Below are 127,660 nucleotides of genomic sequence, written 5' to 3' on the forward strand. Positions count from 1 at the left end.
GCTCAGAGGGTCAATTTGTCCAGGAGTAATTTCAGCCTCTGATCTCTGCAGAAGAGTCAGGAACACACAAATCAAGCTCTTATCCTTTAAAAAGATATCTCTGTCATGATAGATACACAACCCTCAATGTCTCAGCACAAGCATCAAACAGTTAATTTTATTAATAGTTTAGCAGAAATAAGTTGGACTAGCTGAGATCCATCTAGCACCATCTCTCACCCCTGTGAGAGAGGACCAAGTGTCCTGCCCAATGTGTACACATTCCTGCAGTAATTTGGTGAGCAAGCCTGAGATCTATTTTGCAGGAACAATCGGTGTCTTTGATTGAACTACTTATCTGAAAGGTGCACCCCTGGCTGCTTGCAGGAGATCAACGTTTAAGGTTTAGTTTTTAACTCTGCAAATTAAGCTACTGCTGGTACAAATTAATTCCTTGTCTGCCTGGAAGAAAAGGCTCAAGGAGAGACTTCCACAGCTCCCTGTGGCAGAGGGGTTTTAGCTCCTCAGATGCTGGCACTGCTCCCTTCTCCTGGCCCCAGCTCTGGAGCAGAGCCTCCTGAGTGATACAGGGCCTAGATAGGAACAGGGGATGTAAGGGTTAATATGGGAATAGCAAGAAGGGGATGACGAGAGAAATAGTCGAGATAAGGGTTTGCCTAGCTTGTACGAGGTGTTTGTGTTGCTGGACCACTATCTCCTGTTTAAGTAAAAAGCCTCCTCCACCCCTGAGTAAGTGAAGATTACCCCACAACCGGCACAAACCTGCTCTGCGGGTCCAGGGGGGTGACAGAGACTGCGCAGGAATTCGGGGTGAAAAGTTCAGCACTGAGGAAGAGGAGATACTTCCTCCCACGACCACCGCCCAGTCCTTCACGACCCCTGCCCAGGACCAAAGGAACTCACTGCGCAGACTCAACTGGGAGGAGACCATGGAAATGCTAATTTTAATACGAAGCAGGGATAGGTGATGCATATGTATAGGCGTATTGCGAAATATTATGAATATGTAATCATTTGCTCTATAAATCTAAGGCAATGGTGCCACATGGGAGCACATATTTGGAGGAGTGATCCCCTATGTGCCCAGCGCTGAATAAACATACCTACTTTACAATCTATCAGATTGTGGAGTCTGTTTTCCGCACGTCATGAGACCCCCAGCACCTATGTTTAAAGAGCTTCAGCAGAAGAAAATGGAAACCAGGATAGGAAAACAGCTCGCAGCTTTGTCATGAGCAAACAGGCCTGGCCAAAAAATGTTTCAAAATATTGAAGTCTCTGCTCTCAGCTCCTCCAAAGAGTCAACAACCCTGGAGCTTTAGTCCTGTTAATTTGCAACTAAATACCCCAAAAATACCTGTCCTACTAGGAAATATAGTGAGGCATCTAGAGCCCTTAATGAAGCCAACCCCCACTGCTTTGTTATACTAAAATCTGTTGTGCAACAAGTAACCTGGTGCTGTATTAAGGCAGAGCTATCTGATCACACATTCCAGCCTCTGCTCCCTTTTCAGGATTGCTGTTCTGGTCCGTGCATTAGCTGGGTCCACTTTTGGGGGGGCTTGATGGTAGCTGAGCAGGGCTGCTCACCATGGGCACAGCACAGCTTTGCACCAGCACTCCCCTCCTCAAAAATGGGTACAGGCACCCGAGAAAGTGTCCTTTGCATCACTGCACAATCTCCATAAGTGAGGTGGAAATCTGTGGTTTAGGTAAGATTCTATGTAAACGTTCCAACAAAGTAGGGAGCCTTTCGGAAGGAACTAAAAATTAATTTCTCCCTACCCTCCACGCAAGGAACCTGCTCTTCGAGCAGAAACAAGCTTTGTGCTCAGTAGCTACTTAGTCCTTTCCTGAGCTGTTCCAGTTTTCTAAAATTCTCTTGAATTTTGTACAAAAGAAAAAGTGCAAACTCTCCCCCATTTTCTGACCTACATTCATTTGTCAAATTGTGACTAAAAATAGAGCAAACTATGCAGAAATTGTTTAAATTGCTTTCGCACTTTCTCTTCTCTTTTACCATCTATTTTAATGCTGCTCTAGCTCTTTTCAAAGATGTGAGTAAAACAAATGAGGGGTATGTGGTGGATGGACAAGAACATTGCCATCACATCAGTGAGGCCACTGGTGGCCCAGACCACAGCTGCTCCTCTCCAGCTGAGCCTGAGCCCCAGAAAGAATTGGATCAACATGACTTCTGCTTATATCCCAAAGACAGGCTTGAGGTGAACACCTGCAGTCTGGAAGTGCTCGGGTTTGCTTAAACAGCAGCTGATCTTCTTTCCAGGATCAGCTCGGGCAGAAACAGTCCTCCAGCCCTGCCTACAGCAGGAGCAGAAGTCTGTTGTCACCTCGGTGCTCACTCATGGCAACCTTGAGCAAGAAGAATTTCTTTCTTGCTGCCTCTTTCAATGGCACAAGCCCTCCACAGCTAGCAGCAAGCGATGGGAGGCAGGAATCTCTCAAGTCGCAGGGCAAAGCAGCCCTCAGCCCCAACAACTTCATAACATCTCCACCCACACACCCTGGACATCTCTTGAGCTCTTCATGATGGAACACCTTTTCCAGTGCCTAATCTAGTGTAACACAAGCTTTTCCCTACTCTTAGTAAACTTATGGATGAAGCCCTTAGGAGCATTTGTCTGGATTTTAGATGAAGGAGGAACTTTTAATGGTGCCTGCTCAGCTCTTGAAGGCCAACCCACGGTGCATTTACAACCTGTGAACAACTCTCCTTGCCAACCATTTTCTGACAGCAGAAACCTGTATTATTTCAACACAGAAAATTAACACTCTAGGAAAAGAAGAAACAGAAGGATTGCCACCTGACCTTGCTCAGGGAAGCAAAGCCATTGATTATTTGGCCACAAAGGCTAGAGAGAAACTATTGAAAAAGTAGGTTAAAAACAAGTACTTTGCATGGAAAGAATTATAGACAGTTGTACTTTTGAGCAAAGCAGCTGCTGAACTGAAGCAGAAGAGACCCAGCTAGTCCATTACTGGTCTCCCAGCTCCTCTCATCCCTTATTTTTGCAGTTGGTTTTGCAGCTGGTGGCAGAGCACGGGAGGAGGATATCAGCTGCAACAGGGCCTGGAGGAGCAATAAAGCCTGGAATGATCTTACACTCATACTGCAGTGAAGTGCTCAGTGCTCCTGTTATTACAGCTGTGCAGCTGGGACTTTTAACCTTTTCCTTTGGTTTCAATCACCTGGCCACTATTCCTGGATCTTCATCTTCCTCAAGAGCTCTGGGTTGGTCCAGAAGAGCAGAAGGAATCTGCCAACCTGCTGCTTCTGCAGAAAGGGATTTGCCCTGCCATTAAACACAGCTGCTTCAGCCAGTCTCAAGGCTGGTTACAAGCACTGGTCAGCACCTTGGTGCAGCCATAAAAAACACAGCAGGTTTCACTAAAAAGCAACTCAGCATCCCAGACCTAAATATCTAAACGTGCGTTACAGGATGGTGTTTACCTTGCTGCACACTCATCCCCGCAGGGTTTAATCACAGACACCCACAGCACAGCCTTGCCCATCAAACCTTCATTTCCCTCCTTCTCTCCAAACCCAGACCCTCCCCAGGTTGGCAAGAGCAGCCTCCCAGGCTCTCACAGGGGCCCGGCCAGTGCAGAAATCAGCCACAGCGGCAGCCAGATTTGGGAACTGATCATCAGGTCAGCATAGGAGAGGGGGAATTAAAGTGGATTTCAGAGTCAGCTTTAAGCTGATAAAAGCAGCTGTGAGTGTTGTTCAAGGCAACATGCATCTGAGAGGGATTACCGTCCTCCGACCAGGAGAGGGGGGCTCACAGAGGTGCAGCAGCACAAATGCCTGCCCAGGGTCCGTGCCCAGCCCTTGCTTCGCACTCACTCACCCTGATCAAGATGTGTCCAAGCAGCCTGCCTGAATCTTCCGCCTTTAGGCCGTACCCCATCTCCACGAGGGCTGGCAGCACCAGTGCTCCCGGCAGCACTGGGGGAGCAGACGTCCCCCCGCAGCCCGAGCCTCCCGCACCCACCTCAGTGTGCGGTTGGATGCAGAAAGTAGTCACAGCATGGGGGGAAAAAGCAGATCCAGTAAAGTGCTGTCAGGTGAAACAGGGAGAGCTGGGGAGACTGAGCACCCTGTCAGAGCAGTCCCCCACATATTATTATATTTATTTAAAGAAACCAACCCTTTCAGTTAGCAGCAGGCAGCATCTCATTAAATGTGTTGGGCTAGCGGGTGCACCAAGCAGCTGCTGAAGTGTTAGCTTCTTGTCACCTTATTACAATCTTCTACCAGCTGCTTCCAGTTCGCCTTCCCTCCCCTCTGTTCATTTTGATTTTCATACTCTGTGCTTCCTCAGCTCTTTTCCCTGGCCGTACCCATTCCTCCATGCCCCCATCCATAGCTGTGCTTCAGAATGCATCGCAGGCAGCCTCTGGTGATTTAAAACTCTGCCAGCAGCTGGAAGCAGAGAGTGGGATCTCTCTCTGAGCCCTTAAAATCAGTTCCTAAATCCTGCAGCAGCCTGGCACAGCCAACCCCTCAGCCTTCAGAGGTTGGGAACAGCAGGAAGAAAATATGGGGGGAAAGCTAAGTAAATAGCATTTCGTTACCCTGAGCAGCTTCTACCTCCCACAGAGCAAGGTCTGCACAGCATCAGCAAGCATTGCTCATCTGGAAACGGTCCTGAGGGCACCGGCAGCTGCCAAAGTTGTGGCCATAACACGTGGACCTTGCAACAACACCTTCCCCCTCCCCACAGTCTGCACTATTTTCACTGCTGGGGGATTGTTGCTCATCTGTCCATGAAGATGAGACAATTTCAGGGAGAATTTCAGCATCTTGGTATCAGCTCTTCCATTAATGAAAAGCATTAAACAAAAATAAAACAAAACAAAAGCTGACCTACCTGGGGATAAAGTGTCAAGAAGCAGCAAGAGGGGAGCGCTCTGCAAGGAAAGATGAGCCAGGAACCAAAGGGGACAGCCAACCTCATTGCCAAGTGGTCCAGTGCCAGAGAAAGGAGAGCCAGTTTTGAGGCAGCAACTCTCACCACGCAGGTCCCTGGCAGTGAAGAAGGTGTACGGGCAATCCTGAAACCAGACTCCAAGGAGCAAGGCAAGGTGAAGCACCCACACAGCTCAGCCAAAGAAAGGAAAACAGCTAAGAGCCTGAGCTTAAATGTAGCCCCTGGCTAAGGGCTAGAGGCCAGTGGGTAGGAGGGAACAGGTCCCAGGTGAGGCTGGTCAGGGTGATTAGAGCCTGGAGATGAAGGCAGACCTCCAGGAGATCTTTCCTTCCTGGTCCCAGGGGCTTGGCTCTACCTCATCCTTACTGAAGCTGGGGCACCACTACTGTCCTCCCAGACCAGCATGAGGCACCCACCATTCAGTGTGTAACCTCACCTGTCCTGTCCTTGACCCTCCCCATTAAATGCATTTAGAGGTGATATTACAGAGGTCCCCCACAGCCATATAGGTAAGATGGGGCTTTACACCCATGCCTTCTCCCAGGAGCCAGGGTACCACAGTCACCACCGTGGGAGGCTCCAGGAGACCATTAAGCTCCTCTTTGAGAGTTTGTGTACTCAATCCCTATGGTTAATTATAATTATAATAACTTGCCCTAATTGCACCCCCAAAATTCCAGGTTAGGGAGCTGAGTAATTATCAGTGCATTCCCTGTATAAGTTGTGCCCAGAGTCCTGCCCGGACATGAGCACGTTGGTCTGCTCGCTCCCAGCACTGCTGCCACCTCAGAGTCACAGACCAGCACTGCTTTTAAATGCAACACCCCACAAACAGAAGGGGTGGTCCCCAGGCACATTTTTAGTTCCTCTGCTGCCCCTGAGTGTCACTGGAGCAATCGTTATCCCTGCCCAGGCAGGGCCTAGACAGGAGAGAGCACAGACCCATGGGTGGTGAGAGGGGGACGAGGGGACCAGCAGAGCATCCCTGGGGCTGGCAGCAGCCTCAGCCCCCAGCAGATGTTTAAGTGCCCCACCAGAACCACTGGCCCAGCATGGGGGGAGCAGAGCAAGGACCCCTCTCCCCCCTTCACCACAGGGCTCCGCAGGGCTCTGCCAGCAGCACCACAGTGCTGAAGCTCCTCTCTTCTGCACATCTGCCCTTCAGCAGGTTTGTATTCATGCTGATCATATCCACTTGTGCCAAATTTCACTCCTTTACATTTCTTCTCCTCTTTCTGGGCCCCCTGAAACTCATCCATAATAAGCAGCTGTTGGTTTTCAGGATGCACATTTGAAATAACAAGTCTAAACTCTCCCCTCTCATTTAACAGAAAATCAATAAATAAAAGGAAACAAAACCCTCCAAGCACAGAACAAAATGGCTTTAATGGGAACGGCAGGTCTCAGGCAAACCCAGTGAAATCACCCTGATTTCTCTGATTTGGGAAATGGGTCAGGAGGGGGACAGGGCTGAGGTTCCAACACTTGCACCAACAACACTCACATTGTGATCCTGCAGCTCTTAATGACAGTATGAGAACATGAGGCTTTGTGTTTAGAGAATTATTTCTTTAAAAACCCTTTGGGTGCTTTTAAGGGCTCTAATTCATTAACCTTTCCTTGGCTGAGACCAGCAAATGGGGATATCCAGAAATACAAAAAGACATTAGACAAATTCATGGGGAAAAAAGTACATCAACGTTATTAAACTTAGCCCCTCAAGAAAGTGCCTGAGCTGCAGGCAGGGAGAGTGGCTGTGGGCCGGGGAAATGCAGCCACTGTTTTTCCTGAATTCAACCAATTCCCTTGGCTGCTTTTGGAGGTGAGAGTGCTGGGGTAGATGGACCTTTGCTCTGACAGGTAATCACCATCCCCAAATTAATCTCTTATTGATGGAAAAGTCCAGGGATGGCTGACCTTTCAGAGCCTTCACTATATAAAGAAAATATTAAAATTTTCACTTGACCACAGGACAGCTCCCACCGAGAGGGAGACCTGCCAGAGAAGGTCACTTTTGGGGTGGCTGGTTGAGCTTCTGCAGCAGCTCTGCAAAGCACAGCCTGCACATGGGCTGCGCATGCGGGCAGGGTTGTCTTCTGTGCTCATGCAGACATAACAATGACAGACATCTTCAGGTTGGGCCTCTGTCTTCCTCGATACTGGAGAAACTCATGTCCATAAGGACACAGCACCACAGGAGTGGTGCAAGGTTGACACTCTAGGATGATTCAGTTAATAGTGACAGCACTAATCCTACCTGAATGAGCTTTCTCTAATGCACAGCACCTCTCTGAGGAGATCCTCGAAAATGCAGTTCATTCATGGAAATGGGAACAAATAAGCAATGCTGAACATGAACATGAGCCCTCAGCCCTGACCCAGGGGATGAGACAGCACAAGGTTTGTATGAATTCTGTGTCTTTCTAGGAAAAAAAATAAACCACCTTGCAAACGCACAGCCTGCTCTGCCTAAGTAACTCAACTGTGATGGAGCTGGGGTGTGTGAAGAGGAGGAGGAGTGAAAATTAGGGGGATTTCTAAATTCCTTTATGAAACTTTTCTGAAGTTTGTCTACATGTGATGGCCTCCAGGGAGATCAAGCTATTATTAAACCAGAACATGGCCTCCTTCTTCCAGGATGCCCACAGTGGGTTTAGCTGGTTTTGCAACACTGCACAAACCTAGGCTCTGGATACCATCCTGGATGTAGCAGGGAAAAAGTTCCCTAAGTCCAGAAACCACACTGGCTCCCAGACAGAGACAAACTGGAAGAACAAGTAAAAGGAAACACAAGCTGGAAGGAGACACAGTTATCAGAAGTCTTTAACAAATAAACTAACTTATGGCTGCAGTGAGCTGTGTTTTCTGGATCTAATGTGCCAGGTATCTGGACACCATGCTGTGAACTGTCTCCTCTGGCAGTCAGTGAAACATGGAAGGCATGAAGATGGCAATCACAAAAATGGGAGACATTAAAGCTTCATCTTTAGCCAGTGAGAGATGAAGATCCCAGCTAAGATTTCTGGGCTGGCACCCATCAGATTTGTCAACGTTCTTGCACAGATTCCTGCCAGGCAGGGCTACCTGACCCAGCCTCCCTGAGGGAGGGCTGGCCAGATCCCTCCTGAGACCTCCCTCACTCCATATTTCTCTACTCCCTATTTTGTTCGCATTGCTCATCAGTTTCCAGGACATTTACTGGTTTCATCCAGATCTTTACCCTAATGGTGAACAGCTTAGCAGGCACTCATAGATACGAGTGGGAAACTACAGCACTGGCTACCCCTGGAGGCTATTTGGGGGGTTGCTAAAAGCTGGTCAAGAGATGTGGATCTTTGGCAAAGGGTTTCTGGGGCAAATACAATGATTAATAAACAGCTGGGAAAGAACTGACCAGGTCCTTCAGATGAGTTACAGCCCTGTAATGCCTTAGGGAGACCGATATAATCATACCGGAGAGGCTGATGGACACCAAGGCTGGAACTACAGATGTCTTCTGATTGTACGTGAAAGGGACTAAAACTGAAAAAGTACAGGTCTGTGGGTTCATGGGGGAAAGGCTGTAAGGAAGGAACCACTCCTGACAGTATACAGTACACACTCCACCAGTGCCCACCTGCATCTGAGCAGGGAGAGAAGCAACAAGCTGCAGTTGGTCCATGGGGTACATGGCAGATGTGTCCCCAGGAGCCGCAGCTGCACAGAGGCTTTCACCCAGCAACTCTGCCCCCCAGATGGGTGCTCTGCCCCCCAAATGGGTGCTCTGCCCCCCAAATGGGTGCTCTGCCCTGCTGCAGCACAAGGAGGAGAGAGATGTCCACCACCTCCTCTTGGCTGCTGCCACCGCCGGGCAGGGGCTGCAGGGATGGAGAGGAGGAGGAGGAGGAGAAGGGCTGATTACAAGTAGTTAGAGAGCACTAGAAGAGCATTTTCTGAAAATGCTCATGTCATTATTTAGCAGACGCAGAAGAAATTAAATCAATCAAACTGAAAGCTCAAATTAAAACATGCTTTCATGTTGAAATTAATTTCTTACTGTTATATCAAAAAGGCACTATGGGAAGGGGTACTTGGCAGTGTCAGCCTCTGCTGCCCCTTCCCCTTGTCGGGACCTGTCCCCCAGCAGCAGTCCCACTCTCAGCCCTGCCAGGCTTCAGGAGGCTGGGGACAGGGTCACATTGCTGCCTCCTAGCTACAAAGTCCTCCAGCTTTGCTCAGAGGTCACTGTCAAAGTGTTTCATGTTGTGGCTCATCTCTGCTGCATCTTCATTATTGTTTTTCCCACTTCCTTCCCCATTCTCCATTTTACATCTCCCCACTTCATATCATTCTTACCCCTATTTCTTATAAAAAATGCATGAGTTTAATTTCCCTCAGATGCCCTCTTTGTATCACTTCGAAATTTCTTATTAGGCATTTGGCATCATGTGTATCTCAGTGCTGCTCTGGAGCCGACCTCCCTTGGCATTCTCAGCAGCTGCTCTGTCTAGATATTCGAAGTCAAGGCACACACACATACTGGGTGGGCTGGTGTTCTGGTGGTTGGTTTTTTTTTTTTTTTTTTATCATAGTTTATGAAACATCTGCTGTTTATAAATTATTTCTTTTGAATGTCATAATCTTTTGGGTTGTGTGAGCCAACAAGCACCTCTGAGCAGTAGAACGGTGCTGCTAGCACTTGGAATTGGCTTCAATTGCAACTGCTGCACTTGGACGAGGTGTGCAGACCTCCTGTCCCCAAGCACACGTGCGTGCATGCACACACACACATGCACACCCCTTCTCCGTGCCATGGGAGCCTCTTCAGAGTCACCTCCAGTCCACAAGAAGCCCCAGAGACAACCACCACATGGGCACAAACTCCAGCCTACATCAATCCTGACGCCCAAGCCCAGCGTCGCTATGTACAGTCAGCCAATGCACAGACTCACAAATATTTTGGGAACTCATCAAAACACAGCTAAGACCTTACCAGACAGACTTGTCCCAGAGGAATGACCCCCAAAATCCACTGACACAAGCACGCAGCCAAGAAACAAAACTACCTGTGCCCAGCCTGGCTGATGCTCCTCCGTGCAGGGCTGGAAATGCTCATGGACAGTTGACAAGCCATGACTGGTAGTGTAGTCCTGCCTATGAAAAGTTAGGAAAGTACAGGAAAATTATAAGGTAAAGAACCAAAACAAGTAACTGATACATCTAAACATCAAAGCACTCTCAGCCAGCTCTACCCCATTATTTATGATTTACTCATGGGTTTAATTTTTCTGCTTTGTTTTTTGTTTATTTGTTGTTGTTTTTTCCTTGAGAGAACAAGAGGAACAAGAGAACCCTCTGGGGGAATCAGAAGATTTTCTCATTCTGCTTAGTGAAAATTCTCAAACAATTGTGAAAACAAGGTAAAATCAAAAGAGTATTATTATCTGCAGTGATTCAGCCACTCTCTGCCTGAGTGACAGTGGCAGCTTTGCTGGACTGTCTCCCCAACATTAGCTCCTAGCTCTAGTACCAAAGTGCACAGAAAAGAGCTAGCACTCCTTTTTCACCACCAAATATATATTTTAACTCACTTTTAACTCTGGACACAACCAGGGGTATTTCAGCCCCACATCAAAATTTAGAGCAGCTCTCTGCACATCACTGCAAGTGAAGGATGTAGAAGTCAGCTGGAGCTTACACCAGCTGTGTAAGAGGTAGCTGGAGCTAACTGGTGAGAGCTTACACTAGCTAGTAAGCCCGAGTCCTGCAGAGGACTCAGCAGTTTGGCTACTGCTTTAAAAGAGCCTCTAAGTCTGTCTGAAAAGGTAGCTGGAATAGGGGAAAGCAAAGCCATCCCTGCACTTGCAAACATATCCATTCAGGGTCACACAAGGCTGCTCTGTGGGTGATTTCCCTTTTTTGTTTGCTTTCTTTTGAGGGATGATTGTTTGTGTCCTGTGAACAAAGGCCAAGGTGTCAAGACACAACAGCTTCTGGAGGCAGAAGCAGATTCTGCAAATGCAGGTGGATTCTTTAGAGGCGAGGACAAACTCAATTAGTTAAACACCCACTGAAGGAGAAAATCACATTTATGCCCTGACCCTAAAACTCCTGTCAAGGAGTTCCCATAGACCAGCTTCTCTAGAGACACATCCCTTTTGCAGTGTAATATAGTCTCAGAAGCCAGTGAGGCAAGACAAACACAAGAACAAAAACAGATTAGAGGCCTTTAATGTAGGCAGGGGGGAGATGACACACTGTAAGGGCCAAACCTCCCCGTCCTTGCTCTCAGGGAGGCTGAGGAGAGGTTTGTGTCAGCAAGGACTAAAAAAAAGAAGTCTCTTGAATGTCTTCAATTAAAAGAGACTAAATATACTTTTCAAATACAACAATCGAACAGTGAATGAGTGGGAGGAGAAGCAATATAACAAATAATTAGGCGATTAGGCTAATCCTCAGGAAATTACCTAATCCCCAAGTAGGTAGCAACTGGGGACTGATTAATTGTTATGGCCCAGGAGGTACCCTGTGGGAGCCAAGACCTGCTTCAGATCTTCTGTCGTGGGCTGGAAATGAGCTGGGAAATGTACATCCTGGGGGGTTTCTCCTCACCTCTTCCCTCCTGGGACCTGGGCAGCCCCCGGGGGTCCTGCCAGGGCTCAGCGCTCCTGCATCAGAGGGACGATGGAGGGGACGATGCTGCGGAAAGTCACTGCATGTCTCCAGAGCCAACAGGAGCAGAGAGTAGGATACGAGCAGACACTGAGCTTAAATGAATGTGCCATGCAGCTGGGGTGAATTTAGCTTTAGTTGAGCTCAGTGGAAGTTATAGGACCAGAAAGCGTGTGCCTGGCAGGGATGAGGCAGCGCTTCCCATGGACTAATAGGCAGGAAAAACAGTGGGAGCACCTTCTTGCCAACAGGCATTATTTTTATCTCCTCAACATTAAGACAAAATGTTATTATCGTATTTGTCTTGCTTCAATGGAGATATATTATGGACATAATAAAAGTGGAGTCTGGTGTTCAGGTATGAATTCACCACGTCAGATTTGTGTTGTGTTATTCTTTATTGACTTTTTGTATGACATGATTAAGTAACATAATTTTAGTCTTCTAGCCTGAACACCCTTGCTGGGATGGCTTCTTTGAGTTCTTGTGATTTTTTTCAGTTAATTTCTGAGGGTCAACACAGGCACACAAAGAATAGGCTGCCCAAGTCACTGGGAAATCTGGCAGCTGGGTCTTTTTCTCCATTAGTCCAATCAGGAATTTACTGATTAAGGCCCCAGCCCACCCAGCTAGTCATTTTGGATAAACAAAGAGAGGGCCAAGTATCTAAAGCAATTCCTGCTAGAGCTGGCAGGAATTGCTCTGCTCCCAGGTGGAGTTACCAAAGCACTTGGGGAAGCAACAAAACACATGATACGAGTACCAGGGTAAGGTTTCCTGGGCCTTCAGGCAGCCAACAGCTCCCAGTTGATGTGACTCCTTGTTAAATTTCTTGTTAACACACCAGGTCTGCACTGCTCTGACTCCTGCTCACGCTGGGGCTGTAGCAGCCCCTGTTCCTGCTCCACCAAGACCTGGGGGTGCCGCACACCCAGACAGCAATTTTTAATATTTTTAACTTACGCCTCACTATTTTTCAGCCAAAAGCTTTGCTGAGGCTGGCCATGCAGCTGCAGCAGACAAAACCCCAGCATGGCAAGATGTGCTCATTGCATCCATCCTCTGCAAGAGCTGCCAACAATTCAGCTCCTCACTAATAGAGAGAAGAAAGGACTAATATTTCTTTGCCTCGTTGCAAGACTGAGGATTAATTCTGATATAAGCTTTAAAAAAAAACAAAACAAAACAAAAAAACCCAAACAAACAAATAAAATAAAATAAAATTTAAAAAAAAAAAAAAAACAAAAAAAAAACCCACAAATTGGCTGTTTGGAGGAAAAGAAGGGGTAAGGGCAAGGACACATTTGTTCACTGCACCTGCTTTGGGTGTGCAATGCCTGGCCGTGGGCACAAGCACCCCAGAGTGAGATCTTGTGTTTGATATAATGGTAACGGTTTGAGAGATAATGAACACATCTCTTCCAGGACAGGGGTTCCTACATATTTGATAGTGATGTTGTAACATTGACTATTTTCCATTTTTTCCTCTCTCCCATTTGAATAGCTTTCCCTTGCACAGCTGCTGAAAGTCTGTCTTGGAAATCTCCAGACGCTGTGTGTGTTTGAGTTAACACCTGACAAAGCGACCCCATCCCGTCATCATGTCAACGGGATAGGTCTTGTGGTATTTACATTCATTTGCATGAGGCTGCCCGGAACACCTAGCACGGGGTGGTGGTGTTGATACCCCACAGACCCACACGCAGCCAGTGGGAAGCCAGCCCACCCCCGGGGCCACGCTGCGGGTGGCCCGGGGGGTCCACGAGCAGGGCTGCACAAACAGCCTGCTCCGGATCAGCGAGCGGGCGGCCAGCAAGCTGCCCCGGGCCCCCACTGCTGCGCCACAGGCCCGTGAAAACAGCTATGCTGGCTGCCCACGGGTGCGGAGCCGACGCAGGGAGGGTTTTCACAGACTCAGGCAGCTTTGCAAAGGAGCCAGGATGGGGTGGGAGAAGGACCTGTGATTTTGACCCAATCTCCGGTGCAAAAAGACCTGCTTAGGGGTGTAACTTTCACTGTAGGCAGCTCTTCCACTTTTAATTCAAGTTCAGAGATAGTCTTTGCTGAGCTTTTCTGCCTCAAATCAAACTACATCCAGGCTTGTGACACAAACGAGGCACCCCCCAGGCCTTCAGCTGAACCCTGAGACCCCCAAACTCACCTGTGTGCGGTCTCAGCTTGACAAGAGACAACCCAGTGCTAGGAAGGGAAAATCAGCTTGTTCTTCAAATATTCAAAGACACCAACACACTCTCTCCAGCAGCAGTGCCACCAGCTGTACTACTTGGGGCCATTATAGATAACAGTTTGATTAAGAATTTATACATGTGTTTTATCTTGTTTCTATTGCTGCTGGCAGAAGCAGCTCTCAGCTGAGAGGTAAAACCTCACAGCAGAGAAAATTCAGGTTTTAGCTAAAGGTAAACTCACTTTACTTGGAAATCCCTTCAGTACAATACTACTGGATTGTCTTTCCAAGGGGAAGTGAGGTCTGTGTCGTGACATAGGCTATGGGGAACACCTTGGGCTCCCACACTGGTGTGGGGACAGCAAAGCCTCTCACTGAGGAGTTGCCTTAGTGTCCCGGGTAGGCAGTGGAGGTGGGAGGTACCTCTCCAGGGGTTACTGGGGATCCCAGGGGCCAGAGTCTCCCTGTCTTGCTCCTGACTCACTTAGGCAAGAGAAAACCTGGCCCTAACCTGTGCCTGGGTGCAGCAAGCATGCAACTGGAGAATCAAGAAGCCAAATGGGTGGTTTGACAGTGTGCTTTGTCTTGCCAATATGAAAAAAAAAAAAATCTAGAACATGGACAAATACAAGAAAATTCAACTGTGTGTGTTTTTTTCTAATGAATGCCAGTGGGCTTGCTTTTATTTGGTACTTCGGGCATTTACATATAAATTGCTCTATAATGGCTCTGCCCTCCTTCTCTTTAGCATTTGTTGTTAATGAGCTGTACAAAAGGTCATGGGGCTGAGCTGAATGCTGCTTTGGGGCTGTGGTGTGATCCCATCCATCAAGCTGAGCTGAGATGCGGGTCTCTCCTTTCCCTCCTGTGCTCCCCACTGGCTTGCTGGGCACCCAGGCCACCAGGCACCCAAAAAAGCAAACAGTCACCTCAAAGATGCAAGATGAGTCCTGTCCCAGTAGTGGTGAATTTTGCATCCCATTCCCAGTGATATTTGGTCCCATCGTGTAGTACTGTGGCGTAGTGGCATAGCTCGTAAAGGGGCTTGGGCTCTGCTGGCAGGAGTGGCAAGGGAATTAATTCTGTTTCTTACAAGCCGTCTCCAGACCATCATGCTCATTGCTTCCAGCCTGACGAACCCCCATCCTGACAGCACCGCAGAGGCCAGCATCACCCTGGATGAAGAAATTTGCCTCGAGACATATTGGGGCATCCCAAGATAAAAGGGCAAGTGCTGCTGTCCAGGCTCCAGCACCGGAGGGTGCAGGAGGCAGCAAGGGGAGGCTGAAGGGTTGAGGACAGGCTGCTCACCCGGGCGGGAGGGCAAGGGGACACCAGGTACCTCCAAGCAGACCCCATGGCCTGGGGGCTCCCTGAAGGCAGGAGGAGGGCAGCCAGCAGCCCCCCCACCCACGGGGGAGGTGGGGGGCAGCCCCATCTGTCTGATGGCAAGCGCTGCAGAGCTGACCTAATTTCTGCCATCTCCCCAGGATGCGCTTGTCTCTGGGACCGGATAAGGCTCCCTTTGATCAAAGGAGACTTGTGCTAAAGTCAGCTTTTGTCCATAAAGAATTAAGGCAGCTGGTGCAGGAGGGAGAGGAGGTGGCACTGCAATGGGAGAGGTGGGTGGGAAGGGGCTGGAGAGAAATACCATTAAGGGAGACAGGCTTTGAAGTGATAGAGCCAGAAGGCCTTTGACACTCCCCAAATGCAGAAATGCCTCCAACGGCAAGGAAAAAAGAAAAAAAGGAAATAGCAGAGCAGCTTCACCATGGAGTCTAAGCTAGAGATTGCCTTCAAGGGGGGAGAGGGGGGTGGCTGCATCTGCATGACTGGGGCCCCTGCTTCACTAGCATCTCCTCATTAAAGGTGAGCTGGTGCTTACAGCACATGGAGCCCCTACACCTGCCCCCTCATTGTCCAAAAGCTTGTGGTAAAGCTCCTTCTCTGCACCGTTTCCATGTGTTTAAGAAGGGACAATAAGTAGCCAGCAGGCCGGAGAGAAAGGGAGGTGTTTAGGTTTGATGGCATGGGACAGGACAAAGGTGTGTTCAGAAAAGGCTGTGCTGTTACCCAGAGGCTCCAGGAGCCTGGGGCACTGATGGGGCATTGGTGTTTGTCTCACCTTACATCTCGGAGATGACTTATAACTTAAAAAGGAGACAAGAGATAGTGATAGGAAACCCCAAAGTTTTGGAATTACCCTGGGACTCTAGCCAATTCTACCTCTTTGCCACCCAGCCACACCTGAATACCTGACATAGTCAACACAGCTCCTTGACTCATCCATGAGTCCCTGCCCAGCCCAGGGAGGACCCTGAAACACAAACACACCCTCTGCCAAAGAAGAGAAAACAACCCCTCTGCCATTGGATGAAGAGGTTTCTGGGAAACTCCTGCACAGACAAAGTCAGACAGTTCATATGTTTATTTGTGTCCCTTGAACACAAAGTACTGCAATACATTCACAAGATACATAATTGCAGAGTATTGAAAGTTTTTGCAAAGAATAAGGATTATTTTATTATTATTGTTATAACATTGGTTTAATCTAATGCCTTCAGCTGGTCAAAAACACGTACCTTGTTCATTTAGATGAGTAAGTCTGAACTGAAGACAAAACCCTTAATGGCAAAGTGGCAAAGGACAGAGAACATCCTATATTCTCAACAAGAAATGTCTGGCCAAACAACAAAAACAAAAAAGGCAGCAGATATACTTTTCCCTCTGCTCTAAACCTAACTTAAGCCTTTGGGGGCTTTATGTAGGTGTTTCTGTAAAGACACATGCCAAGATGCAAGTGCCCTCTGCTAGGGAGGCTGTCTGCAACACAGCCAACGCTCCTTCCTCACACTGCGAAGGTTTATTGCAGATGAGCGTGATGCTCTGTGAATCCCAGGTTTAAGATCAGACCTATAAGAGTGAGCAGGACTGGGACATATTTATCTGTAGAAAAATTTGATTGTCACCCTACTGTTTTTTCCAGGTCAACTGCACCATACCCTTCTTCCCAAATGGAAAGATCTTTGCTTAGAGAGATTCCCCTGTGGCTAATCAAGAAAAAACATGTTCTGAATTCTTCCATACCAGAATATCCAGTTTCAGTACTTATTGGCAAGAAAAGCTCAAACTAAAAAAAACTGCTGGCATTATTATATCAAAAAAAAAAGTCACCCATAAACTGAACAGACTCAACAAGGACATTCAGAATTTTAGTTACCCTTTAACAAGAAGACGGAACTAAAACATGTCAAAAAAAAGAAAAAAAAAAAAAAAGCCTGAAAAGGTGAAAAATAAAAGAATGGTTTCTTTTATTTTAAGAGGGAAGACATACAAGTGAGATAAATTTACAATAATTACCTGAAACTTCAACTGAGAGCTGAAAAAAGAAAAAAAGGCAAGCAGGGAAAAGGTACACATTATTTCAAGGTTCTGATTCTGATTTCCAAGCAATAGACTTGCTGGGGTGGTAAGAGGGTGAGATCTCGTCCCTGTCCCTTGCCACAGCACTGGCTGTACTCTCACCTGAGGGTGCCAGGGGGGTTTTGCCCAATTCCTGGGCTCTCCTTCCCACATGGATGTGCCATGCACAGGACTTCTTGCTCTGATAGCTGCCAACAGCTATCCAAAGAGCAGTTTCAAAGATGATTCTTCACTGTAGTGGCAGACTGTAAATATCAACACATAAAATATAATGTTGGGCTAAATACTAGGGAAAAAAAGGTCCCCTGGGAGACTGGTGTAGCTCTGGGACAGGTCACCAGAAGTGGTGAAGTCTCCACCCTTGCAGATTTCCAGGCTGCAGACACATAGAGCCACATCTGACCAGATCTAGTGGTAGTGACAGTCCTTCTTTGAGCAGGAGATTGGGCTAGAGATTTCTAGGTGACACTTTATAGAATAGAATAGTAGAATCATTTACATTGAAAAAGACCTTTAAGATCATTGAGTCCAGCCATTAACCTAACACTGCCAAGTCCACCAATAAACCATGTCCCTAAGCGCCACATTACAGGTCATTTAAATACCTCCAGGGATGGCAACTCAACCACTTCCCTGTGCAGCCTGTTCCCGTGTCTGACAACCCTTTCAGTGAATAAATATTTCCTAATACCCAATCTAAACCTCCCCTGGTGCAATTTGAGACCATTTCCTCTCATCTTATCACTTGCTACTTGGAAAAAGAGACTGACACCCACCTCACTACATCCTCTCTTCAAGTAGTTGTAGAAAGCAATGAAGTCTCCCTTCAGCCTCCTTTTCTCCAGGCTAAACAACCCCAATTCCCTCAGCTGCTCCTTGTAAGACTTGTTCTCCAGACCCTTCACCAGCTTCATTGCTCTTCTTTGGACAAAATTTTAGCTATTTTTTCTTTACTTTTTTTTTTTTTTTTTTTCATCTTACACCCAATGCCTCTATGAAATAAGTCAACCAGGAGGTTGGTTAAAAAGTCTGAAAAAATTCATTGCTGCAGTATTTAAACCAAGTGGTACCAAGAGGTATCTCAGAGATGTGGTGCTTCATGAAGTGCTTACACAGTGCTTTGGTAACTGCACTATGGGTAACTTAGGAGTTTAGGAAAATAGGGCAGGCATGTAGCAAAAAGAAGATAACTTGTAAGAGATACCTGCTCCTTCTTCCTTGCAAATAAACTGGAGACGTGAGAAGTAGAAGCTCCCCCAGACCTGCCAGGGAGCTGGACGCACTGGGAAACAACAAGGGGACAGCAGAGGTCAGGTCCCAGGAGCCCGGCCACCTCGGGGTGCGGAGCCGTGGCTCTGGGGTTGCCCTGGTCCCTCAGCCATAGAGATGAGCATCCCCAAAAGCAGTCTCCTCTGGGAGGATCTGTAAACAGCAAATTGCTACTGTATGAAGTGAGAAATATGACATAAATTACCACCAATTTAGTATAATTTAGAGGACAAACTTGTCCAAGGAGACAATTAATCATTCCTCAGAAGAAAAAGGGAGGTAAACAGCCCGAACAATAGATTTCCGAAGCTGATGAGAGTGTGAAATCCCTCTTTTTATTAGTAGTATCATAGTGTTGCAATTAAAATAGTTGCCTGAAGGAAGGAAAAAGAAGTTTTAACACAGCCTGTTGGATGATCCCATCACAGCTCCAGCAGAACACAGGGTCTCACTGGAAATCCAGACCCTCAAAAAGGCACCGAAGGACCCAAGTGTTGGTGATTTCCATGGGGACCACAGGCAACCTGGCCAAGGTGGCTACAGAAAACCCCCGGAGAAGGAGCCTGTGGTGGCTGTGGACACCTCAACCCTTCCCGGCAGCAGGCAGCCAGGGCCCAACTCGGGACCTGCGAGTCTGAACCAGAGCACAAACACCCAAGGCAAAGGGGGGCTATGGACGACCGAGAACGTGCTAGTTACAGGCTGGAGAGGGATGCTCACGTCCCACTCATTAGCGGTCTCCCGAACCTTCCCATCTCTCAGCTGATTAGCAGAAAGCTTGTTTGAGAGGGTCAGGGCTTCTCCCTCCCTCCCCCTCCCCCTGCATCCTCGCAGGAAGCAAACCCTCTTCCCTATAATTGATGGACATAATTCACTGCAATTAGTATTTCAGCAGCAGGTAGTTAACCCTCAGGGCAGAGCGCGGTTGTCTCTCTGGCTTGCTCTGCCTGGCTGTGAATTTAGAACAAGATCTTTAGATTAGTGTTTGCTTGCTGAGCCATCAGAGCAGGCAGCCCTCTGCTCCTCCGTCCAAAGCAAGCTCACTGGTCAGGGCAGCAAAATGCTCCCTCAAAATCCCCCTTGGCTGCCGAAACCAGCCCAGCAAAAACCCTGGGCTACGATTGCCTGCCTGCTCCAGTAACAAGGCTGAGGCCCTTCCCCTGCTAAAAGGAACCAATACAGGTCATAGTGTGGGCACTAATGCAAAACACCTTAATGGCCCCAGCACCTGGGCAGATATTTAGACAAAAAAATGATTTGTTTGTCCTTTAAGTTCCAAATAATCTGCATTTATTTTAATTGGCACTCATGGCAAGAGCATTTACAGACAGCAGCTGGGAAGGTATAATTACGTTACTATATTAGGCATACCTACAACCTAAGGGGTTTCTGATCACAGACAAAAAAAAAAAAAAGGTAAAAAAGAGAAAGGAAAGGGACAGCCATGAAGCCATGGACTTCTTGTGATCTGGAGTAGACCCGGGTCAACGTGGAGGGATTTGCACATTGCAAAGGCAGCACACCCAGTGATGCAAAGAGGTTTATGCCTGCCAAGACTCCAAGGGCAGTGCTGCCAACGGGGCACTACCACCCACAAAACTCTGCAAGGCAGGTGAGAACATAGCAGAGAACCTTGCACGGATTAAGAAATGCAGGGATTTCCCTGGAAATAGTAAATGTCTGGGGGGCCTCTTGGGGAGTTTGGGACAGGAACAAAAGTCATGGAGAGCTCAATCACATGTTGCAGGATTACATCAAGGAAGCAAAGTTCTGCAGGCAAAGGGTTGGGTTTGGGGGACTGCACTCCTCCCTCTGCCACGCAGCCCCACCGCATGGTGCTGCCCTAAAGGATTTGTCACTCACTGAGAGCAGGAGCACAGAATCTACTCACGCACTGGATGGCTCTGGGAAAGAGCGGTGGTCAAGGGAAAGAATCCTCTAGCCATGCGTCCCCCGATGCAGCTAACTCTCCAACCATCATTTTGAACCCTAGTCCTGTTCTGCAAGACCCCTGCAGCCCTCCCCAGCTTTGCCTTTCCTGCACACTTTGTCGTAGATCTCTCTGCCCACACTCCCTGCAGGCTACCTGCAATATTTAAGCACAGATACAAAACCCAGACTGGTGCTGCTTGCCTGCAATTACAGGAGTTGCACGGGCAGTTCAGCAGTCGGGATTAAAGCACCAGCACAACATCCAGCCTCGTGGACACCCCCTCCATGCCCAGAGCACAAAACCAGCCCTGTTCCTCTGCCAGAGGTGCATGAAAACACAGAAATCTCTGATTTCCACCTCTGTGTAGTGGCTGCTGGCCAGAGATCCTCCCACGCTCAAACACAAGCCACACAAGCCATGGCCCTCCCCACCACTGAGACACTGTTCTTGGGGCAAAGAAGAACTGCCTGTAGAGAACATGACTGTGGCTGACAGACGCTGCTGCATACCACCACCCCACACTGCTCACTGCAGAGGTGGGCTCTGTACACCTCAGGATTTTTCCAGTTACTTTACTGGGAAAAAAAAAGTCTTCCAGCTTTCCAGCTCATATTTTCCAAGACCTTCTGCACTGGTTGGATGCCTGATGACATGAAAACACGTTATGGCATTTCAGTGGGCTGCTATTCATCAGTTGAGTGCTCCTGCTCTGAATACAAGGTAAAGCACGTTGACTTTAAACTTCAGGGAAGGCAACTTAAGCCAATACCTTGTTTTTTGCAGCTGGGTCAGCCTAAGAGCATGCACAGAGCCCATGTGGCAGCTCATCACCACGATTGACAGATCATTGAGCTGCTGTTACCTAAACCACATTTAATCATGCTCACACCTTTCATAGTTTAATGAGAGTTTGGTTTTCTTTTCCCCCCCTCTCAGAAAATAAATGGTCTGTTTTTACCAGCTTCACTCTGTCCTAGAAAACTTTTTGTCTGCAGATAATAATTTATATCCACAGATTGTTTATAACAATATCACAACATGCCTCAACAGCTGTCTTAAATCCTCTCTGTCCTGGATATATTAACGATGCAGCTGAAAGCCAGCCTGGCCAGGATATTTAAAGCTCAAGTAGAAAAAAGCACCAGGTTAATCATCAGTAACGAAACGATCACCCTGGACAAAAGCCATGGACCAAAAATAAACTCTCATTTGCCCAAATAAATGAGAAGCGAGTGCCAGAATACAAATTTGGGGGTGGGGGTGGGGATGTTACCTGCACGAATTGCCTCAGCTCCAACATGACAGGGCAGAGACAGCCCCGATGCTTGGGGCCCGCACTGTGCAGCACCAAATACTGGGGCCAGCCTGCTCCAGAGGGTCAGAGGCGATGCCCCCCACTCCCAGGCTCTCCCCCCCCCAGCTCAGGCATCCTTGTGCTGCCGTTGTGATATCAGCCAGGCTCGCTGGAGCTGACTTTTAAAGTGTAATTTGTTATTCTGTTACGGTCATTTTCTGTATTAATTTTATGCAGCATCAAAAGCCCTTTCATATGTTAAACTCTAATTCATATGCTAATATCCAATTTATGGCAAGGTAATTATTTTTTGTCAAATTTCTTATTCGGCATTCATTGAGGAAGGGAGAGGTGGGCAGGGGGTGAATTTTGGCACCCTGCAGTGTGGATGGGCAGGACTGAGCCAGGTAACACCCTCCCGCTTCCCGAGCATAAACTGGAGCGGGCACACCTCCACTGCCTCCTGCCAAAACCACTCCTGGGTCTGATACGGGCATCCCGGTGCCATCTATTTATTTCCTTTCTGGTGGCATCTCTGACAGAGAACTTGGAAAAGTCTGCTCCTAAGCTTTGAAACAGCACCACTCAGCCTGCCAAAGCTGTGCCCCCCCTCTGGGGCTTGTGCCAGGGACTAGTCTAACCACTCCAGAACGTGTGCCAGCGAAGCAGAGATGGGATTTACTGGGAGGATGGGATTTTCCAAAGATAAAGTGAGGAGTAACAGAGCAATCCAGGCAGAAATTGGTCAAAAATGGAACAGGCACCCACCTCTGCTGACAGCAGCCACGTATTAACCCCGTGCTGCTTTGTGCAATAACCATGGAATAGTGGCTGCAGTTTCCCCTGAGCTGGCAGGAGGGGATGGGGACAGGCAAGGACACCCCAGTCCCTGACCTGAGCATGCAGCCCACGTGCAGCACGTTGCTTTACCCTCTCTCCCAACCCCGGGAAGAGTTTTGCATGTCAGCAAGAGCACCCACACCTCCGCTACGAGCATGGGATCAGAGCTGCGTTCAACCAGACATGTGGCAGAGAGCTCCCTTGAGAGCTTGCCCCCGTTTCACAGCTCGCCACCACCGTGACCTGCCCTGCGTGGCATCACCCACCCCGGCACCACCCCAGGGGCTGGCGAGAGCCGAGCGAGGAAATGCACGGAGAGGGCAGCGGGGCAGGGGTGGGGAGCATATGCTAAACATAAACACGACAGCAGTTTAGCCTGCACCAATTTTTTTTTTAACAGTCTATTTTCTGCTTGAGGAGGCAGGTGCATTTCCCATCCTTGCAGCATCAACAGCCGACAGGCTGCCGGAGGTGTGATGGCTCCAGGACAGTTACGCTGCCTCGGATTTCACATTCCTGACACATCCAATAATTATGCCAAATGAGCTCACCTCATCTTCAGCCTTCCGAGCTGCACATATGAAATTAAGCGAAAGCTGTTAGCGTCACAGTCGAGAAAGGCAGGAAGGGAAAAGCACCGACCCGCCACGCAGCGAGGATGGGACGGGGCGCGGGGGGTCCCCGCCACGGCTGCCTCGGCAGATGACCCACCCCAAGGAGCGAGGAGCAGCCCTCCCCTTCCCCCAGCTCAAACCCCCCCCTCGTATCTTCCAACACTGCCCATGGGAGCGACAGCGCAGAGGCACCGCACCGCTGCTCTCCCCCTTCCCCAGGAGCCAGGCGGCAGCTTCTCCCCATCTCCCCATCTCTCTTTTCAATTAACCCTTTTTCTCAAATCCTGCACTTAATACCCCACCCCATCCGGGGGAATTTGCACATACATATTTTTGGTTCTCCATCTTACATTTTTAGCATAAAAAACCCCTATAATTTATTCCAATGCTATGAACCAACTCCACCAGTCAAAATGAAGCTGTAACTCCCTCAAGCTAAACTCCAACTTCATTTCATAATCCTTAGATAAAAGCTTAGAAGCCAGAATATTCATTACCAACCCATGCTCCACAAGCAGCCGGGGTAGTAATGGAATGGAGCAGATTTGACACAGGGGATGTTGCTACAGAAATTAGCCTGTCATAAGATTACAGGGACTAAGTGTTATTGGGTGATAAGGTGTGATGTGTTAATATTAAATTATCTCGCCAGTTTTAAAAAAAAAAAAAAAAAAAAGAAAAAAAGGCACTGATGAAACTCACATTTATTAAAAGCCCTGAATATGATATTAAAAGATCTCAGATAAGCCAGTTTATTTCTGTGCTAGAGACCAAATTGAAAGAATTCTCCAGGAGGGATTTCTTTGAATGGTGCATTACAACAATAAAACAAAAAAAGAGCTTTTAATAAATGTAGCAGGAATAAAGAAGACTTAAAAATTCCAGACTAATCTCTCCAGGGAGGGTTCATTAACCCTTCATTCCCTTTCTTGTTGCATCAAAACAGGGATTAACTAGAGAGTGTTTCCATATGAAATAATTCTCTGTACATCCCAAATTCTCTCTCTGTAGTGAGACGAGATTAACCCCACCGCTCCTTGTGACACAAAGCTGGAATAGGAAGGTAACAAAGGTTTCTGGCCAAAAAAAGAAGCAAACAACCATGAGCACAAAGCTTAAGCAATTTGTCCAAGTCGCTGGGACCAGTAAGATAACAGTAGGGCCATATAGTATCCAGTTTGTTTAAAAAATTGATTTGTCGCCATAAGACAGCAACAAATAACGCTGACACCCAACACACATTTGTCCTGGAGCCACGCAGCCACATCCATCATGCACCGTCCCTGCTCGTGTGCTCGCCGGTTCAAGCCAACACTGCGAAGCCTGGAGTGAAAGGCTGAGAGCTAAAGCGCTGCAGAATTAATGGGGAATTAGGAATGGGAGGGATTTACGAGGCAGCCACAGAGCAGCCGGGCTGCAGCAAGGGGCCAGTGGCAGTGAGCCTGGACAGTGCTCCGGGGAGCGCAGCCTCGGCAGCAGGTTTTAACCCAGATAACCCATATATATAAATATATATGTGCACTGCAGCGAGTGCTGAGCTCAGGGAGCTCCCCTGGGTGTCCGCGGGGCACTGCCTTGCCTTGCTGGGGGGATTCAGCTGGAGTTACATCTAGGTTGGAAATTAGAAGAGGTTCTCTAATCTCTTGGAGCAATAGAGCGAGCAATGTAATTAGCTTTAAAAGGCTGCTAAGTTCATTAAAATAAAACATGAGCCAGTACATTCAAGTAGGAGAGATGGAAGCTCCACTGGCAAGCTCCACAGGTCCCCAGTCCCCGAGGGCGCTTCCCTGTCTCCCCTCCTAACAGCAAGTTGTCCCACGGAGCAGCCAAGGGATCTCTGCAAAGGCGTCTGTAAAGGGGGTCTGTAGTCCTAGACATCATAGATCCCTAAATGAACCTCTACAAAGGGGTCTATAAAATCCTAATTAACTACTTGTGTTTTCTCAAATCCCAGCTCTTTTTCTTTTTCCCCTTAAAAAATAGCAGTGTTGTTTTCACCCGATGCTTGAGGAGGGAGGTGACAGTGCTCAGTACGGTGGAGGCCGTCCCTGTGAGGGGCACAGGGAGCAGTACCTTGCTTGGCGAGGGCAGAGGCGGGCAGACAGAGCTCAGCTCCCTCCCTGCCCACCCTAAGAGGTTCCCACCAGTGAAGGGTGCCCAGAGGAAGCTGTTTTTCAGATGAGAGTCCGAATTATTGCATCCACTTAAATTCCTGAACCTTTAAGTATCTTGTCCTGCTGTCACCATCACCTGGTCTCTCCATCCCATCATGTCGCCCTCTCTTCTTACTTAATCCCTTGCCTTGTCCAGAGGCAATGTTTAATCCCTTGTACAGAGCTGAACTCGAGGCACAGACCCCTCTTTCCTGAAAGCTAAAACCACCTCGGTGGCACCTCCCCTCCTGCTCTCACCCACCCCAAGCTGGCAGCCGGGACCACGTGTGCCAGCATCCCTCTACACAGCTAAAGGAGAGCCATGGGCCTTCCTCCACCTTCGGCTCTGGGATGAATCACAGGCCTCAGGCATTAACACAACTTCAGAGGTACCACAAGTGGCATGTTCTGCCCATGACCCAGCCAACTAAATTATTCAAATCTTTCAAAATCCAGCTGCATTACATCTCACTTATCTTTGCTCTGATGCACTCAGTGTAGCTCTGGCTTCAAGTGAAGCAGGGGAGCTGCAGAAATGAACTCACACTACTCCTGTACAGACTTCTGACCTGCAGATTATGTCATCCTGAGCTGGCTGAGAACTGTCCTGAAATCAAAATGCTAGGAAAAAGAAGAGATTTTTTCTCTGTAGTTACAGCAAATTTTACAGCAGTGGGATGTTTCTGTTCTCTCCGTACAAAGGATTACACTTTTTAAAAATATTCTGTCTGTGAAATCTTTTATGAAGTACAAGCAGTATAAAAATGTAACTCAGAGACACCAAACAAGGCTATATATCCATTGGGGGATCTGGAAGCGAACACAGTGTTGGCACTTAACAAATAATAAATAACCATCATTAATTATTGATCACAACCCCAACTAATCAAGTTTCCCCCGTGGTTATCATGATATCAACAGACCCCTTTGATACAACCTGCAATCAGCCTTGCAGCACACTCTCACCCGGCACACAGCTCTCCTCCCCTCCGCTGTGGGAGCCCACCGGCTGCCGAGCGGGGATTTGGGGAGGGGGTGAGAGCTGATGCCCCCCCACACACAGCCCGACCTCCACCAGGCTCCCAGAGGATGGCTGCACATCCAGAGTGTGCAGTTTCCAGGGAAGCAGAGCTGCCTGCAATAGCATCCCGGGACACGGAAGGGATGTAATGAGGTTGGAAAGTCTGGAATTCCAGCAGACGGTCTGCACCGCCGGGCTAAGTGCCGAGCCAGCGCCAGCTTCGGCTGTGCTGGGGGTTTTGGGGTTGTGCAGCCTGGGAATGGGTCTGAGAGCATCCCCGTGAGAGCACCACCATGACCTCGAGGATGCACTGCCCAGCCTTGGCAAGCCTCTCCTTCAAACCCAGACCCCGTCACGGAGCCCCAGCCCCACCAGCCACCACACTGCTTTTGGGTCAGGGCAACTCCACAACGGGGCCAGACAGGGACTTGCCACCCGCCGCAGCCGGGCACAGGCCCCGCTTGCTCTCTGCACACCCCCAGCAGCGGGGCCTGCTCCAGCCGGGAAGCGGGAAGGGACAGCATCTCACTCCACGGCTGCCTGACCTTATTTCACAAGCAATTTGTGAAAGTGTAATACAAGAAAATTTTATCTTGCAGTTCTGACAACAGACTGCCTGCTCTCTTCACAGGGACGTTAAATCCTGTTATTAAATGCAAGCCATTATCAGGATGTCACCAGTGCCTCTTGATGAAGCTATATACCTGTGTAGACAGCTAGCCCATGTTTGCTTATTTACTATTCATTATAAATGCTTTAGATTGATTTTCCTCATCTTTAGCTCTCTGTGGCTGGAGGCTTTGTTTCCTCTGTCTGAGTTCAGGGTACTAGACCTTGCTCCCTCCTCCCCAGGGGATGTGTAGAAATGCAAAGCTCTGCCATTGCCATCCTGTCTCAAAAACTGCCCAATATTTGGGCAGGTTGGCGAACCCACTGCTTCTGTTCTACTGATCCCTTGGCTGTTCAGAATTTTGAGATAACCATAGAACCCTGGTTGTTTCCATCCAATATTTAAGGGCACTTCTCACACTTTGCCCTGCAAGTAACTAAGCAGCTGCCACCTTGTCAGGGGAGTGGTGGGACCACCCAGAGGACACTCACCATTTGGGATGAGAAGAAAAAAAATCTTTTTTTTTGCTCCCAGAACCTCATGTCCATCTGTTTTTCTCCAGCAAGGAGAAAAGCCTTGCAAAAAACTTCAGAGCTGGAATTCAGGAGAGCAAACAGGGTCCTTCCAGGAGCAGAACAGGGACCTGCGCTCCATATTCCTGCAACAGGACATGCAGCAAGTCCACCAACTATTTAGCAAATAACAATAAATGCCAGAAACACTTGCTGAAGGAAGAGCTAAATACATATTGCAAGTCCTAAAAGCAACATTTCTGGAAGCTTTGGTAACTCAGCAAATAGAAGATAGTACAAATGTTTTACCCACATTCGTATCTCCCAGTAGATGCACCAGTCCCCCAGACAATTTATGAGCCCTCAGCCAAACCAAACATCCGTCTTCCTTTCAACAACATTTTGACCCTTCCTAAAATCTCCTTGAAAATGTACATTTCAGTGATTCTTTCTTGCTGGAAGCAATAATACCAGTTCCAAGAGCTAAAACCTGTCTATCAGACCTTCCCAAAGTGAATGGCATGAGGTTCAAATCCAGGAGTCTTTCAAGTAACTTCCACAAGTCTTCCCCTTTCAGGACACCATGGGTTTGGTAGCAAGTCATTCCCAAGTGAGGATTTAACTTCAGTAAATGCTCTCCCCCCTGTCACCCCAACCCGGGGGTCCCCTCCAACAGGAGTGGCTGGGGACCCCTCGCCCAGCCCTGCCCCATCCTCACCGCAGTGCTGGCAGGAGGCAGCGGGGCTGGTGCAAGGGCAGTGCCAGCTGCGGGTACCCGAACGTGCCAGTCCCCCCCCTTCTCTCTTACAGGAAAGGGCAAAGGCATCCTGCAAGCCACGTGTTGTGTTTAACCCTCCTCTAGTGATTTTTAAGCACCCACCACTGCTTCTCACGCTGGGGAGTCCTCCCAACACAACACCGACCATGAGCGAGGCCACAGGTTTAAATTTGCTTTTTCCTGGGTGTGCATCAGGGGCACATCCCAGCGAGGGACCCAGGCAGTGACACATCCATCTCCCAGAAATCAGGACAGTGAGGACAGCAGTCCCCGGGAGAAGAGCTGTCTCCTGCATTATATAAGTTTCCCAACCAAACTGTATTCCCTCCTGCTCAGGCAACATGCATTTGCTAATTTGTGCTGGAGAGGAGGAAATTAAGTATTCCCCTCCCTCATTGCATGGGGAATAGCCCCAGTTTCCCAGAAATCTCCCCTGGCTTGTCCTTTAAATAAAGCTTAAATAATGCCACACTGTCCTGTAGGCAGAATCTTAAGAAATAAGAACAAATATATACTCATATACAGACAAATATATATAAATTACCCTCCTTCGAGCTGCCCAGCAAGTATAGTAGGCCATCACACCAGCCTTCAAATACCTACAAGTGAATATTGTGGGACAGGCCACTAACCCTTCTTTACACCCACAGGATCCCAGACAGGCACACTGGAGAGATGCTCCATTGCCAGGCGCTGGCCCTGAGCCACCCCATCCCAGCTCACCCTCTCCACACGTTCGTATCCACAAGGTCAGGCACAATGCTATCAAAAATGTTCTGACTATTTCCTAGGAGGGAGCACAAGCAGCTTTTCGGCCTGGGTGGCCTTGTGGGTTTTATCTTCCAGCAGATAAGTAATCCCCCCTGGCTGGAGCCCTCGTTCAGCCTCACAGGTGAGGGGGGCAGCGAGGGGCCGAGACCTCCCTCTCCATGGAGGGCCCCCAACCAACCCCACTGGGATCTGGTCCTTGTAGCCATGACCCTGCTTTCTGATAGCCATTGGCTGTTGGCCCCTGTGGCACCCCATATGTCTGGGTCTCTTTATAAAGTCTTCCCCAGCATTTAACCCCATGGTGGGAAAAGCACATCCCTGTACCCAAAAGGGGAGGAGAAAGGTGCTGGGGGCATGTATGCCACATGAAGGAGACAGGATGGCACTTCTCAGGGGCCAGGCACCATTTGCATCCCCTTCCCACCCAAAACAGAGCATTTTGTCCTCCGCAGCAGGCCAAGCAGGAGTGGGAATTTTCCTTCTGTTCTCCTCTCGCCTTTGGTCCATGGTGCATCCCCAAGCTCCACAGATCTCATGTTGCTCCAGAGTTTAAGGCAGATTCTTGCTTCCTGACTCAAGGGATGTGGAAATGAGCATAAAATGGGATTTAGAGAGCAAAGCTGTTACTAAGGATAACTGAGAGCAGAACAAGGGATGTGTCCTGAAGCCGAGGACCCTGCCCAGGTGCACACTGTGCTGCCGCCTTCTCATACAGGGCATTGAGCATCCAGAACATTTCCCCCAGACCATGGGGCTGAGCATCCTTTCTGCTCTGGTGTCCCCGCTCAGCTGACTCCCAGGGGACAGGGACCCAAGCCCCAGCTCCCGTAGGAGGAGAATGGGGAAGAACCCTGCACAGACAGGCTCTTTTCTCTCAATGGCATCGATTACTTCTGTAATCAGCACCTCGTTGCCGAAACTGAACATCCATTATTACAGGATTCTAAACCAAAAATAACCCAAGGGAGGGAAAAAGATAAAATTCAGAAGCTGTCCTGCTCCTGAACTCTGCGCGTTGGGTCAGTGCCATCTAGAGGCAGCAAACCAGCCAAAAGCACCCAAAGCACCCAAAAGCACCCACGGCCCAGGGCTCACCCAGAGGCCGTGTGGCCCCAAGCACCCACCTCAGGGAGGGAGACCCGAGGAGGGATGCTGCGCCTGGCCCCAGCGATGCAGAGGATGCAAGGAGCCACGCCACAGCCCTGGGCAGCAGGAGCACCGCATCCCGCATCCCTGCCGGGCACAGCGGGGCAGCCAGGGCAGCCACGGCCCTGCGCCACCGAAAGCAGGATCCAGGCATAGTTAAACGTGCCCCCGGCTCACAAGCAGCCCAGCTATTAATATGCATGCTGCTGGATTAATAGAGCTGGCTAAACACTGCCTCAGGCCAGAGGAATATTTCAGCGTTTCGTTTTCATCCCAAATTAGACTGAAACAGCTAAACAGGAACCTTTTTTTTTTCCCTCACTGGTGGAAAATTCAGGAAAAATATCAAATGAGAAAATGAGAGATGAGCAAATATCACATCTTTTCTGTCGGGGGGGTCCAGGCTGGGGGTGTATCTTCCTGTGGCACCCTGCCCCATGGGCACCACTGTTTCCTGCCTCGTGCTCACACACCTTTATGGCTGGTTCCCTTATTCCAATGCAACAAATCTACTCATGGGATCAAACCGGCTCCCCCAACCTGGCAATCCCCCGGGATGACTGCAGCTACCCCCTAGGTTTATAACGGGTCTATAGATAAGGCTCGTGCCAAGCCCAGCTGCAGCCAGGAAGGGTGATACCAGCTCCAAAACTGGGACCAAATCCTGTGCCATCATCAAGCCCAAAGGAGGCTCCGACATGGCCCCGTGGCCCCCCAGCAGCAGCGAGGGTCTCCGAAAGCATCTCTGTGGTACGAACCTTTCCATTCACTATTGTTCACTTCTTTTTTCAAAAAATACGATTTTCTCTTCAACATATTTAAGAGTGAGGAGCCTGCATAATGAAAGAATAAAATTGCCTTCTATCCCTGGAAACCCTGTCCTATTTTGCAATGATTAACTAACTGTATTTGCATACTGTCCATTCCTGGTTAAAGACTCAGGGGACAGTTTCCAAACACTTTCTAATCTTGCACAGAGCCTGCACACTGTGTTGTCATTTCCTGACAACCCCCAGTGTGGCTGCATGTGGCAAGCTCCAGTTCTGCTTATTTTTATTAGTATTATTTCATATTTCCATTGCTGGCTTGCCCATAGGCAGGGCCCTGCCACGCTGGGTGCTGCAGTAATGAGAAGGATGATGCCACTATCCATCCTCTGTGGGAAGCCATGGCAGTCCAGTGAAATTCCCACTGACTGGAAAAGGGGAAACATAACCCCCACTTTTAAAAAGCGAAAAAAAGGAAGACCTGGGGAACTTCAGGACGGTCAGTCTCACCTCTGTGCCCAGCAATATCATGGAGCAGATCCTCCTGGAAACTGTGCTAGGGAACATGGAAAATAAGGAGCTGGTTGGTGACAGCCAACATGGCTTCACTAAGGGTAAATTGTGCCTGATGAATTTGGTGGCCTTCTACAACGGGGTTACAGCACTGGTGGGTAAGGGAAGAGCAACTGATGTCATCTACCTGGACTTGGGCAAAGCATCTGATGCTGTCCTGCCCAGCATCTTTGTCTCTAAATTGAAGAGACGTGGATTTGATGGATGGACATACTCGAGCTGGGCCAGAGGAGGCCACAAAGGTGCTCGGGGGGCTGGAGCAGCTCCCCTGGGAGGCCGGGCTGAGAGAGTTGGGGGGGTTCAGCCTGGGGAAGAGAAGGCTCCGGGGAGCCCTTCAAGCGGCCTCCCAGGGCTTAAAGGGGGAACAGGAAAGCATGTAGTGATAGGACAAGGAGTAGGGGCTTTAAACTGAAAGAGGGCAGATTTAGATTAGATATAATGAAGAAATTCTTCCCTGTGCGGGGTTGAGGCGCTGGCCCAGGGTGCCCAGAGCAGCTGTGGCTGCCCCCTCCCTGGAAGGGTTCAAGGCCGGGTTGGACGGGGCTGGGAGCACCCTGGGCTGGGGGAAGGGGGCCCTGCCCGGGGCAGGAGGGGTTGGAACTAGTTGATTTTTAAGGTCTCTGCCATCCCAAACAATTCTGATTCCTCACAGTGGAACACTGCTGCATAAATTAAGTGGTGTTTGCACGAGCAGCGGGCTATTAAGACCCATGCCCACGCAGGCATATGAGGGCATTGTGGGGTTTGCTGAGTTTTTATTCCCACACTCCTAGTTGTGGTATTAGGGTCACTGGGAATTGCTGCTGCTTTTCTTCCCCTGGAGTTTGCACGTGAAGGTTTCCCAGGATGGGGCCTCCCCACACACACCAATGCCAATGGGCTCTTCAAACCACCCAAACATCCCAAAATCATACCTATAATTGAAGCAGCAATTGGTCAGCCCATACAACCCCAAATTACACAATATAAACCCTAGACCGTCCCTCAAGGGAAATGCAGAAACTCTGGTGTCTTTGGGGCTGGGAATGCAATCGGAAATCAAAAGGTTTGGGGACTCAGTAATCACCATAGCAGGGTTTTATTAAGCAAATTATTACTGAGCAAGTAAATAAAGCAGCGGGATTCAAAGCAGCAATCAATAGCACAGTTCGATCCGGGGCAGGCTGAGTGTGGCCTCACGTGTGATCCCACAGCGCTGCCAAAGCCGGGAGCCACAGCCAGCGCCAAGCAGGGGGACGCCCCATCACACGGGGGCTTGAATGGGAGCCATGTGGAGATTAAAAAAATAAACCCCCCCAAAACCAACTAGATGAGCACAGGCTGGGAGAGGAGTGCCCCAGGGGTCGTCGCTCTGTTTTACATCCCACTCAGACCCTGGCCCCATCGCTGCCTTTCCCACGATGCAGCCCCGCGGCGTGGCAGCAGCACATGCACACTGCAGGCCCCTGTTGTGCTCACCAAAGCACGGGCAGCACGGATTAGCTGTCCTCTGCTGCACCCCCCCTCTTGGCACAAGCCCATTCCCTCCCAGCAGAAAGGGAAGGAGCCACACTGCAATTTGCAGAGCTTGCAATCTCCTGCAAAGGCTCACGCGTTGCGCTTTCTCCCCCGTGCAGACGCAGCAGCCAGAACAGAGCACTCAGAAAGCCTCTTGCCGTGGAGCAAAGCACCCCACGGGCACCCAAGGGAAAGGATTCCCATCTCCACACTGAGCTCACCCTGCTTGCCCTGGTCAAACTGGACCGCAGCATCCTTGGGTGGCAGGATCGTGGCACGGGGTCAGGCACAGGGCTTTCCTTCCCTGTGCGAATGGCTACCCCACGAGCAAGAAGCATCCCACAGTCACAGCTCACTCCTGCTCCGTGGCCTCAGGGCTGACCCGAAACCCTCAGCTGAGGACAACACCAATGCAACTCCCCTTGGCCTTTATTTATGGGACTGAAGGTGACCAAATCCCCAATATTTGTTTACAAAGCATGACAGGTGTGAGAGACACCTCTCTGCCCTGGCGAGGATGCATCACCTCTCCCTCTGACACCTGGAATTTATGTGCTTGATTTGCCTAGGCTGCATTACTCAGCGGGGCCAACACAAAAAGCATGGCCAAGCCCAAGCCCACAAACCTGCACACTCAAGGAGGCTGCGTGGGACTGACCTGCACCCGCGGGGAGCAGCCCCGGACGGGGGCTTTGTCACAGCAGTGGAACGTGAGCGCTGGCTGGGGACATGTTCACCCTTACAGCACTTACCCACCGCCAGCCCAGCAAGAGGGTGTGATGCTTTCCACTTACTCCTTTTTTTTTTTTTTAATTTTTTCTATTTTTTTCACCCTCCCCTCACCTCATTTAGCAAAGGAGACGAGCAGCCACCATCCCTATTTGTCCCAAGACTGTGCAAACAAGGAGGAGACACCCCGCCCCCAGCCCCCAACACACACAGACAGCCCCATGCTGTTTGATGCTGCTAGAAAGTGTCAGTGTTCAATATGTCCCGAATTTCCCGCTGCACCAGCCCAGATGTAATCAGCTTTGGATTACCATAGCCTTCTAAAGTACCAGACTCAGATAACATCCCTTCTGTTACCAACTCTCTAAATCTCCCCAGTCACGCAGATGGTTTCCCCCCAGCAACCCAGCACCAATTACCAGGAAGGGAAAAGAACCCCAAAATAGAAAAAAAAAAAAAAGTTAATAATCAGGTGAAAGCCAGACGCTGTTGCAACGAGCAGCTGGTGGCTGTTTTTTTGCAGCAGCACAACTACAAGAGGATAGAGAGTGAAATCAGACAGTGGTGAATTTAAAACTGACTGCTTTCCCATAACGTATCATTAACCTCTGGAAGACACTACCGCAAATTGTCTTTGAGATTTCAGTGGTGCAGGACTCGAGCTGATGGGACATTCTCGTCGATGGTGAGAAGAGCCACAGCCACCTGAAGCACAAGAAAAAAAATGCTGCATGGGTTACAGAGGTTTATCCTTCAGGACATAGTCTGAGTGTAATTTGAGCACATGAAGAATTTCCCTCTTATCAAGTCACCATTTTTCCCCATCCTTCCCTTGAAGCTGCTGGCATGTGTGGCAGCAAGAACATCCTCTGCAGAGGCTGGTTCTGCCCCAGTGTTTTGAGCTGCCTGGCATGTACTTCTCACCTCTGATTTTCCAACAAGCCCCCCAGAGGACCCTCACCTGAGCTCCTCCTTCTACATCAGGATGCCCTTTCATCTCCAGCTTTCCAGAAAGTGTCACTTTCTGCGCAGGGACGTGCTTTGGTGAGGAGCTGCACCTACCCCGGCACAGACCATGCACCCACAGGGTCACGGCACGCCTGGGCTGGCTCTTCTCCCCATCACATACAGGAAAGTAGAGATCCTGAAAAATCAAAGACTGTTGCTTTTCAACAATTCTCCTCATTCCACTTGATTTTGGGTTTAAACAACCTTGCAGAAGGGGTTTCATCAATCCAATTGCCTCAAGTGGTAAAACTCAGGTCATGCTGGAAAGACGGAGACCAAAAATAACTGCAGCAGCCAGAAAACAGAAATAGGTTAATGAATATTTTTTAAAAGTCTCTGTTTTCCTGCCAGCATGGTGCTTGGGGTACATCCCACGTGGCAGCTGGGGGCACGGGGCAGCTCTGTGCCATGGCAGCCCCTGGGGCAAACAGCCCTGTCGCCGAGCTGCAAAGAAACAGAGCCTGCCATCTCACAGCGACCCAGGATGAGCACAGTGACAACTGCGTGTTGTCCCCAGTGATCACATTTTGCAGCACTCTCTGGTATTTAAAAGCCCCCATGTGCCTGAATCCCAATGCAATGCTTTGGGAGGCCAAATCCTCAAGGTGCCACTGTCCCCTTAGCAGAATACAGTCACATGTGGACATTTTGGTACCCAGTACTGTAGCAAAGCTTCACCTCCCAGGTCACATCCATGCCTGTGCAGCTCACAGCGAGGCACATGTGTCAGGGCCACCACTAACAAAGCACGGCGTGCCCCAGGAAGGCTCCTCCGGTGACCCTGCACTGGCCATTTCGCACCCTCACTGAGTACCGAGGGCAGAGGGCAGCTGGGAACAGGGAGAACTATACAGCCCAGCCGAGTGCAAAGGAAATAAAGGAGAAAAAAAGAGCTGACAGCGTGGTGAGAGAAACCTCATAGGTTCTCTCTTTCATGCCTTTCCTCTTGCTGTACAGTGAATGGGAAAGGACAAAGAGAAAAGCCCGGCTCCTCTGCAGGGACGCTGTGTGCTGGCTCTCGCCGTGACACACAGGCATCGGCACTGCTGCCTGTACACAGCTTTTTCCTCCGGGTAAGTCAGCCAGTGGTTTTTAAACTCTTTAACATTTTCAAAAGACTGATAAGGTAAATCCTGCATGCCCCGAGCAAGGCTCCCACTGGACCCCACAGAAGTTTTGCCTGAATACTGCAGGATTATTATAACCAAAATGTTTCTGTGGATTCAAATCTGAGCCTTTTCACATACAGGCTGTAGCTGCAAGTTTTGTCAGTGAATGTCCCTGATAAAGCCTTCCTGATTTTACCCCATTTTAATATAATTGGTATTTCTCTCCTATAATCCAGATGACTCCTTTTCTATGCCATTTCACACCAGCATCAAAGATTTACTATTTTCCTCACAAAAGGGAAAAATCAGTTTCTCCACCCCATGTCCCAAATGCTCCTTTTCCTCCTGAACAAGCCCCACTGCTCTTAAGGTGCCAAGACAGACCCAGGAGCCCCAAAGCTGAGGTTGGAAAGAGACCAGCGACCCGAGTCCCACTGCATTGCTCCCAGCAGGCTGGGAAACCCAGCCAGGAAAACAGAAGGGAGTATTGTATGCACCATCCGAATGTCAAATTGCTGCCTGACAGAGTCTGGCCATGCCAGTGAAGGCATAGGGGCAGCCCTAGGTGGGTTTGTGGGGCTGGGGTGACCCCGGGAGTTGCGGGGTTGGGGGAAGCACCCCGTCCCCCGAGGCTCAGGGCCAGGACGGTGACAAGCCAGCCCTGCCTGGGAGGCCGGCGCTGGGGACGGGCTCACCACGGGCAGCGGTCACACTCTGCCCCAGCTGCTGAGGGTTTTCCAGCCAGCAGAATTAAGTCTATCCATCAGCTTAGTGCCCTGAGCTGCTCAGCGGCTTTGCCAGCTCCTTCGGCAGGACGAGGGGTGAGGACCAAGGGGATTACTGCCCAGCAAGAGATGCTGAAGCAGCGTCTGGAGGAAGGAGTTTCTTCTTGGTGGTTTCTTTTAGACCATCAGTATTCATGACACCTCCTCTTAGTGATGTCCTGAGAGATGCCATCACCCAGCAAAGAGGGGGAGCGTAGAAGTTTCTTTAAAAAATTGCCATCCTCTTCAAATCCTTGTTTTCTCTGTGTATGACTGCAATACTTTAAAGAGTATATCCTATGGATCACCACAGTGGAAAATTGAGTCTGAAAGGAGGAAAATAAATTCTTTGCTGGAACAGTGCTGTGCTGCACCAGGATCCATGAATGAGCTCTGTCCTGAAGGTCTGAGTTCAGGCTGGGGGGCTCAAGCTGCATTGCCCCCTCCCAGAGCAATGAGAGAATAGTTCCTGTCAATATGTGCTAGCAGAGTCCCAAAGCAAACAGAAAGGAAGAGGAGTGAGACTGCAAACCCCAAGCAAACGTCTAAATCAATAGCACAGCAGCTCAGTAGTGTTTCCGTACAAATCCAGCAAGCCACACTTACAAATGCCTCCAATTTAAAGGTAGATTTCTCACCGCTTCTCAAGGCACAGGCTTGTACTGAATGGCCTGTGCCTGCTTGGGTTGGGTGAGAAATAGCAGCTATAGCTGCAGGGATGAAGTCTCAGCAGTCCCCACAGCTACCCAAATACAAAGCTGAAGGCAAGCCTAATGTTACTGCCGATCTGGATTTTGGAGCCTGGCTCTCCCTTCTGCCCACATTGCACAGGACCATCTAGAGACTACCTACCTTAGCTCTAGGAAAGAAAAAAAAAGATATCCATAGAGGAAACAGCAGTTTTGCTGGGTAGTTTTTCCAGCCAGGCTGCTGTTCAGCAGGGTGTGTTAGTCCAGACCCGTTGGGCTGGACAGCATCCAACCTCAAACTTGGCCTGAAGCTGGATAAGGCACCGCGGAGCACCGCTCCGAGCAGCACAGCACGGCCCAGGGAGGGGGACTGACCCTGGGTCTGGCACACAGGCCCCTTGTGTGGGCGGCAAGGGGAGTGGGGCCAGTCCCTGCCCCCAGAGACTGATGCTCCTGGAGGCTGGTGCTCCCCTCCTGGGGCAGCCGGCACGCCGTCCCTCCCCTCCTGACAACCGCTCCTCCTGGCCAGCTCTTCCCAGACTTTTAAAACCAGATTAAGCTTCTGGGTTCGATTTCGTTCCAGCCCCTAGTGACTGACAGTACAACGCTCCCCTCCCACCTGTAAACATCAAGCTCCAGCTGTCGCTTAAGATTTTTATATTCCTCTGCATTTCAGAAGCAATGGAATACGGCCGCTGTGTGCTGATCCCCACGGCTGTGGGTGCCACGCTGGCCGCAGCGGCATCCCGCTGCCCATGAGCAGCGTTTGCTTCCACCGTGCAGGCAGCCACGGCCGTGAACAAAAGCTTCTCGGACCCAGCCTTGCATTTCAGCCTCACACTTATTACTGCTGCACTTCTACAGCAAAGAGATGCTACAGAAACAACGTGCCATGTGCTGCAGGTCCCTGCCTCTGTGCCCGAGATCCTGTCCCTCTGGTCTTCATCCATGTCCCACAGGACATACCTACAGTCTCCTTTCCACCACCTATGTTTCCCCCTGAAGAGAAAAGCCTCCCAAAAAGATGCATGGGATTTGATGTCGAATAGCAGGGAAAAACAATTTGGAAAACTGGAAATAACCAGGTGCCTCAAAGGGCTACAGACCCCACTGCGTTCCGGAGGCTGTGCATGACCACCAGACCAGAGTCACTCCTCAGTGGACAAGCTTCCACCTTAGAGTGGTTAAGTTAAGCCCATAACATCTAGAAAAGTTGTTTATTTGCTATAAAATTACTCCACACTTACCAAAAGAAGCTATATACAGCTCTGATTTCCCTCAGCAAGATGGGAAAACTGGGGTTAATGACACCCTGCAGCAAATGACCCCACGCACAGAGCATGGAGCAGCACAGTCCTGCCCCAAGGAGCTCGCTGGCACGCCATCAGTGACCATCTCCGCTGAAGAGAATTCATTTTTTATTTGGTTTTATTAACCTTCACATGTCTAGACACAGGGGCTACGATTTATAGCTCACACACAGGAAAATATGAAATCTCCACATCTCCCTGTTTAAGATATTTGCAATCATGATGTGTGATCTGCCCTATTATTAAATGCTGGTGCCAAATCCACCGATACAGAGGAAGCAATTTCCTAGAAGGTGGGAGAGCCCAGCTAACCCTTCACTCTTGCATCCAACACACCTCCCTGGGCCTGTTTGCAACATGTCCACACAATACCCTGCTTTGCTCTCGCACCAGCCTGGGACACGATCTCATTCCTGATGCAGGAAGCCATCGCATCTGATTTATTGCATTCAATAAGGAGAAGGAATTTAAAACAGAAGGTCTATCCAGAGGCAACTTTGAACCGTTTCTGCATCCATGCCTTTGTCCCTGCCACCCCAAAAGCCTGTGGCTTGTTCTGAGTGGAGGAAATAATTTGGGGCAGTTTGCAGCTACCCCTGGGGCACAACAGAAGGCAAGAAGCTGAGCAAAAGTGCACCTTAAGGATGCAGCCTCATGTATCCTTTCCAAACACCTGCATCTTAATTACTTCAGAGAACAAATTTCTGACACTAGAAATGTAGCTAAACTAGCTGGGGTGCCTTTCATGCCTTCCTCGCTCATTTTGCCACTGGTTCCTTCAAAGCAAACCATAAAGCCAAAAACATTTCCTTTAATGCACTTGATAGGGGTTTGATGTGAGTGGTGGGCTCTTTCATCTGACGCTTCTTCAAAAAAGGTTGTAGATAAAAAGACGAAAGAAAAAGGAAACCTTGTGTACATAAGTATTGCTCTGCTTGCTGTGCACTTGCTCCATCAGCACGGCCCACGTGCTCACACGTCAGGGTTTCCCCTCGCTGCTCCGAGCAGGGGGAGGCAGCACCCTGCCCGTCCTGGTGGCCTTTGTCCATGGGACAGGGCTCCTCCATCACAGCCCCCCGGAACACCAGAGGGACAGCCAGGATGGGGACAAGGCCAGCTGACTTGTCCTGCTGGGACAGGTCCCCCGGAATCTCTCCGTTGCAGCTTGCCTCGTTAATACAGCAGAGTGACGTGGGGGCTTTTGGGCACCGCGGTCCCACCCTGAGCCAGCTCGGATATTTCCACAGCCCTTCAGCATCTCAGCTCACCCAGATCAGGCCAGCAGAGACAGCAGGGCAGGGCAGGGTCCCCCCAGTCCCTCGTCCCCTTGACCTCCCCCCAACCCCCAGCCTCTCAGAGACTTATTTGCAGTTTTTCCCCACTTCTTTCCTCAAGGTCTAAAGGGTCAGCCTTACTGGCAGGAGCGGGCAGCTGGGAGTTGAAAGGAGGTGTTTTCACCCCCTCCCGCTAAGGAGCAGAGCAAGCAGGGCCGATCAGCACAAGGAGACAGCTCGGGCCAGAGCAGGGCACCACCCCTGCCCCAAAGTCTCGTCTCACACTGCTCGACTCACCCTCTTGTGCCGCCCTGCGTGCCCGTGGGCAGCTTCCCCGCCTCGCCACCATGCACGCCACGTGCACCTCGCAGGATTTCACGTGTGCACGCAGCAGTCATCCTCGCCACAGCCTCTGAGCAACACCCTGGGCTGTGTGTGTGCTACCTGGGCCCAGCAAAGGTCACAGGAAAAGGGGCTGCTGGTTTTCTCTGGCCTGTCCGAGCATCACCCAGCATCAGAGAGCTGCCACTCTTCCCACTGACCCTCGTGGGTACCCATCTGCTGCGAAGAGAGCATCAGCCAGGACCAGGTACGTGTGTCTCCATCCTAGGAACAGAAAAGGGGAGGGAGAGGAACAAATAGGAGAGGAAAGATCAGGATGAGAAGATATGAGAGTTGACAGCACTCTCATCTATCACTGCAGGTCTTAGCCTCAGCGCTCATTAAAGCCCTGGGTCCTCAAGTCATGTGAATTAGAAGTGGTAAGAAAAAAAAATGGAAGACACCAACAACCTCTAATGGGATGGTTTCTTATAAAACAAAGAAATGACACTTCTGTTGAAAAGTGAAAAAAAAAATCTGTTTTGATTTGAAAATCTTTTGCTATTGTAAGTAAAAAGAGAAGTAAATACATTTCACTTAGGTTTTATCACTACAACTCATCCTGACATTTACAGTATATTAAAGTTTTAATATTAAAACTGTGCTGCTATATAATATTTAATACAAAAATTAAATATATATATATTTAAGTTAATATTTCATATGCTAAAATCCAAATGGCAAAATCCCTTTGCTCCATCAAAGATAAAAGCATCCAGCACTAATTAAAAGTTATCTGATGCTACCGAGGCTCATGACCAAAAGCAGCACCAAATAAAACTCTTGGAAACAAATCGCAATGATGCCAGCAATGTTTGCAAGAGCATCTCAAGGGCTCTTCGCTGACCTGTACTGATGGGGGGACCGGGTAGAAAATGACCCTTCTCACTCTTCACACCCTTGTGCATCACACACTGTGAAAGCAGAGCAGGAGCAGCACTGACAGACATGTGGAGAAGGGGGACAAGGAGGGATGGTCGATGGTATTTTGCAGGAAAAATGCTAGCTGTGTGAGGAAGTCACCTCCAGCCAAGGCTGAGCAGCTCTGGGATACCCACTGCAGAGGGTCGGGGCCCCAGAGAAGGGAGGGCTGCCCTGGGGCAGTGGGTTTAGACCAGACACTGCTGCTGGCCCCATCGTTTCCCCCAGGCCATCACCAAGATGAGTTTCTTAACCCTGCCCATTAATAAGGCAAGCAGCCATGGAGCCCACACAAGAAATCAAGAGGAACTGTGCAATCCTACAGTAAAACCACGACCGGGTCCCAAGCCGGCCGGTCTGCCCTGTGCACCACCGTGGCCAGCAGAAAAGGGAAGCTGGTGCTGAGGGTGGAGGTCTTGAACACCCAAACCACAGACCCCAATCCAAGCCACGCACGGCTCTCTGGGCCTTAGAAGACAGGTGAGTGCCCACATTCCCTTGTAATCCACAGCTTGTTGGACACCCAAACTTGGACTTACGTCGCCGTCTACACGACTCCACCCGTGGCACAGCTCTTGGTCCTATCCAGTCCAAAGAGTTAAGATGTTACAGCCCACTGGCACATATCCGAAAGTCAGAGAAAACTGAGGGGGACATAGGGTACCCTTTTATTCCCCCAATTTCTCTAGCCCCTGATCCAGTCATCAGTCCAGTCCCCAGTTGTTCCAGTGAGCATCACCTCCAAATCTCTCCTGAAGCCTCAAGCCTCTGGTCTCCACCAGCCTGGGGTCCACCCGAACTTCCTTCACGAATCGATTTGGGGTAATTCACTGTGTGCAGGCAGGACCACAGGCATCCTGCCCACGGCTGGGCAGGGGCTCATTCCCACCCAGGAGGAAGTGCAGATGCCCGGAGCTGCTCCACGGGTCCCCCTCTCCCCTCAAGCTCCAGTTCTCCAACCGCCTCTGCTTAATTGGAGGCCAGCTTTGAACTGCCTGTGCTTAACGGGGCCTAATCTTCAAACTGAATATATTTAATAGGGCCTGATCTTCACAATGTCTGTGTCTGAGGCCCTGGATTTCAAAGCAGCTCCACTTAACAGGACTGTGTCTGGAAGCTGCAATCATATAACAGAGCCTGGTTTTAAACCAGGAGTGTTTAACAGGATCTGATGTTTAAAGTGCACGTATCTAATTGAACCTCATCTTTATAATCCTCCTTTCCTCCCCCTTTTCTGGTGTTTCTCTCCTCATTTTTTGCTCTTGCTCCCTCCAGCACTGAGACCCCCATCCCTGCCGTGGCAGATCCCTGCCTCTGCTGGGAGTTCCACCAGGACCACGAGCTGCTCTCGCAGGGACCATCTCAAAGCCTTTGAAAGCCCTCCAGGGTTTCAGACCAGCTCCTAATTCCCACTGCACTTCCTCTGCTCTCACCATCTCCTCCTCAGGAGCTCACCCAGACCCAGCCAGTCCCAGGGGTACAGGCACAAGCCCACCATTAAAGGTTTGTTTTAATAGGGACATGAATGACAGCAGAAAAACCAAACACTTGATTTGTTTTTTTTTCCTGCTCTGCAACAAACATGAGCCTCAGACTATTTTATTTCAGTATTGCCTTCCCCAGTGCTATGAGAAAAGTTGGACTCTTTGGAAGGAAAGTCCCCTCCCAGGAGTAGCCAAGATGTTTCATTTCAGAGAGTTGTAACTAATTGGCTGAAGCAACAATCTCTTTTGCCTCATCATTTATGAAATAAATAGGAATTTTTTTTTTTTCCAATCACCTCTATTTCACAAAGTTCAGGCACAAGGAATCAGCATCTCTTCCAAGCAAAGAAGCCATAAATACACACACACACGGTGTTTCTACGGCAGCTCTGAATAGTCTCACGCCCATCTACATCCAAGTCTTAGATACACCCACCTCTAATCACACCCAGCTCACACTGCCAGAAGCGCTGCACTTGGTGGGATTTCAAGGCATGCAAGTCACCCCATACCCATCCCGTACCCATCCATGTAGTTTCTGTCATATGCAAATATTCCAACTTTTTTTTCTATGTGTTTAGAGTGCAAGCCTTCAAAAAGCAACACAAACCGTGGGGTCATATGGTGATTTCACAGTGACAGATACCACAGGCTGCGCTCTTGGTAGGTACAAACCGAAGGAAGTGTCGCAGGCACCGTGCCAGCAGCAGCTGTGCCCTACCCTCACATCATCTTTCTGCTGCTGGCATCCGTTTCCAAAATACCCCTGAGGTAAAAAGCTTCAGCAAGTCAATTTTAATACCTACCTTGATTGTGTTTAAAATCATACTGTCCACAGGTCAAGTATTTTTTTAGCACATCTCACATCTAAGGATGGACACTGCAACCGAGCCATAAAGTTTACTGTCCCCAGAGCTCCCAGCCAGCTGTGGATCACAGAGCACAAGGAACAAAGTTTGATGGGTTTTGTTCCCTGCCCAGCCAGATCTCTGCTACTAACACAACTGCTCTCTATAAAGACTTATTTATTTCCTGAAATGCCGCCCCGGTCCCACTGTGCAGGGAGAGGTGTGCTCTCAAGCTCACCCCAAGGCTGCTCAGGGATCACAGCAGCCCACCCTGCATCTTGGCCATTACCCGGCAGCTCGTTAGCGATTGCAGAATTAAACAAGCCTGTGTGCAGCATGGCCTTGGTCACCTTACCTGCTGGTCCCTGGAACTCGCACATTTGCCCAGACACAACAAACTGTGTGAAGCGCTGCCGGCGAGCAGAGGCTGCGGTGTAGCGCGGCCGGGCAGGGATGCAGCTGTGCACGGGGCCTGTGGGAGGTGGGAGCCCAGGGCAGAGACCCGTGCCTCTGCTTCCCCTGCAGTGCTGGGAGGGGACAAGAACAGGAGGAATTTGTACTTCATGGCCCATTGCTGTGGGACCTTTCAGCAAGGCTCCTCAGGGCTATCTACCTGCAACATGGAGGAAACGAAGAGAAAAGTATTCTTGGCCCCAGGAAATTAAAAGCAAAGAAATAAATTAAAAGCAAAGAGAAACCAGGGGGTGGTTTGAAGGGCAAGGAAGGAGCAGAACCAACACAGGGCAGGCCTCCTCCAGGACCTGCACAGCCCAAGCGTGAGGACATCTCACATCTCCAGTCCCTGGGACGATCAGTGAACCCTTCCCGAGAAACACACAGCTCTCCTACTTGCTGGTGCCAGCCCCAGCACTCCCTGGACAGGGCAGCCCAGCTCCAGCCGTGCCAGGAGCTCAGGCACCCACATCTGCCCATGCTCACACCTCTGCCATCCGCTGGGTGCTCCAGCAGAATTAATTCACCACATTTTATTTGCAGTTGAATCGAGCTCTGGCACTGCCCTAAGATTTATGTTCCATGCAAGCCTTATTGACAGACAGCGGGGTTGAGAGGTTAGAGAAGCAATATTTCCAGAATTTGCATAAAACAAGGGCATTTCATAATTTAGCTGATGCAGATTTGGATAAGATGAAATTGTTGGCCATTTTATAATTAGATGGGTAATCATGAAATAACCTTTGGAGTCATCAAAAACCATTATTATACAAATGAATTCCTGCTCGGTACTAAACTTACTTTACCCTCGTCCTTGAGGATCAGAGATGGTAAAATAAGACCTTTTTGTCAAAATTCATCCTGTAGCCAGCCCCACGCTGTTACTATGTTTTATGGATCACAAATGCTTAATCAATAATGCAGCGCTTTCAGGAATGATGTTCTTTCTCATGTCTTTCTGTGGCTGGAATTGTTTGGCTGGCTGCTCGCAAATCTTTTGATGTGGATTCATTGTCTTGGAAATACCCTTCTCTGCATCTCAGGGCAGATTCATCAGCTGAGCTAGAAGGAGTGGGAAAGTTTATTGGGGTAAAAAGAGACGTCCCGGCAAGCAGCTAGAATCATTGCTCTGGGTTCACTGGTTGACTTGTCAGGTTAATGAATGGCCCTAGGAAGCCATTAAGTATGCAGCGGCTGGAAGATCCCTTCTTCAGCAAATAAAAACAAAGCCGAAGCACCTCTTCTCACATGCCAGTGCTGTTTCTCTCAGAAAGCTGGGTTAGGAGAGGCATTTGCTGCAAAGGGACCCCCTCTGAGCCCAGCACCCCTGTGCACCCCTCGCTCCCTGCCCAGCCCACCGCTGCGGCTGCTGCTTCCCCTGCAGCAGACATCCCCGCCTGCCCAGGAGGGACCCCGTGTCAGCGCCTGGATGGGGAGATGATGTTTTCCAGAAAGTCAAGTTTGCCTCCCCAGGGTTCTCCCTACACTCGATTTCCTGTCCTGTTACAGAGGGGCAGGTATGTTGCTCCATGGCTAGGTCTGCAGAGCAGGAGTCCAGGCTCCCCAGCGCAGACCCCCCCACACCTTGTCTCCCCTCATATCCTAGTATTTCTCTGCCTCATAGGGTTGTTGTGAGAACAACCCCATTAAGCAGCTCACAGAAGGACCCTGCACCAGCACTGGGGACTTTGCTCAGCTCCAGGCCAGCCCTGCCCCAAAACTCACGCTGAGCTTCAGCAGCACCTTGGGCTCCTGCTGCCATTGCTCATCCCTGTACCTACATCTTCTACGACTCGGACTTTGCTGCAGGACCAAAGCTTGGGGGAAGGAGGCACTTTGAACAGGCCCAACTGCTTGGAGGGGGAAAAAAAAATCAGAATGTTCTTGGACATTTATACATCTGGAGGCAAAGCAGCAGCCATGGTCTGCAGGGCAGCCCCTGCCCAACAAAGGGGGTAAGAGACTTCCTTGGGAATAGTCTCTGTAAAATCCAGTCATCTAATTCCTGTCCTCTATGTTTATTTTTCTGTGCTCATTGTAAGAGGAATTATTTATTGTAGTTCACCCTTAATTTGTGTGCCAATGTGTTTAACAGGTGTACTGACCATGTTTGACTTCACCACCTGAGTAAATGTTGAATCTGCTCAGACCTCATGGATGGGTAAGAGTGAGAGAAGCGTGAATTGGGGTCTGGCTCATTATACACAGCATCTAAGACCACATTTTTCCTCCAACAATCTCAAAGCACTTTGGTAAACAGTGATTAAACCAAAGGCCCCCACACCTCAGCATGCAGGAGAGGAATCACTGAGGGGCACGAGAAGCTGCAGGTCCCCAGCCACCTCCTTGCCACCGCTACCTCATAGCCCGGTTACTGCTCCCCAGAGCGGCTGGGTCATCCTGCTCGTCCCTCTGCAAACATCACAGCCAGCACCTTTAGACACAATTTCCCTATAAACTGAACCAAGACCTTATCCCAAGCTCTGCTGCAAGGGCTGCAGCCGCTGGGACAAACCCAGGCAGAAGCAGGATTCCCCTCCCGGCTGCACAAGGACCACCAGCCCGCAGGGCAGGCCCACAGGTTTCCATACATGCAGCACAGAGTTACTGTAGAGCATTAACTCTCTCTCATCAACTATGCAAACAGTGCTTTTCAAGGTCCGTTGCACAAGCACCTTCTCACTGCAGTATACTTATATTTTAATTAGCAGCTTATGTGCCGATTACCCTGTTGCTATCCGGGACGCTGCAACGAGGCCGGCTCGCTCCCCGCAGGCAGGCCGGCTGCCCGCGCTCACCGCCTGGCAAGAGTTGCAGGGTGCTAACTGCACCCCTCGCCATGCATCACTCATTGCTCTGGGGCCTTCTTCCTTGAGGGTGAAAGAAATCTGCAGTAGACAGACAGTCTCTACTGGGGATGCAGGGAGGAGCTGACTCAGAGGGGCTGAGCTGGCCGAGCTCCCATCTGAAGGATTATCCTCATGCTGCTGAGGTTAACGGTATTCAGTGGAAAAGCAGCTGGAAAGAATAGGGTGGTGACAATGACCAGGAGATGAAGGGGGTAGGAAAGGTTTAGTCACCATGACAAAGGCTTCACGACACAGCTACGCGGAGGGAGACAGGGTCTCACCACCTCTCCGTTATGCCAAGTGGTTTGAAGTGCAGCAATGCGAGGGAACTCCTCAACCTCCACCCCCAGCCCACTGAGGGGGCAGTGGTTTGCATTAGCCGTGTCAGCCCGGGCGGCAGGATGAGAGTAGTTATCCATATCCAGCGTAGGCTGGCAAAACTTTGAAGTTTTGGGAAATGATCAGGTAAGTCAGGCTGGAGGTGTCTCATCCAACCTCCTGCTCAACACTCTTAGCACTGGCATCAGACCAGGCCAGGCTGGTATAAACATCAAATGCATCAGGAAGGTGCTGTGCCAGCCACAAGGTACTCTGCCCTTACACAAACACCATCTGCAGAGCCCAGCACCCACGGCAAGCATCTTGCTGTGTACTGCAAGACAGGAGGAACACAGACACCTTGGTTCAGTGATTAGACACAGAGTCCTGGCCAACTCGTCCAGATGATTCATCCCTACATCAAACCACTTTCAGAAAGGACAACACATTTAAAGCCAATCCTTTTCCATCACTTCCCTGCAAGGAGGTCACCTGAGACCAAGGGGCTCTCCAGGCATGGCTCTGAAGACAGAGCTGGCCCTTCTCTCAGCCGTTGCCATGGCAGATATTCCAGTTGTCTCTTCTATGGTTGCTACAGGGCTGGGACCCTGGGTTGAAAAGCAAACTGAGAGGTGCCACCATTATTTGGAGCTGTATGGTCTTACCCTAAGTTCATAGGAAATTAAAGATTTTGAAGACCTTCCTTTTCTTCAACTCCCTAGTGAGGTCACTGCAAAATAGCCTTTAGGTACAACCAGCAGCCAGAGCTCGATAGGCCAGTACCCACAAGTGTGTCACAGCTGCCCTTGCAAACCAGGACTTCATGGGTCTCCTGAACTACAGCTCCCATGTGGAGTTCCACTGATCTCTGCGTCTCAACAAGCCTCTGTTGGTTTGCTGGGACTTGAGCAACACCTCAGCTGCCAACTCACCCCTGCAACACATCAAGGAGGCAATTCATAAAATAATGTGAAGCTCAGGGAGCTGGTCCATCTCACCCAAAAGCCATCATTTACCTGATAAAGCAAAAGTCTTTGTTTTGTCCTAAAAGGGATTGAATAAATTGGGGCAGGTGGAGGAAGAAGAGGATTAAGTCTGTAATCTCTTTTTAAACAAACAAACAAATAAATAAATAAACCCCTTTAAAATGTGGGTCATATATCATTTACTGCAACCCATCTGCCTACATATGCACACCGTATCTCAGACATGCATGTGATCCTCCTCTAAACCTGGTGCTAATCCTAAAAGCCTAAAAACTGTTGACCCACCATTACTGATTAGCTAGCCATTACCAAAACACACAGGAAAGATGATCGTGTTATTAATTTCTGGGCAACCTGCTGTGATGCTGTCTTGGGCAGGGGGAGCCTGACAGAAAGACTACTGAAGGATTTCCCTCCCACGCCCCACCAGCACCCCAGGAATCATCTGCTCGCCCGGAGCAGAATTGCAGCTTGGCTGCAGTCTCATCCACAGCACAGGATAGTGTGTCACCGCAGCAAGCGTGTAATAAACATAATTATAGAAGAAACTTATGATTATTCAGAAGTGTATGTGGGTAGAAGCAAGGACTCAGTGATGTAAAAGCATTTCAGTAACTGCAGCAGCGCTTTCAAAATCTCCCAGTTCCATATTTTATCAGAAGAACAGAGGGAGGCATCTAACAGACCTCCCTCTTTAACCTCGATAGTGCCACCAAAAGCTCAGGCTAAGCAGGGTTTACTCACACCTCCTGCTACGGACGGCTGTCCAAGTGTCACAGGGTTGATGGCACCAACCTGTTTACTCACAGGTTTGCTCCCAGAAGCTGCGTTAACTTATTTCTAAGAAAAAGGTGCACTGATCCCTCCACACTCCGCTTTGCCTCTCGCACCACCCAAAGCCCCCATGGAGAGCAGGACACGCAGACCCGCTGGCAGCAGACAGATGTCCTAGTAAAACTCATCTGGGAGGGTCTCCTGCCTGTCCCTGTCACACAGCCCCAGCCTTCGCTGGGAGCCCACCCGGGCACACTGGACCACTTCTCGGCCTGTGTCAAGAAGCTGCCTGTGAGCCCAGGCAGGCTGATGCTGCGTTTGATTCACATTATTTATGGCTTGGGTGATACGAAGCGTTACCAGACATACACTCTGCATCGAGAGCTGATGCGCAATGCCTGGGGCATGTTTCCTACCAGAGCTATTATGGGCTTAAATGATAGCATTTTCCAAGCACTTGCGCCAAGACGCTTTCAAAAGCCCCATGTGCTAAGCCTTAGCTGAATGATCTCTTGCAGAGACGGGGACATGGAAAGGAGGAATTTAGTTGATTCCTTATCAGTAACACCCAAAATGGATTTATATTTTTTTTTTCCCAGGGGGAGGACTTATTTTTAGAAACATCAGCTTTGCCTTCCTTGCCTTTGCTGGCTAATGCAGAGTCGGAGCCCTTTGTCCTTACTGAGTTATTCTGCTGTGTTCTCACCAGCTTCCCACCCCGACCCGCCTCCTGGTCATCTCCATCTCCCAAAGTCATTCTGATGTCCAGGCATCACCTTTGTCCCAGGGATGGGGCCCCAGGGAAAGGAGGGGAAAGCAGCCAGCCCAGAGCCAGATGGGCACCAGCAAAACACCCAACTAAAACCTTAAACAAGATAAGGGAGAGAGAAGGGGAAAGTTTTGCATTTCTTTGTGGCTTGATCTGGTAACAGAGGAAGCTTATCAGGTTTCCAGCCAGCCACAGAATACTCCAAAACACCCACTACAGACACAGCAGTGAGTTTTCATCAAGCAGAAAGAGAGTTCATCTCCCTTCACTTTATCTTAAAAGACACCTCTCAAGGTCACTTACCCGGAAAAGGCACCAGAAAAAAAAAAATAAACATTTTATGCTTAACTGTGATTTTTCTAACATAAATACCATGCTTAAATCCCCTGCCTGATGCAAAACCAGAGTGAATTGCTTGGGGACAACCAGCAGAGAGCATCCAGAGAGCATCTCACGGGCCACTGACATCTGTAGCCCAACATCTCAAAGCAAACCAAAATCAGCACATGGGCAGTCGTTAGCCAGCTGCCCTGACACAAGCCATCCTCCCTGGGGTCACAGCCCCTGCTCGGGCAGACCAGGGGCCAGCACGGCTCCAGATCAGGCCTTTCTCCTCAGATTTCATGGTCCTCCCTCCTATCACCAGTGGGTGGGAGGAGGAGGACAGGGGAGAAATAGGATCTCACTGCCTTCTGTGCTTCACACAAAATAAATCCAAGATGGATTGGTGACCTACTTCATCTGAAAGGCAGTAAATAATACGTAGTGCAACCAATTGCTTTTCAGACCCACCAGCCACGTGTAACAGATAAATCTACCTGGGCAAAGGAAGCCTTCCCACAGCACACCAGAGCACAGCCCTGGTCTCAGAAAGCCCCGAGGAACAGACTGATGAGGGGTACATGCCAGAGACACGCAAAACTGGAGATGCTCAGCAGGTCTGGGGTTGACTGACAGGAGCCAGGGAAGGGGATGGGGGCTGGATGGAGGGATCTGCCACACAGGCACAGAACCAGTTCACGGGGCAGCTCAGCTGATCTGGCACGTTGGGTGTCAGGACTGCTGTGCTTGTGCGTAATTGCCTGACATTTAAATGAGGTCCATCAACATAAAAGAGCTTTTGGTAGAGGATAGAGGGTATCAACGTGTAAGGTAGCTCAGCACAGCAAGGCACCAACACAAAGCTGCTCTTGGGTTCACTGGGCCACCAGAAAGGCTCTGTGTGATGCACTCACAAGAGTCTGGGAAAGACAAAAGTAGTCCTGCAAGAGATTTCCTTAGTGACTCCTTTGCTGACATACCACCAACATTCCCAGATCACTACACAGCCAAGAACCAGACATGACCAAGCTGGGCAGCCAAGACACAGAGGTGCTTGAGAGTCATCCACGGGTATGCAGCCTCTCCGGGGAGCTCGCCCAGCTGCCACCAGCCAAAGTGGGGCCCTGCAAAGCCCAGCAGGCCCCAGCACAGGGTAACACCCCCACCTACAGCACCATCCCTGGTCTTCCAGCTCCCACAGCGCGGGAGTCCCCACCCTGGCTCCCGCCAGCCCAACCTGCTGCCCACCACGGTGTGCAGCTCCATCGCAGGGGCTGTCCCAAGCCCCACACCCCAGCACTCCGGTCAGAGGTCTGCTGAAGCCAACCAAAGCCTTTTGGGGTCAAATCAGTCCCTTGTCATCTGCACGATGCTGCTCCATGACTGGAGGCTGCCTCTCCTGCCGATCTAGGGAAACATTTAGGAGCTGCTGCATCACGGCTGCACTGAATTGCAGGTCCTGCCATTTTTTGCAGGGATGTGTGTGCATGTCAGGGGGGGAGGTTTGGTTTCCAATGCAGAACAAACGTGATTCAGCCACTGTTTTACAGTCTGGGAGGGGCTGAGCAAGCAGGAAGAGCCCTGGGCAGTCAGCAGAGCAGCTGGGGCTGCCACTGAGCCCCAACAAGCAAGACATCTGGGGCTATAGGAGCTCCCAGCTGCAGAACAAGAGGTGCTGGGCTACAGGACTCTCATCAGATTGCAAGACAAAATCCTTGTGTATAAATGGGTGTGGGCCCTCACCAAGTAACTTCACACCTTTCACAAAGTCCTTTCTTTGACTTAAGCTCAAAACAAACAGAGCTGAATCAGTTTCTTAAATAGAACTATGGGGACAGGACCAAGGCTGAGGGCTCCTCCCGAGCCGTCACTGCTGCTCACCATGCCAGAGGGGGTTTGGATGCGGAAGTGTGGGACAGGTAGGATCTGGCCAGGTTTGACCTGGAAAATACTGGTAATACCAGTCTGTAGAAAAGTGCTTTATAAAAATATCATTGCTGTGATGGGATAAAACAAGAGCCATAAACACCAGCCCAGACAGAGGACCAAGGTTGGAAGCAATCAGACCCAGGTCTTTGGCCAGTGGGTTCTCAGGTGGTAACAAGCCAGAGCCCTGCCACCAGCTCCCAACTGTTAAAAAGCCTCTGGGTGCTCAGACCCAAACCCAAGCCAGATGCAACCAGCCAACCCATAAACATCAGCAGCCCCAGGGGAAAACCCAACACAGAAACCCAACCACTCCTGAGGTCTTCTGTTCACACAGGGCAGCAGTGATCATCATAGCCCTTCGTTATACACCAGCATCGGAAGCACCAGAAGGTTGTGCTTGAAGGCAGCATGGGATTAGGGCTCTTTCTCCCTCCTCCTCCTCACCTCACCTTCCCCAGGAGCTGGAGGTTTCTGCCAGTGCCACCGCTCACCCATGCCAGCTTTGAAACAACCCTGGCAGAGCTCATCTGTCCCGTTTACACTGGGAGGGAACAGCAGAAACATGTTTCAACCAAGAGCTGGCAGATTTTCTAACCTGCTGTATTTTCCTGCCCTCGGGCTGTGCTCCCATTTATCCACTTGCAAGGTGGATACAGCAGCTCCTTCCCGCGCAGACTGCCCGGCGCGGTGGGAATAGCTCTTGGTTTCATGAACAACTATTTATAAGATGTTCGTGCTGGAGCCTGTGCTTCACCTACCTGTTTTATTTTTAATCTTTATTTCATAGAGCTCAGACAATTCTTTTGAGGTTCCCATGAATGATCTTTATCCCTTTTGCAGCTCATTCCAATTCTGTGAATAAAATCCCTGGGTGGCCCTGGAAGAAGGAGAGAAAAAGGATGGCATTTGAAATGAAATAAGAAACTGAAAACAGAACATATTTTAAAAGAAAAGTCACAATTCTAACCCCAGCAAGCCATAAACAAGCATGTTTGGCATCTGTAACTCCCAAAACCCTTTGCAAGGAGAGGTAAAAAAAAAAAAATAGATGAATGGGGTTACCTGCGTTTCATAGGCAAAGGGATGGGGGTCCCAAGGAGGGAAGGGGTTGAATTGCATGTACGTATTTACTGTATCGCACAGGGCAGGGGAATAACCTTGAGGTCAGCTCAAACACGTAAATTATGACATGAGCATCAGACCACACGAAAGTGCTCAAAAGCAGAGATCCTGCCAGAGAACTGCCCTACCCTAACAAGTCACAAAGCCCCGTTTTTAACTCTTTTCTCGGGGTGGGGAGGGTCCACATCCACAGCAGGCATCACGCACTCCTCTTCTTGAGCCACTCACTCCTGTAGCAGGTAAGCCTATTCCACCAGCCTGCATCCTCATCGTGCTCTCCATCATCTTCATCAGCATCTGTCCTCCGCCGGCCTCCAGGCGCTTCATGGATCAACCAGCCTCTCTCGGCCCGCGTTGTCAAACCCACCTGCTTGCAAGGGAAGGATGATACCTTAGTGCTCAAGATGGGTCTGAAATTTGGGGCGCCCCCCTCTTGGAGGGGATTTGCCCTCCCCTGGGTGATGCTGGGGCGAGGCCTTCGGCTCAGCCTTTCCCACGGCGGCCGGTGGAGCGGGGGGGGGGGGGCCCCGGGCCGGCTCTGCGGCGGGGCAACACTCCCCCTTAGCGGCAGGAGCCGAGAATAAACCTGCAGCCCAGAAATAACTAATCGGGGACAAAACGATCTGGGCTCAATATGGGTCCGGCGTGCAAATCCGAGTGTCGATCCGGCTGCGTTTCCACAGCTCGGTGCTTAGCACAGCCTTCAAAAAAAAAAAAAAAAAAAAAAAAAAGGATGCTCGACATCAAGAGAGGGGGGGAAAAAAAGATTTTCTTCCTCACAAGGGAATGATTTGTGAGCTCAGCTGAAGGCAGAGCATGGCTGGTTTTGCAGGAGGGGTAAGGCAGGCTTTTCACAGCCCCCCTGTCACGGCAGCTCGGGAGCTCCGGGCCCCCACGGGCGGGACACGGGCCCCCACGGGCGGGACTGTGGGGCAGAAATCAACCTGGGAAAAAACTGAGCAAAAGTTAGAGCAAATAACAGTGTTGTGTCTGTGTGCTTCTGCAGGGCCTGACAAACAGCAGATTTAGACATTAACTTTTTGTTTGGGCTTAATTCAGACCTCAGTTTACACTAACCCTGGGAATAGACAAGTACCTCCGCAGAATTTAATCTAAAGTTATCATTATTTTTTTTCCCTTTACCTAGTCCTTCGGGGCAGATCTGACACCAATTTTGGCACCCCTTACCTGCTGCACAATGACAGATAGCAGGCTTTATTTTTACAGGGCTGCAGATTCTAATTTGTGAGCGGAGTTTTTAAGACCAGCAACCTCCCCAGACAGAGGCACTTGGCAGCACCGTCCCCAGCCGCTCTCGCCAGCACCGCTGCTGTCACGGCTTTGCAAACACAGGACCATAAAAACACCGTCGATGCACCAGACTTCGTGCTCGAGCTCCGGCTGCCATAGCAAGGAGGGGAGCAGCGGGCAGGGAGGCGGCTTTGCTCGCCCGCAGGGGGGTGGTGAACATCAGGGCAACGCGTGGGAGCATCTCCCCACGTCAAGCGAGACGCTGCCCTGGGTCTTGGCGTGGAGCACAGCCAGGCGCTGGGCTCCCCCTTCCCCAGAGGACAGACTTGAGACCTTTCAGCAGCTCGGTGCCCCTGGCTGAGCACAGGACCTGGCACAGCATGTTTGCACCGAAAATAAATAAATAAAACAATTTAAAAATTGCACCCTAAAAGCATCCCTTCCCTTGGCCTGGCTACCTCATTCAAAGCCAAACAACAAAAAAACCCTAGGGAAGTTAGGAGTGCAATTTATATTTATTTTCTTACAACATCTGTTTAGTATTTTGAAAAGAAAACAAAACAAAAACAAAAAAAAAACCCACCACCCTAATGCACTTACAAATAAAAACCCCTATGAAGTATTAAATTTGCCTTTCACAAGTGATTAGGTCACCAGGTCACGTATGACCCTGGTGGCTGATGGCTTTGACCACTGCCAGCCATACATGTACAAGCCAGACGCTGCCTGTGGCAAGGGGAGCTGAACCTGCACTTGTCCCCCAGGCAGTTCTGCTGAGTCTTCTCACAACCGGGGTTTTGACTTCCCAAAGTTTCTCTTTTCTAATGCTTGCCAAATGGAAACATTCATTTTCTCACTCCAAACTCTTTGGTTTCCACAGCAAAATGTTTTCCCTGACCTTGTACCACATTTTAATCCTTCATTATTCTGAATGGGCAGAGATGAGGAATTGTGGTTTCCTCTCTCCAGAAACAGGGGTTGGATTTTAAGTTTCCAAAGCACAATTAGTTTCCTGTCCAGCTGCAGCCAGTTCTTAACATGAGCGGTCTCCATCTCTGGCAAAACCCAGGAGCTGCTCAGCTAATCCTCAGCATGTATCTACCAGGCTAAAATTGTCCTTTTAATTTCCTAAACCACTAAATCCACAGGTTAAAGAGTGGAAAAAAGCACATGCGAAATTTTACGAGGTTAGTTCTTAGCAACTGCTCAACAAATACCATAAGCAAAGGTGGGAAAGGAGGCGCTTTGCTGCTTTGAGTAATCCCTGGGGTCAAAGCAGTTTTTGGCAGAGCAGAAGCCCCAGATGCCCACCCTGACCTCAGCATCCCCTTGCTCCCATCACAGGGTCCAACGCGGGGTGTAAGGCAGCCTCCCTTCCCGCACCGAGCTGCCATAAAGCCTGTGAATCATCACCAAGGTGGAACCAACTCAAATTTAGCCACCAACGGGGAAATCCATCTTTCCCCCGCCGCAGCCCCAGAGGAGGCACAGCCCGGGTAAAGCCCGCTGCCCGGTGAGGGGAGGCGGGAGCAGGGATGGAGCAGCGCGCCCTCACACAACGGAGCAGAGATGCTCCCTGGGTTTGTCCTGCTGTAACACGGAGTCACACCGCTGCTCCGGGAGGCCAAACCCACCGGACACCCGCCCTGCACGCCGCAGCGCTTTCGTGGAGGCTAAAAAACTCAAACCTACCACCGCCAGGAAATTATTCATCATTTCATGCTCTGCAATTTACTTTGCTCTATGCCATCGTAGTAGTTCCTAAGTTCTGGGCGTTAGCAAGGGCAGCGGGGCCAGTTTGGGTGGCAGCAGTGGCTGCAGCCGGGCTGGCAGCCCCCCCGGCCTGGGAGCGGGCAGCGCGCTTGCTTTACCAGGGCCGGGTTTGTGGGGGAGCGGGAGGAACAGGGTACAGCACATCCATTGCCTTTTTATTTCCTCTAGTTACAGGAAATGCCCAAAATTGGAAAAAAAAAATACTTCACTGACCATTTGCATCCCTCCGTGGCTGCGTGCAGGGACGGCTCTCCCCACCAGAGCTGTGCTAAAAAGCAGCCCGTGAGCAACCTGCTGTTTGCACAGCGCTTTCGCAGAATTAGCTGTGAAAACAAGATTAAAAGGCTATGAAATCCCTCCAACCAGCAGGAACAAGCCCAGCCCTTTGAGGGACACACAGCAGCTCCCACACTGGCGGCCACGGAGCTGTGTGAGCTCAGCACCACTCTGCCCTGCCGGGCATCACCCAACTCCATCCTGAAGGAAGCCTGACAAGAAAAAAACCTGGGTGTCCTCTCTTTTGAATTACCCCAAGATTTTTTGCTCTCTCCAACCTTTTCAGGGCTTGTTCCAGCTGGAAGCAATGTCCTGCTTGCGGTCAGGGCACTGCCATCACCCAGGAGTTCCAGCTCTGCTACTCCCCTCCCATCCCTGATAAAAATATTAATCATTTTTCCATGCCTGGATTCAAACAAGGGGTCACCTGCTCTGCTGAGGAATGCAAAATAAAAGCAAATACAAAGTTTAAAATATAGCAGCAAAATAAAGCAGAAACCACTGGGGTTTTGGCAGCTTTCTGGCAAGCCGGGCGGTGGGAGGGGATTCCTCTCCCACACAGCAGAGGCTCGGGGGCCTGTTTCATCCTGATCTTTCGTTTAAAGCTAAATTAATTTCCAGGTATCTCTCAGTGAATGAGGGTTGTGCAGCCTGCAAGGGCTGTGTTACTGCGGAGGCTTCAAAGGGACAACAGCCAGAGGACAGCCAGGGACACAGAGCCCTGGGCTGAGAGGAGTCTCCAGCAAAACTCCCTCCCAGGGTCCCCAGCTCCAGTCCAGGGACTCCACGGCCAGTGTGAAGTTCAACCTCTACAAGATTTTTACTGGAAATAAATCAGAGCATCCAAATTAACAGAAAAATGAAGTAAGCGAGGCCTTTTTCCCCTACCTGCGGAGCAGTGCCTATTCCTTAGCCCCAGGACTGCCAAGCCAGGCTGGTAACATCCACACAAGAAGGAACTCCATTTTCCAATTAAAAGCTAATAGTCTTTTTACTCATTAACTATGCTAGGCCTTGCTCATTTTCCTTGGTAATTTTCTGCCCCTCAATCTTTCTTAATAATCACTCTGCAATGCAGGATACCCAGCGCTATCTGGATTTACAGCATCAGAGCAGCAGTTAATACTTCTCGGCCTCATAATCCTTTAATTTAGGGGCAGTTCCCAAACATATGTGCCAGGCTCACACACCAATTTATTTTCCAGCAGACCCTGCCTGCTCAGGACTCCCAGCTCACATTGGCTCTGGGAAAGAAATGCAATCCTGGGTTTGGTTTTGTAAAGTCACCCAGCACAGGAACAGCCGAGCCCACTAAAGCCCAAGCAGAGGGCTGCTTTTATGACATTTTCTCTTAAAATAACAACAGAATGGAAGCAGCTAGAGCCAGGCTTTCAGACAAGTGGTCCCAGCCGTCTTTCCAAAGCAAACATTGCAGCACTAAGAAACAGAAATAAAAATGGCTTCATGGATTCACTTTGGCCCCAAGCTTGTAGAAATGAAAAATGAGCTGGGTTTCTAAAACTGCCTCATTTCCCAGGATCCAAGGTTTTATTAACAAGTTTGTTGGTAGGAATTTTTTGACTATTTCCAATGTAAGCCACAATCTGAAATGAGATTTATGCAGCCCTGCTGTTTTTCTACCCTGCAAAGGGACTGGAGACAGCGACCACGTTAAGAGGCACAGGGGTGAAAGGACCATCTCTCCACACCTTTGCTGTGCAGCCACCCCCAGCCAGAGGCAGATCTGCCACCCGTGGCTTTGGTGGGTTGCAAAGGACAGCACAGCCCCGCACACAGCTCACCAGAAGAGCCGTCCATACGCTGGCCTAACTGGCAAATTGCTCTTCAGTTTTTCCAGCACCTTTTCAATTGCAGAGTTAATATATTGCTACAATCGCCCCTTTTCATCCTTGGCTATGTCAGAACAGGATCCTGTACTGCTGCTGCTGCGCTGAAACAGCTATATGCTTGCAGCTTTGGCCTCTGAAAAAGTAGCAGAGCCTCTCCAGTCCCTCACATACTTCTGATGCTCTCCAGCCTCCATCCACTCCTGCAGTTTGAGATCCCAGACATGCTGAGCTCAAACACACGGTGGCATCTTCCCATAAAGCAGCCACAATAATCTGTAAACAGCCACTGAAACTACTAAGGGTGGGGGAGGAAACCATCACTTCCCCCCCCCCGCCAACAGCCTAACAGGAATTTAGCAACTTGCCAGGAAAGAAAAGATCCCACGTGAAAGCCAGTGCTTTGCTGCACCTCGGCACCCCAGCGCAGCGTTGCCAGGCCCCGAGCAGAGTCAGAGTCCGAGTGACAGGGTGATGTTAGCACCATTGTTTATTTGAAGAGGGAGAACAGTCCTGGGGAGAGGCGCCCGCCGCTCCCCTTCTGCAGCACGGCAAGTACAGAACAGCCCCACGGGGAGCAAGGAGCCAGCTCCGAACACGGGTCACCCCAGAGCACGTCTCCACCAGTGCACCATACCCCGCCTCCTCCTAGAGCGAAGGGGGACCTCTCCATCCCCTGGGGAAAGCCAGAAGGGGAGACGCAAGACACGCAGGAACCTTTGCAAAAGCTGTTCCCAAGGTACCAGAGCAGCCAGCACGAAATCCAGGCAGGCTGCAAGGCCAGTCTCCACACGCTGCTCCAAGGTGGAACACAGCTGCTTCTACTTTTGCAGAACCCAGGTCTGGCAGAGAGGACTCGCTGTTAGCTCTCCAACCCTCCCTTGTTTGCCTTTCCATAATGATCCCAAAACTTGCATTCCACACATTAGCCAGCAGTTATTTATTACAATATAGATCTACCTGGGAACAGAAGGGAAAAAATCCACCCCCACCAGCTAAAGGCCTGGCAGAGGTTATTTTTTCCTGTGGTTCCCCCTCCCCTCCACTTAAAATAAAAAAAGCAGAACAATCCTTCATGATAAGATTAAGGTCCTTGATGTGTGACTCTGTTTCAGCATGCCCAAAAGCTGTCGAGCTTTCTCTTGCATGAAGAGTTGGTCTCTGGTTCCACCACAGGCTACTGCTTTCCAAGCCCTGGTCATCTACAGAAGGAAAAGAAGGCACGTGTACAACACAGTTAAAGGAGAGGACAAACACATTGTCTACATCCTGCTTTAAAAGACTGCGAAAATAAATAAAACTAACAACTATCTGCTACCCAAGGGAAATAAAACTTTGGACTTAGGAGCACTCATCTTGCAACCAGGAGGAACTTGCACACTGCCAGTTACTCAGTACAGCTGAGATGGCTGTTTCTAGCAAAGTGGTCTTAGGTTCAGCAGTTTCCCAGGTGAGTGCTCCATTTCAGGACTTCCCACGTGCACTTTCAGGGCTTTCTCTTACCTGGCTGGAGACAAAAACCCCAAAGCACAAACCCACTAAGGCTCCTTGTGCTGAAGACATGCCAGAGGGATGGAAGGAATTCAAGAACTGCTTTGGGGTTTATTTCCAACTGGTTCAATTCCTACAGGAGCTGCTCAGCACCAGGTCTAGATTAGTCAAAGACCATCCTTAACAGCAATTTGGTGACTTCAGTTTCAGCAGGGCCCCACAGCACACAGAAAGGGTTGAAAATCAGGTGTCCTTCAGTCAATGCATGCAGAAAGGGCACCCACGAGCTGGTTTTGCACTCCAGGAAAACCCCTGTGAATCCTTCAATAAATGCAGCCAAGAGATACACAGTGGAAACACCCATTTACATGCACTGCAAAACAGCAAAGCTCGAGCTTCAGCATTTGCTTACAGGAACAACGTCCCATACAGCCACAGCATGGCTTTGGGCCTGATTTAGGTTCAGCCCGCAGCTAAGTGAGCTTCCTTAATAACTGCCACTGCTAGCAACACCAGTCTGGCACAATAAATCCCCAAGAGCCCAGCAACACTGCAGACAGCGCTGCTGTCTTTGGGCAATGGGATTTCACTGCACACCTGTACTCTGTCACCACGCAAGCTGCCTTACTGTCACCTTCAAGTCAGTCCCAAAGCTTTATTTATATGGAACTATTAGCTCTCCGAGCAATACAACCCTGCTAGGACAGGAGGAGAAATGGAAGTATTTAAGTAGCATTTATTTTGAGAAGGGGAAGGAATTACTCTGGCTGAGGAGTACTTATTTGTCAGAGGAAAGAGCTTTCACAACAGACAGCTCTAATCCAGGGACAGATGCAATCCCCCCTCACTGCAGTGTTTCATGAAGATTGAGCCAAGGCTGTTCAGCGAAGACAACACTGCACCTGGGTTTTTCCTGGGATGTGAAAACACTCCCCACGCTAGCCCCCGGTTCCAGTTTCACTCCCCCACCAAGGAGAGAATGTATTTCCATCCTCATTCAATCCAAGAGAGTTCCCATGACTTGGCCTAAGCAAACATCTGCAAAATCATGGTCCAAATTCCCTTCCCTAAGCCACACTGCATAACAAAGCAAGGATAACTAACGCACTCTTCCTGCAAATACACCAAGTGGTAAAGATTTCAGAGAGCACAAGATACTGTTATGCCCCAGAGGGCATGTGCAGGCTGCTGCAACTCCAGCACAACCCAGATACAATAGTGTGGAGCTGAGGAAGTAGCTGTAACAGCACCAAACTCAGCACAAGCTACAAGGTGGCATGGTGTCAGCTGGAGCTCAGTCCTGCCATGGGTTCGGGAAAACAGCAGCATAAAGCCAGCCCATGCTGCCTATGGAACACAGCCTTCCCCACAACCTAGAAACACCCTGAAAATCACAGGGGTAGGAAATACCTTTTTGTTTCACATTTATACAGTGCTTTACAGACTTGCTATGCCCAGAGAAATAAAAAAGATGAGCTTAGTACTGTCCATCCAAGGAGTGCTCATGGGAAAAAGGAATGTTTGCTTCACTGTTGGATCAATCATCCAAATTCCCTGATGGATTGGGACAGGATGCAGATTCCCATGAGGAAATCCAGGGCCAAACACATTAAGCAGGCCACGGCTCTGATCAACCACAGGGCTTTGAGCCCCACGAGAAGGGCAGGTTGGCAGAGACGGGAGGAAGCTGTAACCCAACACCCCCGGCTCAGCACCTCCAAACCCTGGTGCAAAGAGAGACCTGAGAGCATATGGGTGTCTATGCAGGGGTGCACAGAGCTTCATCCCATCAATCCTCCTCCCGAGGAGGGACAAGGGCTGCACTAGCAGCTAACCTCCTGACTGGGAGAGCAGTGGCTGCAGGGCTTACTGGTGCTGGTGGTCTGAAGTGGCTCGGCATTTTCCTGTAGGACATTTTCTCTGGCTGCACTTGCACAAAGGCTCTGTTGAGCAAACCGCTGTCATTCTTCCTACTTGAGGAGGAAAGGTTCAGTGACCTCGACAGGAAATTCACAGGCTGCAAAGGGGAAAAAAAGATATAAGGAAACAAGTTAGTTTCCCCTAATGGTGCTGATACTCAGCCTGGCCAAAAGGCCAGCTAACAAATCCAGCCCTTCATCCACATTCACGTGCACTGTTCAAAAGCTCGCAAAGCTCCCACTGCTGTTTTGCTCATGGTTTCTTTGGATCAGAAGCCAGCCCTACCCCTGCCCTGAGCACAACGCCCCTCACCTGGGCTCTTTTGAAACAGACAGTCTTGGGGAAGGCGGGCATATTTTGCGTCATATCTTCATCCACAATATCCAGTGCCAGAGACTTCCGGACCTTCTTGATGGGACTTCTGCGCAACTGGGGGACATAAAAAGACAAGTGTCAGCATGAATCAACCCAGTGAACTGCCATCTTAAGGGCCCAGGGGGCACACCAAGCCCACACCTCCGCAGGTCTGCACTGCACCAGCACCTGGGGAAGAAGGCATGCTGCAGCCTTCCCCACCCAACAGGGCACAGCAGCTTCCAGTGCTCTCCGCCTGGCACCAGGAGCCACCAGTTTAAAAGAGCAAGCCCCTTTTGGGAGGAAAGGAAAGCCACCAGGGCAACGGAGACAAGAGACTTTGCATACCAGCCCACAGCCTTTTGGGAACCCAACTTGCCACAGATGCTCCAAGTGTGCCATGGGTCTCTCCTGTAGGTTAGGGACACAGTATCTCCTACCATGCCCCGAGTACAGCATGAACCAGGACACGGCTACAAGTATTTTAAGAGGGCCTTAACCTCAGGCACTTCTTGCTGATTAAGAGACAGCAGCCACAAGCCAAAAACTTTTTGTCTTCAACAGCAGCATGAACAAAACCAGCCAAAACACCCCTTAACAGCACAGGGCAGCTCAGCAGCAGGTACTAGACACAAAATCATCTCACCCCTTGTTTCCTCTTCTGTTTCTCAGGCTTCACATCATCCTCTATGATAAGTTCGATGCCAGCTTCACTTCGGAGCACCTCTTTCAAGTCTTCTTCCAGGTGAGGAGTCTGGGGCTGGTGTGAAAAGTAGAAGCAAGGGCACGAGACAGTCAAAACCTGTGTGCTGGGCAGACTCATGAGTATTTCCCTCAAGGGATAAGGGGGTCAGGGGAGCCCACAGTGGGAAGACAAACACAAAGACCATTTATTTACTTCCCAGCTGGAAAAGATATGACAATATTTCTGCAAGCCTGACAGATTTACAGAATCTTCAGGCATGAGAGACTCTTACCCGCTGAACCCCAAACGTGCCATCAAGAGACCAGCATGCACAGAAGGCCTGGGACACCAGAACCTGCCATCCCCTCAACACTCACATTAAGAGACCCAGTTCCTCAGGGATGCCTAGGTAGATTGCTTCCTTGCTTTTCCTCAAGGTCATCAGTAGCCAAGCACTGCAGACTGATTCAAGGGCAGTTTTGGGCCTTTTTAGCTATTTTACAGAGGAGCTGAATGTCTTGTGGCTACCTACCACGACATGTTCACCATGACAAGATCCCCTTCATCCCTCCCATCTCAGCCTGGCACCACCGAACTGTACTTTGCTACAGCACAGGTAACAGCTGGCTCACAGCTCTGCTGCAACCTACCCCGTGTCCCGCTCGCACTCACTACACTTCAGCCACCGGCCAGCAGCAGACCTGCACATCACTTACCAGAGGCCTAATTGGTCCATATTTCTCCAGAGCGTTTTTAAAAGGCGTGGGGGTGTGGGGAGTGTTGTCCACCACATACTTCTGATCTGGTGTGACAAACCTGTCAGCAGAGAGTGGGAAAGACAGAGGATCAGACATTCTCCAAGCCACACAAAGTAAGCCCTGTCCTTCCAAGCCCTCTCATTACAGGAGCCACCTGCAGAGCCTCACATGGCAGCAGCAGAAACCACCTGTCTGGCTGTTCTGGGGTGTGAGCAGGGCAAACAAGCATTTCCCTTTAGCAGGGAAAACATCCTTCAGATGTGCCAGCTATGCTGCTCCACCCTGCCAGCTACCAAACACCCTTATCAGAAAGCAGTACAGCACCCTGACACAGGCAACAGGCAGCTCTGCAGGCCAGCCTTACTCTGCAATGCTTCTGCTGGCAGATCTACTCAGGCCTAGCCTGGGCTTGTGACAGTCACAGCTGGACCAGCAGAAGTTCTGGTTGCAAATGCACTTAGAGCAGCCAAGCCAGTTTACACCGCCTGGACAGGGGAGCTGCTCTGGACCATGCCAACAAAGGAGCAGTTTTGCTAGTGTAGCCAGCACCCCCAAACACTGTGCTGCTTCAGTCCACCAACAAAACACTTCCTGTGCAGACCAGCCCTTCCCACCTGCCTGGTACAGTGCCCTGGGTAATCATCTCCCCAAACTGCCCCTCAGGTCAGGCAAAGCGTAGGGTGCAGAGCTTAAGGGATGAATCCAAACAGCTCTTGCTGAGGAAATCAAATCCCTTCCCTGATGGCACAGGGCTCACAGCACAGCAACGTTTCCTAAAGACACACATAGAAGGCAATAGCCCACCCAGCAGCTGAGCACAACAGCGGTCACTTGGCTGTGGCCCCAGTCAGCCTCAACACTTGCTCCCTGCAGCTCAGAGAGGAGCTGTCTTCAGGGGGAAACACTAATTTAAGGAAATGCACTGCCTGTCCTGCCCCTCTCTCAGGGGAGCTATGTTTGAATAGGACTAGACTCCTGTGTGGGAAAGGACACTGCTCAGGTGAGGACAGGGGAGGAGGGGGAAAGGACTTACGCTGAGTTCTTCTGGAGCAGAGGGGTCTTGTCCCTGTGCAGAGGAGTGGTGACAATCACCTTCTGACTGCACACAGGCGTAGAGGTCAGAGATGGGTTCTCCAGTTCTAGTGTGTCTTGTTTGGTCCAAAAGTTTAAGAACTGCACAGCACATGAAAGAAAGAAAGAGAAGACACTCAGTCCCAAGCATCCAGGATAGAATCACAAATCATTACTTTTTCCTAACTATGAGGGAAAACCTGAAATAGGGACAATCCTCCCATACCGAGGGGCACAAGAGAGATCTGTCCCAGTATAAACCAGAATGACTCTTACAGACTCATACAGTCCTGCATATAGACATGTGAAAGTTGCCAGAAGGTGCCTCACACCTATAAAGATTATTCACTGCCCCTAAGGGATGAGTTGGTAAAACTACAAGCACCTACAGGGTACGAGAAAAGCCTCTCCTTGCACTAGTCTTGATAAGGCCAAACAAAATGGCAAAGGAGAGGTAATGCCAGCCCACCAAACATCTATGCTGACCTCAAGCTAGCAAATACAAGGGAAGTCCATGTAACAACAGCATACAAGTTAACAGCTTTTTGCATTGAACTGACTTTAGCCTAAACTGTGTGAAAATGACAAACTGTCTCACCTTTGCTAGGATTTTACTTCACAACAGCTAATAAGTGACAACTTTACTTCCACAAGGAACGAGCTTTGTACCCAAGAATCTATCAGGAGAGAAGAGCTCTGTGTGTTACATTCACTGATGGTTGAAGCTCACCCGAGAGGCAGGACATGTCATTTGCCTTCTCAGATTCACTTATGGCCTTCCAGCCTTTTACGCTCTGCAGAGCTGCACATTTCAGGTCCCATTCTGATTTCCCAGTTCTTGCTGGCCTTGCATTCAAGGCCCACCTGAAGCTAGGTGTCAGACTGTCCTGTGGTGCTCTCCCATGTGCCACCCAGGGCTGCAGAAACAGCAGAATTAAAGGCCTGGAAGGTGCAGATTGACAGGGTCTGAACAACAGAGCAGCTGTGGGAACTGTGCTGGAGGACACAGCAATGCAGCAGCCTTTATTCTGTTTTACAGATGGAACACCATCACATCAGTATGTAAGACACTAGTGGGTTTGAACACCACAGTGCTCCAAGTTGATGTACGTTGGAAATCATGTGTGCACACGTGTGTGGACGCTGTAGGAGTCGTTGCAAAAGCTGAAAGATCCTGAGTCCCTTTTGCAAAGACAAGAGCAGGAGCATTTTCCTAAGCACAGCAACTCAGAGATGCGCACAAGGCATGTGCAGCCAAGACTGCCTTTGTGACTTAACTGGAAACGAACAGGGAATGCCACTTTTCACTGCTGCCACTCTGCTACCCACCGCTGGGGCAGCAATGCCCTAGGGACAGAAGCACCAGGCTCTCCAGCGATCCTGCAGCAGGCGGGTATGTAGATCTGCACGATGGTGCTCCCTCCTCCCAGCAGGCACGCGCCCTGCCCATCGCACAGGGGAGCTGGGCTTCCCCAGTGCAGATAGGGGCTGCTGCTCCCACAGGGAGGGCAGCACTGAAGACAAGCAGTGCCAGAACCCAGCTCTGTGCCTCCTTTTAGCAACGAGACACACCCTGTGTACCTGCACTGCCTCATTCAAGGCAGGAGAAACACAAAGCTGGCAGAGTTGATGGGAACACATGGCATTGAGGCAAGTAGATAGAGCACTAACGTGTTTATTAGCTCACAACCAAGACCAAGCAGAAGAACACAGACTGGGCTCTGCCATTGCTTCATACCTGAGATGGAGAGAAGGGCAGTGTCTTGACAGGGGTGCTCTTGGGTGTCATGCTGTTGCAGGAGTCAAGGAAGGATAGGCTGGTGCTGGCGGCACTCTCTGTGACAGGGGAGAGGGAGGTTTTCCTCTTTTTCTGCCTCTTCAGCACAGAGGGTGGTGTGCCAAAGCTCCCCTCTGCGTGTGGGGAGATGGGGATGAGCTCCCCCTTGCTGCTCTTGCTCAGGTCAGAGATGGTGTGGCCGTCCAGGCGGTACTCAGTCACATTGGGCAGGAACACTGTTGGCTTGCTGGGGGTTTGCCTTACCAGGCTGTTGCTGCTACTGCTGCTGCCAGCGGAGGGTTCCTCAGGCAGGTCAAACTGCGTGAGGTCACACCACCCGTCTGGGTCCTGCACACAAGGAAAACCATCAGAAGCAGCCCAGGAAAGAAAACCCAGCAGCTGACTGATGCAGATGCAGGTATGAACTGGGAGGTGAAATAACTGAGTGTGTGAGGTTGCACCAGCTTTTGCAAGGAGCCTGGCTAAAGGAGAGCTCAAGCCCTCCTCCCCGCTGCTGCCAGCACAGCTGAGAACCAGACCAGGGAAGTGACCCAGCTGAAAGCTGCTGCTGTGCATAGGACAGATTTTTCTATTTACGCAAGGTTGGTTTCCCAGTTCAGTTCACAGCACAGCTGCACAAACAGCTGCACCCCCACACAGAGGGGACAAAACAAGCAGCTGGGGATAGGTCTGGGGACAGGGGCTGAATGAAGTGACTGTCACCCAACACCAAACCACAGTCTTGAGCACATCAGTACAGCTGGACACAGGGCTCTGCTGTAACGCACACTGCTGAAAGAGGATTAAAAATAACCAGACCAGTCCAGGGATCAGCTGCTTCACAGCTCAACCCCACCAATACCCAAAGTACTATACAGGCAGGCCCCTAAGGACCCACAGATGGGCAGTTAAGCCTTGGGCACAGACTCTGTACTTCTACACACATGCAGAGTGGATCCTCCACAGATAATCAGCTCATAAGCTCCCCAGGCAGGCTGGGGGCTACCGAGACAACATTTCCCTCTGCTGGCAGCAACGTGTTCTGTTGATTCCAGCCAGCCTCCCACTCTGGCGTGCCTCCATCACCCAGGGACCTCAGTGCTGTTCAACCGGCCCAAAATTACTAGTTTCAGTGAAGCTACCTCCACTGAAAGCAAATAGTGGACTCGTCCCAGTGTGAAGGGGTCTGTCCTGCATACAAGTGGGCCTGGCCTATTCCCAGTCTGTTCTGTCCTAGCCCATCCCGTAACAGGAGGGGAAGGGAAGCCCACGAGCATGGTCCTGAACCATTATGAAAGGGAGAGCTGGGCACACCCTGGCTGATAAAAAAAGACTTATGATCAGGTTTGCCAGCATCTACAGCCTCCCACACCAGCAGAGCTCATGCACAATGACACCCACCTAGGGGAATTTGTAAACCCAGAGCAATAGTGGCAGAACTGGAGAGGCCTAATCCAGCCCTGGAAAGGAGACAGGGGAAAGCTGCAAGCCAATGATGGACCCAGCCCTCCTCAGGATGCCCACGGTGATGAGCAAGGGGACCCTGTAAGTTCACCGAAGGGAAAAGGGTGGGGATCAGTCTCCCTGCATTAGCTGGAGGAGCAAGGGTCTGTTACTCACTGATTCAATCATGTCCAGAGCTTCGTTGAAGGCTGGCACTGATGTTGGGTACAAATAGTTGGTAGCTTCAACGACCCATCTGTACGGTGATGCGATAAACGAAGAGGCATCCTCAGGCACTGCATCATCTGGGGTGCCCTCACCATTATGCTCTGCCAGTTCGGCAGCTGGCAGCTCTGAGGGTAACTCCTGTACACCCGTCACTTCCTCATCGCTGACATCCTCTTCCTTTATTTCAGAGATATCAACCGGCCAGTTTGGCAGGACATTCTTTGAGCATACAACAAAGAAAGTCCAGCCGTTAGTAGAAAGCAAGGGAACAATGTCAAGTCCTGGTGACAAAGAGCAAGGGTCCCTGGACACATGCAGCTCCACCTGCTCTCCTACCTGTCATTCAGCTTGTTTTACATCCCTGATCTCCTTCACTGCTCTGCCCCATACACTGTCTCAGCAGGAGTCCATGCAACATAACCAGCACAGGACAGCTTCACTGAAGATTTCACTTAACAGTATCCCAGGAGAAAGTTGAACAAAGACTGAGCAGGTAGCACTAATTCTGCATTTCCTACTTTCCAAGAGTCTGCCTTTGAAAGCTACATGTTTTCTTCACGAAAACATGATTGGGTATACTTCCCCTGCTTCCTTTATTGAGAGGAAAGGAACACAGTATCTCTTCACCATGCCCCCCACACTGTCTGAAACAGCCCCCTTCTCCCACCAGCAACAGCACAACAGAGCCAAAAAAATCTTTGGTCTCCAAGATGGACCTGATGCCAGGATCAGCAAGATAACAGCACTAGCAGACTGCTGTCCTCCACCTGGATATCACACTCAGCCTCGCTTTCCACCTCTAGCTCCTGCAGGGAGAGATCTCCCAACGGTTGGTCTCTTGGAGAAGGCACGGGGAAGGCACAGAGAGCTGTGGCAAAGGCAGCCTGAGAGGCAGCAGGAGGGTGGATGAACAGCTCTGATATGCGTTAGCAGAGCAGGGGACTGACCCAGCTGCCTGCTGCAAATGTGCTGGTGCAGTACCTGGCTCCCAGCTCTCGTTCGACTTTGGCTCTCCTTGTCATCCACCTCCACAAGGAAGTACAGTGACTTGGACTCCTTAGTTTCACTGAGGAAGCCTCCTGTGTCCACCTTCCGCTTAATGGTGGAGTTCCAGTGATTCTTCACAGCATTGTCAGTCCTGCAGAGAAAGCAGAAGGAAATAGAAATCACCACTTACAGCAGCTTTAAAGCACAGCTAGCAGCTCCTACACGCTCTCCAGCCCCGTTCTGTGAGCCCAAGACATGCATCTCCACAGGCCACCCAGCTGTGAAGGCACCAGTGAGCAAAGAGGTCCTACCTCCCAGGCAGCAGCTTGGCAATCTCTGCCCAACGATTCCCCAGGACCTTGTGGGCCTCAAAAATGATGCGATCCTCCTCCTCTGTCCATGAGGACTTCTTCACCTCAGGGTTCAGGTGGTTATGCCAGCGTTCCCGGCACTGCTTCCCTAACCGCCCTTTCAGGTGCTTGGCTATCAGGGTCCATTGTTTGGTGCCATATTTTTTAACCAGTTCAATTACCTTTGAAGAGAGCAGGAGGAAAATAATGGAATAAAGGAGAGGAAGGTCAATACAGTCACCTTCAGGCTTTGCTCGTCACCTCCCCTGAGACCAGGTAAGGACAGATAGAGAAAGACCCCTTCAGAGAAGAAGCTGGAGAGATCCAGCACTGACAATCAGGTGTACCAACCCTTGTGAGAGCAACGGTACAGCTGAATTTCTGAAAGAAGCTGTTTCCATGCAGACAATTTGCCACATGGCACCTGTGAACACAGATGACTGCTCTGAGAAGACGGGGTGGAGACTGGCAGGTGCACCAGGGGCAGAGGCGCCCAGATTTAGAAACACATGTCCATTTCTGAGCAAGTGCCACCTCCCACATACTCCAAAGCTCCTCTGCCCTCCCTTCTACTTAGGGGACAGTTGTCACGTGGCCAGGTCCATCAGCTCTGCACTGGTCTGCCCACTGGGCACAGCCTCCCTTCAACAGTGTGCTCCACCAACGACACGCCAGGGCTGCAGCTCCATGCCCCGCTAGCACCAGCACACACAGTGAGAGCTTCAAAGCATAAACAAGCCATATCCACTTAGAGGCCATCCACTTCACCACTTCCCCTTTGCCCAGGGCTCTGTCACTTCTGCTTGAGGCTTGATGCAAACACTTCTGGGCAGGGAATCTGTTCTGAGCCCCTGCGGTATGTCCACAGCATAGTCAGGACAAAATAATCTACTGCCTGCCATGTTCAGCCCACCAAAGTCTTAGAGAGGAGGCTGAAGGGTTCTCAAAGAGCATTTCTACCCTGGCCAGATGCACTCAGCTGGAAGGCGTGGGTAGGCAGGTGATGCTCACAGTGCTCTTGGCCCGTAACAAACGTCCCTGCTGCAGACTCTTGACTATCAAGCACAGACAAAAGGACCAAAGATACCAAATGGGCCAAGGAGCTGGAGTGCTTGCAGGGCAAAGCAATGTGCAGTATCAGGGAGAAAGCTGAATCTCAGCCCAGCCAGGATGGGTAGGCTGGCAGTTGGGACAGGACGGGGAAAGCAGGCAGCAGCTGCTCTGCTGTAGGAAGGTGAAAGGACATCATAGGAAGCTTCCTTAGGATGTGCTTGACATAACACACCAATGGGAAGCAAAAGAGACTGTAACAGCTTGTAATGGGACCAAAAGGGAAAGAAATGGGGGAGCAGCACTGTTAGAGAATCTGACAAACTAGGACATTTTGCAGCAGGAAACCTTGGTAAAAGTTGAATTAATTCCAGCTTTTCTTAAGCACATCAAGATGATGAGTCTGAGCTGGCCCCTCTCAGCTTACTCTGGTATCAGCAGAGAAACAGGTTCACAGAAGTCACAATTCACCTAGCTGACCTCAGACATCTACTTCAGCCTGTCTACCGTGGCGCAGGAAATGCCAGTTTTATTTTCTCTTGGGTCTAACATGGCGAGGTCAGGTGGAGATCTGCCAGCAGGCAGATGAATTAATTCCCTTTTCTGCTCTCTCCCCTGGCAGCCTACTGTAGCAGTATTGTCTGAAGGGGAGAAGGTGTTTAGCTGAAGAGCCCTGGACCTCCTCCTGCATATCACAACCACGGCTGCATTAGGCTGCTCAGAACAGGTCAGAGTGCTGCTCTCATGGCTACTCACCACTGGAAAGAACTACCCACAGTTTACAAAAAGACTTGAGAGTCTGACACCTCCATCCTCTCTGCAGGCAGTCACAGTCCAACACTCAGATCCTCTTGGCCCTGACTTACCTTTTGGTCCTCCTCTTTGGTCCAGGGGCCCTTAACCAAGTCTGGATTCAACACTCTCAGCCACCGGTACTGACACTGCTGATCGCTGCGGTTCTAGGAAAAGGAATGAGAACAGCTACACGTTAGACCAGGGGCTCCAAAAGCCCCTGTAGCACCAGCAGTCCCTCTGCACCCAGGCTGCCCCACAGAAAACCTGCAAGTACATGGACAATACATACTATGACTAGGGCACTGGGCACAGGGACAGGAACCTCAATTTCTCACCCCAGCTCCAAGAGACTCATCCTTGAAAGTCCTCTATACAAGAAGGAAGCTTCCCTGCCCTAAAGGAGCACCATTTCACAGCCTGGAGCTGCAGTCACAGAACAGAGCCCCACTGTGCAAGGTGCTGCACAGACACAGAGAACCAGCGCAATGAGCACAGGAAGCAACATGCAAACACGATTCCCAACTGGGCAAGGGGTCACTTACAGGAAAGTGACTGGCCAGGAACTTCCAGTCATTCTGTCCATAATGTTTTACTAACATCTTCAGCTGCTCATCCTGCAAAGAACAAAGGCATACACTTTCACATACACTTAGGCAACTCTCACCACAGGCACCCCTGGTCTGATGGCATCAAAAGAACAAGCCAGATAGTTTGAACTGTCAAGGAGGTCTAGTTGGCATTCTGTGTTCAGGGGAGGAAGGAAGCTCACGCCATTCTTTAGCCGAGCTCCAATACGTGGAGCTCAACTGGAACAGACCATTTCATTCTGGGCTCTGTACTAAAGCGAGCTCAGCTCTGTTCCAGTACAGTCAGGTTCAAACCCTGTGGCCAAGGCTCCCTGCTCATCCAGCCCAAATATACTCCTGACCAGACAGTCTATCTCCCACAGCTCACCCACTGCTTTTGCCTGGCTAAGAAAGCTGACTAGTTTATCACCACTAGCCCAGTGGTCTACTGTCTTTCAGTGCAATGGGGCTCTCCAGCATTTCCTTCACGGACCCTGCTATAGCCCAGGGTGCCTACCCTTACAGCTCACAGGAAGAGCCTGCTACAGGTGTCCTTGCCTGTGTGCTCTGGCAGGGCAAACAGCGTCATGAAATAATTCCCTGCCCAACATGAGCCTGAGGCTTTGACCCCCTGAACCAAGCCCACCTTACTTGGTGCTTAGACCCCAGGGGAGACAGGACATCTTGCAGTTTTCTCAGAGAACAATGACAATGGAGAAACTGGAAAGAGAGAACTGCCCCAACTAATTTCAGGCTCTCAGCCAGGATGACTAAGCCATGGTCCCAAGAGTCTCAACACTCCCTGCTTTTGCTAGAGAAAAGGGAAGACATTTCCACTGCTCAATTCAGCTTGCTGGAGGCCTCAGCCACCTTCTGGAACCCCTCTTTGCTCACAGCAGCACTGCAGGCAGCAGGTAACTCACTCAGGGATCATGTGCTTAAGCTACAGTGATTGGAGCTCTCATTCCCCAGGCTACGTTTCAAACACCCCTGAACTTCCTAGCACCATTTAGACCCCAGCTCACATCAGCAAAACAGACACACGGTCTTCTCCAGTAGCAAGACAGCAGGAGGTGGTGTTGCAGCCAGCGGGTGAGAGGTGGGGTGGGGGCCCCCAAGCCCTGGGTGCCATGCCAGAGGCCTGCCCCGAAGCAGCTGCTCTCAGCAAGTGCTGGGCTCCACTCACCTCTTCTTGTGTCCACTTGACTTTGCACCTGCCGTCCCGCTGCTCCGGCACATCCGAGTCAGTATCTTGGCAATGCAGCTCATCTTGGTCCTCACTAGAGATAAGCAAATGAAGATTATCATTTCCACCTCTGATAAAAAGGCATCAGAGAGAGAGAGCATCCTCCACCACGCAGAGCAGAGCTCCAGAGAGCAACCTGCACTGTGCAGAGCAGAGCTCCAGATCTACTCTCTTCCAGCACTGAGCCCCAACACCTCACAGACATTCACTCAGGCTTTAAAGGAGACCCCCTGCTTTAGGCTCCCAGTGCACGCTAGCAATTTCTCTGTTGCTGGGAGCAGGCAAAAGAGGGTTTCCCTTGACTTCTGCTCCCTTCTGCCCCTCTGGGAGGACTTTATATCTAGGGACTGGCACTATTTCCCCCCCTCCTTACAGCTCACCCATCTCCCTGATTGCCGGAGTAAAGAAAAGGGACGCGAGAAGCAGCCAGAAGCCAGGCAGCGAGTGCTGGGCGAGCAGCCCCGAAGGGCTCTGCACATCACATCACCCCCGCTGCCCCCCGTCAGCCCCTGCTCCCGAGCGGGCGAAGCCGGGCCCACGCCCCACTCCCCACTCCCCGGGGGATCCAAGAGGAGCCTTCAGCGCGGGGCCCGGGGCCCGCGGCCCTGCCCGCAGCCCGCCGCCCCGCCGGAGAGCGGGAACGGGACGTCTGGGGCGGCGGGAGCCGCGCGGCGCAGAGGAACCCCCAGGGCGTCCCCAGGGCCGCCCCGCCCGGGCCCGGCGGGAGGGCGCCGGGCCGGCACACGGAGCCCCGGTGGCGGCGGGGCCGCACTCACCCGCGGCTGCGGCGGGCCATGGCGGGGCCAGGCGGGGTCAGGCGGCGGCGGCGGCGGCGGCGGCGGCACTTTCCTATCTCGCGCCAACGGCGCCCCCCCCGCGCGCGGGGCCGGGCCGCGCACGCGCGTTGCCGCCTCCCGCCTGCACAAAGAGGCGCGCGCGCGGGAGGGCGCCCGCCCGCCCCGCCCCCTGGGGGCGGCCCCGAGCCGCCCCCCACACTCCGGACACCCCCACACTCCCCCGAGCCCCCCAGACACACACACGCACACCCCGAGCCCCCACACATCCCGAACCCTCCCACTCATACACACTCCAAGCCCCCCCGTACACCCGGATCCCCCCTCACACACCCCCTGAGCCTCCCACACACACCCCCTGAGCCCCCCCACACACACACACAGCCCCTGAGCCCCCCCCACACACACACACACCCCCTGAGCCCCCCACACACACCCCCTGAGCCCCCCTCACACACCCCCTGAGCCCCCCCCCACACACACACAGCCCCTGAGCCCCCCACACACACACCAAGCCCCACACACACACCCCAAGCCCCCAGTACAGCCCGATCCCCCCCCCACACACACACATACTGAGCCCCTCTCTGAACCCCCAAAGCAGCCCCAGGCGCAGAGCAAGAGGATCTCACCCCCCCCCCGACCTGGTCACCTCTGCCCCTGACAAAACCCACTGCAGGCCCCCCGGGGAATGCAGCTCTGGGCAGGTATGGGGGTAGCGAGAGCCCCGCAGCACACGGCTGCGCTTGGCTCTGGGAGGGGGCTGCTGGGGTCACCTCATGCCACAGCCACGGGACACAGCATCCCCGGCCTCTCCCTCAAAATGGGCCAAAAAAAAGCAAATTAAAATCAACTGCCTTCCCCCCACGTTGCTTTCGCAGCACCCCTCGCTCCAGGGGTGCGCTGCGGGGTGCCCGGAGGAGAGCACAGGACGGCGCTGCCTAGGAGAGGAGGGACGGTCAGCGTGGAAAGGCTCAGCTCTCCCCTGCGCCCCACAGCCGGGCAGCGGCCCCGCCAGCCTGCGCACGAAAACCGGGACAGTAAACGCAGTGGCTGGAGCAGCTACACGGGTGTCAGCTGCTCCCGAACACACCAGCACTTTGTACACGGGTGTTTTGGACTCTGGCTATTTCGACGCCTCACGCTGCCTGTGTACATGCAGCACCTGCACCCGCTACTGCCCATACGTTATCTATAATGTCCCTATTCAGCTGGTACACGGGGATGCGCCTGGCCAGCGTTTAAGAGCCAACAATGCAAAACTGAAGAGAGATGTCACCTTGTTGGGGACCCTCCCTGAGCGTTGTGTCCTGGCAGGAAGGCTCAGTGTGCCATCCTCCTCCTCCTCCTGCAGCAGAGGACCACCGCTCCTGCAAACCCCGCTCTGCTCTCTGAGGCTGCCTGCTGCCAGGCTACAAACCTGAGCCCTTGCAGGCCTCAGTTTGCCCCCAGCAGTTAGCCCAAGTCACTGCCCCTGTGCTTAATAAAGAAGCAAACAAAAACCCCTCCCTCTCCCAAACTAGCTTAATTAGGAAATTAGCCTGTTAATGAATTACCAGAACTATAAAACTGCTATAAGCAACACTTGTAGAAAAGGAGTGAGATCTCAAAGGGAGTGTCTTTAGACGCTGAAGGTAAGCTGTACTTTTTAAGGTCTGTCCTCTTGGCATGTACTTTTTATTCTCCTAGTATTTCTCACATACTAATTTTTTTAAATTACCTTTAAGGAAGAAGTATTTTAGTCTCTTAAAGAAGACTTTCATTCTAGAATGACCATTCAGCTCCCCTTTGCAGTAAATTCAGGAGCTTTTTATCTCTAATGTTTTCAGTGTAAAAAAATGGTTTCGGGCCAGGGTAGCTACCTCCCCATTCCCTTTGGGGTGTCTGGAAGGCAGCGCCTGGCTGAGCAGGGGGTGAGCCCTTCCCTCCCATGCAGAGTGGGGGCATGAAGGAAGCTCCTGCCCACCCAGCAGAAGGCAGGGGTGTGCAGCATGAGACCTGCCAAGAGAACCTGTCCCCCAGGACCTCCCTTGGTGCTGTGTGGGCCGTGGGACCCCACGGGTCTGCGGGTGGGGCTTTATCCCACCATGTGTGAGACAAAAGGTAAGGTGAGAGCTGCTCTTCAACCTCTCCATCCTAACCAGAGCCCAGTTTTTCTGTCCCCACCTCAAAGGGACTCAATTCTAACTGGGATTAAGAGCCCTCTGACTTGAGGAATGAGGATGAAATATCTTATCTCTGGGGAAAAAACCTGCTCTATCTTAGTACCATGAACAGATGGAGAGGTTTACTGAGACTCTCTACAGTCTGTACAAAGCTAAAAGCAGTGGTATACAGGTTGAGGCTGAATAAATACAACTCTAGGGACACTCCATGATGACCTGTGAGCAGTAAACAGGTTGTGGTGCTCAAGAAGACAATGACAGGCTGGATGCTCACCTACATGTCCTGGCTCCTGCTCAGTTCTTAAGTTCAGCTCTCCTAAGCAAGACTGAAAACGGGATTTTGCAGAGAGCAGTCTTTCTACTCTAAGTCTGCAATTTGCTAGTGAACAGTAATTAATACATTTATTCTATCAGGGACATCCTGGTCTCCATAAGCCTGACTGTGGTGGGATTCTGCAACATGATGTCCACCAAGAGGCACAGTACCAGCATCCTGACCATAAGGGAAATCCTGGACAATACCAGTGCATCCAAACCAGATGCCTGGGAGCTTCTTACAGACTTGGACAATGCCACAAAAGGCAGTTCCCTGTGTGTTGTCAAGCAGTTAGAGTCTCCGAGCAGCCGTGTGAAAACTGACCTGCACAGCCTGACCCAGGGCACCTCTGACCTCAGCCTTGTCTGCTTCTGCAAGACCCACGATGGTCAGGCTGTCCTTGACCTGTCCGGTTTGCCTTGTGAGCACCTCAGCAGAGCCGACTGCCTGATGGCATCGCAGAACACCTCAACGCCATGCAAGAAAGAAAAGCACCCCAAACTGCTGGAGAGCTTGCTCTCCAAGAGCGGCGAGCTTGCTGGCGACCTCTCAACCCTTGGGAAGACACCACCACCCAGATGGGAGATCTCAGCAATAAAAGGCCCCCTGGATACCACCCTGTCCTTTGATTTGAGCACCGAGGAACTGAGGTTATTGGGATGCTCCAAACTGGACATGTCATCCCTGGAGACCTCTGTAGTAATTCCTCTCGCTTGGCCTGGAGCCATCAAGAGTCACCCTACACTGACCCACAGTTCTGCCACCCCCGAGACCCAGCCGAGCGATCGTGACCCTTTCCCCGTGTTTCTGCCTCAGGCTTTGTGATGGTGCTGCCCCAGCTCCCAGCCGGGGGGTGCAGAGCTGCCGTCCAGGCTGCAGCCCAGGGACGAAGCCCCCCCCCCCCCCCCGCCGTGCCCCGCCCGGGGCTGCCTTGCTGATGGCACCGCCGGGGGGTTGGTTTTATCTTCCAGCCGTGGGTGCCTGGAACGGCACCTCTGCTCGGGATGCTGCTGGCTGGAGGGAGCTTAGGCTGTTGATGGCAGCCCCCAAAAACTAGCAGCAGCCCTCCTGGCCTCCACCACCCCCCCCCCCCCCATCGCTGTCTTTTGTATTAATGCAATAAAGATAGAAATTTCACTGTGTGGGCGGTCTCCGCTCCTTTCTGCCCGCCGGAGCTCCGCCGAACACGGGCCGGCCGGGGCCCGTCTGCCGGTACGACCCCAACCGAGAACAGCCCCTTCCTCACCCGCGAGAGAGGCCCCCGCCGTGGGGCCGCCGCGGCCCGCGAGACGGGGCCGCCTCCGCCCGCCGCGCCCGGCTGGAGCGGGGCGAGACGCCGCCACAAGATGGCCGAGGCCCCGCAGCAACGCCCGGCCCGGGGCCGGTGCCAAGGTGCGCGGCCCGGGGCCGCCCCGCCCGCCCCCGTTACCTGGCAGAGGGGCCCGGGGAGGTCTCGGGGACGAAGGGGCGCCGGAGCGCGGCTCGGGGCCCCGCCGCCGGGCCATGGCGGGCAGCCGGGGCCCGCCGCTGCCCGCGGGGAGCGCGGCCCGGGAGGCGCCGCCGGAGCTGGGGATCCCTCTTCTGGCACGCCGGGAGAAAAACACGCTGGGAGCGGCGGGCCGGGGCCGGCGGCGGCTCCGCGGGCGCGGGCCGCCCAGCCCCCCGTGCCACCCGCCCGCCGTTACTCCTGGGCAGGGTTTTAACCCTCGGCCCGGCTGGAGGGGCTCAGCACAGAGCCGCGGGGGCAGGTGACTTCCACACCCGGGGCCGAGGGAAAGAGACGAGCCCACCCCCTGCGCGGCCCAGGTTTGCCTGCTCTGCTGTAGGGCTTCCCCCTTACACACACACTTGCTCCTTTTCCTTTTTTTTTTTTTTTTTTTTTTTTTTCCTCCTCTCCCCCCATTGCTGCTGACAGCAGAAGGGAAGACATGGAGAAATCCTTGTTAAAACTTGCTTTCCAGGGCATTTACAGTTTGCTGAAAAGCCAATGTACAACCCCCCCTTCTTTTAGGGACAGATTACGGGATGAGAAGTCATGTTGCTTGAGAGAAAAGGGAAAGCAGCAATAGTTGCTTGGAACAAATTTATGTGAATTACATCAATAATTTAATTAATACATAAACTCCGTGGCTAGCTGTGCTTCCCTTTTGGAAAACCCTCACCCACTTGTAGTCCTTGTGCCAGTCAGCCACAAACTCTGTGTACCATACTCCCATGGCCAAAACAGGCACTTCGGTTTACAAGGCAACAGTTTAAATACTTTGAGAGTGCCAAAAGGACAACTTTGAGAGATGCAAACTATTGCCTCCACATACGTTTCACACTAGCACTTCTGGCCAAAAAAACATCAATTCAGTGATAAAAATAAGCTCTTTTACTTCACCTCTCAGAGTAGCACTACAGACAAACAGTAAACAGGGAGCTGCCTGTGTTCTCTCACTGCTCAGATGACTTTTTTCTAAACTATGTTACATCAGGAACAGGTGACAAAATAACTCAGAAAAAGGGCCTAGAAGGAGAATGTATTTACAGTTTGAAGTATAAACACCACAGAACGGTACAGACTGGATCTATCATTAGGAAGAGGATCACACAGTTGTTTGGTCCAACTGCGGTCTGTGCCGGTTGACTGATTGGTATTGATACTGCAGAAGAAAGATTAAGCTTGTTGTGTAAATCCGTAGCTGGAACATACAAAGTACTCTGTGTGACAAACACAAGCATACCCTTAAACTAAAGGGAAATAAATTAAAAATTTAAAACACGCTCCTATGAAAAAGGAATGTCTGCAGTGTAAGAGGAGACACACCACTCCTGCTAACATGCTAGCGTATCACACCGGGGCAGAAACTTAGCAGGGGCTTTCGGGCACCTCCTTTAGAAAAGCCTGCACCAAGCTGGCAAGTGAAACATGAAGCAGTGTAAAATGAAAAGATTTTTTGTGGGATAAAAGATGAACAGATCTTTTGCAAAGAGCAGCTTTGACATTAAAAACCATGGCAGAGCAAGATAAAGCACAGGTGTCACAAAGGCTGCAGAGACGGCTGGAGTCGGGGAAGAGTTTTAAGTTTCACAGTTTGGGTGTGAGATTAACTACAAAATTTTCTGGATGTCAAAGTGCAATCTCAGTGTTGATGTTAAAAAAGGTCCTTGAAACACAGACATGCAGTGTTAGTGTTGACAAATCTTTTCTTCTCACCACTCACAGCCTTGGCTGTATTTTTGCTGTGTATTGAGCTTCAACATTTCATGGTCAATGAATTCCACTTGAATTTCCATTCTTGTTGATTACCTAGGCTCACTATCTCTGGGAATGGGCTAGATATCAAATAGCTGTAAGTAAAAATATTCCTGAGTTTCTGCACAGCATCACATTATCTTAATAATGATCCATTAAATCTTACAAGTCTTTTTCATCCAAATGCTGTCCCTTCTTTTCAAAATGATGTATTTCCAGTCTTATACGAGGCAGCGATCTGCAACAACATCATTATTGCTCAATTTCCATTCTTCCCCTCCCTTGGAAGAAATGTGTTCCTTCTGCAGTAACAAACCCACCTCTCCTTGGTTCACTTTGGCAGAGAGACAAAAGGAGACTGCCTCAGGGTGACAGAATAGCATATTTTCAGCAGCTCCTGTATTTATGGCTGTATTTTCCAGTTCACAAACCAAAATAATAATCTTTCCCACAGTAATTAAGGACTACATGCACACTGGGATAACCCACAATAAGCCTTAATACAAGAAAATAAATACTGGAGCCAGAAAGAAGGACTAAACCCACATTTTCTTAGTATAAGAACTTTTTCATATATTACAAAATTACAGTTTCAATAAAGTAGAAAAATAGGGAATTATTTGGAAAGAGCTTGCAAATTCAAGCACTTCTTCAAAAGGCATTATTTATATAAACTACTACACATAAAGGATCCAAACATTCAGTGAACTACTGAGATGGTCCCAATCATTATACTGAACACAGCAGTTGAAAAAAATGGAAAAGTATGTTTTCACTAAAAGGTCAATCTCAAACTGGGGAAAGCCAGGTCTCAGTTACCATTCTGGAATCCAGCTTCACTTGTGTCAGTATCATGTTCCTTAGGTAAGAGAAAAGGAGAAAGGGGGGGGAGAAAAAAAAATAATTGAATTTAATTTTAATGATAGAGTAGAACTGTCAGGTATTTGCCTCAACTATACTATTTGAGAAATAGGGAATACTTGTTAGCAGAAACAGCTGATCTTCCAATACGTTCCAAACAGACTTTGAAGCACCAAATTTACTACAATGAATTATTTCAACAGAGTACTGCTTGTGAGTAACAATGCTGGTTTCACATCTACATTGCAGCATTAGCAAGCACTGTGAACATTCCTGAGGGCACACTGCTGTTACACAGTGCACCATTAATGAACTGTATTTAGCTGAAATTACTGAAACTACACTTTTATATATTAATCCCCAGTCCTGGTTTCAGCTGGGATAGAGCTAATTTTCCTTCTTAGTAGCTAGAATAGTGATGTGTTCTGGATTCAGCGTGGGATTTGGTATGAGAAGAATGCTGATAATGCACTGATGTTTTTAGCTGTCGCTAAGAAATCAAGGACTTTTCAACTTCCCATGTCCTGCCAGTCTGTACAGGTACACAACAAGCTGGAGGCAGCACAGCCAGGGCAACGGACCCAAACTGACCAGTGGAATATTCCATATCATACAACGTCATGCTCAGTATATAGGTGAGGGTTGGCTGGGAAGCTGCTTTCTCTCTTCTAGGATTGCGATTTTGGGATTTTCTCTCCTCTGGGATCACTGCCTGGGAACAGGCTGGGCATTAGTTGGCGGGTGGTGAGTAATCATACTGTGTGTTACTCATTCGTATATTCTATTATTACTATCATTATTGTCATTATTTTTAAAATTTATTTCAATTATTACATTGTTTTTATCTCCACCTATGAGTCTCCTTACCTCTACCCCTCCAATTCTCTCCCCCATCCCCTGAGGTGAGGAGGGTGAGCGAGCAGTTGCACAGTGTCTGGCTGCCAGCTGGGTTTAAACCACATCCCCCAATCAAAATAACAGAGACTTAATATATTGAGTACTACACATTCTATACAGATTAATAGTCCTAAGTATTCTGGATCACACTTCACTGGTCTAATTTATTACACAAGAAATGTCTTAACACATCACTGTACCTCTTGCCTGTGACAAGTGTAGCTGCTACAAAGATACCTCAGCCTCAGTGCTGATACTACCAATTACTCACTTGTAATTCTGTTATTAAAAATACCTGATTCAGTTTCTTAAACTCAACTACTTGGAAGAAGATGTGCTCCAGGATATGTTTGGCATCTTGTTTCTCCTTTGGGAGTTTACTTGTTACTCCTAGGATATCGCCACATTTTCGTACATAAAACTCCAGGTCATCATCAGTACCTAAACAAGCATTCCAAGGAAGAAGGCAGTTGAGTATCACACATGTCCGTATCGGCCGGGCAAAAATTTACTATGGATCTCCGCTCATTGTCAGCATTCTGGGAGGTTAAGTCCTACAACTAAGTGCAGTGGACTAGCCACATTGTATTCTTGCAGCTAGTACTTTCTCATCATTTTTAGATTTAAGGTATGTTTAGAATAACCTTAACATTTTAACTTCAAAGCATAGAAAGATGTGAAATAAATCAGCAAGAGTGTGAAAAGCAACGTATGCCTGATACAGGAAAGAACATGCAGAAACGTAATAAAATGTCATGTAACAAACAAAATAAAATGTCATGGTACATGAAGTCGTGTTATCAATTTCCAAGGCCTTCCAATTTCTTAGCCCAGAATGAAAGCAACAGATTTTCAAAAACAAGGTGCATGTTTTAAAATTAAATATAACAACAATTTTCCTTCAGAAACTTGGACTTTATATATAAATGTGTAAATAATCAGCCTGCTCCACTTACATTTGTTTGTGATCTCTGCAAGACGAGCTTTCTCAGAGGAAAAAGTTTCATCCAAATCAAACAGCTCCAGAGGGGGAGGAGGCAATTCTCTGAAAGCAGGTGGAAAAACCTTGAAGAGAAGAATTAGCATGGTGTATTGCCACATATTCTTCTTATACTTTACAGATCTATAAGATAACAGAGCCTAGAGTATTAGCAAGGAGATTACTCACAGCTGGCTGGAGGACAGGTAGTGGAGTCTCAAACTGAGGCTGAATGAGTTGGAGGGGTTCATGTTTCACATTCAGCTGTTCATAAGCTCTGCAGCACAAAAAAAGGCAAAGTATGAGAGAAGAAATGATACAACATCCATTTCCACTCTCAAGCTATAGACATGAATGTTTATGAAGACACCAGGGTCAACATTATGCACAGTCACAGCGTAAGAAAAATGGAATGTCTAATTTTAGAAGGACCCCAGAGAACTATGTATCAGTAATAACTGACTTCTACAGCAAGCAAATTAGTTAAAATTATGACAGAGAAGAAGATAATGATAGGTGGATATATAAGATGATAAAAAAGAAGGAAGTCACACCTCAGTTCTTCACACAACTTTTAACGGGATGAAGGTGCATGAGGAAAAAGTGATCCAGTTCAAAGAGAGCAGACTACGGACTTCAGAAAGGTTTTTCAGGAAGTCCATAACCAAAAGCTATTCAAAAAAATTGTTTGTTATGGGATCAGAAGGGAGATCCCACTGTGAATTCACATCTAGTAAAAATACAAGGAATACAGAGTAAGAAGTGTCCACAACAGAGTGGAGTTTTATGGAATCTGCATTAAGCCTGCTACTATTCAACATGTTTGTAATTGATCTGCGTAACAGATGAGTTGTGAGGGACAAAGCCACCAGCGACACAAAACTGGTAAAACTGAGCAGCAGATAAACCTCAAGACACAATTACTGGGAAATACAAAGATGAACGAAATGCAGCTTCAGTAAATGCCAAGTAATTCAAAAGTGGATAAAACAACCAGCTCTCAGTTACCACTCTAGAAAGTACCCAACATCACTGCGGAGAGTTCTACTAAAAATATCAGTTCACTGAATGAGCAGGAGTCAGGAAAAAGGAAAAAACAATGTCAGAAAGCACAGTGAAGACAGGAAGCAAGAGAAAACATCACTGACACACTGTACAAATCAATCTTCTTGTATATCCCTATTCAGAATGATGCCTACAGCTCCGTCTCTTCTGCTTTTAAACACACACAGTTAAGCACAAACAGAAAATGCAGAATACAGAACGGTAAAAAGAAATAAATAAATGACAGCTGCTGACTTGATAACTGCAGGGAGGACAGTTGTATCCAGCTGATAAAGGGATGTATCAAACAGCTTTGTGAAGTCTCTTGGGTTCTCATCTCCTTCTTGCAGACAGACTCGCAGTTGCTCAGACAGCGCAGCTGTATCTGGGAGCATGGTATAGTCTGAAATCTGAACAACACACCGATACACACACCTATGATTTAAAAAGACCAACCCATTTACATTGCCTCTTTCCAGTTTGTATCTCACCTAAAAGCTCATCTAGAAATAATTATTTCACTCTTTACCAGATATGACACTTTGCAGTGCAGCTTACTAGATCAGTAAACTGTGCAAACTCTATTTTCTTAGATGTAAAGTCACTCACCACATGGACTTTGTATCTGGAATTCTGTTAATTCTTTAAAATTAAAAGAGACAGCTTACTAGTCAACTCTGCAAGACTGTTGTTCTTCTTATGCATACAGAGTATACAATTTTATCATATCTGGTACTTCCAAATAAAAATAGCATTTGCCTACGTCAAACAACTAAAATTGATACACAGGTTGATCCCTGCTCATATACAGAAAATCTGTCTTCACTTCCTGCGCGTTCCTCTTGTCTGAGGGCACAGAGAGAAGTGCAGACTTACTACACTGGAGCAGCAAACGATCTCGTAAACATGGGCAAACTGGAGTGAGACTTTCACAAGTGAAATCTGAAAACGAATAGCAATCTAAGTCTGAGAAATACAATACCATTATTTTTTATGGCTAGTCCATCTGTCTACTCAATCTTAGACTCTGAATAAAGGGTCTGCAACAACAGCAGCATTCATCTAGCTGTTAACCATTTTGTGCTAAATACATGGTTTGCCAAAACTGCTGCTCCTAGGCCACACTGTTATTTACCTCCTTGTGATGGATCTCTTACCTCAGGGTCCTCCATATCCATCTGGTTTAAATGGATATCTGATGTTGTGAGCCACTGGAAAAGCACATCCTGGAGAAAGACAAAATTAATTTCTGGAGGGTCTAAGTAATCTTACATTATGCTTAAATATTCATATTAGATCTATTAAATAACATACCATGAAAAAGAAGATAAATATGGGTAATAAATCAAAGAATATCTAGGGATAAAATACAAACTTGACTTATATTTACATATGGAAGCAATGAGTCATGGCAATGAGCATACTTTGTATGAGGTACATACTTTCAGGAACACCTCAGGAGGAAACTCCTCTTCCTACACATAACAATGTTACATACGCCACTTTGGAAAGTGCAAGTGCATTGCAATCTCCACACATCAGGAGCTTTATATGCAAAGGTTTATTATTAATCAGGAGTCATAACTGAGCACTAAAGAAGCTAAGAAAAAGTAGTAAACAAAAAAAAAACCCAAGTTAATATTTAAATATTAATAACAATAGTAGTGAAGAGAAGTAGGAAAAACTTTTCAGAGTCCTATAGCTTAAATAATAAACTATATCTTTAAAAACTCCTGTTAGCTATGTTCTAACAAACTTCTCAGGATGTTAGTACTGAGTTAGAATCTCCATACTGAATCCATTTCATAGTTGCCTTGCTCTAAGATGAAGCTAGTGAGCTTGGATTGCTTTGTAAGTGCTGTGAAGATTCACTGTGTTGTTTTTTTTTAAAACAAACAAACAAACAAACAAAAATAACAACAAAAATCACACTTGCCATGATTTTACTGTTTTCTTCTTTATCTAAATACTGGTCACTGAACATGTGGGAAGATCCCAGCGCTGCCATCTTTCCACCTGGACTCTATCAACAAAGAACACAGTATATCAAAAAATCGCTCCAAATCTCAGTTTTAGAGGCAATTGTTAATGCTGTCTAATTACAAAGTGATTTAAAGAAATAGGAAATTTTGGTGTAAATAGTGGCAAAAACAGTTTCTTGTGAGCTTTGCAAGCTCACAAGAGCGCAGCAGCATTGTAAGTGTATATGCTCTTAAGGCTCATAAATTTATTAAGAATACTGATCTGCATTTCATAAGAGTAGACAGACAACTGGCTGGCAACCAAAGAAATAACAGAGAATATCATAAATAGCTGCACTTAGGTCATTTTTTCAGAAAAAAACAGCACTTTTTTCAATCAAATAAAAAAGAATTAAGTGAAATGAATTCATTATTAACTTTCTGCAACCCATTCCTCAGTGTTCAGAATGTAAACCTAGAGGCTAGTGACATGCATGCATGTCGATATAACACATATTCATGTCGGCTAATGAGAGAAGAGTTTGGTAATTTTATTATTTGCAGGATAAAATGCAAAATACACAGGTCAATATATTTTAATTTAGCTAAATTAAACATGCATGAAAATGCATTAGCGAAACATCTTTGAAATTCTTATATGGGATCAACCCTTAATCCTTCCACAAGGACATATATAAGAAATAGTAAGTTTTCAACAAAACAAGAAACCCAGTAATGCTCCCCACACCAACTGTGAAACTCCCAGCATCATAATGTCATGAATGTTGCTGTAACAAATTTGACCATACATCAAACAAAGCTCCAGTTTGTTTAACAACTTTCTCATGTTTCATACTCCATGTTTTGCAAGGTTTTAACCTGAATTCTACATGCTTCACCCACAACAGCTAACTGGGTAGCATACCCTGCTCTTACTTCCCATTCCTTCACTTTCTATTGTTATTCTTTACCATATGTCTTTTTCACTCCAAGAGATCTTGTTTTCCTTCTACCAAGTTTCTCTGCTCTGCTTGAGAGACAACTTCTGTCTCTGGCTCCATCTTCTACCCTTGTGTCTATAACTTCCTTGAGCCAGATAGGAAAAATTATGCCATCTATTTGACATTCATGTCAGAGTATTATATCAAAGAGCTATCAGTTCCATGTCAGAGAAGGGGAAGGACATTTTTGGCCATGGGCTTGCCAAGGTGGTGAAGTGGGCTTTAAACTAAAGTTGCCAGGGGGAGGGGAACCTCAATCCATCCCACTCCTACCAGTTTGATGCCAGCGCCAGCGATAGATGCCCAGAGCCTGGAGAGGAGTCACAGGGCAGCAGAAAACCACCTGAAGAGTAGCACAAAGGAATTCCAGGCACTCCAGCCAGTAAGTCACCTTCATCTGGGCCCAACTTAAATGCCTCTGTGCAAACTCACGTAGCAGGGGACTAAACACGAGGAGTTGGAGACGTGCACACGCCTGCAGGGCCACGACCTTATTGGCATCACGGAGCGGTGGGATGGCTCCTGTGACTGGAGGGTTGGGATGGAAGGGTACAGGCTCTTTAGGAAGGACAGGCAGGGGAGACAAGGTGTGGGGGGGTCACCCTCTGTGTCAGTGACCAGCTGGAGTGCAGGGAGCTCTGCCTGGGGATGGGCGAGGAGCCGACCGAGAGCTCACGGGTCAGGATTAAAGGGAGGGCAGGGACTATTGACATTATAGTGGGGGTCTGCTACAGCCCACCCCATCAGGAAGACTGAATGGATGAAGCCCTCTGTAGGAGCAGCCTCACGTTCACAAGTCCTGGTGCTCACGGGGGACTTCAACCACCCTGATATCTGTTGGAGGGACAGAACAACAGGGCACAAGCAATCCAGGAGGTTCCGAGAATGCGCTGATGATAACTTCCTTCTCCAAGTGATAGAGAAGCCAGTGAGGAGAGGTGCTATGCTGGACCTTGTTCTCACCAAGGCTGGTGGGGAATGTGAAGCTCAAGGGCAGCCCTGGTTGCAGTGACCACGAGATGGGGGAGTTCAAGATCCCTAGGGCAGGGAGGAGAGTGCACAGCAAGGTCGCTACCCTGGACTTCAGGAGAGCAGAAATTGGCCTCTTCAGGGATCTGCTTGGCAGAGGACCATGGGATAAAGCCCTGGAGGGAAGAGGGACCCAAGAAAGCGTGTTAATATTTAAGGGTCACCTCCTCCAAGCTCAGGAGTGATGCATCCCAACATAGAGGAAGTCAGGCAAAAATGCCAGGAGGCCTGCAGGGATGATCAAGGAGCTCCTAGAGAAGCTCAAACACAAAAAGGAAGTCTACAAAGGATGGAAGCAAGGACAGGTCACCTGGGAGAAATACAGAGTAATTGTCTGAGCAGTCAGGGATCAGGTTAGGAAGGCCAAAGCCCTGATAGAATTAAATCAGGCCAGGGATGTCAAGGGCAACAAGTAGAGCTTTTATAGGCACATCAGTGATAAAAGGAAGACTAGGAAAAATGTGGGCCCTCTATGGAAGGAAACAGGAGTGCAGGTTACCCAGGATATGGAGAAGGCTTGAGATACTCAATGACATTTTTGCCTCAGTCTTCACCGGCAAGTGCTCCAGCCACACTGCTCAAATCACAGAAGACAAAGGCAGGGACTGGGGGGAATGAAGAACCACCCACTGTAGGAGAAGATCAGGTTCGAGACCATCTAAGGAACCTGAAGGTGCACAAGTCCATGGGACCTGATAAGATGGCTAAGCCACTATCCATCACACATGAGAAGTCACGGCAATCCAGTGAAGTTCCCACTGACTGGAAAAGGGGAAACAGAACCCCATTTTTAAAAAGAAGACCTGAGGATCTATGGGCCAGTCAGTCTCACCTCTGTGCCCAGCAACATCATGGAGCAGATCCTCCTGGAAATTGTGCTAGAGCACATGGAAAATAAGGAGGTGACTGGTGACAGACAACATGGCTTCACTAAGGGTAAATTGTGCCTGACAAATTTGGTGGCCTTCCATGATTGGGTTACAGCACTGGTGGGTAAGGGAAGAGCAACTGACATCATCTACCTGGATTTGGGCAAAGCACCTGACACTGTCCCGCATGACATCCTTGTCTCTAAATTGGAGAGACATGGATTTGACAGATGGACCACTCAGTGGATAAGGAATTGGCTGGATGGTCACACTCTAAGAGTTGTGCTCCATGTCCAAGTGGAGAGCAGTGACGAGTGGCATTTCTCAGGGGTCAGTGTTGGGCCTGGCTCTGTTTAACATCTTTGGTGACAGGGACAGTGGGATCGAGTGCACCCTCAGCAAGTTCACCCGTGACACCGAGCTGTGTGGTGCAGGGACACACTGGGGGCAGGGATGGCATCCAGAGGGGCCTGGGCAGGCTGGAGAGGTGGGGCTGTGCAAACCTCATGGAGTTCAACAAGGCCAAGTGCAAGGTCCTGCACAGGGGTCAGGGCAATCCCAGGCACAAACCCAGGCTGGGTGAGGAGGGGCTGGAGAGCAGCCCTGAGGAGAAGGACTTGGGGGTGTTGGTGGGGGGAAAACTGACTGAGCCAGCACTGTGCGCTCGCAGCCCAGAAAGCCACCCGTGCCCTGGGCTGTATCCAGAGCAGGGTGAGCAGCAGGTTGAGGAAAGGGATTCTCCCCTTCTACTCCACTCTGGTGAGACCCCCCTGCAGTGCCGGGTCCAGCTCTGGGGGCCCCAACATCAGAAGGACATGGACCTGCTCAAGCAAGTCCAGGGGAGGCCACGAAGAAGCTCAAGGGGCTGGAGCACCTCAACCTGTCCCCAGGCTGAGAGAGTTGGGGGTGTTCAGTCTGAAGAAGAGAAGGCTCCAGGGAGACCTTATAGTGGCCTTCCAGTGCTTAAAGGGGGCTACAGGAAAGGTGGGGAGGGACTCTGTCAAGAGGTAGGTTTACATTAAAGAAGAAATTCTTTACTGTGATGATGGTGAGACACTGGCACAGGTTGTTCTTAGAGGTTGTGGCTGCCCCCTTCCTGGAAGGGTTCAAGGCCAGGTTAGACGGGGCTTTGAGCAACTTGGTTTAGTGGAAGGTGTCCTTGCCCATGGCAGGGGGTTGGAACTAGGTGATCTTTAAGGTCCTTTCCAACTCAAACCATGCTATGATGCTGTGTAATGGTTTCCACTGCACAAACCTATTACACTTCAGTGATCAACCCATCCAAAACACTCCCCAGAGGTACAAGTTATATGGGCTTCACTTACAGCATAATTTAGTTGTTATAGTTCTTAGAAGAAAACACTCTTCTCCATACTGATTAGGTGAAGCATGAGACACCACATAAACAGGCACAATCTTGAAACCTAAATGCCAACCAGCAATGCTATAAACCCAGCAGAGTTAGGGCTTTATATAACTTAGATGACTTATGTCACAAAAAGACAACTCTATCATTAATGTAAATAATTTCAGTATTATCATGGGTGCAAAATTAGGTGAGTCTATAGGTGCACTGGATCTATGTGCAAATACTTTGTGTAGTGGAGGGATTTTATTGTATCTTACTCTGACAGATGCAGATAAAATGTGAACAGTAAGTGTACTTGTAAGTTCACTTCATGCTGCTGTACTGTCTTTGATTTACGGAGTTTATTTCAGCCAAAACATGGAGAGATGAAGTTGGGCATCCTCAGAAAAAAAAAAAACACCTTCCTAATAAAGATATCAAAAAAACACAATAGTGTTAGAAACTCATCTACATCGTAAAAAAGTGTGTTAATGTGTTTACGTTCATGAACAAAATTAATCCTTTGTTTGTACCCATCAACTACTACTAGATTTCTGAAATTTTTTTTATAAATTAACAGAGCTGAATGGGTAAGATAGCATATAAAAAAAATCTACTGGTTCCAAGGTGACAGTCCTCTTCCTTAATTCAGCAGGGCATATTTATGAAACTAACAATAATCTTACTTACAAAATAATTACTAAAACAGTGGGAAAACCCTCAAAATTTAAAGAACTATAAATATCCATCTGTCGGCCAAACAAATATATAATCATTGCTGACCATCAAATTAATTCTTCTCTGAACCCCATGCAAAGACGTTTTCCATCAAAGGAAGAAGGACTTACCAGGCTCATCTGGAGTTTGCAGATGCACCAAAAAATAGAAGTGGGTTTATAAGTACTCCCAGAAAATACACTCAGAATTTTTGTGGGGGGTGGGCAGAGAATGCATGGTTTGTTACATGCAGAATCATACCTCATGCTGATAGAAAGCAAGAATAGGCCTGTTGAGTGGGAAGCAAACAGATCCTGTCGACAGAATAGCCACTGCTGGTTTCATCACATTCAGTGTGGCACCAAATGGATACACGAAAGTGAGAGCTCTGCAGGGAATACAGGAACCCCATAAGTACCTGCATGTATGGGGTAGGTTGGATATACTTATAAAACTAAGTCTGTCTGCCTAAACTGCAGACTGTAATTGTGCACTGGTGGTGGAATGCCAAGAGGCGTACTTTCAAACATTCGGGTCATTACAACATTTCAGTCTCTTTCTACAGGTTTTTCCAGGTTGATGATTTGTCTTAAACAAGGAACAAAGAACACTCTGGATCCCTATTTGCACACTGCTATATCTGAGAGAAGGGTAGTGGTATTTTACTCACAGATGTATATATTCTGGAATAAGACTACATAAAATGTTTTTACACTTATATATTTCCTTGTAATCAACTGTGTGATCATTAGTCAAAAAAATAGCTGCAAGGAAGAATATATTCAGAGTTATTTACAGAAAAGCTGTACTCTTCTCAATGCCTTTTCACTCCTCTGCAGCATAGAGGGATGGAGAGCTAAAAATTGCAATAGATGTCTTTTACACTGGATTAAGACTCTTTAAAAGGATGTAGGGTTGCTCATGCCTGCAGCCAGACTACCCGCTATCTAGAGGTTATTCATATGTACATTGTTTAATCAAATGCAAATCCACAGACTAGGGGCAAAAATTATCTGGTCAGGAGAGAGTACTAATTCCATTCAAAACCTATCACTCCTGTTCCTTATTGGTTATCAGACACTACTAAACAGATTCTCCTTTCCAGATATAACCTTGAAGAACAAGAAGCTGACATAAGAAATACGTTAGAAAACCTCAAGACAAGCACAATATACTCCTGCTAGATTACAAACCTGCTAATTCTAAATTATTCTAAATATTTTCACATCAGCTTCCTTAAAGAGAAACACTTACTGTGAGTCATGTCCACTTCCATCTTCATCTGTTGTCTCAAGCACTGTTTTTCTTGCAGCTTCACTGATTCCCCTACAAGACGTTGAAAAGCAAAATTTACTGAAAACAACATGGATTATAAGAGTTTACTGTAAAGATTTATATACCCCAAATATTTACCTATTTAAGACTCCATCAGAGATTAATGCTTCTTTTGGGTGGTGGTACTTGTAATACACGTTTCGCACTACAGCATCTTGAAGAAAAGAAAAAAATAAAGAAATTTACATCTTAGCTGATCAGTGTACTAGATAGAGCAATGAAAAATGAGTTCAGCCCTTGCATTCCCTGACTGTTTGCTTCTAACACCACAAAGCTGGCATGTGGCCTCTGAAAGAGTTCAAGTCAGCCTTCACTACCATTTCCTTTTGGACACACATATTTAGAACAATAACGTATTTGCAAGTTCAAACAAAAATATGAAGAATAATCACATCTCCGTGTCTTCTGCAAAGCAGTTAAAAGAATGTGCATCAAGTTTTACAAGGTTTTTTTTGAATACATCTTCTAAAAGCATGATGAATTAAGTACTGTTGATGCAAAAAACCCCAGCATAGTCGAGAAATGCCACCAAAGACCCTAAAAATATTTTACGTACAGAGACATAGTTGTTTTGGTAGTTTTCTTTTTTTCCCCACATTAGCAGTACAAAACCTAATGAATGGCATTTTATTAGTCTGCTAAAGAAAAGTGCCACTGTTTATTGAGGATAAGTATGAAGTGATTCAGTCCATTAAAACACATGGAAAAATGTTTTAAATAAAAGGTTTTTTAACCAAGAAATGTCACTAGAATTAGTTTTTGTTACTAAATACCATTAAGGCTAACAATTACAGCAAAGGAATGGAGATAGCTAAGTTGTTGTCAAGGTACTCTGCCCATGAAAAGCCCTGAGTGTGCTTCAGCATTACACTGCCATGTACACGTAGATTTCAAGAAAAAACATCTCTTAGACCACAAGGTACTCTGTGAGAGGGATCTGCTTGGCTTGTATCTACAAAGGCTGAAGCTGAACTTTCGATTTTGCTGAAAACGGATGAATAAAAGATATCATTGAGCCCCATTACCATTATTGAAAACAATCCCATATTCTTCTAACAAAAAGTTAATATTTGTGCCATATCGGGACTCTCCGCCTTCTCTGAGCATCACCAGAATGGCTCCACCATCCTCCAAGAATTTCTTCAGAACTGAAAACTAGAAGACAATAAAGATCCAGGAAAAAAGACATGTAAAAGAAGCTACACACAAGACTGCAGGAAGTTATACTGAGATGAGGGAAGTATAAATGATTCTGACTACTTGCAATAAACTCAGTCCTACGAGAAAAGCATTCAAATTTCAATTTGTGTAAATTCATTTAAAACAGTACTACTGCAAAGTCTTCTGTGTTGTTCTTTTCTATTTTGTATTAAGGAAATCTTATAACTAATTTGCAAACAATTATTGCTTTCTTACCTCAGCAGCACTGAACTTTTCTCTTGGCCCTGCTGTAATCCACAATTTTACCCCAAAGAGTTTCTCAGATGTGATCTCATCTTTTAAGCTATGAATAGATTAATAGACACGTGTTATTTCTAAATATAGTCCTGTACCACAACTTTTTTTTTAAAAAAAAAAAAAAGGACTGGCAAATAAACACAAAGCAAATCACTTCAGTCACTTCACATCCTTTCATCTGGGTTTAAAGTTGACATCTCGAGCAAAAAAAATCTTTACAAATTTTAGCCCAATATACAGCAAAGCCCCTCTAACAAGGTACTGTGGCATATCCAGAACTGGTATAAACCATCACAGCTGCTACTAAACTTTGCAGATGATGAGCTTCCTCCTACACTTTTTTTTGTTTTCCTCTGGACACATTTTGTAGAGGACTGATAGGCAATATTATATGCACAAGGGCTAATTCCCTTTTTTTTTTTTTTTTTTCAAACTCCAAAATCAAGATAGACTCAAAAACTTGTATCAGGTGTTTTATCCTTATAACTTAAGCACGCTCTCTTCCATTGGTAAGACAGCCGGAAGCTCCAAAGACAACCATGCACAGCATCCAAAAGCTAAACGACAGCTCATGACACAGAGTGCCAGCAGTGCAGAAGGGGCCGCTCGGGTGTTCGGCGCAGGCCCCGCACCGCTCTCGGGGCCTCCCCGCCGGCCGCAGCCCCGCCGAGCCCCGGGGCTGGAGCGAGCCCCGCCCTCCCACCTCCGCAGAGACCCGCCGAGCTCCTCGGGCGCTGCCCCTCACCTCTGGATCTTCCAGTTCCCGCGAAGCCTCTTGCGCAGCGATTTGTAGCCGCTGCCGGGAGTGAAGCTCTCCCCTTTGGACGCGTTGAAGACTATGGCGTTCCGCAGGCCCCTCTCCATAGGGTTACCCGGGGCTGCCGCAGGACGCCAGCTCCCCGGAGGTGAAGCGACCCTCCAGCGCTCCCGCTCCGCGGCGGGACCGGGGGGTGTGTGGGTGTTCTGTGTGTCTATTGGGGGGGGGGGGGGGGGGGGGTCCCTCGTCTCCCCGCCGCGGCGGCGAGCGGGAACCGCGGCCGTTACCCCCTCGCGCTCCGCCCAGCAACGCGCCGGCCGCGGAGGCGCATGCGCAGAGGTCAGCTCCCCCGGTGGCGTGTGCCACTGCCGGGGCGGGTGGGGGGGGGGGAGGGGCGATACCATTGCGGCCGGCACGGCGGGGGGGGGACCCTGGGCCTTGCCCAGAGAAAAGCGGAACTCCCACTCCTTTGAGTAGTCTAAAGTAGCCACTTAACGTTAATTAAAAATATGGCATACAGCTACTCTCAGGTACAGCATAATGCCCACGCCCCTCTCCCTGCTCTCCTCCATCCCGCACTTCCATCCAATACAGGAGAAAGAAGCACATCAGTATATGCACTTTAATACAAACCATGTCATAATTCTGATGACTTAAGCATGTACAAGATAAAGTCTGATAAAAAAAAAATTGTTCTAGCACAAGCTTCTCAAGAGTGTGAGCATCACACCACTTCTACCCCCGTGTTGCAGTTAGCTCTTAGCCCCCTTTCTCCTCCTCACAGCAACAAAAGCACTTAAAAAAAAAAAAAAGTGGGAAGTGACATTCAATGAGTACACCAACCTTTAAATTAAGGCAGAATAAGCCACCGTTCCCTACCAGGGACAGGCATTTCTAGACTGGGGGCAGGAAAAGCAGTTGGGCAGAATTAGGCCAACCAAGAAAAAAAAGCAACCAGTTACAGGGACATGGCTGTTGATGTGAATGATGGTACATACCTCAACCATAAATACAACCACAGAGTGAATACAATTCTGCCAAGCAGCACAAGACACTCGGGGGGAAAAATCATAATAATCAGTGTTCCACTTTCCCTGCCAGGGGAACAGTCATTTAGAGGGAAATCCACCAAACAGCAAAAGTAGAGCTCTGTTCCAGCCAGTTAGTGTATTAGTCCCAATTTCCTTAAACCATGAGCAAAAGGACAGTATCAATCCTTTCAAAGAAGAAAAAAATACACCCACAAACATAAAACCCATTCAGTTAAAATCTGGCTTCTCAAAGCCTTTATAAAACCTAGATGTCCTCTTCAGTTGGTGCATAAGAAAATCCTAAAAATGCATCTGAGGCACTGGAGCTGCTGGCTGCTGGGTCAGGTGTGTGGGTGATGGAGGTGGAGATCGCTTCTTGGGTGAACTCTGGATCAAAGTGTCGCAGATCAGCTGGACCAGCCTAAGCCAAGGAGCAGACACACACATCGTCATTTTGAGCGCACAATCCCAAACCAACCACTTGTGTTGGGACAGTCTGACAAAGCTGGTCTTCCAAAAATTGACACCACTGCATTTGCAGCTCAGCCTGTACTTCAGCACCCTGAGTGTCCACATAAGACATCTGGAGGGAATTACTTTTGTCCCACTATATAACCAATACCAGAGATACCCACTTACCACATTGGGGTTAAATGGAGGAGTAATCCTCTTGTGGTACAAGTCATCCCAGTTTATTGGGCTGAAGAATACGTGGTTCTTTATCTCAAGCTGCATAGAAAGGAGGAGGGAAAAAGTCAGTCTTCTGCCAACCCTCTTTCCAGCACCTGACAGCTGGTTTCATAGTATTAAGTGGTTGAAGCAAGACTTGGAGCTATCACACATCCATGTAGAGGCCATGTAGCAAATCCCTTGAAGGGACATGACACCATCACAGACTGGTGCACTAACTTGCCACCACACCTTGAATCAGTGTCCCCTTTAGAAATCCAGGTCAACCCCATATGCCCCTTTTAGAGGGCTGGAGAGACATAAGCATGCATGGAAAGCTTTTTCCAAGGCAGTGCTGTTATGAAAAAAAGGCTCAGAATAGAAAGGTTTCCTATCCATCCTCCCTCCTGCTCCTAATGGAGGCAACCTACAAAGTCTGTCTTGGCACCCAGCCTCCTCTTCTGGTCCTTATGGAGAAGTCCCTGGAGAATGTCACAAGCTGCCACAGTCTTGCTTCCTTGGATCTGGAGTGGCTTGTGCAGAATGTTGTCATACATCTGAGACACATCCCGGCTGTAAAAAGGAGGCTAATTTGAAAGAGAGGAGAAGCAGCCAGGTAAAACAGGAGCTACCATGAGGAACCACACATACAGCTCAAAATAAGTCCTGCAGCAAGTAGATGAGGGAGACCTGCCATGCCTCATATCTGTGTTCAAAGGACAATGGTATGATTGAAACAGGTCATCTAATTCAGGATTTTGTTCTCTGTGTCAGATACCATTTGAACACCAGACCAACCTTACATCACAACTTTCAAAAATTCTTCACCACGTAGCATAAAACAGACAGCTTCCAAACTCACCAGTCCAAACAGCATCTCATAGAGAACGGCTCCCAGGCACCACCAGTCTACTGTCCTGTCATATGGCTGCTTCTTTAGCACCTCTGGTGCCAGGTACTGGGAAGAGTCAGAAGTAAATATTTGAGTCAAATTATAAAGCAAGGTCTTTGTCCTCATAAGTACACAAACTTAGCTGCAGTTCAAGCAGCGAAAATGCATTAGGAAGCACACAGATGCGTTTCCTACTCTGCTAGACTCTCTACTTGCTTCAGAGCAATGGGTTTGAAAGATGCCTAACTAAAACAGCCAAACTGTTTTTCTGGGCTACAGAAGGTTCTCTTCCCATAGAGGACTTGTACAAGGATTTGCCTCCCACCACAACTCAGACAAACCTGTCCTGCACTGACACATTACACCTCTAAGAAGCTTCTGTGGTTTTGAGAAAGCTGCAGTTTTCAGTCCCGGTAAGCCTGTCCAAAGCAGCAAAACTACTAACCACCACCACCACTGAGCAACAGGGAAGAATTCAAGTAGCCTGCAGAACAAGCAGCACATGAAGTTTGGTATTGTACAGGATTAACTGTGAACTATCAGGCTCCCCATCTAGGGCAAGAAAAAACTCAACAGGAAAAACACAGAACAAAGCTCAAACATTCCTGCTTGGTTCATGCTGTAGTATTGCATAATTGGGTCCCCACTGAAAGCTGAGGGCTACCACCAGGAAATTCCTGCCCACTTCTGCTGAGCTTGAATACTGAAAAGTATCTTGATTGCAGACCCACCTTCTAACAGTCTGAGGAAGTGCAACAGGACAAGTGTATTACCTAAAACAGAGCGCTACCCCAATCCCCAGCTCAGGAAGAAGCAGGAAAAAAGCCTACAGAAAGCAAAACTGGAGATAGGTTTTCACAAAACCTAGGTGAGGTACACTGGAGAAAAGGCATTTCCTCCCCTCTGAGCAACGTTCACATTCCAGAGGAGAGCCTGGTCCTCTCCTCTACACAGGGTGTTTTGCAGCTCCTGCATACCAAGGGCACACAGGAGAGCACAGACAGGTCCTGTGTGTGTCAGTACCAGCAGGCTCCCTGTTCTGCAGGCTCCAGGGTATCAGAGCAGGTAAACAGCCTGCTCACAGGCTCCCAGGGTCAAGGTTGTCTCCACAGCCACCTGGAGCAGCTCCAGTTTCACAAGACTGGTCGTTTCTAAGTGCAGGGATTCCTGCCCCTGGTAGCACAGCAAATTTAGACTGCTAATCAGCAGTTACAGGTAAAACAGTCCCTGCTGAGTAGAGGAGGCCTTATCTGAACTCCAGCTTGAGGCTGAAAACTTTAAAGAACCCAAGATGCTCTAATTCACAGAGCCCATATTTTGAGATGCTGAGCAGCCACACAAGTCTGAGACCCAGAGCAGCAAGTCCCTGAAGGCTTTCAGCCCCCAGGCCAGAGTGAAACCCCAGCACATGCTATACCTCAGGAGTGCCACAAAAAGTACAAGTTGTCTCCTCTTGCTCCATTCCTTCTTTGCAGAGTCCAAAGTCTGTCAATACTATGTGTCCCTAAAGAAGAGAGAGAGATTTCAGCTGAGCCCACACTTTCTAGAGATGAGGTGGCATTTCCAAGCACTGGCCTTCCCATAGCATCTCATGTATGTTTTAGTTCCCCACTGCTCATCTGCTTCCCCTCCCTGATTGTCTGGACATCCTACAGTACAAGTACAGAAATCTATAGAGAACGTCTAGTTTGTTGGGTTTCTTGTTTAATTTGTCTACAGCTACATAGCTATGAAGAGATCCAGAACCACTGCGCTTTGCTGCTGCTTTATCCCAGAGCCAGTTTATTATAGTGGCCACCACCAGAATAGCAGCAGTGACTTGCTTTTTGCACCCCTGATTCCTGCCCACAAGTCAGAGTCCCAGCACATGGGAACGGGCCTAGAGGGCCCCAAATGTACAGTTCTGCAGAGGACAAGCTCATCCCCTCTTGCAGGATCTGCACAGAAACAGTGGTGCATACATACAAAACCCATATGATGAAGTGAGCTATAGCCCAGCTTGCAGAACCATAGCCCTCTTTATGGTCACAATGCTTTTAAAGCCAGAAGGAAGGCAGAAGCAGCTGTGAATATACCTGGCAATCCAGGAGAATGTTCTCAGGTTTTAAGTCCCTGCAAGACAAAAAGTACTGTTTGAGCACATTTGACCAGATATTTAGGTAAGCCAGATCTGAAACAGTGTCATCTAAGAACAGGAGCTAACAAAACTTCCCAATCCAGTTCACCAAGGTCTTCTCAAAGTACATATTCCCACCACTATTGGGTATCGGCATGCACATGTGAAAACATAGAAAGACCACTGTTTTACAGGATTAGGTGTTAGCCTGTGTTTCTATGCATAAATGGTTACCAAGAGACAATTTCTTACTTATTGAGCCAGTTTTATTTTAGATGTTTACACTTAACCATCCTCTCTCCTTCCTACTCTCAGGCTGGGAGTATTTATTGTCTACCAGATCCCATCCAGACAGCACCCCTCTTGCAGGATAGAGTGCTGGCAGCACACTGTCTTGTCTGGAGTAGGAAATTCTTCAGCTAATTCCCATCCCGCATTTTGCAGGGCCCCAATGAAGCCCTTTTGCTCCCCAGCACTGCACACAGCCTGGCTGGGCAAACTTGGTACCCCTGCTCTGCCCAGCAGGACACAGGTCTTACCTGTAAATGATGTTTAAGGAATGCAGGTACCCAATAGCACTAGCAACTTCTGCAGCATAGAATCGGGCCCGGGGTTCACGGAAACAGCGCTCCCTTTGCAAGTGGAAGAAGAGCTACAGGCAGATGAGAGGGTTGATCATTTATTCTCTAAAATAGGATATCTGGACCAAGCCTGAAAGCCTGATTTGCAGCCAGTAGCACATGAACTGCACCAAATAAACCCAAACCAAGTGACTTTAAGCAATCTAAACACTCTTCTAGAAGTTGCTTCATCTGTCTTCCTCTTAGGTCACCATCTCACTTAAGAATTCATTCCTCAAAAAATGGTCATCTGCTGATCTAGTTACGCTCCCTACAACCTACAGGCCAATTATAGTGGTACACGCGCAGAGCTGAAAACATCAGTATGCCCAATATGAATTCTATTTGGGCAAGACATCCGTGTTAATGATATCTCCCAGCCAATTTCAAATAGCACAGAAAAAATAGCTGAAAAAAAGATAAGCTTCTACAGGACAGAAAAAGACATGTAGCACACTGCAATAGCATCACCTAAGCATTAGACTAGGATCCAGAGCTAGCCCACAGGTGGCTTTTGCCTAAAGCTCAACAACATCAGTATTTCCTATATTCTCCATACCATTTTAAAATGCCCCTATCACATACTATTCTTGATATCTTTGCATCGGGAATCATCTAACTTAGGTCATAGTCAGCAAGATCTTCACTCAATTTACAAGTGAGATAGCATTCTAGCTAATCCTGGCTGGTCCTTGCCAGCAGTCAAAAGCAACATTATATTTAATTATCTTCTGATAAGAAACAGTTTAGGTAATAAAGCAGGATGTCTGGGAAGGACCAAATAGAGGATTAAAATAAAGCCTGTAAGTACACTCACCTCGCCTCCATTTACATAGTCAAGCACAAAGTAAAGCTTCTCCGAGGTCTGGAAGGAGTAATGGAGTCCCACAAGGAAGGGGTGCTTCACATTTTTCAGGAGCACGTTGCGTTCTGCCATGATGTGGTTTTGCTAACAAAAAGCAGGCAAGGCAGAGTTTCAGCAGATGGGACTTGATCCTTGTCTGTAGGGCCTCACTGCTGTTTTCAAAACGGGTAGAAGCTCAAAGCCCTAAAGGGTCATTTCCAGCCCCAGGAAGGGAACCTCTCTATCTGGCCTGATCCATCTCAGTTTTTCTCCATATTCCCACAGCACAGAGAAATCTCTGTTTAACATGCATGTTGTCCACGTGAATGCAAGCCACAAGATACCTCAGTTGCTTTACCAGGACCACTATTTGCTGAAGTAGCCAACATACCTCCTTTTTCTTTAGGATGGTTTTCTTATGCAAGACTTTCACTGCATAAAAAGTCCCATCACACTTGCGTTTGGCCAGAAGAACCTGCAACAGAGGGTCTTGGTCACAGGTTTCGGTCTCACCTTCTGCTGTTTGGTTAGTGTTTCCTCATTAGCTCACTCTTGGGAGTGATTATACACAGGAGTACAGCTTCAGAGGGTCATGTACAAAGTTTTAAAGACCAAGCTCCCATCCTCTGACTTCCCAGCACTTTCCCATTGCCAGAAAAAAGCACACAACATCTCCACATATATCTCTTACACACCCAATAGAAAAGAGTTTTGGAGCGTTTGAGGACAGTCCCATTTAATGTGGATCCTTGCTATCTCACAAGGGAAAGATTTCTCTGGAGATATTTTGCTAGCCGAACAAGTCTGAAGCTTATTTTGAATTAAATACTGCTCCTCACCATCACCACCCTGAGCACAAAGCACCTCACGCTTCTGTCCTTAGAGAGGTTGCAGGACAGCTCAAACTAAGCCTAGACTATGACAGCACTTTCTCAGGTCTCATCTGGTCTCAGTCAGTCTCAGGCCAAACTCCTGGTGAAAGGTTCAAAGGACACAGCTAGAAACTTTCATCAAGAAAGTCTTTCCAAGCTGCCTCTAAAGAGCTGCAGCCCACCTGTACAAACCCACTTACTTTTCCAAAGCTTCCTTTGCCAATAACCTTCAGGAAGTCAAAGTCTGTTGGCTTGGCACTGTTGGGCAAGAATGAAACAAGTTAATGTTTCTGGGAGAGAAACATGCAACAGCAACACTACCATCAAAGCAGAGTTCCTTCTTGGAAACAGAAGTGTTTGTGAAAGGGATTAAAGGGCACTAGACAGGTGACCCTCGCTCCCAGCCGGCTCGGGATTCACACTGTGTACGTTGGTGCACCCAGAAGAGGATGGGCAATCCCTCAGCAACCCACCTGCTGAAGACAGCATCAGGTGAAAACACCGGTCAGGACCAAGCAGCACCTTTACAGGGGACACAGTTTACCCCCATTTCTAGAGAAAAATAGCTAGGGAGCCCACAGTGATGAGAAAGATCTTCCCTTACTACCTCTCAAAAAAAGAGGCGACAAGAGCCTGCAGACACAGACAGAAGCTGATTATGGTAACAAGGGCCAGCTATAGCTGAATGTCTTGAAGGCTGGTACATTGGTGATACACATAAAGGTCAAATAAAGTAATTGTTAGGACTTTTGCAGGCACCACCCATGTGAGACACAGACAAACTGCATTCCCCCTGCCAAACCTCTTCGCTGCACGCTCCACACCCAACCTGGCTTTTGCAGGGAGCTTACTTGGGGTTAGCAGAAGGTCCAAGGTTGATGTTGTCAGTTGGTGTCGGAGGCTAGAGAGGATAACAATATTAGTCACAAGGACCATGCTGCAGGTTGTGTATTCCTTTCCTCAGTACAGCATAATTAGCCCAAAGCCATTGATAAACACCCATCAGCAAGAGACACAGTGGGTGCTTTGGCAAACTTCAGCGATGGGGAAAGGGCGAACAGAGCTACGCACTAAAACAATATCATCCCCAAGCTGGAAACTGAACTAGAGTCTGTGCTGAAGTCCTCATCCCATACTTGCACAAAGTACTAAGCAACCACTTGGCTCCTGACTTAAGGCTTTCAAGACCCACTGTGCTGCCACAGAGAAGAGGCACTGTGGGACTCAGTTGCTCCCTGCAGCACCGAGATGAGGCACTCCCTACTGCTGTGCTAGGCAAGAAGCTCTGAGACTGAGGAGCACTTCTGCAGCAGGGCATCATCTCTCCCAAACCCTACAGTCCTCTGCTTACTCCCATTAAGCCCCAAAACTGCCAAGTCTGGAGCCTTGGAAGTAGTCTTATGCACACCCAGCACTACAGAGGTGCAGCCTCTCTCTTCCCAATGATGAGGAGGTACATACACACATGGTCTTCCTCCTCACCAGGAATCTTCCCCTGCCCAGACTCTGGAAGCATTATGCATTATCCAAAAGGCTATATAGGGCCTCTCTGCTCTCCTTTTTCTCCACGCAACATCACCCACAGGCACAAGGCAGCGGTAAGATCCTAACACAAGTTCTCCTCCTTGATTTTCTCCTACATGCACCAGTCCCTCTCCATCCCAAGGGTGAGGACTTGCTGGCTCAGAGTCGTGATCTCACCTGGGTGCTTTTGTCCGGGCTCCGTGAACGATCCATTAAAAAAGCAACTCGTTCAGCACTTGGAAGAAGAGCAAGCCAGTATTGAAAACCATTCAAGAGAGAAACAGCTTCACACCATTAACTTGACAGGGACCAGCACAGACCCCAGTGTGTGCTCCCCTCCATCATAAGAGACTTCACCTGACCTCCCCAGTACCCCCTCAGCAGTACTGCTGCTCCCAAGGGGTGGGGGTGCACATGCTCTGGGGGAGGCAGGGGACAGCGGGTGCATGCTGACAGGAGATGGGTGCAGGGAAGGTTCATGGGTGCACAAGTGATTTGAACAAGCACAGACCTATTAAACGCCACAGCCTTTGATTTGCAGTAGCAGAAACAGGTCAGGGCACAAACACATGAAGATCAGCACAGCCCCAGCAGCAACACAGCATCAGGGCCAGGTGAGGTTGCAGCCCTCCTGGCCACAGCCAGACCCCTCTGGAGGAAGATGCAGCCCCCACCCCACTGCACAGGGATGCTGTAGCACCCAGCCCTGCCACCCAGCTGCTGGGGCTGGCGAAGTTGGACTTGAACAACATTTGTTGTTCAAGCAGAGTGGATCCAAACCGTCACTGGGGATGGGTGGGTCCTTCCACCCCAGGGATTCCTCCCTCTTTAAGGGTTCCCCCCACACTCCTTGCAAAAGCAGCGTCAAAGAACTAACAGGGAAAAAAAAAAAAAAAAAAAAAAGGCAGGCAAGCAGCTCTGTTCCCTTCTCCCCTGCCCCAGAGAGCTTTGTCCATTCCCCCTCAGCCCCACCAACAGGGATGCTCTGAAGGCTTTCGCCCCCCCCCCACCCTGCCCCTTCCAAAGAGGGGCCCCAGAGATCCCACCGCCCTCCCCCACATCTCACCTGTGGGTGCTCCCCCTCTCCACCCCCACGCACCACCAGGTGCGGACCCACGGCCATCCCAGAGCCCCTCTCCTCCACGGCCGGGCTGACCATGGCAGGAGATGCCGAGCAGCAGCGGGTGCTGGCGGCTGTCCCCAGGGACTGCCCACAACTGGCCGGTGCCAGCCAGCTCCATTCACCGCCGAGCCAGCGCGGGGTTATCAGCCTGAGCTTTTAAAGGGCTCTCATCCCACCGAGAGCTTTTCATACTCACTATGAGCAGAGCCTGGAGCCGGAGGCCTTGATGGTTTGTCCTATCCTCTCACGGCCGTGCTTGATGAGTTCTGCGAGGAAAGTTGGAGCACTGAAGCCGATTAGCTGGCAGCGTGATCGCAAGTGCACAGAGGCACGTTTGTTCTTCACTGACCTTGCTCTTCTCTCCACAGCCACCCTCCTCCCCCTTCTACCCACGTACCAAAATAACGAAGAAATTATAGGAACCAGGACAGCTCCCCTCCCAGCCCTGCCAGGAGCCCTCAATAGCTCATAGGACAGGGATAAGTGCTACAAAACAGACACCCTCTCCCATGGCAGAAGGTACTTGGGTTAAAGCACCACCATCAAGCCTCCCTGAACCACTCCTGCGTCCCCAGGAGGGGACAAGGAGAGTGCTCACAAGGCTGATGTTGTACTGGGATACGTCACACACTTGGCACATCCACTGCCCCTTTCATTCAGGACTCTGCGAGTAATTAGGGACATGAATGAAACCTTTCAGGGCCCTGCAGGAGGTGAGCCAGCACACACACATGGCAGCAAGTGACTTGCCCAAGGACATGCAACCAGTGCCAGAAGCTGGGATTCCTACCACAGAGCATCCCTGCTGCTCAGCTGTGCAGGTGGTTGCCACCACCCATCATCATCATCACCACCACCTCTCCCTTTGCAGAGGTGCAAATTCCTGAGCCTGCTCTTTACTACACAGGCTGAGCAAGAGAAAAGCCTGAGAAGTGCAACCTGTATGGAAGAGTTTCTTGTTCTACTTAGGACTAAATAACAAAAATATTTCAATACTCAGTTTTACACCCTGGTTCTGCCTTAGTTCTGCTCCTGGAAGGAAAGAATGGATCAGAACATCCAAAGAAACACACACTTCCCCCCTCCCCTAAAAAAGGGCCTTTGTCATCCTGGAATAGCTCTTCTACAGACCAAAGAACTGACAGCACCAACTGCCAGAGTCCACCTCCCCAGGCAAGAATTTTGTAGGGCAACAAGTTTTGATGTAAACACAAGCCCGTTTACGGAGCCCTTCCTTCATGGGTCTTAGGATCTGCCAGATGGAGGGACCTGGACGCTCCAGAGAGCCACTGAGCTGGGCACCACAAGCAGTTCTGAGGTCTGGGTGCAGATCTGATGAGGAGCTGCAAGACAGGCTGTGGTTTTAAAGTTTCTGAATGGATAAGAATGGGAAAGTAGGAATTTAAAGAAAAACCCACAAACCATATAATGAGTGAGCTAACAACATCAGGCTGGTCTGAAACCCTGACTTTGTCTGATACTTTGCCCTGCAGCAGGTATATGAGCTTGGCCCAGCAGGCACCCACCAGCAAGGACAGCATGCAGGATCAATCCCCATCTCCTCCCACTGGGCACAGTCCTTATTTCCCTGACAGTCTGGCTCTCCCTGGCTCACCAAGGTCTACTGGAGGTCATCCAGCACCTGCCTTGGGGCTGCGCCTGTCCCACAGGCTGTTAGTCTTAGCAGGGGGACATCAGCCCTGCTGTCTCGGAGCAAGCAACGCTCCCTCCAGGCTCAGTGCCAGGGAGGAGGTGGCACAGGGGATAGCTGAGGGCACACGGGTATGTGTGGAACAAGCCCCAAGCTGCAAACGGCAGCAGTAGATAGAGGAGTGAGGGCTCCCATCCCCTGCCCAGGAGCCTCTCACCAGAGCAACCCAAGCAAGCCCTTGCAGTTTAACACCTCACTGCTACTCCGTACATATGGCTCAACCAGGTGATGCAGCCTGTTCCCTCCACATCTGAACCCTGACAAGCTTGGGTTTGGCCCCAGGGTCAGCTTGCTGCCCCCTGACACTGTTCTGATCCCAGACTCGGGGGTAAAATAATGACTCAGGCACAGGTGGCCATGTCACAGCTCGGGAGCACACAGGCAAGCCACAGAAACACGTCTATCCGGCTTAGAGGTCTTTTCTGGCAGCGCAGGATGCAGGACAAGGTCCCAACTTGCTCTGAGGGGCTTGGACAAGGCTGCTTTAGTGAGGTCTCCACAACCTGCAGCTGGGCAGGAGCATTGCTGCTGAGCAAAGGCTGCACAGCTCTTCCAGGGCCACAGCCTGGCAGCCCATTAGGCTTCCCTCCGCCAGCCCCATTCTGCTCCACTGATTCTTTGCTGGAAGGGAAGCTACTCAACAAGTCCCTGCTGACCAAGGGCAGCATTTTCCAACAAAGCTATTTCATTAAATGTACTTGCTCAGAGACAAGAATCTTTCTGCACTGAAGTACCACGCACATTTTTAATATCTGTATGTCCCCATCCCATATCACTTTCTATTCAGGCTCAGAGCCACCTTCCCCAGCCCGAGTCCACCTTCCAAGCCAGGTTAGCTTAAATCTCCCAAGCAGTCAAACAGGCTTTTCCTTATCACTAACAAACCCTACTCCCCCTAAAGCACAAAGATTTCCAGAGCGCACACATGCTGAACAACAGAATCAGAAATAGGTCACAAAAATACTCTGGAATCCTTGGTTGTACATGCCCAGCTACATCCCTCCTCATGCCTGCTGGGGCAGCAGGGATACTCCAGGCATGGCCAGGGCCACAGAGAGCATCAGCAAGCAAGTCTAGGAGTTTCCTGATGTGATGTGATTATTACATCCCAGGACCACAAATCATTGCACCCCCTGCCCCCCTCCTCAAAGACCATTTCACCCCTAACACCCAGGCCAGAGGCATCCCCCAGGCAGCAGGCACCCGCTGGCACAACATAAAGCTGCTACTTACAAGTTGGAGCAGTTACTGCAGCTAAATCTCCCCCTGCCAAGCATCCCTCAGTAACATACGTTTTTTTCCCAGCACAGCACAAGCAGCTCCCTCTTCCTTCAACGGTTCTGCCAGTGGTGACCCACATTCCCATGCTAGCCCAGCGTTATTTGCTACAAACACATTACTAATGCAACGCGTACCTTGCACGGAGAGGCAACCTCATAGACTCATCATCTGCAAAGCTGCCTCCCACCCTCTTCCCTGATGTCACTGCTCTCGGCATCGTTTCCTACCTAACCTAGATTGCAAACCCCTCCGAGCAAGTGCCTCATTGTCTCCCGCTCTGGGAAGGGCTAGTTGCCAGCATGGAGAGGCAAGGAGGCCCGGCAGGCTGTCACTGGGGGAGCAGGTGATGTTTTGGAAGGAGGACAGGGTTTGGAGGAGCAAGGTTGAGAGAGGAGCACCTATGGCAGCCCACAGCTTTCATCCAGCACAGGGGCTGCACACAGCATAAGGGGAAGATGCCCCAGTTTCAGCTCAGAGGAGCACAGCAGGGTGGGAAGGAGAGCTCCTATAAACACATGCTTTTACTAGAAAAAAAAAAAGAAAAAAAAAAAGCAACAAAAAATTCAAGCTTTTTGCTGCTACAGATCTAAGAGATAGCTCCAAGCTATCACCGAGCTCCACTTTCATTCCTATTGAGACACTAGAGCACACAGCAAGTCCAGGAAGAGGTTAGGAAAGACTCCAAAGGACTTCTTTACTTGAGGAAGCTTTCTTAGCTGCCCTCTGCAGAGCTCCTGACTTGTCCAGTTTTCTCTTGCAAGTCCTTTCCCTTACACCCCAGGGACACTACAAACCAGAGGAGGAACCCCATCCAAACAGACCCAGACCTGAGCAAGCTGGAGTCCACAAACAACCCTCCAGATTCTAGAAGAAAAACTACATGCAAAGCTAGAAGGAAACAGCAGGTGGCTAAAGCTTATAGCGTTTTGCAAAACATAATCCCATGAAAAGGGAGAACAAAGCATTAAACGCACCTGGGAGCACATCTACCAGCAGAGGCTGAGTCCTGAAGCACGGGAAGCAGTCCACAGCCAGCGAGCACAGAGACCCCTCATTCCCCACGCTTCCCATCCTCACACCAGCCCACCCTGCCAGACCAGAAACCCCAGGATCTTTCCTAAAACTCAGAAGGGAATAGCTTCGTTCCTTACAGCAGTTCATTTAACCTACAAGCACCCCCACCTTCCCAGGGCAATCATGCCACCACTGCTGCCTCGCTGCAGCCCTTTAAAGAGAGCAGGAAAAGCTGATCAGCTGCAAAAAATGAAGAGACACCTGCTAGATATAACCGATGAGTGAGAATTCAGGTGGAGTGGTAGTTTTGAATGAGGAGGGAGGAGTGCAGGTGGTGGGTAGGAGCAAATTACATCCCGCCAGGCATCTCAGGTGTTGAGAAGAATTTTTTAGATATTAGTAAGCTGGAAATTTGCCCGCTGTCCTGTGGTTTAGGAGGAAGGTCAAAACTGTCATTTGGTTCAGGTCAAACCCAGAAAAAGCTGCTCCTCCCAGTGTCCTCCACCGACCTGGGAAGGCTGCAGCCCAGGGTAGCCAGACTGGCACTTTGCAGCAGTATTAAATGCAAACATAAACATGTATGGAGGAGAAGACCTGGTGTTGGAGGCACATGATGATTTGAGAGAACAGAGACTAAGCCCTGAGTAAAAGGAGACATCAGAGAAGGGCTGATGTCTTCTCTCTCCGTTAAAAATAAAGCAGTCGCTTTTTGCTTCCATTGTAGTTTCCTATAAAATCTCCCTGTGTACATCTGCAGCAGGAGAAAAGCCAGCATATAGAGCAAGTTAAGGGGGGGTGAGGTACACGGCAGTAAAGGCAGAGCTCTGGGCAGCCTTCCCTGGGGGGAGCAGAGGGGCTGGTTGTTGTGGGACAGGTTCTAACCCCAGACTCCAGCCACCAGAAGGAAATCATCCGAAACATCTGATGGGCTCATTGCCACGTGTAACGAGAGTGGGGAAGCAGTATGTTGCTTGAAATATTGTTCTCTTTCAGGTCAACGCCTGCATTTTTTTTCTCTGCCAACATCCTCAAGCTATTAGCATCACCAGCTTTTAAAAATACCTCCTAGTATGTTTTTATTTTCTCAGGTTTTGCCTCTACTTACATTGAAATGGTCAAGCATCAGAATACTTTTGGCAGCTATCATACGTTTTCAAATCAACACTGTCTGCTTTTGTTTCTTTCAATAAAAGCCTTGGTATTATCGACAAAATCTACTTGATTTTATTTTCTACAGAAAGGCATCTTTAATTAAAAACTCATTTTCTATCCTAAGAAGAGAAAGCAGAAGGATCCTGGAAGGAAAAGTTTTAAAAGCTAGAATGCGAAAAATATCTAATCTGGAGCTCGGTCACTAAAGACAATAGATATGGATGGACAAGACAATGGCTGGGTTGGTTTTGTCCCTCCTGCCCTCTCTGTTGGTAAGCGTTGCTGATGCTCAAGGGCTGTGCCCGCGCTGGCTGTAGCTCGGGGCTGTGCGGAGCTGCCGCCCCCCTCGCACACAAAAACCTCCTGGCCCCGCTGGGAGCCGGGCTCCGTTCAGCCCTTGCCGGGCAGGGCGAGCCCCAGCCAGGCTGGGCCACGGCACGACCCGGGCCGGAGCCCTCCTGCGAGGCTGCAATGGGGCTCTGCCCTCTGCCAGCTGTTCCGCAGCCCAACGCCGGCAGGAGACCTCCGTGGGGAAGCCTCCTTCATGCCCTCACCATCCCCAAGGGGTTAGTGACACCGTACCAGCCAGGAGCATTACCCTTCGTCTTCCCCAGGGCAGTGGAGGAAGGCTCCATCCAGGCCATGTACATAAAACCAGCCGAAATAGTCCCCTCTCCTTACGGCTGGGGCAGGAGCTCAGCGACCGGCAACGGGCGTCCTCGGGAAGTGGAGCACGCAGACGTTTCTCTGGCTGCAAAGGCGAAGGGCACACGAGTAAGAGTAGAAACAAGCCCCGGGGTGCAGCGCTGGCTCCGGGGCGCGGGGCCGGCTCCCTGACCCCCGCCTGGCCAGCAGCCACCCCACGCTCGGTCTGGTGGAGATCACCGGGGTGCTCTGCCACCGCTCCGGTGTCCCTCTGCACTCCTCTGGGAAGTGCTTTGGGACTGGCAGATGGAGGGCACTGGAAGAGAGCTGCGTGGCACTGGTCGGCTGTTTGGCTTCTGCACAACAGACGAAATTTCCCCTGCAGCTGTTAAATTTACAGATTTCTGCTCTCGGGAAAGGATTTTGTTGTTTGATGCTTTTGAGGAGATGAGGCTCAGCTTGTTCTCTCTGTACCCAGGGTGACCGCCCTGGCACTGGTGGCTCCCTGGCACAGCTGAAGACATTCCCTGGAAGCACAGGGACACGTGGACTGCCAGTAAATCCCCAGCACAGGGCAGGTCCTCACCTGGGGATTCCACATCAGACACCACCAGATGCCTGGGGCAGCTGCAGAGGTCTTTGCCCTGGAGACCCCCCTGGCTCTCCCTGGTGAGGTGTCCTGGGCAAGCAGTTATCCCTGTGATGGAGGACACGAGGGGCAGCCCTCCCCGTGTACAAGAGGTGAGACTTTCCCCTTCACCCTACCCCTGTGCACCCACGGCCATGGCCAGCAGCAGCTCTTGCCCCTTGCCCACGACAGGACACGTTAGTGCCACGCTGAGTGTGGGAGCGCTTGCAGGGCACATACATTATATAGACACACATCCCTATAGATGCTGCAGGCATGACCGTGCACCCCTTACACCAGGGCTGGCCCTGGCCCATTCCCCTGCCCAGCACCTGCAGGCTCCTAAACAAAATTAAACAATTCTAGTAAAGCCAGAGACCTGCTGGTGTCAGTGTTGGGTTTTTGTTGGCGTTGCTGGTCCTCTGTGTGGGGGTAGCATTTCCCTGCCCTCCAGAGAGCACAACTATGCCAGGAAAAACTCTGGCTGGACCTGGGTTCAGAGGTGATGAGCCGCCCTCAGGCAATTTAACCCCTTCTGTGCACATCTGCTGCCTGGGCTGGACTTGTTCAGACCGTGGTGGGAGCAAGCCCTGGCCACAAAAAGGTGCTTTTTTCAGCTGCACTGGCACAACTCAGAGCCTCCAGACACTGCCTGTGCTTGGAAACATTTTCCTTTTTCCCCCTGAGGGAGGAAAGCTGCCTTCATTTCCCCAAGCCCTAGAAGGGGTGGAGGGCTGTGTGGTCCTCAGCAGCTGAGCCTGGTCCCTCCCAGCGGGTCCTGTCCTGGCCGTGCCCCAGGGGAAGCCACATCTGCAGCTTCTCCGGGGGCAGGACACATCCAGTGAACAACAGGTCTGGCCTATTGTCTCTACACACAGAGAAGTATCCCTCTCTCTCTCTATTACATAATTTTATATATTATGCATATATGTTATTTTATAGGGAAAGGTATCTTAATGCTGTTATCTAGCAATATCCATAACCATAATCATAAAGGTATCACTGAAGTGGAACCACACAGTCCTGAGCAATCGGAATTGCAGGGAAGGGTCCAGATAAGATTAAAACAAATATTTCTCTAGAGAGCACAAAGCCATTTTCCCTCGACCTGTAGTGAAAGGTGACCTAAAATGTTTGGCTACTCAGTTATCTCTGCTGGGTAAGGAATAAGATAGGATAGGATAGGAATAGGATATTCTTTAAAAGGCCAGAGCCTATTTCTTCATCTTAAGAGGATTCATGAAAGACTAAATAGACTATTGGTGAACACTGGGGTTCTTTAATTATTTTTTTTCCCCTCTCTACATTTTTCTTTTAGCTTCAAAAAGCCTCAGGCATTGCCCTTGATTTTGCTTAGGAGTCCCACGTGGGTCCTGGGAAGTTCCCCATGTTTTGGAGAAAGGAGCCAGGAGGAGGCCACTCAGGATCAGGTTTTTATTCTGAAGTACAGCTAAAGTGAGTTTGAGCAACTCCTGCAACTTTCAGTGCATCTGTTTCTACAAATATGAACATGGCAAAATGTCACTGATCTCTTGTAAAGCCTTTACATCTTCAGAGGAATAAATGCCTGATCTTATTATTGCCATTACATTAGTTAGCTTGGATTTTCTTGCTCTCGAGTGGTTTTTAAGTGTAGGCACAGTCTCAGTGAATAAATAACATGAAGTTAGAAGCAGACTGACTCTAAGCAACCCTTCGTCTCCTGGCTGGCCAGCCTTGTCCTTGGGGAAGGTGCAATTCTCCTGCTTGCCATCCTCTCCTCCCCAGCAGGACCTCAGGACACATGACAGCCTATGTTTTAGAACCTTTCTTAAAAAAACAAACAACTGTTTTTTGGGGATGAGTGCCTCTTTTCTGTCAGTTTTTTTTGCCGTCAGTCTGATGCAGAGTGCACACTCAGGGCCACCACCCGCAGCTCAAGGCCTGAGCGTGACCAGCCTGGTGGGGACAAGGGCAGAGAGGCAGTTTCCCAGCTGGATTGAGCAGGGCTTAGCAGCTCAGCGACGGCTCGGAGAGCTGCACTGCCTGAAACCAGGCCCCTTGCTGCTGGCACAGTGCTGGGTTTGTTAGAAAAGCTAGTGAACAAAGCGTCCCTGGGAATGCCTCCCCTCTGCCCTGCTCCATCCCCATCCCATCCCCATCCCCGAGAGCTGCTGACTCCAGCTCCACTGCATGGGATACATGTTTTCACCCCTTTTTATCCACATGCAAAACCTGGGAAGCGACTGGTGCTGGCACAGCTGGATACTGCCTCCAGTAGAGATATATATACTGGATCCAGCAGGCAGCCCAGTCTAAACTGGGCCAAGCGCTGCTCCAGGCATTGCCAGGACCCTGTGCAAGAGCAGCAGATCTGTGCTGAAGTCTGCTGAGCCCACTTCTGTTCCCCTGCTCTGGCACCAAACAGGAACAGCCCTCCCTGTCCTGCTGGAGAGGGGGTGAGGGATGCCCCCTTAAAGGGGTGCCAGACACAGCACCCACCCCTGGGCTTTGCCATTCTGGGGAGATCACAGCTGAAATAACTGAAATTTCTGGTGCAAACCTCATCCTTCTGGTGCTGGCTGCGAAAGCCCAGTGCAGCCCAGGTGGCTTGGGGCCACGGGAACACACATGGTCAGTCACCAGCTACCTCTGCTGATCTGCCAGCTCCTGAAATTACCCACGGTCAGAAACACTTGTGGCTGCTCCCCACGGGAGCTCACCCAGGGAGGTGAGCTGATGTGGCGCTGCGGACACAAGCAGGTGATAGAAGTTCCTTGTGATGGAAGTTTTATGGGGGAGGCACAGTTAATGCCAGAAACCTTTCCAACCAGTACAATATTTCCAGGGGGAGCAAGGAGGCTGCTCATCTCCTCTCTGGGTTCCTCCACAGCTGGGAAACAAACCCACTGCTGGACCTCAAACCCCCTCCAGCCGCTGACCCTGAGCGAGACCCCCAGGGAGCAGCTCTCCCACAGGCCAGCCAGGTCCCTGGCACCAAGGGACAAGTCCTTGACAAAAGCCTCTGCTCCTCCCAAAGGGCTTCAGGACCTCGTTAAGAGAAGGGAAAGTTGCGATCATTCCAGAGAAAGTAAATCGGCATTACCTGCAGAGAGCGAGGCACGGGGAGCCGGGCTCCTGGGCTCGGGCAGCGGGGCCGGTGGGCACTGCCACGTCCAGCTGCGGGAAGCAGCATGTACCACTCTCCCTCCGGTTGTTTTTATTTTGGTGATTCAGTCTGAAGGTCGAAGGAAAAGTCCAAAGGAGTGGCTTGTGGCAGGAAGTAAATGATTACCCTGCCACCGCTCTGCGAGGGGACCGAGGCACGGGGAGCTGGGGTGGGAGAGAAAAATCCCTCCTTGGGGGGGATTAGAGGGCAGCTTGCTGGCAGGGAAGCGCAAAGAGTCAGAACAAAGTGCTCTGTTCCCCGGAGGCTGTGCCGGGTCACATGCCGGGGCCTAACAGGGGTAATGAGGCATGGGTCACCTCCCAAACGCCAGCCAGGCCTCCTGCGTGTGGACGTGACCCATTGCCAATCCACCCGGATCCACGGAGGCTGCCAGCAAGGAAGGACGTGGGTGAAGTGGAGCCTTGTCCCCTGGCAGCAGCACATCAAGGGTGGGAGATCTGAGGTCTTTTACAAGCTTGAACTTTGCAGGTGTGGCAGTCCTACAACCTCACTTCTGCCTCCTGCGTGACCCTTCTCTGGCTCCACACTCCCCATCCTGGGCCACACGTGTTCAAGAACAAACACCTGAGCGGCCAGCGAGGACTGATCCCCGTGGACACATCAGAGCTGGCCCCAGAGGAACCCTCTTGGAGGCAAAAATCTACTGCCCTCCATTCATCCCCCTCCATTTGCTCCTTGTTCCCCTCCTTTCCTCTCTGCAGGTGCCCAACACCAGTGGGCACCACATCGCTGCATGAGTGGGTGCCCAAATAATGGTTTGATAGTTGAGCATGCTGGTGGAGTCACTGCTGGTCACTGCTGGAGCCTCCGGCTCCTCACCCAAAATACAAACTTCATCTGCGGGAGGCATTTTCTGATTACCCAGGAAAGTTTCTTTCACTCAAAAGCCCTTTTGCACCTGCCCCTCTCGTGGGAGTGGACCGCGATGTAGTTGGTCGATAGGTCCCACAGCTCTGAGAAAACGTGAATGGCAGCACAATTCCTCAAGTGTTTGTCAAGCTGCTGACCTCTCACCGTCGGCACGTGCCTGTCTTAGCTGGGTCTGTGAATCCCAAAGTAGAGAGGAGAAATAAAAAGGGTCACTGGACAGGGAGGCCATTACAAAAGCGAAGGGGTGAGCTGAGGCAGGATTTGAATACACAGATGGGTACAAAGGTGTATAAAATGAGATGACATTGGTGCCACCATCAAGATAAGCATTTTCTGAAACAGTCTGGAATACCTGATTTGGAGCATCCAAAGTTCATGAAGACAAGAGAGCCAACTGCCACCACAGCCCAGGTCTCCGGCTCCGGGTGTGTGGGGAAAGGCAGAGCCATGCCAGCCCCAGCCCCAGCGGCAGCACACGGAGCGGAGCGGGCTCAGCCCTCGCCTTGCTCCACCTCCCACCGATGGTCCCGTTGGGTGGCATGAGCTGTGCGGGTGCATGAGGATAAGAGAGATTTGATATTACCCTGATATCTTGGGGAACAAACCCAATTAGAGGTCCCTATTGTACTTGAGAAGCCATAAAGACACAGAGAGAGAAATAAATCTGTTCCCTACTATTGCAGAGAGGGCCTTTGTCTTGTTTTCAGAATGAGAAGGTTTAGAGGATTGGTGCAGCACATGACCAGAAGCTATGAAGCTGCAGACAAAAGCCACTTGGAACAGAGATCATATTTTGCCACCGTGCTGGCTTTTCAGAAGATTTCTGCTTTGTCCAAGTTAAACCTGCTGCTATTTTGGGGTTTATTTTGCTCATGCCACTGCATGCCCTGCTTTAAAGGCTGCACATCTCCAGCGACACTGGCTTCACGTATGCTTTCACTGGCATCAGCACAGCACCAAAATGTCTGCTGCAGCAGGCTGGAGGGGGCTGCCTGTATTTCCAGCCCAAGTCACAAGGGTTGCACCAACAGCTGCACTCATTCCAGCCCCGGACATGTTTAGAGGACAAAGCCTCGGTTTATCGCTCCAGCTTGCTGCGCGGGCTCGTTTCGCAAGCTCATCCTACGTCAGCCACGAGTGTGCGTCGGCACCCGGCAGGAACACGGAGGAAAGTGCTTGAGCAGAACTGACAGCGAGACAAAGCCCATTGGGGTGCTCTGGATAATCACTGGCTTTACCACAGCTGGGAACTACAGCGAGCCAGACGCTGAGATGCCCTGTCATCCCTGGGACCCGCACAGCCTGCTGCCAGGCATCACGGGGCAGCCAGAAATGCCTCGCAGAGTCCCTCCAGCCAGACAATATCTCTGCTCCCAGGGAATTGGGGGTTTGGGGGGGCTGTGCCAAGGCTGGACTCAGGGATTTGGGGTGCCCTTGGAGAGGTTGAGGGCACCATGCTCCCCTGCTCTGCACCTGGAGGGATAGGAGCAAGGAGCCCTCAGCTGCCCTGACTTTCCTCGCACTGTCACAAAAAACGCATGAATTATCTTACAGCCCCAAATATACTGAAAGAAGAAGCCATTTCTGTTCACAAGGGGAAAAAAAAAAAAAAAAAAAAAAAAGTACCGAATGAGGTGTAAAACCTTTGCAAAGCTAAAGCTTCATAAACCGGTTTCCATCATCATGTGCCCTGAACCATTGAAGTTTTGGCCCCTGAAAAACACAAAGACCTGGCACAGGTTAGTCTGTGAGCATCCCGAATCGGCGCGTAGGCAGCCGCCCGCAAGCAGAGGCGAGCGAGCTGCGTGACCGCTGCGGCACGGTGGCTGTCCTGGCTGCGTCCCCTCGCTTCCTGCAATCCCCGCGGGGATCACAGAAGGAAAAAAGGCCCCGAAAACCAGCCCCGGCAAAGGAGCGTGTTAACCTGCCAGGGCTCCTCAGCTCTCCACTTACTCCCAGGATCCGAGGGGTTATCTCCGCCCTAGGCAGGGCAGGGAGAAGGTGTGCTGGATCTCCCATGCCGGTCCCTTCTCAGCACCCTAGGGAGAAAACAAAGCTGGAACAGAGAGAGCAAGGCAGAAGAAAAAGCAGCGGGCACCCGGGCGGGCTGTCCCCCGCGGCGATGGGATGGACGGCTCCGCGCCCGGCCGCGCCGTCGGGCGAGGGCGCTGCGCCGCCGCCGAGGCCCCGGGCAGCGCCGGGGGGGGACCGGGGGGCTGCCGGGGGATGGGGTAATCACGGGTCACCTGCACCGGGATGGGGATGAGAGTGAGGGTAGGGGTGGGAGGGAGGGTGAGAATGGAGATGGGGATGAAGATAGGGATGGGGATAGGGGTGAGGATGAGGATGGGGATGGGGATAGGGGCGAGGATGGGGATGGGGATGAAGATGGTGAGGATGGGGATCGGGATGAGGTTGAGAATGGGGATGGAGCACAGCTGGATACCCCCAGGAAAAGGGGCTGGCAAGGAGGGAAACACGGCCAATCTGGGGTGCAGGCGCCCCACCACGATGCCCCCACTCCCACCCTCACCCACGGCGCCACACGTCCCTGTCCCCACGCGGAATAAACCCCCACAGCTCCCCTGCGCTTTCCTTTCGGAGGCCGTCCGGAAAACCGCCCACAATGCTGTTTTCTCCGGGAAGAGACATCACCCCCCTCCTGCCCGCAGCTCCTCTCCCCGGCTTGTGCCACCCCACCTGCCCCCCGCCCCCCGGTACCGCATTGCAGAGCTGCCCCAGCTCCGCCAGCTCGGGCCAGCCGGGGAGGGGGGGACCCCCCAGCCTCTACCGGGGCTCAACACCATTTGGGGGCATTAAGAGGAGCCCTACGGGGACCTCTGCTCTGCCCAGGCTGAGGGAGTGCTGCCGGTGGGACACCCCCCCTGCCCCACCCTCGCACCATCCTCATCCCCTCTGTGCAGCGGCAACGGGCAGACAACAAATTAGTTGTTGTGGCTTTTAAATCGGTGTGAATCGAGGTGGTTTCGGTCACAGGGGTGGAGCGTGGGGCTGATCCCTGCCGCGGGGGGGGGCAGCTCCACGCTCCGCACCTGTGGGCAGGGTGGAGTGAGTTTGGTTCAAGCCAGAGAGTACCCCCAGCCCCTAATTTCATTTATTTCTCCCCCCCCCCCCCCCCCCCCCCGCATTTGTTAGTTTGTAAGTAGTTTATTTCCTCTCCTTCACAAGAACAAAAATCTTGGGGTACGTCTGCAAACTCCCTCCATCCCTGGAGTCTGAGCACTACAGGGTAAAGCAAAGCTGGGGGGCTGGGTGAAAGCAACCCCCCTCATCTGTAGGACGACCCCCTTCCCAAAATATAAATGTCCTACCTCTTTCAAACAGCTTAATCCCACTCTTGGTGACAACCCAGCGCTGCCCCTCCATCACCACCGAGGATGTGTGGTACCCCCTGACGCAAGCGGGCGCGGGGAGGATGACCCTCCCTCTGCCCCTGCCCCCACGAAGCAGGCCAGCCTCATTGACTATGTTTTCTCTTTATTGTTTGATATATTTATGTACCACATTATATGTTAAAGATAGAATTTTTTTTTTTTTCTGATATACATTTTTCATCTTATTTACCACAATGACACCACACATACATTGGAAACAGCTCCACGGATCTGGTAGATTGCACAGAATGAATTGTGTCGTAGTTTTGTTCCTGTATCCTGAACAACGTCAAATCCAACATTTTTTTTTTTTTTTGAAACCTTTCATAATTTTGAAATAACAATTGTTAAACCAAAACGAAAGTCACCAAGATGTGGACTCCAGGTCTGCGATTTCAGCCAGAGGCAAAAGAATGTGATCGAAGGGAAGCGCCGTTCCTCGGTGTGAATTCGGATGGAAGAATTAAGCAGCCCTGACATCTATGTGACTACGGTGTAAACATTGCAGGTAACTGGCATCGCTGGTCATCAGCTGCTGCTTGGACTTGTTGGGCTGGTCGTACAATCTAGGTCTCATCTACATCCACCTTACACAGTGTAAAACGAAAGTCCCTGCTCCCAGCACCCAGGGCTGGTTTGCTTCGTCGGTGAGCGCAGTAACCCAATCCCAGCGGATTGGCACCCGTGTTTCAGCTCCTGAAACACTGAATTGCATATCTGTAAGGAGTATTGAAAACTGCGACTGTCTCCCAACAGGTCATTCGCGGGGGGCCAAGCTTCAGGCAACGAGTGAGGAGATAAGGGTGGGGCATCAAATAATTTCTTTCCAAAAATTCTAAATAACAAAAAAATATATTTAAATCTTAGCTTATTTAAAAGGACAGCAGGGCGAACACTTTCACCTCTTCTTATTTCCTTTAATTTGCAGATTCTATGACATAGAATTTGTTGGATGCATGTAACGAAAATAATGACTCTTTCCATTAAAGGGATGCAGAATTATTTGGCTATGTGGATGCTCAATACAATTCTCTTACTGCAACCGGCTCTGACCCCTCCTTAGTCTTCAGCGTTGGTTCTGAAGGCCTCTATGAGGCCTTCTAAAGAGTGGATGAACCCAGAGACGCTGCAGATACCACCTATAACGAAAATGGCAACATCAAAGAAGACGTGGTGCCACAAGAGCTTCCTCCACAAGAGTTTGAGGTGGAAAAGACTGGGGAGCAGGAAACAGAGCCCTGCGCCTGTGAGGCTCCCAGTAAGACCCATCAAGAGGGCAAAATGCGGGACATAGATAGCCATGAGCAGGGTGAAGACTACCAGGGCACATCTGAGGGTGAGTCCCCAGGATTTGAGCCGCCCGTCACCCCCATAGCAGTTGGGGAAGAACGCCCTGTTTCCATCTTGGAAAAGGGACCGCTCCAGGACTTCCACAGCCGCAAAGAACGGCAAAGGGTATGAGAGCAAGGCTTTGGCCACCAAGAAAATGTTGACTACTGCCCTAATGGTGGATGGCAAGTTGTCTGTAATGACTTCCTTGGTCTCGTCGGCCCAGGTCAGGTAAGCGACCAAGGCAAAGAGTCCCTTAAGGATGCAAGCTGCTATGTGAGTCCAGTTCATCATGCAATGAAACTCCTTGGGGTTCTGCATGTTGCCCTCCAAGGAAGGCAGAAAGATCTGAGAGGTGTAGCTGAAGACAATGATGCCAATGGAGATGGGAAACTTCTTTACATCAATGTAAAACTTGACTTTGTCCCAGGCCCAGTCACGTGCCCTGGAGAGGCAGTAGGCGATCACCAAGATGTTGATCACAAAGTGGGCTAATGTGCAGAGCAGGCTGAACTTGGAGACTGCCTTGAGGTTCTTCAAGAACGCACAAGGCAGGAGCACTGCCGTGGCAATGATGGACCACGACTTCTGGGAGACCGGCAGGTTGGGGAAGCTGTTGTACATCAGGTTCCCGCTGACCACCACGTAGAGGATGCAGGTCATGACCAGTTCAATGATCTGAGCCACATTCACAATTCTGCCTCCGAGGGTGGGGAAGCGGGGCGCGCAGCACGCGTTCGCTATGTCCACGTAGGAGTCTCTCACCCTGACTATCTCCCCATCCTCATTCTCTTCATAAAGACAGGCAATAAGGATTTTCCCAGTGTAGCAGCAAACCACTGCAGCGAAAATTATTAAAAAGAGTCCTAGGTATCCACCATGAAGGATGGCATAGGGCAGGCCCAGAACAAACATCCCCTAGAAAGAGACAAAATGGAAACCATGTTGCTCATCGCGCGGAGGGGACGGGGCACACGCAGCCGCACAGTCGCAGTCACACGCACGCTCGCCGTCCCTCCTGCACACCATCACACCCACGCAACCGGTCACACAGTCACGCCACGCAGTCACAGCCACACACAACTACACACGCACACACGCACACCCCCCTCCCTTCTCTCTGACGTACCACCCCTCCAATCACACCCGTGCAAGCACACCCACACACTCACACCCCCCCCACATCATCTCACCCCAGAACACCCAGAACAAGCGAGCACAGTTTCGGTGCCCGGGCTTTGCCCCAGTCTCTACCTCCTCTGTCCCCAGCCCCTCGCCGTGCACCAAGACCCCTAAAGACGAGGACCCCCAGAGGGGCTGGCCTGGGCCCACCCCAGTGCAGCCCCAAAACCTGCCCAGACCCCCCGGGGATCCCCGCTGGCTCATGTGTGGGCAGCTGGACAGGGTCACCCCCATGCCCAGCCCGCGGGGAGGTGCAGCAGGACGGGGTTTGGGGCCCAGCGCCCCTCCGGCATATTCCAGGGCCAGGGGGCAAACCAGAGATCTGGGTTTGGGTTTTTTTCCTTTCCTTTTGTAATCTTTTTTTTTTTTTTTTTTTCTTTCCCTTTATTTTTCCTCCATCCACTATTTTTTCTCTATCTTTATCTTTCCTCTATTTTTTCCATTTTTTCTTTTTTTTTTTCCTATTTTTTTTCTTCATCTGCTGTTTTTTCTCTATCTTTATCTTTCCCCTATTTTTTTCCATTTTTTTTCTTTTTTTTTTCCCCTCTATTTTTCCTCCATTCGCTATTTTTTCTCTATCTTCATCTTTCCCCTATTTTTGTCCAATTTTTTTCTTTTTTTTTTTCCCCTCTATTTTTCCTCCATCCGCTTTTTTTTCTCTATCCCAGATTCTTTTTTTTTTTTTCCCCCTTTTTTCCGCCCCCCTCGCCCTTTTTTCTTCCCTTTTCCCCGAAGCGGCTTTGCCATCACTCTGGGACTACCGGCGAGCCGGGCGCGGGGCCGGGCGCGGCGCGGGGAGCAGGGCCGGGAGCGGGGGACGCTGCCCGGTGCCCGGTGCCCGGTGCCCGGTGCCCGGTGCCCGGCGGTGGCGGCGCGGCGGGGCCGTACCTGGATGGCGTTGGTGACGTTCCAGCCCGCCTCCCAGGCCGTGATCTTGGGCTTGCCCTGCCCGGAGAGCTCCGAGCAGACGCCCGCCTCCTTGGAGGCGGAGGGCGGGAGGGGGCCGGTGCCGTCCCGCTGGTAGTGGATGTCCCCTTCCAGGGCCGGCTCGGCGCCCTCCTCGCCGCCGTCGGACTTGAGGATGTCCATCTGCAGCCCCTGCCGATGCTCCATGTCCAGGTCGTCGCAGTGGGCGAACCCCACCGCCTCCTCGTCGGTGGCCGCCTGGAAGCCCATCCTCGCGAACATGCCGCTCATCTTCGCCTGGGACTTGTTGGACACCGAGGTGGCCACGTTGGAAAGCTTGCTGCGCAGGAGGGTGGCCATGGTGGCCGGCCGGCCCGGCTCCGCTGCTCGGAGACCCTCGGGGACGGAGAGACCCGACGGGGCGGGGGGTGGGGTGGGGTGGGGGGCGCGGACGGGACCTCAGCGCTGCCCGGCTGGGGGAGGCGGCCGCGGGGGCTGCTCCGAGCCGCTACCTCCGCGCCCCAGCGCAGTGCGAGCGGCTCCGCGCCGGGGTGCCCAGGGGCATGACACCGCGGCGGGGAGCTTGCGGGCCCGCCCGCCCCGCCGCCCGCTCCGCTCCGCGCTGCTCCGCGCCGCTCCGCGCCTCTCCGCCGACCCCCGCGGCGGCGGGATCGGAGGGCGATGCGGGCGGGAATGGGTGGCGAGGTTTCGGGGGGCGAGGGGGGGGGCTGTCAGCAGCCGGCGGCTGTCACCAGACGGGCAGCGCAAGCCCCTGGCAGAGCGCGCCGCGTCTCCATCGCAGTGCGCCCACCTCGGGGAGAGAAGAGGGAGAGGGGAAAGAATTGCTGCATTTCTGGGGGAGGTACCAGCCTCCCCGGCCAAGCCCAGCCTTCTCCCCCCTCCCCGCCCCACCCACGCCTGCCGGGCCCCGCCGCAGCGCGGACCCCTCCCCGCCCCGGCCCGGCTGCGCAGCCCCTGCGCTGCCCGCCCTGCCCCACACCCCGCCCCACATCCGCGCCGCGGAACCCCCGGACGCCAGCCCCTTCCCCACGGCGAAACAAAAGAGCCCCTCTGAAGGGGCGGACAAACGGTTCTCGGCCGGTTCTTAACGGAATTTTCCTCCTCGCACCCCTTCCTTTTTCTTTTTTCTCCCCTCCAAAACGTGCGGCCCCTTCGGAGGCCGGGGGCAGCAGCGCGGGCAGCGTAGCCCGCCGCAGCTGCGGAGCACAGCGGTGTGCGGGGATCCGCGCACAGGGAACGAATGCTTAGATGTCTGTAACGACTCGTACGGTCTGTGCGCTCCGAAACCGGAGGGAAACGGGTCCCCGCTCCCGGCCAGGGCTCGCAGCCGGGCGGCAGCGCCTCTGCCCCGCGGAGCCGCTCCGCGCCCGCCCCGCAGCTGCGGGACACTGGGCCCCTGCGGGGATGCTCGGCTGCAGACTTCTCCTCTTGGTCCCCACCATCTAATGGAGACATACTCCTTTCTTTTAAAAAAATACCGACATTTTCGTTTTGCTTCCAAACGCTTCTACTTATTTGTTATTAAAAAGCCTTGCGGTTTTTTTTTCTTTTTTTTTTTTTTTTTTTTTCAAATATTTCCGAGGTGAGCAGCCAACACAGCAAACAACGGCAACGAGAAATCCCTGACCTGTGCTGTGACAAAGACAAGCACAGGGTGGCAGGGGGAGTGTTGGCAATTTGGGGCGGTGTGTGTGAGAGCACGTCCCGCTCTGCTGCTGGGACATCGTTTGAATCGTTATTAAAAAAAAAAAACCAAACCAAAACAAAACAAAACAAAAAAAAAACAACACAAAAAAACCCAAACCTGTTCCTTGAAGGGATGGGGGAGGGGACATCTGTGTTTCGTTTGCTGCTTTGGAAGGTAAAAAAAGAGTATTTTTTTACTACAGATGGGCGGAAAAGCCAGCGTTACATTATTTCATAATATCGTTGTTGAGGATGTGCTCGGGCTGCGGTTGCAGGTGGGATGCGGCACCGAGCAGAGGTGGGGAACGAAACCCGCCCCCCCGACCCCTAGGAAAAAAACCTTAAATACCTTTTGTTTTTTTTTTTTTTTCCCCCTTCCAGAATCCAAAAGGAAATTAGGTGCAAAGAGGCCGAGAGTCGTAAAAAAAAAAAAAAAAAAAAAATCAATATCCCCGGTGAGGGCTTTACCCCTCTCTCGGCCGCTGCTCCCGGCTCCCGACGCGGTGGGGGCTGCTGCGGCAGACGCTCCCCACCCCCCCTACCCCCCCACCCCCCAAAAAAGGGGCTTTTCTTATAGCAACCGCTCCTCTGCGAGGGGAGGAAGGCGGCTCAGCGAGGCTCATCCTTGGCTTTGCGGAGGAATTATCACATGTCAGTGCACAAATAGGTCGAGAAAGCCAAGCGGGACGCGCTTTCCCCCCCGCGTTTCGCAGCATCCTGTCCGCACCCGCGGAGCGGGGCGGCCGCGGGGTCCCGGCGGGCCGGGGATTCACCGGGAAAAGCAAAATCGGCCGGAGAAGGACGCGGGGGCTCGGGCCGCCGCTTCGCCTCTTTACAGTCCTGGAAAAGGACGGCTACGATGAACACTTCGGGGGGTTAATTCAACGACTTTTTGGTTTTTTTCCCCTATTTTTTTTTTTTTAATTTAGCCTAAGACAAGTTCATTGTGGAAGAAGACGTGGAGGAGACCTGTTTCGGGAGGCTGCAGGGGGCATCAAGGAGAAAGGAACGAAAATCCACACAAGCTGCTGTCTGGTGCGTGAATATTTCTTAAAATCGTTCTGGCACATCCCGTCCCCTGCCCCGGCTGGGAGGCGGGGGGGGACAGCCGCAGCCCCCCCGGGGCACCCCTCGATTCTGGGGAAGGAAAAGGGGGGCCCAGCCACCGGCATCATGCCAAGGTGAGTGTGATGGCATGAGTGAGATGGGCTTTCGGCTGCTCGTTGAGCATCCAGCGTGTTAGAGATGTGCTGGGCTCAGGAGACATCTCTTAGGAAAAAAAGAATAAAAACAAAAAAATGCTCTCAAACCAAATTAAAAAAAAAAAAAAACAAAAAAAAAAACAACCAAACCAACAAACAAGCAAAAAAACAAAAACAAAAAACAAACAAAACCCAACAACAAAAAGACAAACCAACAAACAAAAAAAAAGAGCCAAAACCAGCAAACGTTCAAGCAACCACAAAACCAAACCAAACCAAACCAACAAACCAAAAGAAAACCCAACCAAACCCAAAATAAAACAAAACAAAACGAAAACCCAAAACCCCCCAAAAAACAAAAACCAAACCACAGGGAGCTTGAAAATCAGTCTAGCTTCGGCGGGCCGGTGCGGAGAGGCGCGCCCCGAGGCAGGGGCTCCCTACGTGTGCCGTGGGACCCCCCCGTCGCCACCTGCGGACTCGGACCGTTTCCCCGAGTGGGGATGCCCTGGGGCCGAGGGAGATTTTCATTCCACTGCTGGCTGCGGCAGTGTCCCCCCGCTCCTCCTCGCCCGTGGGACCCCCCACCCCAACCCCCCCCGGCAGAGCCCCGGCCGCCTGCCCAACCTTGGCGGACACGGAGGGGAGCAGGGAGCGGGGGGTGCGGGGGGTGCGGGGGGTACCGGGGGATTCCGGGGGGGTGCGGGGGATGCTGAGGAGTTCAGGCGGTCCCAGGGCTGCAGGAGCTGGGGAGCGGGAGGTGCCGTGGGGGGGGGGGTGTCTCTGTGCCCACTCGGTAATCCCACACCCGGTTGTAACGCTGGGAATCTGAGCCCGCCCCCCCCCCCCCCGCCTCCCCCCGCCGCTGGTGGGGCGCACCTCGGGGCCTCCCCGGCAGCACCCCTCCTTGCCGCCGGGCTAGAAAAACCTCCCCGGGGATCCCTCTGCCCCCCGGCCGGCGGCTCGCTCCTGCCCCGTGTGCGGAGGAGGAAGAAAAAAGACTTTCTGCAGTAGCGGCTGGAAAGAAAAAAAAAAAAAAAAAAAAAAAAAAAAAAAAAAAAAAAAAAGCCCCCCTGAACTTCTACCGGCGGCTAAAAGCGGGATAAAGCACACGGAGAGGAGAGGGAAAAGGCGAGAAGAGGGAAGAAAGAGAAGAGAGGAAAGCGAAGCCCGGAGAGCTGGAGGGGAGGGTCGGGGCATTTACCTCTGCTGCTCTCCCCATCGCTGCCCGCAGCGCGCTGCTCCGCCGGGGAGCAAACTACGGGGTCTGGAGGGGCAGCTGGTGGGTGGAAGGGAGGGACGGAGGGATGGATGGAGGCAGCCCGCATCACTCCTGGGCTCCCCCTAACTCCTAATTAGCCCGAGCAGGATAACGGAGCCAAACCTTATCCAAAGGTTAGCGGCTCTCGGGGGGGGGGGGGGCGTTTGAGCTGCAAATCATTTCAGATGAAGCTAAAAGGAGAGAGTGAGCCTGCAGCCGAGCTGTAGCTCTCCCCTCTGCCCGGAGCTGACGCTGGGGGTCTCTGGCACTGACTGCTTTCTCTGCAGCAGCTCCCCGGGGCAGGCTGAGGGTCTTGTGTCTCGTCCCCCCCCCTCCCTGGACAACTCTGGCAGGGCTGGGGGTGTGCAGCCCTGCTTCTGCGGGGATCAGCTCACCCAGACCCCCCCCATCATCCCCAGGCACTAGTAGATCCAGCCAAAGAAGCCACTCTGCCTTATCGCCACAGAGCAGGCTCAGGGGGGGTTGTGGCTGGGTCTTCTGATGAATAAACTGAAAGGAAAGAGCTATTAATGATGCAAAATCATTTAGGGAAATCAGGAAAGGTCAACCCCGGGTGGGTTGCCTTTGTACAGCCCTCACCAACAGCCCCTCTCCAGGATGGGGGGTGGCACAGCATGGTGGCTGTTGCATGAAGGTATGAATATTTGGGAGTGGGACGAGCATCACGCTGAGTCGACTGCATAGTCAGGCTCCCAAACCCCAAAGGATTTGATTCCTATGGTCTTTGGTGGGCTGCGAATTGCCTCAAACCCACTGCGCTGCAAATCATGTCCCCATGAAAAAGGAGATTTAAGGCAATTCCTCCGTGCTCAACTTCATCCTCCTCTGTAATACTCACAAAAATTGTGGGTGTCCAAATTCAGGTGGGTAACCCTTCGATTCCCGCACAGCCTCTATGCTTATGCCACACTATTTCCCCACCCCCCTAAAACCTGCTGCTGGGCATCATCAGCAAGCTGCCAGCTGCAGAGACCAGGAGGCTGGGGGGGGGCACAATCTGCCCCACCAGCCGAGAAGCTTCCCCGGCCACGTCTGCCCGAGGCCCAGCCCGGCCAGAGCAGACCCAACGCAGGTCAGCGCGGACACGAGCTCTTGGAGAAGCAGCCGCCCCTCCCGGACACGTCCGTGTGTACCTAGAGATGCGATCGCAGGAGTCAGAAGCAGTCATCCTTGCCCCAGCCGTTGCTAAAAGCCCCTCCCCGGTTTATTGCCCGGGCCGTTACCGTCCCCGCAGCATCAGAGATGCACCAGCTCATCCTCCACACTCGACCACGAGTGGCTGCGCAGCGGCGAGCTTCATCCCAGCTCTGCCTCCCCGTCCCCCCTCTGGCACCGCACAGGGGACCTCTGACAGGATAATAAAGAGTTGCACAATATACTATAAAAAGGCAATTAGATAAACCGCTGGGTTGGGACCAGCTCCCGTGACCTAGTTAATAGCTCTGGGAATTTCGGGAGGGTAGGGAAGGAAAAGGCGTCGGTGTCTGTGCGTGGTGCAGGGCGAGCGGGTTTCGGAGGGGAGGAAGGGCTGCGGTCTGCAGCACAGCCTCTGGAAACGCCCCGAGAAAGCAGCCCCAGCACAGCCGAGCAAACATCCCTGCCTTGGGTCACACCTTCTCCTCCCCGTCCAGCTTTAGAGCTTGCCGTCAGCATTTAGGGCATAAAGTGAAACCACTGAATACAGACTCACAACAAGCTGCTGTTTGGTTTGTGCGCTGGATGTGGAGGCTGAATTCAGGCACAGTACGGGGTTCAAGACAAAGACAGTTGTAGCTGGAAGGACAGATACTTTGCAGTAAGATAACCATAACCGAGCAAAATCCAAAAGCAAAGTCTCCCAGAGAAAGCCCGCAATGGATGTCCCCTCTCTATTTAATTTTTTTACTGAACACAAAATGGCTGCCTAAATTATAGAGACATAAAACAAAGACAGAGCATATAAAGGGCTGGGATTATAACAATTTTAGATTAATACGTTTTATGATAAGAAAATTTGCCTGGAGAATATGTGAAAACTAAATAAAGGCTTCTTGATTTAACCTCACTATTTGCAAAATAGACGACATCTGATCTGTAATTTGGGAGACAGTTTGTACATGAAATTTTGTGATTTTAATTTCCCAGAAGGGAATAGCCCTTATAAACCATTATCATCTACAAACTAAAAATTGATTTGCTATTTGACTGTGACATGTTCTCAAAGATACTTCCAAGAAGTTGGAATTAAATTTAATTCATAGTTTGTCTTTATTGTTGACATAAAAATTAAGTGATAGCCTGTGATGCCAAATTCCCAGCTCACTACACAAGTAGTATTGTTCCCACGAGCTTAACAGCATTTACATTGATTTAATATATAAAGCTTCATCACTGTCAAATTAAATATTCGCATATGTACATGCTTTTGTATTTCATAGGAAATGATTATGGACTAGGAAAGGAAAGCACATACTTCATCGATTCCAAGCTTTTTAATGTCAACTTTCAAATAAAAATCTCTTCTGCTACAGTTGTAGAATCTAAGTGCTGTTTTTCAAAATTAGATCATTGTGCTCCCCAGCCCTAGATCGGCTGTTCCCCTCCAGCACAATGTTATTTTGGGGTGTTGCTTTTTTTTTTTTTTTTTCCTTCTTCTTTTTTCTTTGCTATTTGAAACAAAACTGGGGGCAGCTTGCGACGGAAGCGCAGGTTGCAGGAGCTGAGCATCACCCGTGGCTGCAGGCCGGCCCAGCCCGGCGTGTCTCCGAGTCCTCGGCCTCCCGCCTGGCTCGCGGGGCAACCGCTGGCCGTGTCCCTCGCTGGTTCTGCTGAGCCCAGCCCTGCTCC

At 50.1% G+C, this 127,660-nt stretch overlaps 4 protein-coding genes across 8 annotated transcripts; all 4 read right to left on the reverse strand.

The window, feature by feature from the left end:
* Positions 1 to 58,652: 58,652 nt before the first annotated feature.
* Positions 58,653 to 77,747, reverse strand: MYBL2 (MYB proto-oncogene like 2). 3 transcript variants are annotated; one of them, XM_042801134.1, is made up of 14 exons: positions 77,606 to 77,747; positions 72,842 to 72,935; positions 71,632 to 71,703; positions 71,161 to 71,253; positions 69,206 to 69,426; positions 68,889 to 69,045; positions 67,857 to 68,126; positions 66,198 to 66,584; positions 64,422 to 64,561; positions 63,347 to 63,446; positions 62,592 to 62,705; positions 61,904 to 62,020; positions 61,542 to 61,688; positions 58,653 to 59,382 (listed from the first exon to the last, which is right to left on the reverse strand). In XM_042801134.1, the coding sequence occupies exons 3-14, from the start codon at positions 71,686 to 71,688 to the stop codon at positions 59,254 to 59,256; spliced, it is 1,932 nt and encodes a 643-aa protein (XP_042657068.1). In that variant the 5' UTR covers positions 71,689 to 71,703; positions 72,842 to 72,935; positions 77,606 to 77,747; the 3' UTR covers positions 58,653 to 59,253. The 3 variants fall into 3 exon arrangements, with proteins under 3 accessions (XP_042657068.1, XP_032859531.2, XP_042657067.1); XM_033003640.2 differs by lacking the exon at positions 77,606 to 77,747 and adding an exon at positions 73,678 to 73,790; XM_042801133.1 differs by lacking the exons at positions 66,198 to 66,584; positions 77,606 to 77,747 and adding an exon at positions 73,678 to 73,779.
* Positions 77,748 to 78,527: 780 nt separating this feature from the next.
* IFT52 (intraflagellar transport 52) lies at positions 78,528 to 94,001 on the reverse strand. 2 transcript variants are annotated; one of them, XM_042801124.1, is made up of 13 exons: positions 93,659 to 93,999; positions 92,872 to 92,959; positions 92,481 to 92,610; positions 91,534 to 91,609; positions 91,375 to 91,446; positions 90,382 to 90,508; positions 85,132 to 85,218; positions 84,353 to 84,421; positions 83,451 to 83,605; positions 82,341 to 82,428; positions 82,129 to 82,237; positions 81,468 to 81,613; positions 78,528 to 80,273 (listed from the first exon to the last, which is right to left on the reverse strand). In XM_042801124.1, exons 1-13 carry the CDS (start codon positions 93,775 to 93,777, stop codon positions 80,226 to 80,228), a joined length of 1,314 nt encoding a protein of 437 aa, XP_042657058.1. In that variant the 5' UTR covers positions 93,778 to 93,999; the 3' UTR covers positions 78,528 to 80,225. The 2 variants fall into 2 exon arrangements, with proteins under 2 accessions (XP_042657058.1, XP_042657057.1); XM_042801123.1 differs by lacking the exon at positions 78,528 to 80,273 and adding an exon at positions 80,280 to 80,987 and having other exon boundaries at positions 93,659 to 94,001.
* An 811-nt stretch (positions 94,002 to 94,812) lies between these two features.
* SGK2 (serum/glucocorticoid regulated kinase 2) lies at positions 94,813 to 112,984 on the reverse strand. 2 transcript variants are annotated; one of them, XM_033003681.2, is made up of 15 exons: positions 112,878 to 112,984; positions 109,118 to 109,270; positions 103,558 to 103,627; positions 102,416 to 102,473; positions 101,566 to 101,615; positions 100,915 to 100,972; positions 100,234 to 100,317; positions 99,816 to 99,947; positions 98,918 to 99,030; positions 98,338 to 98,374; positions 97,680 to 97,766; positions 96,233 to 96,328; positions 95,802 to 95,957; positions 95,341 to 95,430; positions 94,813 to 95,122 (listed from the first exon to the last, which is right to left on the reverse strand). In XM_033003681.2, exons 2-15 carry the CDS (start codon positions 109,167 to 109,169, stop codon positions 94,967 to 94,969), a joined length of 1,239 nt encoding a protein of 412 aa, XP_032859572.1. In that variant the 5' UTR covers positions 109,170 to 109,270; positions 112,878 to 112,984; the 3' UTR covers positions 94,813 to 94,966. The 2 variants fall into 2 exon arrangements, with proteins under 2 accessions (XP_032859572.1, XP_032859573.1); XM_033003682.2 differs by lacking the exons at positions 103,558 to 103,627; positions 109,118 to 109,270; positions 112,878 to 112,984 and adding an exon at positions 103,305 to 103,439.
* A 4,327-nt stretch (positions 112,985 to 117,311) lies between these two features.
* SLC32A1 (solute carrier family 32 member 1) lies at positions 117,312 to 121,010 on the reverse strand. Its single transcript, XM_042801258.1, has 2 exons — positions 120,626 to 121,010; positions 117,312 to 119,473 (listed from the first exon to the last, which is right to left on the reverse strand). The coding sequence occupies exons 1-2, from the start codon at positions 121,001 to 121,003 to the stop codon at positions 118,286 to 118,288; spliced, it is 1,566 nt and encodes a 521-aa protein (XP_042657192.1). The 5' UTR covers positions 121,004 to 121,010; the 3' UTR covers positions 117,312 to 118,285.
* Positions 121,011 to 127,660: the final 6,650 nt, after the last annotated feature.

This window comes from Tyto alba, unplaced genomic scaffold, assembly GCF_018691265.1.
Source record: "Tyto alba isolate M040663 unplaced genomic scaffold, T.alba_DEE_v4.0 Super-Scaffold_33, whole genome shotgun sequence".
NCBI classification, from domain to species: domain Eukaryota; kingdom Metazoa; phylum Chordata; class Aves; order Strigiformes; family Tytonidae; genus Tyto; species Tyto alba.

Excerpts from the sequence above, each read along its gene's own strand:
- MYBL2 (XM_033003640.2), bottom strand. The coding sequence starts at position 73,697 with ATGGCCCGCCGCAGCCGCGG. Across the intron at positions 64,562-66,197 it reads TGCCCTTCTCTCCATCTCAG|TTCTTAAACTTTTGGACCAA; the intron begins GTATGAAGCAAT and ends TGTGCTGTGCAG. Across the intron at positions 62,021-62,591 it reads AACAGAAGAGGAAACAAGGG|TTGCGCAGAAGTCCCATCAA; the intron begins GTGAGATGATTT and ends TATGTCCCCCAG.
- SLC32A1 (XM_042801258.1), bottom strand. The coding sequence starts at position 121,003 with ATGGCCACCCTCCTGCGCAGCAAGCTTTCCAACGTGGCCACCTCGGTG. Across the intron at positions 119,474-120,625 it reads ACGTCACCAACGCCATCCAG|GGGATGTTTGTTCTGGGCCT; the intron begins GTACGGCCCCGC and ends GTCTCTTTCTAG.
- IFT52 (XM_042801123.1), bottom strand. The coding sequence starts at position 93,777 with ATGGAGAGGGGCCTGCGGAACGCCATAGTCTTCAACGCGTCCAAAGGG. Across the intron at positions 85,219-90,381 it reads TTGCTTTCTATCAGCATGAG|AGTCCAGGTGGAAAGATGGC; the intron begins GTATGATTCTGC and ends CTTTGTTGATAG. Across the intron at positions 84,422-85,131 it reads AAGAAAACAGTAAAATCATG|GATGTGCTTTTCCAGTGGCT; the intron begins GCAAGTGTGATT and ends GTCTTTCTCCAG.
- SGK2 (XM_033003681.2), bottom strand. The coding sequence starts at position 109,169 with ATGTACATGGCCTGGATGGAGCCTTCCTCCACTGCCCTGGGGAAGACG. Across the intron at positions 100,318-100,914 it reads GCAAAGGAAGCTTTGGAAAA|GTTCTTCTGGCCAAACGCAA; the intron begins GTAAGTGGGTTT and ends CCTCTGTTGCAG. Across the intron at positions 98,375-98,917 it reads TCCTTAAACATCATTTACAG|GGACTTAAAACCTGAGAACA; the intron begins GTAAGACCTGTG and ends TTTGTCTTGCAG.